This window comes from Sebastes umbrosus, chromosome 9 (genome assembly GCF_015220745.1).
Source record: "Sebastes umbrosus isolate fSebUmb1 chromosome 9, fSebUmb1.pri, whole genome shotgun sequence".
Lineage (NCBI taxonomy): Eukaryota > Metazoa > Chordata > Actinopteri > Perciformes > Sebastidae > Sebastes > Sebastes umbrosus.
In genome coordinates this window covers 13,667,948-13,812,126 of record NC_051277.1, presented here as the reverse complement: position 1 = coordinate 13,812,126, position 144,179 = coordinate 13,667,948, and the positions used below count along the sequence as shown (strand labels likewise).

The 144,179-nt window shown below is 39.9% G+C and overlaps 2 protein-coding genes across 3 annotated transcripts in view; both read right to left on the bottom strand.

Annotated features, from left to right (window-relative positions):
- Window positions 1-1,751, bottom strand: part of mtnr1al (melatonin receptor type 1A like) — a 25,291-nt gene extending 23,540 nt beyond the window's left edge. Inside the window, exon 1 of one of the 2 annotated variants that reach the window (XM_037779252.1) lies at window positions 871-1,751. The gene's annotated coding sequence lies outside the window, so the exon portion shown is untranslated. Of the gene's footprint in view, window positions 383-870 lie in introns of those variants that run through there. The other variant, XM_037779253.1, reaches the window with a different exon arrangement.
- Window positions 1,752-23,358: 21,607 nt separating this feature from the next.
- On the bottom strand, window positions 23,359-139,599 carry fat2 (FAT atypical cadherin 2). The gene is made up of 29 exons (XM_037780224.1): window positions 139,339-139,599; window positions 119,879-123,145; window positions 117,546-117,857; window positions 109,273-109,331; window positions 108,616-108,927; window positions 107,525-107,732; window positions 95,953-96,092; window positions 95,304-95,366; window positions 93,499-93,711; window positions 93,152-93,362; window positions 88,379-92,046; window positions 87,856-88,249; window positions 84,741-84,940; window positions 81,956-82,109; window positions 80,383-80,616; window positions 75,187-75,576; window positions 65,029-65,240; window positions 62,782-62,919; window positions 62,473-62,616; window positions 58,360-58,557; window positions 54,362-54,962; window positions 53,686-53,886; window positions 50,857-51,014; window positions 43,446-43,899; window positions 40,311-40,464; window positions 38,209-38,308; window positions 37,399-37,547; window positions 36,468-36,748; window positions 23,359-27,716 (listed from the first exon to the last, which is right to left on the bottom strand). The coding sequence occupies exons 2-29, from the start codon at window positions 123,129-123,131 to the stop codon at window positions 27,220-27,222; spliced, it is 13,098 nt and encodes a 4,365-aa protein (XP_037636152.1). The 5' UTR covers window positions 123,132-123,145; window positions 139,339-139,599; the 3' UTR covers window positions 23,359-27,219.
- Window positions 139,600-144,179: the final 4,580 nt, after the last annotated feature.

Here is a 144,179-nt window from a genome sequence, read left to right as displayed (position 1 = left end):
GCTGCGTTAGGGTTAGGGAGCACATAGTTTTTCTACCGTGTGACACTATGTGATATCTAACTTTTTTCAGTAAACGTTTTTAAGCTGGATTACATATCCTGTCATTCGCGTCAGACTGAAGTTACTGTGCCTACAGCTCGTTTGTGGCTTATTTTTGGGATTCAGACGGAATGCCACGACAGACCTCTTAGGATAAAACATGCCAGGAAGTTTGAATGGGCACCATCATTTATATATAATAGTAATAATTAACCACCATTTTAAACGTTTTAAACTATGTTTACATTATATCTTTTTTTCTATTTTTTTCTATTTTTCTATTTTTATACTTCTAGTGTAACACTTCTGTTTATATTTATTTATTACATCTACTTTACCTGTTTTAGTTACTGTATAACTGTGTGTGTGTTTTACCTGTTATATGTTTTATCTGCCTCGTTTAGTCTTGTCAAGTATTTGTTTTAAAGCACTGACCAGAAGTGACAAACTGTGAATCTCGTTGTATTTAATACAATGACAATAAAGCTTTCTATTCTATTCTATTCTATTCTATACACTGAGCTAATGTATGAGAAGTGTGAGGAGAGGAAGAGGGAGACGAGAGATGTGACCCCATGAAAAAAAATGCAGCACAGGAACAGAGTTCATATAAACCAGAAAATTATAGATTAACATTAAGATTCCTCATCAAAGACAGTTTTTGTATCTGCACCTCTCTGTCCACATTCAGACACCTCCCTCTCTCTCTACAGCTTGTCCACCACGTGTGTGTGCCCTCTCCCTCTACCTAAACCTAACCAAATCAAACATCCTATTGTAGCCTACAGATAGAGCCCACAAGGGTCATTGTACAGCAGTAATATCAGTTACCTTATGTACTCTTGGTCTGACAGGATGCTCAGTGCCCCTGGTGTCTTTGCTTACTTTGATTCAGTTGGAAACTTGAAAAACTTCCTCTGAAAAGAAAATCTCTACTAATAAAGGAGTAAAAGTGAATCCTCTTTCCCACCACACGGGGAAAACATTATATAACTTTAAACTTCTTTATCAACTCTAATGGTTTTTCATAATGCCTGGTTCTGGGGGTGCAGCAGAACCCCCCATCAGCATCCCTATTTCCCACGTCCATGCGTCAAGGTGCGCATCACTGCGCGCAATGGCACCGGAGCGACGCGTCCTTTACGCGCACAAGTCTCCAAATGGGGCATCGTATAGGGACGACTTTCTGTGAAAGTAGAGCGTTTTTTTTTTATCTTTGATTAGTCCTGCTGTATAGGTTTCACTTCTCACCGGTGTAAACGAGAATATAGAAAACCTACAGATGAATAGTCTGGGAATCCTCTGAACACTCAGGCAGAGAGAAAACGCAATAAAAAAATCTTCAGATGCTTTTCCAGTCTTGTCATTCAATTTCCATTTAAACTGAAAATAAAATAAATCTGCACATCTGCACAGCTTCTCTGGTCGCCCGCTTCTTCATTTTGTGAATGGAGTCCTTTTCGCGCAGCTGGATGTTGTTGCTGAATGATGTTTTCCAATCTGAGGTTTCATTCACAAATCCTCTTATTCATGATGATTCCAGCTTCATGTAGTTTCAGTTGCCGGTCTGTCTCTCAGTCTGCCGGTTTCACGGTCATTCAGACCTTCACGTGAGGAAAGCAACTTCAACTCTGAGCGTTTGGAGGAGGTTTACGCGCCTTATATCATCTCTCTGTCACACACACCCTTTCTTTCATCCCTCTCTCTCTCTCTCTCTCTCTCTCTCTCTTTCTCTCTCTCTCACACACACCCTTTCTTTCATCCCTCTCTCTCTCTCTCTCTCTCTCTCGCTGCTGCGGTTTTGTGTGTAAATGTGTGCGTATTTCTCTGTCACACATTCTCCATATGATCCACCTCGCCTTTCTCTCTTTTCCTTTCCTTTTTTTTCCTCCATTTTCTTTTCTCCTTTCCATCCCTCTCTCCATAGTGATCTTACTTTGACCTTTTTGTTGAGTTAAGTGCCTGTGACATCAGAATTAAAACCTCATTAATTATACCTTTAGACACATTATGCAGCAGCATATATATAGGCTAATATATTATGAGAGGATGTCTTGACAGTTGGATGGAAGCCAGTCAGTCAGTTAGTTAATGGCAGATAAAAAAACATGATACAGCTTATTACTGTATCTGAAAACATCCTTCACAGTTATTGCCTTTTTGAACATGCTTTATGACCTGTCAAAGAGGGAGAAAAGCTCAGATCGGTTTGAGTTTCTGAAGGCGGTGCTCTTTTTTGTCTGTTTCAACATTTTATTTGGGCATTTAAACAGTTAATTTTGTTCTTAAAAATTGCATTGATGAAAGGTGTCCCAGCTAAAAAACTAAAAAACATTGCTTAAATTACCTATTCTGGTTGAAATGGTACACCCTCCCACCTGTAGTCAAACCCAACTATGTCAAGGTGCCCTGAACACACCCTCTGTACACTTCTACATCACTGCAGCTAGATGCAAACTTTAGCCAGTGGAGGTCGGTAAAAACAAGGTTTTTCAGCTGAAGCAAAGTTATTCTTTGAAGGGCCAGTGTAATCACCGGACTCTAAGAATCATTGTGTTTTCATTAGTTTAGAATGAGTTCTTCATATCTAAATACAGACACACTTGTGAACTCCGGTTACGGGCAGCCGTCGTCTGACTTCCTTTGCTCCTAAAGTAGTGTTAAGCTTCAGTTATACTTTCTGCAGGGAAAGCCGCACGGACATGAGCTGACGTGGAATCATTTCTCCTCGCAGCAAACGGACATTCTCAAAGCTCCTCAAAGTTCTCCATTTTCGCTGCCCATTCGCGTAGTTAGAAAAATTTGGATGTGCGTAGATGGGTGAAAACCTGCCACACGGACGCCCGAAGGTCCGTGTCTGATGGTGTGACATTACTTTGGCCATAAGAACACTCACGACCCTTGCAGATTCGGCAAGCATTATGTTAAGGATGGCCTTTGAGTGGGGTGAACGACGTAACCACGGTTTTGCACTTGTAAACCCAGGAAAGGGAGGAGTGCGAAGAGGGGTAATCAGTTGGTTGCAATCTCCAACCGCATCACTAGATGCCACCAAACCCTACACACTGTCCCTTTAATGCTGATTCAGACACCTATTCGTCCAACTTTGATTCAACTTGGAGGAACGATGAATCCAGGCAACTTCACACCAAATAAAATTTCCAAAATTAAAGGGCTTTAATTGCCACTTCACCTTGAGTCATTCAATCATTCATTTTGACAGTGAAAAACCTGATGACACATGTTGTCGCTCACTGACTCGAAGGCTGCCAGCACCCTTGTTTTACATGAAACTATGAATGCAATTTTTTCCCCCAAAAAAACGAATAACATCACCGACTTTTTTGCCTAAACTGAACGACAAATATCAGCCTCCCAGCAGCTCCAATTAAAACAATTCAACACGGGAGCACACATGGTGGAGTGAACAAGGAGATAAATGTAGACCACTGGCACCGGTCCATAACAAGAGAAGGGGAAGGAAGTGGGGGGCTGGGGCATAAAAAGACAAGACGGTGCCCAGAGAATTTGAATCATTCATTTCCACATCAAACGCAATGTTTGCCAAGTCTTTGGATTTTCATCCAAACAGGGCAAATACTCTCATCTCATCTGACATGCACTTTGTTGGTGCTTAAAACACCCGAGTCTCCGCTGTGAATAATGTGTGACTGCATTTAAGCATCCACACACACTTTAAACACACACAGTATAATACACCTATGATCCTTTGGGATGTTTGACCAAACACTGTGCTTTGTTTGTGAGTGTATATGATTATGTTGGATTTGTCGTGAATGCACAAACACCCAAAAAGAGACACATGTACACTCACACTAATGCACAGAGACACAGAAAAAACCTCATGTGATTGCTTTTTGTTAACATATTCTATCTCCCGTGCTTCATGCATAAACATCTCTATCAGTAAATTCAGGGCACGTTCACACTCAGCATGTTGTGAGAGGTTTATTTAGAACCTGAGGCATTTACTCTCAGTTCAGTCAAAAAAAGAGCATAGAGACACACCTGAAAATGATAAATGGATTTCTGATGATCAGCAGTTGGGCATGATTGGAAAAACTAAATGAAGCACGAAAGTTGGGACTGATTAAAAAAAAAAAAAATAATAACTTTCAGATCAGAGTATTCCAAAAGTTTTCTTTTTTGATTTTTGAATTTTAAGTAGCAGCAACTTTATTTTTTTTACCTTAGAGGTACTTAACTTTCCAAAAAAGTCCTTCAAACTACACAACAAAACAGGATGGAAAACATGCATTTTCTGATCTGACGCTCCTATCAGTAGGAAAGCCTTTGTCAGTGCTTTCTGAAAGCGTCACAAAGCACTGTTACAAAAATGATTGTTTTCTGTCACCAAAACTTCACAGAATCTTGTCGTCACTGTGAGGTTGTCGCTTTGGCAGGAATCCTCGTAAAACCTAGAAGGAAGTGCCGGGCACAGCAAGCTGCCGACTCAACATCTTGGCAGGCAGGACTCTGCAGTTTTCCCAAACCACGCTGTGACAAAGCCTGTAGAAAGGAGAGGCAGCAGATGGTTCAGGATGAGATACAAGCAGAGGTGGAGGAAGAACACTGTAGCAAGATGGTCGTCATGTACAAACCAAGCCCCGAGGAAGAGCGCCAGTCGTTGATGCCAATTTGCGTAGTGGCCAAACGGTGGTACTGCAACTGCCATGTCCATCACTTGATGACAATGGGCCCAAAAATACTTTTTCCATTAGACTTGCATTGAGAAAGAGTCGTCTGTAACTCAGCGGATGATTTTTTTTTAGGTGAATCAACTTCCCAGTTTGAACACTTGAATAGCCCTTATTTAAACCATTAGGTCCTAAAAGTTGTAAAATGCACTAATAGCTGAATCCAGAGTTATTTCCCTTCCTCCGTTCATGTGAATGAGACCCAGACCGAGGCTGGAGCGAGGGCTGGGAGGCGGAGTTAGCAAGCCGTGTTGACGGCGTGACAGCTGTGACCCCGTGACCGAGCCATGTGACCGAGCGGACGCCACTGCACCTGCTCCATGCAGGTTAGGCGCCTGCACCTTGGATGCGGTAGGTGGCCGGAAGATCAAGGTACTTTTTTCACTTGGGAGTCGAGCCATTTTGGCATCATGCGCCGCTGAACAGCTTTCATAGGAATGAACGGGGCCCCGCCTCCATGCTGTATCCAGTTCTCTCAATGCATCCATGATACAAACAAGTGGAACCTCACAAAGTCACCTGGTCAGAGCTCTGGTTTCTCATCCAATCAGTCTATCAGCCCAGCCAACCTGCAAAGCTGAGACATGCCAACTGTGTCAGAAGAAGGATACCTTGGAGTATATCCTCAGTTACTGCCCGAAGGCGTAAAGGGGAAGGGCGATATCGTTGGCACCATGACCAAGTCCTAAGGTCCTCGGTGGACACAATCAGCAGAGCGAAATCAAGCAGCAAGAATCAGCACGTCCCCAAACCAACCCTCTAACTGATGCTACATCTTCTAAAAGTCTTCATTAAAAAATCTAAATTCTAGGCGCACAGGTGTTAGAGTCGCAGGCAAGGTAGCGCCGCTTCGTTGTTAGGATGATTTGATATAAATAATAACATATTTCTTTATAAAGTACAATTTATGTATAAGATGCTTGATATAAGAAAGCAAAATAATGAGAAATAAATGAATACAAATGGAGCCATTATATTTGCTGTATAGAACATGTAGCATAAAGCCCAATAGATGACCCACTAATATCCAACACAGAAGGTGTCTCAATGCAAACAATAAATCCAGTTTCTTATGAATAACTATTCAATGTGCTGTGATACTTTTAGAAACCTCTCCTATTGATTCAATTTATTCATGTAATTCAGGGCCATTTTGCTGCAGTAAATCACATGCTATTGTATACAGTCCTATAGGGGCACAACAATGAGGTGCAATTTTAGGCTGTATTTCCCAGAATCCCGGCAGCTTGGCGTGAGAGGTGTGAGTCTGTGAAATCGTTTTTTTCTGACCTTTGACCTCTTCCTCTGTCCCCTCGGCTCATTACTGGCCACAGTCACAACAGAATTGTGTGTGAATGGCTCGGCTTTTTTTCCACGAAACCGATTTATTCAAGTACTACAGCAGAGTTCACCCTCATGGGATGACCATGGAAACATACTCACATAGCGAGACATACATTTACACATAAACATGCCTCTGCAGAGCCTTTTAGGACTTTATTAGTGCTCTCTTAGGTCACAACGATGGTGTGTAGGAAAGAGGATCGGTGACAAATTCAAGTAAAAACCTGAATAAATGAGTGGAGAATTACAATAAATGCAGATGTTTCCACACAGGTAACAAGGGGTCACTGAAAGGTTTAATGAGTATGAAAATGATGTGACTCATGTATGTAATGGCACCAGATCTGACCCTAATTGTATGATTTGTATTTTGCACATGCATTCATACATGGTGTTAGTTGCTGTCTTCATGGTCTTGTTCCTGGTTCTCATTTATATGTTGAAAACGTAATTTTTTTTTTTATAGTGTAAGATTTCTTAAAACATCTACATTTTCTCTATTTTAAATATATTTATCAATAGTTTTTTTTTTTGTCAAGTTAACACGATAATAACATGTTAATGCAAATTCATTTTAAAGCCACTAATTTCTTTAACACATTAAAGCAACTTGCAATTTTTAGATTGTAACGGGCTCAATTTCAAAGCTAGAGTGAAGATACTGGTAGCATATAAGGAACCTATTGACAACCATGTCATTCTAGCTTTAAAGGTGCAGTGTTTAGGATTTGGCTGCATCAAGTGGGGAGGTTGCAGATTACAACCAACTGAAACTTCTTCCGTGTGCCAAGCGTGTAGGAGAACTACGGTGGCTGACGCGAAAACTCAAATGTCCCTGTCTAGTGTCAGTGTTTGGTTTGTCCGTTCTGGGCTACTGTAGAAACATGGCGGGCGGCCCCATGAAGAGGACCCGCTCCCTATGTAGATATAAATGACTCATTCTAAGGTAACGAAAACACAACAATTCTTATTTTCAGGTGATTATACACTAAAGAAAACATACTTATTAATATTATATTCCATTTCTGCCAATACACCCACTAAATGCTACACACTGTTCCTTTATGTAAATTGTCTTTATGCCCAGGACATTACTTCTGTTTAAATCTGATCACTGAGATCAACATGAACTCCCATGGCTGGTTGTCTCCCACCTCCTGTGTAACAGCAGGGTTGTTGAATCATCTCTTATAGAACACACACACACACACACACACACGCACACTGGTCGTTCTAAGTGGATAATGAGGACGACACCCGGGGTGCTGAAATAATTGAAGCTGTTTGATGTCTCGTCAAATATAATTCACACACACACACACACACACACACACACTCACACAGACACTTTAACCTTTCTTCATAATAATGATGTACAGTGAAATACACACATACCAGCAGGACCACAACACACACACCTTAACCATGCCTGTTGGTGTGCAATCCTTGATGACGTTCAGGGAAGCTCAATAGATGGGCATATAATAAGGCCTGACAGAATGTGTGTGTATATATGTGTGTGTGTGTGTGTGTGTGTGTGTGTATATGTGTGTGTGAGGGGAGGGATGGCTCCTTTAGAAGAAGAAAGGAGGCTGCTCTAAGTATTCAGTGCACACCTTTGCACCAGATGCGGCTTAGCAAAAGTGTGAAAAACAAGACCAAGAGTCTATGGCCATGTTGGTGGCTTTGTGTTGCTGCACCAAATTGATTTTTTACCAGATGATGGCACACCAAAGTCATTAGGATTCATCCTCTGGGGACCGTGAATGTCTGTAGAACATTTCATGGCAATCCATCCAACAGCTGTTGAGATATTTTAGTCTGGACCAAAGTGGTGAACCTGCCGACGACATGGCCATCCATAGAGCCTCACTAGCATGGCTAAAAACATACTTGGGCAAGCAACAGGTGGTTATATGTGTAATATATTTATACTTTAAAGGAACAGTGTGTAACATCTATTAGCAGAAATTAAATATAATATGTTTTCTTTAGTGTATAACCACCTGAAAATAAGAATTGTGTTTTTGTTGAGCTTAGAATGAGTCCGCCTTGTTGCTCCTCCATGTTTCTACAGTAGCCCAGAACGGACAAACCAAACACTGGCTCTAGAGAGAGCCTCATGCGTTTTTAAGTTACCTGAAGGCCACCGTAGTTCTCCAACACGCTTGTGAAACTGTGGTAATGCCAGCTGCCGTCTGACTTCCGTTTCTCCTAAAGTAGTGTTAGTATGGTAAAGATGGTCTCTGAGCGAGGCCAAAGGCGTTACTACGAGCTCCTGAGCTCATCACTTGTCACTTTACCTCTGTATATATATTTTATATACTTCTCATTATTGCATACTACATCCTGTTTACACCTCTATATATACATACTACATACTGTTTACATCCAGTCTTCCCATCTGAAATACTGTACATTAACTAAATTACAAATTTACCTTTATATTACTATTTTATATTTACTTATGTTTATATTTATTTTAACTGCACTATTTTATGCCTTAGATTATCATTTTGCTTTTACATTTACTTGTGTGATTTTTCCCTTTTATACAGTATATATACATATTTTATGAGTATTGTTGAAGGAACCTGAGACCAAAGATTTTCATTGCCAACGACTGCTTTGCTGGAACTGACATATGACAAATAAAGAACCTTGAACAGTATTACACTCCCAGGGCATCTAATACCGAGGCTTTGTCACGGCCGTCGGCGTGTTACCACCGCACAAAGCACCCTTTAGCGCCAGTATGAATCGCACCAGGTTTTCCATTGACTATAATGTAAACTCATCCGTGGCAACAGTAAAAGTTCAGAGAAAGTGCACCGGGAGTGTGGTGATGTAGTTTAAAGAGTGAAAAGACACACATTGGGCAGGCTGGAGGGGAGGTGGATTGGTCCTATAAACACAAGGCTTTCATCCAGGAGACCGCTGTTTGTGTCCCGTGTTCACAACGTTCAGTGTCATTTCCACTGTACAAACGTAGTAGTTATAAGCCCAACCATGTAGTTCTTTCCTAAACCTAACTATAGTTGATTTTGGGCGTGACAAATTGGGGTAAAAATATGTTTGCGGCTCACGTTGCTGCAGTCTTGCACACGGGAGAAGTTTCAGTTCAGTAGATGAATCCTACACACTGCACCTTTAAAACTTGCTTAAAGATGTTAAATATTTCTCTAACTACAGCTCCATGCACATCACTTCAACATGCTGACAAAATCCAAAGATTGCCATGCCTAGTTACAGATGCTAAGCTGTAATTAATTAGACTATCACTGCTCTGGGGAGGGAGTTTAGCTAATGGTCAATTAAGTAAACAACCTCTCTGCTGTGACCCCCTAGAAAGCCCCTGATTTCCTGTGTGACAATTTGATGATAATTGGACTAATTAGAAATTTGATTGGCAACATGTTCCTCTACATGTACAGCACCATATGAACTAAAAAGTTAGTTACTGTAAAGTGGTAATCTTGTGGTCTAGTGGGGAGGCCCGGTGTGAAAATGTAGTTTTAACACCTTTTTGTGCATACATGGTGCATATTCTTAGATATTTTTAACAAACTGACACAGAGCAAAGCTGTGGCCAAGTAAGAGTACTGGATGTTTTTTGAGGCTCTGTGCAGAAAGTAATGAAGCTGCCATGTGTAGTCAAATGTACTGTATACACTTTGATGGGTACTTGAAGCTTAACAGGGTACCCACACAATGTACAGACAGTGGGAGGAACAGGAGTCACAGCTCATTTTTGCCCCAATGTCTTCTATTAGACAATACAAAGGAAATGACTCACACCAGCAATTATGTCACCACTCAGCATGTATTGTAGATCAAATTATTTGAACGCCCACATCCTCTCCTCCACATCATGCTTTTAACTTTCAACTGCACCATTAAATTATCAAACCATGCACTTCATGCTACAGTTTGAACTAACAACCGTCATAAACTACTTTTGAAGTTGCGCGGGAGTCATTTGAGTCCACAATATAGGCCATCCTTATTCTTACCATACATTCAGACAATGCTGCAAAATAGCTATTTAATAAGTTAATTAGTGAACGTTTTCCGTCACAGCTATAACCTTTAGACTGAGGCTTTCATCAAGGTGGGAATCAGTGCCATGTTAAATAAATCAAATTAACTACTGAAAATGTTCATTCTTGATTTACAATAAATTCATATTGTTTAAAGCTTCTGTACACCCACACATGTTGAAGCTTTGATTGGAATTTATTAGCTCATAAATTTTCATCTACCGATAAAAATGATGAAGGTGTAATTTGTCCTACCCTAACCAACACGTTCTCATCCCAACTCGTTACATACCGCCGCTTTGCTTGGCGTCACACTAGGATTAGGCAACAAAACCACTTTAGTTTAGGAAAAAAGAACATGGTTGGTCTTGAAACTACTACGTTTGTACAGTGAAAATTACACTGAACGTTGTGAACATGGGACACGAACAGTGGTCTCCTGGCTGAACGTCTTGTGTTTGTTGGACCCATCGACCTCGACTCCCGCCGCACGCTGTTTCATTTGAGGATGTCATCTTGGACTTTGGGAAACACTGATTGACGTTTTTCGCCATTTTCTAACATTTTATAGACCAAACAACTAATCGACAACCCGCCCTACATCAGTGTTCCTGTGTCTTTTCCCTAAACTGGTGAAAACGTGCCTAAAGACATCCTCATCTTCATGAGGGCATCATGGCGCAGGTGTTTGCCTCTGCCTTCAGGGCATCAGCCGGCAGCCGTCCTCTATCACTTTCTTACACAATGGGGTCAGTGGCAATAGTCAAGTCAAGTGATATCCTCAGGCTCTATTGTGGCCATCTCTTGTAATATTAAATAAATACATTATAATCAATTACTAAGCTTGTCAAAGGCATAGCTTTTTCTAGTGTGCACAAGATAATTGTTTTTTTAACTTACAGTAATGTATGTCATGAGTGATTAGAAGTAGCTTCAACACATTTGTAGTGCCATTACTGTCTCATCTCCATTATAAGAACAGCATGTTAAATGTTTATTGTTGTGTAGATTATGGTGAAGTTAACATGCTGAGAGTGCAAGAAGAGGCATTAAAGCACAAGAACACAAGTAGTCAACATTTGTATTTTGGAGAGGACATTAATCTACCTTCTTCCCACTTTAAGTGTATGCCCATGTTTGGAGATATGAATAAATCACTGAAATGTGAGCCGCTGAAGTCTTAATGTATTTTAAAGCTGTTGAATTATTAACAAGTTACTATAAGTAACATACTATTGATTTTAACTCAAGGTCCATTAGCTTTTTTCCAGAGCTTTCTGCTGAGGTTGTCAGGTGGAGTCATGGAGATAGTTTACCTGCTCCATAGCTGTTATGATTTTATATACGGTTGATGATAAATATCATAAGACAATGGAGATTTTTCTATCGTCACACAGTTTATATTGTGGTGTCTTTCTCTTTAATATCTCCTTGTGTGTTCCAGGCTGTTGTGTGCAGTGTTACAAATCAATGATCAGGGCTGATTCGTATTGGATTTTTCTATGAGTTTTGCATCAAAGTGATGAAGTATCTTGTCCATCCCTAATTTCATCCATAGCACTTTTAGGACGTCTCTGCCATGTTGGCTTATAAATTAAAGAAAACCTAGGTATTTTTCAACCTGGACCCTATTTTCCCATGTTTTTGTGTCTAAGTGACTAATGGGGACAATGACTTTTGAAATTGGTCCAGTATTGAGCTGGCAGCTGCGAAATGAGCTGCGAGGGCAAGTGAGCAGCGTCAATGTAACGTTAAGGTCACTAAAAGTGCTTGTTTCAGGCTAAGTTTCATTGACAACATGGAAAGGACCCTACAGAGCAATAAAATGTTTTTCCTAGCGATGGGTATCGTGTAATGGTGCTACTACTCTTACCGATACTACCTATTGATCCAGCACTTTAACAGTACTCTTAATGGTTCCTTTTGTTGTTGTTGTTTAAGAGAAAAAATTAAAGAAACCAATAACAGAATTAGCATTGCTTTATTTTGTCATATATACTGTATATGAATTGAAATTGAAGTAGCAACTGCAACAGCATTGTTTTAAACAAATCACTTATAATGTAGGGCTGTCCCGAATACCATTTTTGGGCTTTGAAACTTTGGTGAGAAATATTCAAAGGTATTCGAAGCTTCAGGACATCGCCGCTGCCGCACTACTGTACACACACGCACCTCTACACATAACAAACAAGATTAACCTTGTGAGCTTAATTTTTCAGCTGATGGTTACTTGAGTGGTTTATAGTAGGATTTCAACACTGATTCGATGGTTTTGGCTGGCTGGTGATCTGGATCAAGGTTTTAAGCTGATGCCTTCCCTTACAAGTTGCTTATATTTACTCTTATTTAGCAATTCTTTGTTTTGTGTACTTGAACAAATTGATTTCAATCCTTTTATCATGACTATCAAGGGTCCCCTTGTCACTAGAAAACACACATGCATTTGAAAAAGGTGTGCGCTGAAAATATTAAACATTGGTGGAGATGGAGGTGCCTCGGTATTATGACAATTTTTTTTCTTTTCTAATCCTCATTTCAACCTGTCAAGGTTTAAGTCTGGGTTTAATCCATTTTTTGGGGATTAAAAACTAACACCTTTGAATATGCCCGGATTTATTCAGAGGGATGAACAGCAAATGCAACAATACCAACACTATGAACCTGATTTTTATGCTGTGTGTTAGGTAACATTTGTAAGCATGCCTCCAGTGTAATATAGGCTGGTGCTGACTTGACTGCCCCAAACTGAATGTTATTATCAAAAAGTGGGAAGGTCTGTAAAGGGGAGACTCGTGGGTACCCATAGAACCCATTTTCATTCACATATCTTGAGGTCAGAGATCAAGGGACCCCTTTGAAAATGGCCCTGACAGTTATTCCTCACCAAAACTTAGCGTTATTTAACCTCCTTTGTGACAAGCTAGGATGACATGGTTGGTTCCAATGGATTTTCTAGTTTGACATGATAGCAGTATCTTCTCCCTAGCTTTTAAACTGAGCTCGCTACAATCTCTGAAAGATTGATTGCGTTAATGTGTTAACCCTCCTGTTGTCTTCCCGTCGCCCATGCAACTTTTGCCTTCCCGGGTCAAAATTGACCCGGTCTGGTTTGACTGTTTTTAAAGCATACATTATAAATTATCACCCAATTCTGTATTACACCTTTTTGGCCAACTTCATTCCAACTCATTACCACGAGTTTTACACTTTTTTTTGGAATTCATGGTCACTAAACCTAATTTATATGAAATTAAAAAAGATCTGAAAAATATCCGAAAAAAAGTCTGAAAAAATGTCCCAAAAAAAAGTCTGAAAAAATGTCCCAAAAAAAAGTCTGAAAAATAGATCTGAAAAAAGTCTGAAAGAAAAAATTCTGAAAAAAATAACTGAAAAATGTCTGAAAAAGATGTCCAAAAAAAAATTCTGAAAAAAAAAGATCTGAAAAAATTCTGAAAAAAAAGATCTGAAAAAAAAGTAAAAGAAAAATATCTGAAAAATGTCTGAAAAAAAAGTCTGAAAAAAGTCTGAAAGAAAAAATTCTGAAAAAAAATATCTGAAAAATGTCTGAAAAAGATGTCCGAAAAAAAATTCTGAAAACAAATATCTGAAAAATTTCTGAAAATAAAAGTCTGAAAAAAAAGATCTGAAATAAAAGTCTGAAAAAAAAGATCTGAAAAATGTCCGAAAAAAAAGATTTGAAAAATTTCGGTCAAAAAAAGTCTAAAAAAAAAAAGATCTAAAAAAAGTCTGAAAAAAAAGATTTGAAACATTTTGGACAGAAAAAGTCTGAAAAAAAAGATCTGAAAAATTTCTGAAAAAAAAAATTCTGAAAAAAAAGATCTGAAAAATTTCTGAAAATAAAAGTAAAAAAAAAAAGATCTAAAAAAAGTCTGAAAAAAAAGATTTGAAAAATTTCGGACAAAAAAGTCTAAAAAAAAAAGATCTAAAAAAAGTCTGAAAAAAAAGATCTGAAAAATTTCTGAAAATAAAAGTAAAAAAAAAAAGATCTAAAAAAAGTCTGAAAAAAAAGATTTGAAAAATTTCGGACAAAAAAGTCTAAAAAAAAAAGATCTAAAAAAAGTCTGAAAAAAAAGTCTGAAAAAAAAGATCTGAAAAATTACTGAAAATAAAAGTAAAAAAAAAAAAGATCTAAAAAAAGTCTGAAAAAAAAGATCTGAAAAAATTCTGAAAATAAAAGTAAAAAAAAAAAAGATCTAAAAAAAGTCTGAAAAAAAAGATTTGAAAAATTTCGGACAAAAAAAGTCTAAAAAAAAAGATTTAAAAAAAGTCTGAAAAAAAAGATTTGAAAAATTTTGGACAGAAAAAGTCTGAAAAAAAAGTCTGAAAAAAAAGTCTGAAAAAAAAGTCTGAAAAAAAGATCTGAAAAAATTCTGAAAAAAAAATTCTGAAAAAAAAGATCTGAATAAAATGTCCGAAAAAAAATTCTGAAAAAAAGATCTGAAAAATTTCTGAAAAAAAAAATTCTGAAAAAAAAGATCTGAAAAATTTCTGAAAAAAAAAGTAAAAAAAAAAAAGATCTAAAAAAAGTCTGAAAAAAAAGATTTGAAAAATTTCGGACAAAAAAGTCTAAAAAAAAAAGATCTAAAAAAAGTCTGAAAAAAAAGATCTGAAAAATTTCTGAAAATAAAAGTAAAAAAAAAAAAGATCTAAAAAAAGTCTGAAAAAAAAGATTTGAAAAATTTCGGACAAAAAAAGTCTAAAAAAAAAGATTTAAAAAAAGTCTGAAAAAAAAGATTTGAAAAATTTTGGACAGAAAAAGTCTGAAAAAAAAGTCTGAAAAAAAAGTCTGAAAAAAAAGTCTGAAAAAAAGATCTGAAAAAATTCTGAAAAAAAAATTCTGAAAAAAAAGATCTGAATAAAATGTCCGAAAAAAAATTCTGAAAAAAAGATCTGAAAAATTTCTGAAAAAAAAAATTCTGAAAAAAAAGATCTGAAAAATTTCTGAAAATAAAAGTAAAAAAAAAAAAGATCTAAAAAAAGTCTGAAAAAAAAGATTTGAAAAATTTCGGACAAAAAAAGTCTAAAAAAAAGATTTAAAAAAAGTCTTAAAAAAAAGATTTGAAAAATTTTGGACAGAAAAAGTCTGAAAAAAAGATCTGAAAAAATTCTGAAAAAAAAATTCTGAAAAAAAAAGATCTGAAAAAGATGTCCGAAAAAAAATTCTGAAAAAAAAGATCTGAAAAATTTCTGAAAATAAAAGTCTGAAAAAAATATCTGAAAAAAGTCCGAAAACAAAGTCTGAAAAAATGTCCGAAAAAATGTCCCAAAAAAAAAGTCTGAAAAATAGCTCTGAAAAAAGTCTGAAAAAAAAATTCTGAAAAAAGTCCGGAAAAAAAGTCTGAAAAAATGTCCGAAAAAAGTCTGAAAAATAGATCTGAAAAAAGTCTGAAAGAAAAAATTCTGAAAAAAAAGATCTGAAAAATGTCTGAAAAAGATGTCAGAAAAAAAATTCTGAAAAAAAAGATCTGAAAAATTTCTGAAAATAAAAATTCTGAAACAAAAGATCTGAAAAATTTCTGAAAATAAAAGTAAAAAAAAAAAAAGATCTAAAAAAAGTCTGAAAAAAAGATTTGAAACATTTTGGACAGAAAAAGTCTGAAAAAAAAGATCTGAAAAATTTCTGAAAAAAAAAATTCTGAAAAAAAAGATCTGAAAAATTTCTGAAAATAAAACTAAAAAAAAAAAAGATCTAAAAAAAGTCTGAAAAAAAAGATTTGAAAAATTTCGGACAAAAAAAGTCTAAAAAAAAAGATTTAAAAAATGTCTGAAAAAAAAGATTTGAAAAATTTTGGACAGAAAAAGTCTGAAAAAAAAGTCTGAAAAAAAGATCTGAAAAAATTCTGAAAAAAAAATTCTGAAAAAAAGATCTGAAAAATTTCTGAAAAAAAAAAATCTGAAAAATTTCTTAAAATAAAAGTAAAAAAAAAAAAGATCTAAAAAAAGTCTGAAAAAAAAGATTTGAAAAATTTCGGACAAAAAAAGTCTAGAAAAAAAGATTTAAAAAAAGTCTGAAAAAAAAGATTTGAAAAATTTTGGACAGAAAAAGTCTGAAAAAAAGATCTGAAAAAATTCTGAAAAAAAAATTCTGAAAAAAAAGATCTGAAAAAGATGTCCGAAAAAAAATTCTGAAAAAAAAGATCTGAAAAATTTCTGAAAATAAAAGTCTGAAAAAAAATATCTGAAAAAAGTCCGAAAAAAAAGTCTGTAAAAATGTCCGAAAAAAATGTCCCAAAAAAAAGTCTGAAAAATAGCTCTGAAAAAAGTCTGAAAAAAAAATTCTGAAAAAAGTCCGGAAAAAAAGTTTGAAAAAATGTCCGAAAAAAGTCTGAAAAAAGTCTGAAAGAAAAAATTCTGAAAAAAAAGATCTGAAAAATGTCTGAAAAAGATGTCAGAAAAAAAATTCTGAAAAAAAAGATCTGAAAAATTTCTGAAAATAAAAGTCTGAAAAAAAATATCTGAAAAATGTCCGAAAAAAAAGATTTGAAAAAGTCTAAAAAAAAGATCTAAAAAAAGATTTGAAAAATTTCGGACAGAAAAAGTCTGAAAAAAAAGTCTGAAAAAAATATCTGAAAAAATGTCCGGAAAAAAAGTGTGAAAAATGGATCTGAAAAAAATCTGAAAAAAAAAATTCTGAAAAAAAATATCAGAAAAATGTCTGGAAAAAAAATATCTGAAATATTTCTGAAAATGAAAGTCTGAAAAAAAAGATCTGAAATAAAAGTCTGAAAAAAAAAATCTGATAAATGTCCGAAAAAAAAGTCTAAAAAATAGATCTGAAAAAAGTCTAAAAAAAAAATTCTGAAAAGAAATATCTGAAAAATGTCTGAAAAAGATGTCCGAAAAAAAATTCTGAAAAATTTCTGAAAATAAAATTCTGAAAAAAAATATCTGAAAAATGTCTGAAAAAAATGTCCGCAAAAAAATATCTGAAAAATTTCTGAAAATAAAAGTCTGAAAAAAAAGATCTGAAAAATGTCCGAAAAAAACGATTTGAAAAATTTCGGACAAAAAAAGTCTAAAAAAAAAGATCTAAAAAAAGTCTGAAAAAAAAGATTTGAAAAATTTCGGACAGAAAAAGTCTGAAAAATGGCCGGAAAAAAATCTGAAAAAATGTCCCAAAAAAGTCTGGAAAATAGATCTGAAAAAAGTCTGAAAAAAAAATTCTGAAAAGAAATGTCTGAAAAAGATGTCCGAAAAAAAATTCTGAAAAATTTCTTAAAATAAAAGTCTGAAAAACAAGATCTGAAAAATGTCCGAAAAAAACGATTTGAAAAATTTCGGACAAAAAAAGTCTAAAAAAAAAGATCTAAAAAAAGTCTGAAAAAAAAGATTTGAAAAATTTCGGACAGAAAAAGTCCGAAAAAAAAGTCTGAAAAATGTCCGAAAAAAAAGTCTGAAAAATAGATCTGAAAAAAGTCTGAAAAAAAAAATTCTGAAAAATTTCTGAAAATAAAAATCTGAAAAAAAAGATCTGAAAAATGTCCGAAAAAAAAGATTTGAAAAATTTCGGAAAAAAAAGTCTAAAAAAAAAGATCTGAAAGAAGTCTGAAAAAAAAGATCTGAAAAATTAGTTGAAAGACATCCATATTTATGAAGTTTGAAAACGTGTCAATTTGACCCGAAGACAACAGGAGGGTTAAAGAAAAAATTTGTACCGTTAAAACGATTTTCGTTAACGTGTTATTATTTCGTTAACTTTGACAAAAACACCCTAAAAAATGCTCAAGCTAGTTAAATGTGTGCAAATACAATTATCAGATTGTAGAGTACCTGTGACTACCATCACAAACCTTTACTAACTCACTGCAGCATGCTATCTATCTAGGCAGTTACTTTTTATTGTGTGTCATAGGTCCAGCCTTGATCCCATGCAGTCAATTTAAGATTGAGTGCATGTCAGCAATGTGGCTGCTGAGTGTAATGTGAAAATTACAGACCTCGCAGTGCAGACTACATGCCTGTCAGAGGCAGCACAATATCACCTGACATACTAACACCTTTGTTGTCTGACACCAGTGGTGTTGTGTGTTTTCACCGTGAGTTTTCACCGTGAGTTTTCACCGTGTGTCTTCACCGTGTGTGTCTATATGAATGACAGGGAGGGAAAGAGTGACTGACAGCTGACTTGGAGAGGACAGGCAGCTCCACAGCTGGGGTCTAAAGACAGGAACTGGCATTACACACTTGCTATGTGACACGAAAAATATTGTGTGAAAGGAAAATGTAAATACAGACTTGCACATTAATGCATACACATTGAAAGTTATATTTCTTACCACGTCCATCGTATCAAACTAGAGCTGCAACGATTAGTCGATTAATCGACAGAAAATTTTGAACAACTTTTTTGTCCATCTGACGTCCGTCCATCCTTCCATCCGTCCATCCGTCCATCCGTCCGTCCGTACCATTCTCGTGAACACAATATCTCAGGAACGCCGTTAGGGAATTTCTTCAAATTTGGCAAAAACGTCTACTTGGATTCAAGAATGAACTGATTAGATTTTGGTTGTCAAAGGTCACTGTGACCTCACAAAAAACGGTCTTGGCCATAACTCAAGAATTCATATGCTAATTATGACAATTTCACACAAATGTTTATAGGTGAAAATGATGAAGTGATGACATTTTGGACAGACGTGATTCACTGGTTGGTGGAGGCATACAACTGTGAGGCGGTACTTCTAGTTTTTCAAACAAAAATGCCCCCAAAAATTGCTTATTCCAACTTCTGGAATTGAAGGATTTTCTGTACTTTATAACAGTAAAGGGAATATCTTTGGAGTTTTTTGGTCAGTCAGACAAAACAAGGAATTTGAAGACGGCCCTTTGGCCTGTGTGAAATTTTAACAGACTTCTTTCACTATTTTTTGACATTTTTTATTTTTAAAAAAATATATTAATCGAGAAAATAATCGTCAAAATAATTGATAATCGTCAGTTGCAGCCCTACATCAAACCCCATTTGTCAGCAACCATTAACGTTTTTTTTGCATTCTGTATCGCCTCTCTATATTATTGTCCATAAAGTGTTCTATATTGGAAGTGCTTAAATAAATATACATTTTTTTTTATGAAAATATATTAATTATGCTAAACAGGTAGTGGAACTACATCACACAACAAAAGCCATGTATTTAATGGGTGAGTAGATTATTTAATCAGTCCTCTAGCAACTACATTGATAATGTCATGAAATGCGTCACGATCTGTGTGGTTCAGCTGAGCAGGTAATCAACTAAGAAATCACATCATATGTTCGCTGTAACTAATCAAGAAGACAGTACAGATACAAACAGCCCAATCAGCCAATATGAGGTGCTGCTGTGTGAGAAAAATACTCATTAAGTTTTATAATCACCAGTTGGACTCATTATTATTTACCCAAGTCTGCATCTGCATCAAGTCTGCAAGTTACTTTAAAGTTTGTGTTGACTGATTGTCAAAGAAAGCTGTACTGGTTACACATGTTAGAGGTTGATATGAGCATTATACTGTAGATAGAGTTTACTAATGTGTTTTAGAGTGTAGGTACTGCTCTTTGTGACGGTTTTACCAATATTGTGTAATATTTCATTCTCTTTTATTACTTAAGAAAGATATGTACTTCTGTTATTTAGATTTTCTGATTGTTTTTTAGTATTGGCTGATCCTCCGTTTTAGTTGCTTAGTTGTACCTGTAGAGCTTCCTATGTATTTGGATCTTAGGAACTACAGTTGTGCATTATGTAAAGCTCTGAGATACCCTTTTGTCAAACATTTCCTATGGCGGACGTTTAAAGACTGAAAGCTAACATCTTTGAGTAAATACCTGCGCCTTGGCATTGGGTTGTGATTGCGTTGAAATTTCCAACCCCAATACACTGTTAAAAACTGCATTTGATTGGTACTTTGTACCTGTGATGTGTGATCTGTGACATGTGGGATGTCACATCCAGATATTCACAACAGCTACAAAAGAGTTTGAGAGCAGGGAGTGTTTGGTTGTTCAAGGAAGTTTGGGAAAACATGAGAAACGGTTACTTGAAGCAGAAGTTTGAGGGAGAAGAAGTAGTTTCGGAGAAAGTAGGTTCACCCCAAAATAATAAACAAACATATATCATCTCAGACTGATGATAAGTTTCAGGCCTCCAGGCAACAGAAATTAGAGCAGTGTAAAGTGTGTGTAATCTTTTTTATGCAGTGTGCTATAGCTACCTCCAAACACACACACTCCTTATCAGGTAGCGTCAGGATCTGGCAGGAAGTTGCTGACTGGGTCAGATAAGAGCTTCTTCTGTTGTAATGACTGTCTGATACACACAGACACACTAACTGTCGCTCCTTTATCTCAGCACCTCCATTTCTCACTTTCTATTTCACACAAACACACATTCTTTCATCCCGTCACGCCTAAGTATTCACAAAATCTCAGTCTGCCAGACACAGGCTTTCACTTTGTCCTTCTGCCTTTTATTTATTTTTTTGTTCTCTGTCTCGCATACACAAACGTCTCTCCTCTAGTAAGAAAGGAATTAGATGATTATTGCAGCTTCTGCTCATTTCCTGCATTTCCCCACTGTTTCACGTCATTGTAATCATGCATTATGAGATGCTCAGTAATAGAAAATTAGATATCCGCAAGAAACTCCAAACACACTTGAATGATTCTCTAAATAATTCTGTTTTTTACTCAAGGAGAAGAAAGAAGTCTCTTCATTTACTGTGTGCAAATGTAGCATCATGCCGCCGCATATTTTGCTTCGCTCTGTTAAGACTCAATAAGGCGATTGTTCATCGTCACTGAGTGCAGATAAACGTACTTAACAGGCAATTGAATCAGCATTTAACTTTAAAGCTTTAAACTTCAAAACTGTGATTTGATGCTCTTAAATGGCTTAGTATTGGTGATGTATTCATGTGAATGATATTTAACTTCTCTTGGACATTACCTCTGTTTTGATACAGTAGATCATGCTTTCGCTTCCACCGCTATACTGATGACACTCAGTTTTATCTGCTCAAAAATAATCAGTGTTCATCAGGACTGCATGGGTGTGGTTTGATCAGATCTGATTGACACTGCAGACAGTATAAGCACACAACATCAGATCTTCATTCAAATGTTGCTTAATTCTGCGACTTCAGGAAACAAACTAAAAGCCGCTGAGAAGCTGAGGTCGGTCCTGGTTTGCTAGTCCGAAGTGCTACCAAAATGATACGCTGGGATTAAAAAAATACGTTGAAGAAAATCGTATTTATTAAAAATGATCAACTTATTATAACATGTACAAAATAGTATAGTATGTCTGAAATTTTCATGAAAAAGTCATAATTTAGAAAATAGAAAACTTTCATGAAAAAATAGTCATATTATAGTATGCTGAGAAATTTTATGAAAAAAGTCATAGTATAGTTTATCGAAATATTTCTTGAAAAATAGTCATACCATTGTATGTTGAAAATTTTTATGAAAAAAGTCATAGTATAGTATGTCGAAACATTTCGTGAAAAAAAATCATAGTATAGTATGTTGAAAAATGTTTTGAAAAGAAGTCATACTATTGTATGTCGAAAAATTTATAAAAAAAGTCATAGTGTAGTATATCGAAAACTTTAATGAAAGAAGTCATAGTATAGTATGTCGAACATTTTTTAACAAAATTTCATAGTATAGTATGTCAAAAGAATTTCATGAAAAAAAGTCATAGTATAGTATGTCGAAAATTTTCTTGAAAAAAAGTCATAATATAAAAAAATAGAAAAATTTCATGAAAAAATAGTCATATTATAGTATGTTGAGAAATGTTATGAAAAAGTCATAGTATAGTTTATCGAAAACTTTAATGAAAAAAGTCATAGTATAGTATGTCGAAAATTTTTATGAAAAAATAGTCATATTATAGTATGTTGAAAAATTGTAAAAAAAAAAGTCATAGCATAGTATGTCTGAAATTTCAGGAAAAAAGTCATAGTATAGTATGTCAAAAATGTTCATGAAAAAAAGTCATAATATAGAAAAAGAAAAAATTTCATGAAAAAAATAGTCATATTATAGTATGTTGAAAAATGTTATAAAAAAAGTCATAGTTTAGTATGTCGAAAAATTTCAGGAAAAAATAGTCAGTATAGTATGTTGAAAAATTTCATGACAAAAAAAAGTCTATGACGAAGAATTTCATGAAAAAGTCATATTATAGTATGTTGAGAAATTTTATGAAAAAATAGTCGTATGTTGAAAAATTGTAAGAAAAAAGTCATAGTTAAGTTTGTCGAAAAATTTCTTGAAAAAAAGTCATAGTATAGTATCCTGAAAATTTTTATGAAAAAAAGTCACTGTATGTCGTAAATTTCATGAAAAAAATTCATACCATTGTATGTCAAGAAATTAATAAAAAAAACGTCAAGAAATTAATAAAAAAAAACGTCATTGTAAAGTATGTCGAAATATTTCATGAAAAAATAGTCATTATAGTATATTGAAAAAGTTTATGAAAAAAAAGTCATAGAATGTCGAAAAATTTCATGAAAGAAATCATAGTACAGTATGTTGAAATTTTTTATAAAAGAAATCATAGTATAGTTTGTTGAAAGATTTCTTGAAAAAAACGTCATTGTATAGTATATCGAAAAATCTTCAGAATTTTTTCTAACATACTATACTATGACTATTTTTCCTGAAATTTTTCGGCATACTCTACTATGAATTTTTTTCCAGAAAATGTTTACTATACTATACCTACTATAGTATGGCGAAAAACTCATTTTGATTTTTGTTTGAAATACTATGCTATGACTTTTTTTTTTTGCTATGAAATTTATGAACTTTGAAATACCATACAATGACAACTATTTTATAACACTAAATACACTGTTTTTTGTCTCTATCTTTACTCTTGCTAAGTCAAAAGCCTTGCTTGCTGTTGTCATCATCCAAACTACGTCTCGTAAAACGCTGATTGATCAGCCTTCCAACTGTTTGGTCCAGTGAATTTCTGTTGATGTGTTTGAGAATTTCCCTGAAAATGATTTTACTGTCTGAGTGACTTACATCACCGATAAGCATGGGCAAATACAAATTACCCATGATTTCCTCTGATAACGCTAATCCTGTCTGGAAAAGGCTTTACGTTTTTTTTTTTTATGTCTTTTAAACCTAGTCTGTTTTGACGGATGCAGAGAACACGAACCAGCAAGAAGTCTGACATCTTCAATCTGTGTTCATAGAAGATAATATCTTTATTCATATTCTCTTTACAATATTGAAAAACAAAATGGAAAGACGGCATCTTAATAAAATCTCTCACAGAGAAACAACAGGGCAAAACATGGGGAGGCCCACATTGATAAAAAAAAAAAAAAACTTCATGAATGAAAACAAATGTAACTTACATTCAAGTGAAGTCATATTCTGCACTAACAACCTACAACAGCAACACACAGATACAGACCGTATGTACAACACAATACCTGTACACTATAGGGGTGTTTTTGTACTGAAGACAGCAGTCACAGTTAAACCACCAGTGATAGACAGACAATAACCCACAGAGACAACAATTATCATTTAAACCGTTGGAAGGATTTAGTGACACATTCTCAGTATATTTGGGAAATTATAACAGCCTGGTTAAGATTAGCTTTTTGTTATGATACAACACTTTCCCTGATGTTCAAAAAAACATTCTTGATCACAAAATTGCCTTACAATGCTTGGACTGAAACAACAAAGGCAGCAGAAATACACTGTCAAATTTATGATGGCAACAAGTTTGACATTAAGGCCCATATTATTCATCCAGGATATTAAATTCAAAAGGCTTATCTAAGGCATAAATGCTAATCTTTCTACTTAGTTTTTCTTGACAATGATTTGTAAGATGCTGTCACTGTGTCATTGTCACACTGTCTACTGCGAGAGTGATTAGTAGTTTTTAAAATGTTTTGCTTTGAGCTTTCTCTCCCCGTCATCCAAACTTAGAAGTTGTCTCTGGCTAAGCCCGATGAGATCCTTATAATCCTTTAATCATGGTAAAATGTATTGCTCTTAAAATTTGAGGATGCAGTTGAACTTTAAGACACGGTCATCAGACACTTTTTGGGAGATTTGCTTATTTGCACTTGGCAAGAGTTTAAAGCTCTGTGTTTAACTTAGCTTAGCTTAGCCAGAAAGAGCAGAACCAGAGGGAAACTGCTTGACTAGCTTTGTCAAATAAACATATTACATGTTTAATGTGTGGAAATAGAAAGTGAGATTTTTAAAATGCAGTTAACACATGAATTGGAGCTCTCAAAAGTCCTGTCCTCGTCCTTTTTCAGAAATTGTGCCAAAGCTCAGCAGCAGCTCAGCAAGACTGCAGTAAAAACAGCAGTGACTAAATATGTATTAATATTTCCAGAGTGCGTGCTTTGATTTATCTCATTACGGTGCCAGATGGGAGAGATTTGACAGTAAGGATATAAAGAGGGAACGAGAGAGTTACAGAGAAACATTTTTCTGGGACTGACAACAGACATCAGGGTGATTCAGACGGAGCTGCGTACGTTACATGTTACGACAAATGCCTTTGTTTTTATAGTACAAGCAGTGCCCTCATGTCTAGTTTATCTCCCCAGCCTCCAAGAGCTGCTGTGTAAAAATTCAGTTGCTTTGTTTTTACATGCATCATCTGCACCCCCGACACGTTTACATGGAGGCAGCAGCAGTAAATACTGTGTACACATCCAGCTTCGTCAAAACACAACCTGTCCAAACAGCTGGAAAATCAGATTAGTCTTTCAGACCTGATCTTTGAGGCCGTTTATCTGCGCTGAAATGCGACCTGATCGAGGCTTTGCGTTGTTTGGACAGTATAATCGCTCGCTGGCGTTGGTTGTTATAGTGACGGAAGATATGAAAAAATCTGATTTGAGCTTCACGTATGAGTGTAGACTGAAGAACAGACTGCTGAGTGGACAAATTGACATATCGGTATTCATTGCACTTGCTGTGTCAACTTGTACATAATACATGTGGCTTTCTGTAGCTATGCTAACTTAGCCTACACGTTGTACACAGTCTGTCATACCGTATGTTTTCACACTTTACTAAAAGGGTCAAACCTTGGTTTCCACAGTAATTAGTAATTAGAAAACACTGGGAAATCCAGCATTTTTAGACCTGAAATGATTATTCAATTGATCGTGGCTTGAATTGATTGTTAATCCACAATAAAAATTGAAAGTCACAGTTAATTATCAGGTAAAATGACCCAACTGCTCCTCAAATTTGAATGTTTGTCTGTTTTTATTGCTTTATTGTTTTACCATCAACACTGATTGGACAACCACATAAAAAGGTGGCGCATTTTCAGGAATTCTCACTCTCATTTATTTATTCATTAATCACCCAAAAATAAGAAGTTAGAGCTGAAATGAATAGTCAAACAATAATTGTTAGTTCCAGATTAATCAGAATTAGTTTTTGCTCTAAATTCTTTATAAAAGAAATGTAGATTAAGTGATATTTAATTGTGAATATCGAGGCTCTTAACTGTCAAACAGTTGCTTTTAGAAAAATGCTGTTTAGGCCAAACACGGTCTCTACTATTCAGTATAACACATTCACGTTTTAATATGTTGCATAATGCACAACAAGCTCTTGACCAAAACAAGCATTTCTTTCATCTGAGGCTTGCATATTTATTCTACCATTTAAAATGGCTGCATAGACATTTCTTTACCGCTCCACATTAAGTGTTCGCTTTATCATCGGGGTGCAGCAATGTGATCACAAATACAAACGTCTCCTCCGACGAAAAATACTGTAATCTAGTTCACACTGATTAAACTCCAAGAGGAGATGCTTACAGATTCAAAATCTACAGAATGTACAGTGATGGAAACAGCATTGATACTAGTAACACTTAAAATACATCTACTTCACCACGAACATCAACTATGTCACTTGTGTTTATGGCTTTCATATATTTTTTTTTTTAAATGAGGATCCAGCCCCCTTCATAGTAACAGACAGCAACAATAAACAACAGTAAGCAGATTAAAGAGTTCAATGAAATGTTTATCCTGCATGAAATGTGCTCAGCGTCAGGTTTTAATACCTTTAGATTTGAAATAGTGGGCCAAACATTAGACACACATTAAACCTGTGTGTTTTTCTGACTTTCTCGCAGTTCTTTTATGATCAAATAAATTTCATGTGAACACAAACACGCAGCAGAATTTTGGATATGATAAACTCTGTTTACCTTTCATACAATGCAGCAGTCCTCGTCAAAGCTCTTTTATCAGGATTTCATCAGAAAGGCATTTCTGAATGAGCGTTCTTGTGTGAATGTCACGCTGGCCACTGTCATGGCAACTGTGTTTCCCGTCTCACGTTCAATCACATCATACGGTGCATAGTATACATACCATTATCATTGTTTGGCAGAGCTGATTTTGATGTTTTTAGAGCGGCTGGCTTGTCGGACAAACGTTTGAGAAGTGAAATGTAGTTTGCCACGAAGTACTTTGGGCATGTTTCGAAAGCAGAATCCTCTTCTGAGAGTCAGATTGTCTCATGTTGAACCTTTAAAAAAAAGTCTTGCCTTGTTTTGACTTTGAAACAGTCAAGTCAGTAATACTGTTCGCGATTTCACAACCCTAACAAGTTAACGAGTGCTCTCGGCGGCGGCGTCTCTTAGACAAAGGGATGAACTTCTGCTGAACCTTCTCAGCGGAGGTAACCGAGGAGTACTGATTTACCCCCGTCTCATCTGACACAGCACGACTACACTACTTTGAAAAGTCAAACAAACGAAAGACATCTGAACTATTGTTTCACATGGCGCTTTCATCTGAAACTAATGAAGAGCTCAGCAGTATTTCACTGTCAGATCTGAGTCTTTTTTTTTTTTTTCAAAGAGTCCCATCTGAGAGGTGTACTCGTACACAAAGCTGCCTTAGAACAGAGTAGAAGAACATAGTGGCGTGTTCTTGCACTGTTTAGGTTCCAATGTGAAACTAAATGTGAATAATCACCAAAAAGGACGGAAATTGCCACAGAAAAAAGGACGTAGGCTTAGAACCAAAACTTAAAACAGCACCTCCTCACAGCTCCCGTAATCGCTCTCCACCATGCTCGAGCCGTCGTAGCTGCGCGGGTTCTGCCCTGCTGGTCTCGTTTGAGGCCGGGCGGGGTTTGGCGCTGGCGGCGGGCTGGCCTGCTCCGCGTACGATGGCATGGCCACGCTCAGACGCATGCTGAGTCTCTTGTAGCCTCCCGAGACGTTGTCCAGGCTGCGGGTCTGCTGGTTGGGGTAGTAGCTGATGGCGGTGTACTCGTTGGGGCACTGGGAGCTGGGAAGAGGAAGTCCGTCGGGGCCCAGGAAGTCGTCCAGGTTCTGGTTGCTGTAGCATGGCGGTAGGGGAGCACGGCGGTCACAGCGATCCAACGGGAACGGGAAGCCGCCGAATCGAGAGTTCCTCCGCGAGTCCATGGTGGAGGTTGAGTAGACGTCCTCTACGATGTCAAACTGGGGGAACTCCTGGGTTGCTGGGCGGCCATAGTAGTCAGGATCTGCCGGATAGACTGAGAGAGGACAGATAGGATACCATCTTTAGAGCCATAGTCGCCAAAGGCTGCGACAGAACAGAAAAGTATTAGGTATTATTACATTATTACTAGGTATCGACCCGTACCGCAAGTTCAGGTATTGGAATCGGTATCGGGAAGGAAAAAATGGTATCGGAACATCTCTAGTAAATTATGAGGTTGTGCAAAGCAACAAAATGCAGAAATTGGCACTAACGTATGCCAGTGTTTCTAAAGTCCACAGCCATCAGGGTGAGAAGTTTAGCACTTAGTTTTGAACAGTTGTCACAGACTGAGATCAGCTCTCAGACTGAACAAACAGCCCTTATTAATATTGTCACTGAAAGATTAATACTAATAAACACTGGGACAGCTGTTGCTGTGCGGGGTGTGCAGGATGGATTTGAACAAGTCTGGGGTTTTAAGAAGGCTTTGAGTATTTGCATATTAAATCCTTCACTGTGGATTTAAAGTGGTGTGGGTTTCATCAGTGGAACAGGAGGAGGGGAGTTGTCTAGAGAAAGCTTGTGTCCTAAAGTCACCACATGTACTCTAATATTTTAGACACATGACTGATCCAGACTTCTAATGACTGCAAAAGTCGAATAATCCTGTCTTCTTGGATCAACAGAATTAACATTAAGACAATTCAAGGGCAGTCTTGATGATAAGCTCCTCTGGCTTCTAGTACATCCCTGTGTGTGCTCTTAACACTTTATCACTTAAATATTTCCCGGAAACTAATCTCAAGCTAAGTCCCCAACCTTGAAATACTTATCATGTCCTTTGGATGTGCTAGTACGATGTTACACCCAGTAGACTTTTTAAATCTTCTTCTGCAGGTTAGACAACAGGAGGAGTATGAGGCAGGTGAATAGTTTCTGAGTTTGATGGTGGAAGACTCGGTTTGTTGACGACCTTGCAATGATTTATACTTCAGTTATTCTACCCTTCAGAGAGTTCTCTGAACACATAACATTTGTGTACTGGATCATTTGTACTTGCGTAAATGGTCTGAATCAGCATTGTTCAGTGTTGGAAAACATGCATTTGCGTTGTGGCTTTTGTATTCATGTTTCATTTGCGTTGTGGCTTTTGTATTGGTGTTACATTTGTCTTGTGGCTTTTGTATTGATGTTGCATTTGTGTTGTGGCTTTTGCGTTCGCGTTGTGGCTTTTGTATTGATGTTGCATTTGCGTTGACGGCTCTTGTATTGGTGTTGCATTTGCATTGTGGCTTTAGTATTTGTGTTGCATTCACATTGTAGCTTTTGTATTTGCGTTGTGGCTCTTGTATTCGTGTTGCGGCTCTTGTATTTGTGTTGCATTTGTGTTGTGGATTTTGTATAGTGGTTGCATTTGCTTTGTTGTACTTGTGTTGGTGTTTATTTGCTTTGTGACTTTTGTGTTCACGTTGTGGCTTTGGTAATGGTGTTGCATTTGCGTTGTGGCTCTTACTGTATATTGAAGTTGCATTTGTGTTGTAGCTTTTGTATTCATGTTGCATTTGCGTTATGGCTTTTGTATTTGTGTATCATTTGCGTTGTGGCTTTTGTATTTGTGTATCATTTGCGTTGTGGCTTTTGCGTTTACATTGTGGCTTTTGAATTCATGTCTCATTGGTGTTGTGGTTTTTGCATTTGTTCGACCCTTCTCAGCCACCGTACATCAAACTCAGGTAAACGCTGTTTGCTCTGTTGCTGTTAGGGTTGTGTCTACAAGGTAACCCACAATTTGCGAAACTCTCACGAGATGGTTAAGGTTAGGATAGGTCATTGGGCAGCAAGAGTTTTTGCAGTTTGTGTGTAACATTCTAAACACAACCCACCGTTAGCAGCGAGCTGCCGGCTCAGTCATCGCCATGTTGAGAGACGTGTGGAGGCACTAGATATGCTCTGAATTTAGCATCTTTAAATAAAGTTTCCTTTTGTATCAGAAGTTATCATATCGACAGTACTATTATATTATAATATTCTAACAATACCCTGCCTCAGATTCAACCTCTGCTCAAGCTTTAGCATTCATTGTTTTATAAAAAAACAATAATACCAATAATAAGAGTGATAACAATAAAGTAATAATTATAATCAACGAAAGATCCAAAGGCCTATGGTGTTGCAGCTTAGCTCACACTGTTTGACTGACAGGAAACACCCTGCAGCGATGAGCGCTTAGCAGAAAAGATAGGAGGCAAAATCTGAAAACAAAAATGAGGATTCTTGAGGATTACCTCTTCAAATTCCACTCCTTCATCCCCAAAATCTCAAACTAACAAGGCTGACGCATTATACAGTTTGTTCAAACAAAACGACATTAAAAAAAAAGCCCCCTGCTGTCACTTGGGTTACTGAGAATACTAAACAGACTCCCAGCTGCTTTTATTGTGAAACAGAGAAAGAAAATGAGACAGAGTAGCAGAGAGACTGGAAACAAGATGAAAAACAGAAGAGAGCTACTTAGAGGGAAGGAGAGAAAGTGAGGCGGAGAGACTGATGGGGGAGGAAGAGAGAAAAATCAAGAGAGTAAAAGATGGAGGGAGACAAATGAAGGAGTGAGGGACAAACAGGTGAAAGTGTTGGAAGAGGAAGATGGATGGTGTGAAAGAGAGATAGGACGTCAAAGGGAGAGACAGGTAGATAACAAGAGGAAAGGGAGGAGAGGCATATCGAATAATTCAAAGGAAAAGGAGGGAAACAAAGTGAAAGATGGAGACAGAGATAAGAGTATTTGTACAATGATGAAGATGTTTCAAGGCTTAAGAGATGAAAAACTGACAGCATCTTGAAATCTCCCTCTGTAGACTTAAAAGACATCAAAGGGATTCTGCGTTGCTTGTGTTATTTCCACACTTTGCACAATTCAATAAATAGTTAAGAACAAGATGCTGGAAAGAACAGAGGACTAAGTTTCGGATCACTGATGCAGGTTGAAACATGGTTGATAAATGGAAGAAGTACTATAAGGACAGGTTCAGATTTTTAACGCACTAGTCATATGCCCATGTTACTGTGAGTTACTCAGTTGGTGTTTGCTATAATCATTCCTCTTCTGCATTCTGTAGGCGTGTTTCAATGAGCATATTTTTATGCACATTTTGAAGTGTCGCATTAGAAAAGCTGTATGGAAACAGCAAAATCTTCATCTTCAAAATGATAAATCCTCCTTAAGTGCATGCGCAAAAGTTTTTTAAACTCGCTTGAGGTGTTTTTTTGCCTTGTCGAAAACAAGTTGATGCACTAAATGGATAACAGAAACGCCTTTGCCAAATTCAGCAGTGAAAACAGTTTAAAAAGATAAAGATAGAAACTAAAGCGACAGATCACAGTGTAAAAGTGAACCACCACGTCACGCTTTGCATCTACGCTTAGTATAGCTGAGTTCATTTGCTTCAAACCAGTTGATGGAAACACGCCTAATCCTAATCCGCATTTCTTTTTTGTGACATTTCAAACGTTCTCTTAAATTCCTCTTGACAATTGAATGGAAACGCGGCTTGTGACTCTTTAACCTTATATCCTAAGGAGCAGCTTGGGGGGGAAAAAATCGATACGGCATAGTATCGCGTTATTTTGTATCTATACATGGATGTCAAGTATCGATCATTTATTATATAATCTAACAATCAAATGGCCACTATTCTGTCTGTCAGAGGTTGTAGTGGGCTCAGTCTTAAAGCTAGAGTGAAGACACTGGTATATTAAACTAAAAAAAACCTGGTACCAACCATGTCATGTTAGTTTGTCGGGAAGAACGCTAAATAATGCTCCAAATTTTGGAGAAGAAAAACTGTCATGGCCATTTTAAAAGGAGTCCCATGACCTTTGACCTCAACATATGTGAATGAAAACTCTGAGATGAACAGAGTGAAAACTGTATAGATGAAACAGTTGTTGACAAACTGCACAATTTGCAGTTGAAAAAAGGTAATAAATCGCAATATATCTTATCACAAAATGCTTAAAATCGCAATAAGATCGTATCGTGGGGCCTCTGGGTATTCCGACACCTAAAACGGACGGACGGACAACTAGAAAACATAATGTCTACGGCCACAGCTGTCTCCGGCACGGAGGCATAACATTATGAACCTATCCTTTAAATCTAAGTATCTTTGTAGTCTTAATCATCAGACATCAAAAGGTGGCCATTCAGCTCAGATTCAAACATTGTTATTTCCACACTTTGCACAGTTCAATACATGTAGTTAAGAACAAGAGCTGCTCTTTGTCTAAAGCTGCAGAGATCAGAGGACTGAGCCTCGGATCACCGCCGCAGGCTACAACATTGATAATAAATGGCAGAATTACTTTGTTCACTTAAAGATTTTTTAACAAACTGAACTCTCCACAGAGGTAACTTTTTTTTTTTGAAGCTCCTTTTTCAAACTCAAGTCCAAGTGAGAATATTATGCCCTGAAATGTAGTTCAAGGCCTCGTGAAAATAGTCTACTGTGCAAACATATTGTTTGTATTTGTTAAGGTCTTTGCATTTTACCTGTGAAGTGATGAATGTTTGCAGCCTCTGGGCCTCTCCCTACAATTAATCAGTGAAACGGGGCGTAAAAATGGAAATTAAAATCATAATTAGTGTCAACATTCACCACGGCACAAATTAATGCCTGTATCAGGAGGGTTCACTTCAGTTTTGGTTGGCTGCTGAGCTGGAACGATTTAGCAAACGTGCTTTTAAATCTGCCAGAATTTCTCTTTAACAATGTTTAGTCCTTTCCCTACATTTGGTATTTAAGTAACCTTGAAAAGGATATTAAAAATCCTCATGTGTTGATGAATTTCCTTCTCTAAACATGAAAGCTGTAACTAGCTGTAAGGTTCAAAAGGGGCTGACCCAGGGGCATAGAAAAAATCTGATTTGAGAGCTGCATTGGATTTTAACGACGTAACTTTCTACATGTTTTAACTACAGATCGGTGTGGCTGCCCCTTTCAGGTTTTAGTCTTTATCAAAAAATTGTTGCACATACTTGGCTAAACAGAGGAGTTTTAAGTAATCAACGCTTAAGGTTCTGACAGGTCAAAATCCAGGTACATCTTTTCTAACTAGTATTCAAGTAGAATGAAAAAAAGCTTGAAAATGTCTTTACAAAATGACATTCCCATACAACTAAACTGAATTCTCAATTGAGTTTCAAGGGAAAACATATTTTCTCCCAGATAATGGTCACAGTTTTTAACACGTGGTCAACCTTGTGAATGGAAACAAAACTACTTCCTTAGGTTTAGGCAACAAAGTTGGTTAGTTTTAGTAAAAAAACATCATGGTTTGGCTAAAAATAACTATGTTTGTTACGTTATTAAAGGGTGGGTCAATTTATGTTTTGTTCCATTTCTTTCAAATGGAAAAGCCCACTGAGCTGTTAGCAGAAAGCAGTGACGTAGGTTACCAAAGTAAGCGAATCAATAAGGTTATGAATGATGGGAACATTAACACTAGCTGAGTCAACGTTAGCTGTGCTAAGTTTGGAAAGGGTTGGTTTGGATTTTTTTTAAGTGGGGTTGTATGTTTACTCCTGTGTTCTGTGAGGTAAAATTACTGTTTTGTGAAATGAGTCTGGTCTGGTCTTGAAGACCACGATATAACGGTTTCAGTTACTCTCGGAACGGGCTGTCTGACGGCGAGGTGAAACTGCTGTGGACGGGAGCAGCAGAAAAACATATTTAAGCTACCTAAAAAATGTATTTCAGTTTAAACGTACGTTATATTAAGAATATTTTCACCACTTCACCCTGCCATCAGACAGCCCTTTCTGACGGGGGAATGAAGCCGTTATATCGCGGTCTTCAAGACCAGACCAGACTCCATTCACAAAAGTCATTTTCTCTCTCAGAACACGGGAGTTGCTGGTTTACCGCTGCATTGATCGGTTAGTTTGTTTGTGTTAGTTTGTGACTTTCAGATCTGAACTACGCGGACTTCGGTGGATTATCATTACAAACGTAATCCACGACAAAATACTTTTCTCTCGGAACATCATTTTTAGGAGACAGGGCTGAAAAAGTAATACTTTAGAAAAAGTATTCTTCTTTAGAAAAAACAAACCAAATCTTTAATTTGTGCTCACATGTACTAATTTTGCTTTCCTCTTTCTCTCTGCAGCATTTCTCTCTGATAAATCGCTTCATAATGGCTGACAGCTTGATGGGGCTCTGTGGTTGGATGATTCATCACCAATTCAATAATAGTGATGGTGATAGAAGGCAAAGGCTCTATATTACTGTGAGTCTTCTTTCTATCAGCCTGCAATGTTTTTATACTGAGATACTGTCTTTATGTCAGAATTTTCAACCAATTTTGGGCATCACAGAACATGTCAGGTATGGTCAAGATGAACCATTAACTCTTTTGATTTAATACCAGGGTCACAGAGCGAACCAAAAGCAAAACGTAGGATTCAGCCGCCGTTGCCTTCAACAACGAGCCGGATAACCAATATAGGAAAATGTCCTTTATACTCCGTGATAAGGTCAAGCAGATGAATGACCTGCCAGGCTGGTTTTGCCTGGGGAGCGATGGCATGACGAACGCCTGATCTGCCTTTCTTCATCTGTCTCCAGAACATAGCAGCACAGCATATTGATTTGTTACATGAAAAAAAAAACCCTGCTTCACACAAAAGGAGAGAGAGACAGAGTGAGTGAAAGGTAAGGAGGACAGAGAGAGAGAGAGAGAGAGAGAGAGAGAGTGAGATTTAAGGAGGACAGAGAGAGAGAGAGCATGACAGAATAACAGAAGAGGAGAAAGAAACTGAGTGAGTGTGATAGATAGAAGGAGAATGAGACAAATAGACCAGAGGGAGATCGAGGGAGAGATAAATGAAGAGAGAAAAGGTGGAGACCAAGGGAAAAGGTGACAGAAATGACGAGAACGAGAGAAAAGAAGAAAAAGACGGGGCATGTGGAACAGGATATATGGAGGCAATCGGCCTCATGCAAGAACATTTTCATATTAGTTTTATAACCTTATTTTTTTTCTATGCGTTCTTTTGTGCAAGCGTTCCACGTCAGACTCAGCAAACCTTCCTAATTGCACAAACTTGTCATAAATTTCTCTCTTTACAGTAATTAATGCCAACTGTTCACAGGTGTGCGTTCAACAGATTGGGTAATTAGCAAAATTGGCCTCAAATTGCAATAGAAATCTACCTTTTCCTCTAAAAAATGAGAGTAAAAAGAAGCCATTTCCCATCCAAACACCTGTATTTATAAAAGAGGAACCTGCGGTGAGAATGTGTGAACCTCACATATATAAGGTGGAGATTAATTATAAGATGAGAGACTAAACATTTTTGTGCCCTCAAATCCATCGTTCTCAATGCAGACGAGCTCAAATGCATGAGCGTTACACACTGGGGGAACAATTTCAATTGGTAAGCAAATTTCACTTAAAGGTGCTAAATAAGGGATTGGTAGCATTTCTAATGCCTCTCGACGGCGAGCTTATGGCTCGCAACTAACGGTGTTAACAGCGCTAACAGTGCAAACAGCCACGAAAGTGCTGACAGAGATGACAGTGTTAACCTGAGGGGGAACCGGAGGTTGGGTGCTACGCGTTTACGATGATGGCATTTTCAGCTTGACCGCCGTATGAGCACAGTGGCTGTGAGCTATCCAGTGGGGCAAGCTCACATGTACTAAAAGCATGTGTGGCCGGCCCGGCTATGTCTCTATATCTTTACATAGTAAGTAGTTGTTTGCTCCTATATTAATGCTCTAGATATCAAATTTAGCACCTTTAACAAATATTTTCATACAAGGGGTTCTTGCATGAGAAAAAAAAAGAAAAGAAGAGAAAAGATGGAGGGTAAGAGAAAGAAATATAAAGGATGGGAGGGAGAGAAAACAAAAGGAGAAACAGGAAATGATTATTTAGAGAGGACAGGAGAGGAGAGCAAAAGAGGACTGTCAATAAGGGAGGGTATTACAGAATATAGAATGATGAGTATAGAATAAAAATGTATAGGAAAAAAGGGGAGAGAGAATCAATCGCAGGAAGAGAAAGTGGAAAATAAAAACATGCTGAGATGAAACAGAGGACTCATTTTATTTCCTGATGTTATCACGTCTGATCGGCCTCGTCTATATGAATGTTTCATCTTCCAGAGTTTAATCAGCGTTGTGTGTTTACAGAAGACTCTCCAGGCGGTCCGGTGTTTCTCCCATGATGCACCACTTTGCATGACAATTAAACGCTTGTTTACATTGACCTTGAATGACTGAATCCTGTTCTGACCTTTTATATTACTGCATGGCAGCGTAACACAGGATGGCGGTGATTTAGTTTACGGTTCATTAATGTATTTATTTATTTTTTTCCATTAATGCAGTTGACATTTTCCCAAGTGGTTCTGCAATGAATGTTGCAGTTAGAATATTTAACATTAACTTTGCTTCTAACAAAGATGCCCTAAATTAAATACATAAATGTGACAGTACAGATCGTGTAAAGTTGTATAGTGTGAACTAGCTATTGTATGTAGTATTTCCTGTAAAATAGTGAAATAATATCTATAAAAGATATTTATGATTTTGAAAGTTTAAAAAATTTGGTGCTCATATATGAAATAACGCAAAAAGAAGGGAGGACGATTCTCTAATTTTTTTGTTATTAAGAATTGTGTCCATGATGTGTACTGAATGGGACATTTTACAGCTAAAAAAAAAAGTGTGCACTAGTCCAAATCACAATGCTCATCATCCTAAAATCATAAAAACACATGTAAATAAACACTCACCTTCATAGTCCATGTCCCAGTGGTTCTTCCTGATGGAGTCGTTGTCGGAGCTGGACGGCGGCCTGGCCGGGAGGTTCGGAGCAACGCTGCACACCACCGGCCCCTGCATCTTTGGATAAGGAAGCCTGCCTTCTGACGAAATGATCTGGCTGCGTGGCCGAAGCGACCTGAACGGCGTGTGGTCGAGGTCGTTGGTGGGACCGACCAGTGAGCTCATCTCTATCGGGTGGCCTTCTTGGTTCTCGACTTTGAGGCTCTTGGCCAGACTGGACGGGAAGTAGCTGTGGGAGTGGAACATTTTAGTTTTAGGTAAATATTTATGTTTTGTAGGGTAATTACAGGTTGTTGTGTTGGACAGAAATGGATGATGGTGTTGCTACATACACAGTTGTTTATTAACACTAATAAAGTATTCCAGGGCTATGTTCCTGTCTGCTGGTTTTGTACATCCTTTGCCCTCTAGTGGCCAACAATCGATTAAAATCCAGCTTTAACTACATGTTTGGGATGTTGGAGGAGAATGGAAAAAAATCAAGTTTCAAAAATTGAGGAGCAGATCAATTTTTATCCTGCAGTGTTGCAAGTAAAGCAACTTTCCAAGAGGGAGTGTTTCATCTGACCTCCCTGTACAACTTCACAGTTGCATAATTTAAGAAATTCTGTTTCTGATGGAGTTGGTTGGCTACATCCCACTTGGATTTCCATTGGATGCACAAAGGCTTTATAACAATACACAGTCCAGAAAAGCAGAAGAGCAGTAGAACATGTTTTACTATTTGTGCTGCTGGGAAAGAGTTGTTTAACACTTTGTGTCAGTAACAGCATTTGAAGTCCAGTGTCGTCCTTTTTGTCTTCAAACATATAAACTGGACCAATGAAAATTATGGATTATGTTGAGGACTTCATTTTAGACACAAGCATTAGCTCTTACCCATTGGAGTCCTGGACACAGACGGGCTTTTTCTTCTTCTGCTGAATGTAACGTTTCCTGATGCAAACGAAGAGGCCAACCAAGAAGAGTAATCCAAGCACGCTGGCGCTGATCTCCAGGATTTCCATGTAGCCAATCATTGGAGATACCTGATGGATAGAAAGGAAAATTGATGGATTGAGTATAATTTAAAGGAATACCTCACTCACAAAATGACCATTTGTATATTAATTACTGACTATAATTGCATGCCTCCACAGTGAACGAAGAATCCAAAAACGGAATACATCCTTGATGAATTGAAGTAAATGGAGGCCGCGTTTAACAACAGCAAAACTATATCAAAACATCCGTTTACAAACTCTCACACAATTTGTGCAGTATAATCCAAGTCTCATTTATTCAGTTGTATGCTCACTACTTCCCAAACACATGCATCTTCCCTAAAACCTTAATATTTAAAACACTTCCGCATCTACGTCTCATGCTTGCGCATGCGAGTTGTATGAGAGTCTGTAAACAGATGTTTGATATAGTTTTGCTGTTGTTAAACCTGGACACCATTTACTTTAATTAGATTTACTCTGTTTTTGGCCGTTTTCAGATTCTCTTTACACCGTGGAGGCATGCGAGAAAAACAACGTTTTCTTCCAGAATTCAAGAGAATACAGGGTGAGTAATTGAAAGTATTACTTTAAGGTACCTATGGAGGTTAAATGTAATTTGCCCCCAACAGTTACCTCCAAAACTGCGATACCTTCACTGACAAAAAGACAGTGAATAAAATGATTATTTGTAGTTGTGACTGACCTGAGGCAGCGGGTCGCAGAAGATGGAGCCACCAGTGACTTTACAATCAAATCCTCCAGGACACGGATTAGGCGAACAGACTTCTACCTGGTTGTGACACCTGCAGGAGTAAAATAAGATTAGAGATGAGAGGAATTATTGTTATTTTTATATGCTGTACTTTTGTAGTGTTCATGTTATTGTTTATTGTTGTTGTGTGTCATCATTTTATCCTGTTAGACGTGTGTGAAATTGTCATAATTAGCATATGAATTCTTGACTTATAGCCAAAATGTTTTTTGTGAGGTCACAGTGACCTTTTACCACCAAAATAGAATCTGTCCATCCTCGAGTTCAGGTGGACATTTGTGCCAAATTTGAAGAAATTCACTTAAGGCATTCCTGAGATATCACGTTCACGAGAATGGGACTTGAGTTAAGATTATTTTGTTCAATTTAAAACGTTTTAAATGGACTGAATGTAGTGGATATTTTTCTTAGGCTACACAGAAATCAAGTTGCAATCAGCTGAAATCAAAACATGATTCAGAATTAAAAGTTAAAAATAACAGAAGCAACATTGTCCAGATTGTGTCCAAAAATCAAGCAGTATCTCTCTAACCAGTTGGTGTTTGTGACCAAACTTCTGTGTCTGTGAACATGGAGTGAGAACAAGAGCGCTACAGTGGAGAGCAGCACAATGGCGTCCGTCCACCTTGGCCTGGGAGTTAAGGTTATATTTTACTGATGATGCTGAGAGCTTCTCTGTAGCCCTCCATCTTCCAGATCCAGCCATGGAAAACGACCCAGAGGACCGACTGGCACGGCTCTGATTGCTGAGTGCCGCTGTTGCGATACTGACAAAAACCTATCATTTTGCTTTACATAAAACTGCCTGGTGTTCAGCTTTACCCACTCATTTCCCAGGTGTTGAATTCCCTCGCTTACAGCACTGAAAGTATATTCCAGTAGTTACAGAGCAAAATACAGCATCCAATATTTTGGAAATAGATAAGGTTTTATGATGAACTGAGTTGTCAAATCCTCTATTTGTCTTTGTATTGGACTCAGTTTTGAGGAATTGCTTCGTGTGGATGGTATTCAATCAAAACACACATTGTAAATACATTTCCCTCCTATGTGCTGCCGTCCATTGCAAACACTGATTACAATGTGACGCACACGTAAAGATAATTATCAGACCGCCACAGCATTATAAAACACCTATCTGTGTGTTCTACAAGTCACACAGCGAACTCCCATTTCCTGCAATTAGGATCCACCTGCGGTCATCTTTCATACGCCGAGTTAATCAAAACCCTAACTGCAACATACCCGCGAGGAGCCATGCAATCCCAAAGACGGCCTTAATGAAAGGAGGAATATGCAAATGCTGCTGTGATTTCGTTTGAACGTGACTGTTCTCTTTGTCAGCTGTTGGTGGCGTGAGTGGAATACAACTAGCCGGCTGTAGCCTGATGATGTGTGTTTGTGTGTGTTATAGTTAAAAGAGTCCAATCTTATAAACATACAAATTCAAAGCCATGCACGGTTTTGCGATAAGCAGGCATGTACTTCAGTGCATGTGCTGCCGCATATAATGAGGGTTGCGCTGGTGTTTGTATTTAGTTGGCCTTGTTGGATTCATGATAATACCTCCGTGTATCCAATTAAGACTTTGTGGGTGTACGTGGTCTGTTTGACCACAATACATTTGGGAGAGTTACAGCTGCAGGTAATTATCTTCTTCACTGATTAATCTTTTGTTTTGATTATTTGATTAATCTAGAAAATCCAGTTTACACCTGCTGCCATCAGTTATGATCCCATTGTACTCTCCAGAAACTTCTGACTAAAAATATGTCGAACAGCTCAAACAGTATTTGTGTGTTTGGGCTCTGAGCGCTGCCAAAAAGCACTTACAAGTCACCTCATAATTATAATCTTCTGTAAAAGTTTCTAAAACAGCATTTTAATGAATATTGGACACTAAAACTCTCCAGTAAAACCAGGCTAATGAAATATTTACAGCATCATCAGCTCTTGAAGGATCACACAGCTCACATGTTCACCATTAGAGAAACCACTGCATGCAAGTAAATAAATAAAATATGTGTGTTTACCGTGCGTCAGTGTTGTCCAGCGAGCAGTTGCACATGTAACCTTGAGCCTTGGGCACGCACACCCTGCCGTGGGCACATGGTTGGGAGGCGCACGGGTTGTCGGCCAGCTCGCAGCGGGCGCCGTGGAAGAGTCCTGCACACCTGCAGCGCGGCTCTGCAGAGTAAATAAAACACATCCAGACGTCTGAGACAAGAGCGACTGATCATCAGGTTTCCCCTACAGGCAGTAAATAATCAAAGCAAAGGTCAACCTGATCCAGCCGGAGAACACCGGAGTATCTTTGATATTTAAAAGGGAAAACGTGTTGTTGTGTTTCTTCTTTCTGTGGAGAACTTAGATAACGTGACATCCCATCCAGCAGCTACAAACCAGTCTGTTGTTAGAAATGGTTTCACAAAACAACAGTCGACATCATGTTTTGTCAGTCGCCCAGAATCAAAGAGTAAAAACTTGTTTCTACATCCACCATTTTGCATCGAAAACCACCCTGCAAATCGAAACTTAACGATGGCTTTGAGAGCTCTTCGTTTGCACTTTCACATCACATGAATAATGTAACTTACAAGCTAAGACCACTGATTCACCAAACGCGCTTGCTTGCAATAGTACCGAAGTAACGAAGAGGTTTAGGGGAAATGTATCAGAGTAAAAGTACACATTTTATTTTATTTAGGAAATGTAGAGGAGTAAAAGTTGACAGAAATATAAAAACTTGGGCTGTCAATCGTTTAAAATATTTAATCATGATTAATTGCATGATTGTCCATAGTTAATTAATTGCAAATTAATTGCATATTTTTGTTATCTGTTCAAATTGTAGCTTAAAGGGAGATTTGTCAAATATTTAATACTCTTATCAACATGGGAGTGGGCAAATATGCTGCTTTATGCAAATGTGTGTGTATATATATATATATATATATATTTACTATTAAAAATCAATTAACAACACAACACAATGACACATCCAGAAACCCTCACAGGTACTGGATTTAGAATAAAAAGATCTGCTCAAATCATAAAATGGCAAACTGCAGCCCAACAGGCAACAAGAGCTGTCAGTGTGTCAGTGTGCTGACTTGACTATGACTTGCCCCGAACTGCATGTGATTATCATAAAGTGGGCATGTCTGTAAAGGGGAGACTCGTGCGTACCATAGAACCCATTTTTATTCGCATATCTTGAGGTCAGAGGTCAAGGGACCTCTTTGAAAATGACCATGACAGTTTTTCCTTGCCAAAATGTAGCGCAAGTTGGAATCAGTGGATTCCTTAATTTGTCTAGTTTCATATGATGCCAGTATCTTCACTCTAGCTTTAAAACTGAGCCCACCACAACCTAAAAATTGTAAGTTGCATTAATGCGTTTAAGAAAGTATTGGTGTCAAAACGACTTTGCGTTAACGCCTTATTATCGCATTAACTTTGACAGCCCTAATAAAAAAAAAAGTACAGACACTCTCAAAAAATGTGAGAAAGCACCAAGTGAACTCCACGGCTTTCAGTACCATGGGTGGATTTTTTTCTTGCAAGTTTTAAAGTTCAAGTAAACTACAGAAATGTTTTAGTTTCAAAATTACTCATCCCCAAGCTGACAAGATTTATTTGTCGCATTAAGGAAATGTTTCTTTGTTTACTTGACATTATGTTTTTTGACCTAAAAGGGCCTAAACTTGTATAATGATAAGAAGAAAACAAGTTAAACTTTGCTATCTCCATCTGCCCGGCTACTTCCTTGTACTTCGTTTCACTATCTCAGGAAACAAACAAAGTTGATGCTTCCGTAAAACAGTAGGGGGACAAATCTATATTCTGCAGTAAAAATAAAGAAACCTCCGCAGCCTCTATTGTTTTTGCCGCCTGTCTGATCACATTTCTTTGACCTGGAAGGATCTTTTGGGAAATAATATTTATTTGTTGTTCGGCATCGAACTAGAATTTGTGCGATTTGACGTGATGATGAATAAGGTCCTGAGAGAAGTAATACCTGACTCTAACCTTCTATCCTGTGTCCATGTTCTTATTGTACTGAAGGAAAATAAGAAATTATGCAGTTCAGTGACCTAACAGGTAAACCCAGGTAAAGAAATAAGACCAGGCGGCAGGTTTCGATAAGAGGATTGGGGTTCGTTTGTTTACACTGTTCCTCCAAAGCACAGAGATCTATATCTTCTGCAGCTTTGCGTCTGGTTTCATATCCACCGTCATAGAAATAGAAGAACATATTGACTGCACTCTGCGCCGCAGTCTCACACAGACTCATGAGAATAATATCATTTTAAAGTTCCTGATCTTCTAGCTGTAAAATTGCAGGTGTCCTTATCAGCTGCTATTCTAAATAAAGAATACGCAGCCAGACATCCTCTTTTGTGATACACAATGCAAAAAAAAAAAAAAACGTAGCAAGCCTCGACGACCCCAATTCTTTATCTTTTGTGTTTTGAAAAGAATTGATGCATTCGGCCAATTAGTGATAACCTAAAACGTCAATAAGCGAGCAGTCACATAAAGGGCCGAGGGTCTGATAAGGGTTTCGTGCCAGACTAATCTTTCAGGGTTTGTCCCTGACTGAGAGGGTTGAACTGCAGCTTGAACAACCTTTAAGAATATTTTATGCCAAGATACTGAAATACTTTCTACATCTTTCTGGTGTAGTAATAAGAACCTGACAAGACTGGTTTGCAGAGGTCTAGCTGAGAGTTTTGGGCCCCAATCCCCATTATAGCTAGTTCACACTATACGACCTTAGCCCTAGTTTTCTGCTCCTCGACTGTGATATGCATGCTAAATATCTGAACCTGTAGGGGACTCCGGCCACTAGCTGCGGCGAATGTGAGCGCGAGACACGGGTTGAGGGGAAACCTTGGGGAGGAGGGGTCGTCTGTAACAACAGGAACTTCCTGTATGTGCTGCATTTGCAACACGGAGCAAAGTTGTTGTTGCACCTAGAGGAATAAATAGTAAAAAAGAGTGTGGAAACCAGTGGAAACAGGCTATTTTGTGAACACACGTTTTGAATGTTCGGATTTGAATACATAAGTAACACCACTGGGAAGCTAGAGAATGATATAAACACCCAAAATAATGAACTCGCCCTTTAAGTTTGATTTAAATGACATCGTCAGTGCACTCACCTCCGCTGGCGGCCTCCTCGCAGACCCCTCTGTTCTGACAGGGGTTGTTGTCGCATGCTCCGGCCCTGCTGCAGCACTGGTACACCCCAAACACCCTCCTGCTCCCCGGCCCGGCCCACTCCGCCGTGTCGCCCACTCTGATCGGCTCCCTATTGAGCTCCAAGCCCTCCAAACAGCCGGTGAAATTATGTGGATGCTGGTGGATCACCGGAGCAGAGTCCTGAGTCAAAGAAGCGAAAAGCAATGCACCGTGGGAGCTCATCATCCGGCACGGCTCGGTCAGAGTGGCGAAGGCGGGATGCTGCTGGTCCAGGGTCAGTCTCAGGGCGCTGGCGTTGACCTCCAGCAGGACGCTGTGCCACCTGCCGTCTGACACCGGATCAGATCTAATCACTAATGAACCAGGGGAGGTGTTTCCACAGCTGTACCTGAACTGCAGCTCTCCGTTCGTCAGCTGAGGAAGGAAGATGAGGGTCAGTTAGCAATACATTAATAATGCTCAGAATCTCTACAGCAAGATAGACAGCACAACTTTTCATTTACTAGAAGAAACAACAAGTCTCCGTTCAAGTTAGGGCTTAATGTCAAGTTAGATAAGATCGGACCTCTTATCAGCTATGTTGAGGCTCAAGTTTAATCCTTACTCACCTTATGTAAACTGTTTAGTCTATTATTTTATATCAGAAAGAGCTTTTATGATAGTGGGAGGTTTGAGGGAATGTAAGGACAACTGTTCAGTTGCCTGGCTTCTTAGAAAACAATAAGTTTTTTTACCTTATTCCGACAATAGAGACACTGATATTCCTACTAAGCTGTTTACATGGCTAATGAAAATTAATATTCCACTAATATTATTGTTTACATGCAGCCTGCATACTCCGATTAACACAACCAGTGGCGAACACAGCCTCCCTTCTTTCATTCCTTCAACCACCTTCTTGAAAAGGTCGGCGTTGCGATATTTGCGCATATCTAAAAACCTGTTGCTATCCAAGGTTTCATAATGTTTAAAAGTATGTGTGTTTATCCTTCTTTTCTTTTGACCATGCATCTCTGCAAACTGTTGGCTAGTTGGTTTGTGCACAGAGCTGGCCGTAAACTGGCAAGAGGCCGTGCAGTAAAAACCTCAATTGAGACGCATATTGTGAATGTGCTGTGTACATGTCCAAAGAATGCTCCTAAAACCCGAATAATATCAGCATATCCCACATGTGTTTATCTGCAAATGCTCCATTCATAATATTCAGAATATCCAAACAGAATATGCTGTTTACATGACCCCTATCAAATTCACAATATTGTCATATTTGGAATATTAGTGTGCATGTAAACGTCGTCATTGGCACTGCAGGTTAATAGCTTCAAGTAATGCATGTTTTGTAACAGGGTAGTTGTAATGCAGTTGACTTAAATGGAGCTGAGATATTTTAATTTAGACATAAAAAAGTCTCTTTTCAAAGACCGAAACCGTACAGATGTTAATGCAAACTCAAACTTTACTTCCAGGTGTGTTAGACATACTGTTTAACATGCATCTTAGCCTTTGTTATTTTATGGTTATGCATCATGTTGTGGTTATATTGATTTATTTGTTCAATTATAGTAATTATTTGCTGATGTAATTATCCCCCACAAGCATTGATTTGGTCGATTGCAGGTAAGAACACGTGGACTAAATTTGTTTAAAAGTGAACAATTAATAATAATTGTTTAAACAGCTTTTATATAATTGCATTCCATGTAGTTAGGACCTTCTTTATGTTGAAATATAATTGTTTAAATAAAACAAGGTTGAGATGTTTTAACCTGCAAAGCCAACTCTGTGCTTCAGTTTTTTGTTTGGACTGGTCTGAACATGAAATCACTATTGCCAGTCGGGTGATTAGTATGGAGAGATAACAAAATCAGGTATTTACTTTGTTATAGATTCAATGTACCAACATAATAAGCCTTTAACCTGCTAACCCGTAGAACAAATGCCTAAAATAACGACCCCAAAATTAGTCAGGACTTGCTCCTCAACCGTAAGTCTGAGATGCATATACAGTATCTGGTCTCATTTGAAAGGTAGGAAGCTAAGGAATAAGAATAAATAAAAAGTAAACTAACCTATATTACCATTGAGATCACAATGGAGAGGCAATAACAAAAATAAAAAAAAAATGTTTTATCGTCGCCTAGTGTAACATCTTAATTTCAATTGCAATATCATCATTACAACAAAGATCCCATAGATAATGATGCAATTAATGTATTCTACTACTCTTTACTACAACTGGGAATGTAAATTTAATGAAAATACGCTATAATACACCATTTATGATACAATTTATAAAGTAGTTAAACACCATTTGCACACCAAATATACTCAAAGCCAGCCACTACAGCCACCTGATTTATTTTTACATTCAGCCTGTTGCAGACTGGAGGCATTTAGGAGATGTTGACAAACCTTTTGTGTTACAAATAAAATCAGCTCCCTATGTTACTGTTGCTCTCCCTGAACAACACCCCGACGCCGTGCACACACATTTATTCAGCATTTTATCAACATCAGCGGGAGCCTCTTAATGATTCTGCATGCTCAGCGTTCCCACTAACTAACAAGCCAGCAGCTTTTTTTATCGGTTCATGTTTTCTTTATGTAACGGAAGGCTCCTCATATCTTACCGTCTTAAATATACGGATGGAGTGTGTATTTTGCAAATTGCTAAGCATCAACCCCATAGGACGAGGAGGGCCGTGATGCATTATTGATCTGCTTGGCTCCTGCTACTTTAATTGATGCAAGAGGATGAGCTTTCCTGCATTTGTTTTGCAGATGTTATTTTCCTTCTTGGAGTTTTTTATTTCTCTGCTCTCTATAAAACGTTCGTACACCATAGATTGGACAGGTTGCACGCTGGTTTGCTTTCTGTCCCTGCCAGAGGTTTCTGTTTGATTCCCTGCAGCTGGGACGATAAAAAATACAAACAGGAATGATTTATTTTGGAGGGACGGACCGGCAAAATTCTTCACATGGATTAATGACAGCACAAAGCGAAAGGGGAGGGAGATGAGGGCGGCGCTGGCTCTGGCTTATCATGGGAAGATGCTGAAGCGCTGGCAGAGGAACAAGTGAAAACCTCGAGATATCCGAGGCGCCTGTCGCTTGTCTTTTAATCTATTTTACATGACGTGGTGTGGCTTCTCGTGTGATTTATGGTGGATATTTGAGTAGAGATAGCAATTTGATGCACTGATGATTTTACAGTATCAGCACAGCCCGATGTAACGCAGGCACAGTGTCAAGTCAAAGTCCACAGGGACTGAAGCTCTACAGCATCAGTGCTTTCGTGGCTCCATAAATCACCGACTCTGAGCGCAGATGCAAACGCTGCAAGCTTCCTGCAGGGAGCTTTGATACTGCTGGGAAAAGTTCAATATGCAGAAACGGCCGCTACACTCATGTATTCTGCTTGCATGTGCACACTCGTGATAATCAGGACAGGGAGAGCTTGCAGCAGGCAGCCCTGCACCTCTGCAGTGATAAAAAGCTTCTCTGAGGGAGCTCACCTGTTTGTTGTAGTACATAAACAATTTGGTAACATGGGAATAGCTTCTGCAGTTGTTTTACATGCAAATTAATAATCTAAAAATGTAGACCTATAGCCTTGTATCAGCATGCACTGATTCGAAGGGGCATTCACTCCAGGTATGGGCGGATTATGGACCCCTGGGCACAAACAAAAGACACCACCACCTTTCCTACATAGGAGTAAGAAACAAACTTTATAGTTGTTTACCCTCCTTTTGTTGTTGTTTTGTGTCTCTTAGTAGTTGTTATGCATCTCTTCGTGGTTTTAGTGCCTGTTTGTGGTCACTTGGTAGTCGTTTTGTGTCACTTTGTAGTCGTTAAGAGTGTCTCTGTAGTTGTTTTGGTCTCTTTGTAGTTTTGAGTCTCTTTATATTTGTTTGACTGTAGGAACGACTAGTAGTGGGATGTAGCATGCACAAACGACTTTTAAACTAAAGATTACTACTTTTTTCAGAACAGAAAAGGCATTTGTAGTATTTTTCACAACTAAAAGTTTAATATATAGATAGCTAGTTTAGACTATGGTATAAATGCAATCCGATGAATTATATAAATCTATGATCACAGAGCTATTTGGTGTCTGTAATGACTTTAACTTGAGTAATTCATGTCTAGTATTTGTCTAATCCAGTGAACTGAATACCTGACTAATCAAGATTCATCACAGTGATGCTGTAAATCCAATAGTGCAATAAAGCAGTCACGATCATTGATGTGCAACATTGCACGTAATCGTCTAATATGAGAAATTAAAGCAACCTGTGCAGAAGCAGTTTTACAACATGTCTACCTGATGACAAATCATCAGTGCTCAACTGGGAACATGAATATGAATGGATTGGTTGCATTAATAAATTGTGCATGTAAAAACAGGCAGTGTGGTGTTAAATCAGTGATGTTGATGCTAAGCACGTATAGGTTTTATGTTTAACTTCTATAGTATACCCTTGAGCAAGACACTGAGCTCATTCCTCCTCGTAGGGAGATAAAAGCCTGAATTGATATGAAAGTCAATCAGTTTGTGTTTCTGCAGCGAGCACGATGGACGAGCGTTGGTCCACTGATTCCACACCAGTGTGAATCTATATCTTTGTTCACCGTCAGGTCTTCAAACTGCTCTGCTGTCACTCCTCATCAAGGACGGTGTTTTCCTTCCACTGACAAGTCACCTTTACTTCTTCTGCTCGCGGCTTTTCATTCAAACAGCTACGATTTCCATTTCAAAGACTCCCGAGTAAGATGTGTGCAGTGCAGACATAAAAGAGAATTAGCAGCGATAAATAGGTCTGAACTTTAATGTGTATTTTTTCAAAGACGTGGCTCTTGACGGAGCATACTGATGAGACTTGGTTTATAAGAGGCCACTGAGATTCACGGCAGCTCGCGTCCCAAGGGGGGAATGAAGCACGCAAATAGCGTCTTGTATATCCAGGAAGTTTCTCTGAAGTCACCATAAATAGCAGGCGAGGGACTTCTCAGATGACCACGTTGAGAAATTCCTTTTGAAGCGTTTTCTGCTCACAATGAAACAGGCGGGTACCCATTCTTGCATGTGCGAGCGGAGAACCAAAACCCAGGAGGTAGAACCTTGGGAAAGACTGAATGCTGCTTTTGAAGTTATCCGACAATCAGAATGATTTAATATTCTGCCGGAGTGCACACGGATGTCACACAAATGAGAAGAGCCGACGAGGGGAAGCATCCCGCTGCATTTCAAGTCCTTATCAAGCCTTTTTTTGGTTATCTGTTTAGAGAATTATTCATGTCGCTCAAAGAATACAACAATTCATCATTCTCTTTCAAGGTGCCCATTTAAAATTGTAAAGAAGGCCTTGTATTGTAGCTCACTGATGGATCCTCCTTTCCCTTGACAATTCCTTAAAAAAGCATGTCAAAACATCTTGAAGACGACACTTTTTTTCATTGGGATTCCTGCAGAAGTCTCGCGGCTTCCCCCTCGGGGTGTTTTTTGAGGGAAAAGGGCAACGTGGCTCACGTGCTGCGTTCAGAGCCAGCAGTCGTCACAACTCAAGTTAAAAGGGCACTGATGAGCTGATAACGCTGGAAAAACAGGGAATGATAAACCAGACGTGCATCGGTGGCTCCATAATCCGATGTGGAACTTTAAATGTGTGCAGGCGGGAGTTTACCGCCGCCTCTGATATTCAATCAGGCATTTAGCACACATAAACACATGAAACAATCTGCCATGCAGAGATAAAAGAGAGTAACTCGAAAACAAAGTCTCACGCTGGGTTTTCTTGTCAACACAGAGGATGTGAAAAGGCCCAGGACACAGCTGGTATTTCACAAGAAGAAGGCCACGTGGTGTAAAATGTCAGTGTTGCCACAATAGAACAAGTTCAAATCCCGTTGATTTTATTTGCCAAGTTTTGGGGTGTCAACAGGTGCTGCGTGAGGCTGACAGTGTTGACCCAGATACACTGCAGAGTGTCCTGCTATTCTGGGATCTGTGTTTGCAGCAAACACACAAAAGGACAAATTCAAGACTCACCCGATATCAAATATTTAAAATAAAAATGTGACACCCGTGCTGATAAAATGACTGCCGGCATAAAGTACCAAATAAAATATTGACATTTAAGATGATATCAGTGAAGTAGAACATCTAGTAGTATTTGCGAATCTGAGCTGGAGATATTTTGGATTTTAAAGCTCCACTCGTCGTCGTCGTTCCCCAGCGAGAACTCCCGTAGATTAAATCAGCAGCTCTTAGATTTGATCATTCTGATAGTAAATTAGTGTCAGACAACAACAGCATCTGAAAATTAGGGAAGAGATTTAATCTCTCCACGGCAGCAATAATCGAAGAGCAAAATAAATTACCTACCAGCTCAGGGGAGAATGAAACTAACATTTACACTTCCTTCAAATGAATGAAAATAATCATTTTCTTGTTCCTTTAGTTGTCTTTTAATTGCTGCATTAACCTGATTAACCTGAGATGTTGAGACATTTCAAAACAAACAGACAGACAGTGAGGAGAGCTTTATGTCTCATGTGTGAACAGAACAAAGACTGAAGTATGTCTTTTCTTTACTGGGTTTGTCCTTCAACCAGTTTTACTTTCGGATCCGAACTAACGTGGTGTCCACAGTGGTACATTGCTTAGCTTACTTGTCGGTACTCCTGTCTGCTTCTCCAAACTGGGAGCGTGCCAATTGCCATTGTTTAAGTTACTGTAGGAAATCCACACTGACTATGGATAACAACCAATACAATACAACCAATACAACCACATTAGGCGGGCTAGGGGGGTTATATGTAGCAATGTCATCATGCATCACGTGGGAAAAGGTTTTTAGAAGGGCTTAAAGTGAAAATAGTATTTTTGATGCTTAAACACACATACTTCTGTACTGTGTGTGTTTAAGACAGAGAGAGACATTTTAGTCTCGTCTTTTTTCATTAACGATATTGCATATTTGATATCGTCACCGTTAGTGTTTAATGACGTCGGTGCAGTCTCGTCTCACTCATGGAATAAAAGGTTGTTGACAAACATATTTTGTCATAGTTAACGAAATGAACACTGCCTCAAAACAGTACTTGAGTAAATATACTTAGTTACAGCCCACCACTGGATTGGCTTCACTAGCTACCCGTTGTAGCTTTTCCATGTGTATTTGGAACAAGCTACAACAGAACAGCTGTAGGATGACAGACCAGAAATGACATCCAGTAACAGAATAGAACAAACAAAAAGAGGCTGCATCTGTTTATAAAAAGGATTTAGGAAATCATAAGAGCACATCTGCTACAAACGGTTCAAAATAAATCCTGTCTTTTTCTGTTTCTCAGAGAGATAAATACCTGTAATGTCCCCCAGTCTTTGGTGCTGTTGGTGGACATGATGAGGCCGTGATCCTGGAAAGTCTTGAACCTCAGTGACAGTTTGAAGTCCTGGTTGTCCTCGTCCATCCTGTGGAGGAACTTCAGGTAGGATTTACCGTCAAACCTCACCGCAGACTCTGAAACACAGAAAAAACAAGAGATAGTGAGCAAACAGCATCCTGATGATGCATCATACAGAAGTATGTTGACAAACACGACTGCATGATTTGATAAAGCCCTTAGGGACTTAGAGTGCTGACATGTCTATGACTTATGATCTCAGATCTGACAGACAAGGCTGCAAAGAAAGCGAAAAAAAAGAACATGTTTTTTAAAAAAGTGTTTGATCTTTTTGACTGGAGAATCGCCAAAAACTGAAAAACCAAAATGCCCGAAGCCAAAAGAACAAGAATAAAGTAATGGGAGAAAGGTCTGGCAGATGTTTAAGCATAAACAGGAGTAACAATGGTGAAAGAACTGAATGAAGGGTGAGTGAATTCATGAATGGATGGATCAATGATGATCCCAAAAGCAAGAGGGAACACATTAGTTTACAGACAAAACTTATTCTGCCTTTTTTAGTGTTTTTTCTAAGATGAAACTTTAATGATGCCTGTGGGGAGTTTCAGTAACAACACGTTCACAAAGTCTGCTGCAAAAAAAAAAAAAAAACTTTCCTCTGTTCTTGGTAAAAAAAAAACTTTTTCCTGAAGTGGGATTTCGATCCAGTAACTTTTATTTTAAACCTTCAGTGGTCAATCAACTTTCAACAAAAAAGCACACCTAACAAATAAACATTAAAATGTTATGACAAATATAGAAGGGCAACTTTATAATCAAATTTTGCATGTTTAAAAAAGGTCAAAAAAGGCTGTTTCTATAATTACTTTTGCCGGTTTCTTCATTTACGTTGTCAACTTCATAACTTTTTAATGTGTATTGCTGTATATTTGTAAAAACACTACTTCCTGATAGTGTTTTCTCATCTATGTCAATTTTCTAGGGCTGCAACTAACAGTTATTTTTGCTACGGATTAATCTGTTTGTTATTTTATTTTAATTAACTGAATTAAAGTTAATTGTATTTGAGGGCTGTAGGTGATGTCATCAAATATCTTGTTTACTCTGACCAATCCAACAATATTGAAATTACAGTGACATAAAACAAGGAAAGACAGCAAATCCTCAGAATTAAGAAGCTTGAATGAGAAATGCTTTGGCATATCTGCATAAGATCCATTGGCGAGTGATGGAAAATAAAGGTTTTTCTAACCGATAAATTGACTTTAGCACTAAAAGTCTGCTGTTTGTTGTCGGTCCTGGGCACTGAAACAGGGGAGATGGAGACGGAGAGACAGAAGACCATGTCAGCCTGTAACGCCGCGAAGCTTCGAATATCTTAGAATGTTTCCCACTGCAGCTTCAAAGCCCAAAAAATAGTATTCGGGACAGCCCTAGATATCATAAAATATGACGACAGACATTCAAAGCTTCATTTGAAAACCTTAATAGAAGCTTTGAATGTAAAAAAAAATGACATTCGGTACAGCCTAGATATTTGAAGTTAAAAAAAAGTTAACTTTAAACATATGAACAAACTGTCCAACACCGTCTGTACAACTGCTCTTAAGCTACTTGTGTTTTTCTTGCCTGTTCTCTGTCCTCAAGCAACATCTCCTTATCGCCGAACCCCAGAGTCTCTTCAGACTAAAGAGGTATCCGCTATAGTCAAAATATAGCGCCGATAACACATTCAGAAGAAGTTTCAGAGGGAAGAAGACGAGCTGATAATGAGTGTATATCCTTGAGAGCCCCTAGCTGACTCTTCTTCTGTCCTCTCACCACTAATCCTCACAGGAATGCCATCACAAATCACTGAGGACAATCCGACGAGGTGGCGCCGCTTGATAGAAGCTAACTGAGGGCCAGCATTCACACTAAATATGATTTCTATAAAACTTTGGGGATTTACTCCCTCAGTTCACCGTGTCAAAACAGGTAAGAAGAAGAAGGCAGGTTGATCTCTGGCAGCGACGGATATCGTCGATATCGAGTTGCCTGAAAGTCTTCTCCCAAAGAAGTGAGAATTTAATCTGATGGAAGATGAGTCTTTATGCTTGAAAAGTCCAGCAAAACTGAAGGGAAACCACAAACTATTTTTTCTGCTATTCATAACTGGTACAAATACCAGAGACAGTATTTACTCACCTTGTACTCAACCCTAATACTGACACCTCTGAGAGGTCACCAAAACTCTCCAAAAAGCAGCTCACCTCAACTACAGACAATGAAGACACTAAAGACCATAATAGCAAAAGTCACAAATCCATATCACATGCTAATTCTAAGCAGGTTTTGAGTATGTGATGTGTTCACACTCTTGACTTTTGAGTTTGCTGTTAATTGACATCATTGTCAGTTTGTCCATTATGACAGAAGAAAGAAAAGGTGCAGATATAACCTGTCTCTACCTCAGTTACACCTTCATGTGGTTTTCTGTTGCACAACTACAGCCACAGTTGGATGAGATATCAGCTGTAGACAGCGTGAAACTCTCTGCTCTGTGTGGATGTTACGAGAGCAGAGAGATAAATGACGGTTTCTTCTGCTGCAGACTCGTCCTGTTCTTTAGCAGAGAGGAGGCTGACAATGAGCTGAGTGTTAGTGCGTCTCTGAACCTCAAAATTGTGGCTCTGGCTGATAAAAGGCTGCGGCTTCCTCCCTGGTTCACATGCTCACATCAATGCCACACTCACCTCATTAATGCCTCTCCGAAGCACACACACACACATACACAGACAGACGTACCGTTACAGGGGCAGACGCTCTCCCAGGTGTGTCGTGGGGTGATGTAACCGGCTCTGGCAGTGGTGAAATGGCTCAGCGTCTCCGCTGTCAGTCGGAGGGCGTTCCTGCAGCCTCGCGGCGGACAGCCGGTACCCAGACAGCCGTTGTGGCTCACCCTGCGGATGCTGAGCCCCAGAGAGTCCTCGATGTCCGATATAATACCTACATCAAAGAGTTCAGGGTTTCAGAGCTGCACATTCAAAGAGACTTTTCATCTCACAGGGATTGCCTGACTGACTTTGTGTCCAAATTAATGGCTGACAAAATTCTTCTCAAAAAGTTTTACTCTATAGAAAAACACCTGATAAACATTGCTCTGTATTTCATTCTGATTCATCTTCGGAATGCAATTATTTTACTTTCTACATTGCAATGGGCTGAAATATCAGAACAGCTCGGACTAATTAAACTAGCAGCTCTTTAAAGGGAAACACCATTTTCATTTGTCATTTTGCGTCATCTGGCAGATTTATCGAAAAATGATGGACTAGTTCCCAGCGATTATTGAATTGTATTTTTGTTTGAAATACACATCCCTATTTTGTCCAATCCATCTATGTAGGTGGACTATAGTTAAGGGCCTCATTGTGACATTTTTGAGCCAATTTAAATGGCTAAATACTTATAAATGAATCACCTGCGAGTCTGTTGGTTGGCAGAGACTGGACCGGTCCACTCTGAGGCCTCCAGACCAGCAGGGCCTCCAGGACCCGGGCGTCAGGTAGCTTCTGTAGGCTGGCCAGGTGGAGCTCCTGTCTGGGTAAATCCAGAGCTTGTCCCAGGCTGCGCTGCAGGCCTCTCCAGTGGTCGCCCAGAAACTCCTCCGGTGACAACCCGACCAGCTGCAGCGTCAGGCCGGAGTCCAGCGCCCTCTGGTCGGCCGCCCACACGTGAACTTTGACCCCAGTCCAGACGCTGAACTTCCCATCAGTCACGCTGACGTTGAGGGAGTAGGAGCCCTCCTTCAGGTTTTCATCCGCCCAGATTTTCCCATCGGCGAGGTCGACAGAGAACCTCCCCCCGTCTGGTTGTTCTGACACCAACTTGTAGGTGAGGACGTCTTGCAGGTCCTGGTCTGAGGCGTGGAGCCTGCCGATTAGCCGGTTGGCAAACAGCCCGCTTGAGGTGGTGATGAAGACCTCCAAAGGCACCACGGAGGGAGGATACTTGCTCTGCTCTGTGACATTGATGTTGACCACACAGATGGAGGAGAGGGGAGGGTGGCCGCTGTCTGTCACCTGATTAGTACATGAAGAAGCAGTTAGCACATAACACAAAGACTCCTGTCTTCTTATTTAAATCACAATTGATTTTGTGTCTCTGTTAGCCATTACCCTGTTTTCCAGTCTTTATGCTAAACTAATCTCTCCGGCTGCTGGCTCCACCTTCATATTCACAAGCTTACTTCCCAAAATTCCCAACTTTTCCTTAAAGGCAGCGGTTCTCAAACTTTTTCTGTCATTCCCCTCTTTGGAGGAAGAAATATTTTTCAGTTGAAAATATAGAAAAAATATTATGTTTTGTGATACTGTATCGATTTTCAAAAAAAATACATCAATTTCGAATTAATAGTTTACATGCAAAGATTAACTCAGTCAATACCCCCGTATCATGATACGTATCGTATCGCCAGATTCTTGCCAATACACAGCCCTAGTTGGTAGGATGAGGGTTAAACTATATCAAACCACTTTTTTTATTGACGTGACTAAAAGTCTTCTTAATTTGTTGGGTCTCATACCGTCAGCTGCCAGAGTTTTCAGACATATTTATATAAATGTAATTTATGGTGCTGTTGGATTGCTGCTAGACCAATAGAAAACAGTTTTTAAACAGCAGTGAAACTGTTGTTTTTGAAAGGCGGAACGACGAAAAATATGGACTGAAGGAGAATATTTTGTTTGATTAAAACGTAGTGAATTTTGAAAATTATACGATCTCTCTTTTTTCAATAAATTTAGACTTTTGGACTGAGGACCGAGGCAATCACGGAGACAGGCGGAGCGCCGCATCGCTCGCTCTGTGTGTGTTTGAGACAGAGGAGAGATGAGAAGGTGGAAGGTAGTCTAATGTTTCTGTAAGTTTAATATTAACTAGAAAGTCAATGTTATGAATGAAGCTTCAAACCACTCGGTGCAGCCCTACTTCGTCATATCTTCGTCTTGTTCATCTCCAAAGCATCTTCTGTTTTTCTTTTTGTCCCTATCATATATCTGTCCATTCTGTAAACCTACAGACCGTCTGTCTGAATGAACACCATCCCTACCATGGATGTATAAAGAGCTGATTTGTTTACTGTTCCACCGTGAAAAAGATTCCAATGTCAAAACATTAATTGCTTATCACATTTTCCACCGGTCACGCTCGCCCCACAGTTTGAGAACCACTGCTTTAAGGAGTCATGAGTTGATTAACGTTGTAGAAATAAGAAAAGGAAATGATGGAATTTGTTTGATTACTTTTATCGCTGTGTTGTTTAGAATTATTTCTATCCTGCTCTAAAAGCTGCATATGTTGATTTTATTACACTGGTCAGCTGAAAAATGCAGTTATTTGGACCAAAACATCATCTATCAGCAGTTTTAAATCTAAAAACATTTGGCCCAGCCTACAGAAGTCCATGCAATGCAATACACTAATATGCAAATTCAGCTATACTTAAAAATGCTTTCAGTTCATTATCTTGAACATCCTTGAAAGCTGTGACCTCATAACCTTTTTTATTACCAGTGGAATTAATAACTCTGAAAGTCATTAAATTCTTTATAATACGTTTTGATTTTCATGACACCTATAACTATGATGGAAACATGCAGAACATGCAATCAAAGCTAAATAAAGGTAGTTATCTGCACCCAGAAGTCAAAGCTGTAACTTTTTAGCTCATCGGTGAACCTGAAGCACCGCAGGACTCTCAGCATGTGAAGTCGGCTGGATCAACTCCTGAACCACAGCAGGGCTTCACACAGCACTTCCTCCTGTGTTTGCCAGTGTGACTGCCACCTCTCCTGACAGCACTGTCAGCCACACAGCAACAAAAGGCCACGAGGGACACTCTGCAGTGCATCAGCGTTTTATCACTGAACCACGATTACAATAAGCACTTTGTGGTTTCTTTCACAGTCTGAAAATTTGTGAAATTCTCATTTTATTGTCACGAGATTCCAGTAAAAAAAATATGATGATGTGAATCTCGGGTGAAATGTGCGATTTGACAGATGTGACAATGGATTTTTTTTTCTCCCCACTGGGTGAAAGCAGCGTAGGAAAGTACATGACACACAGAAGTTGAACAGGTTAAAGGAAAAGTTTGGATGTTTTGAAGTCAGTGTATTACCTGCAGTACAGTAGATGGTACTGTAGAAGTAGAAGTTTGGAAAAGCAAACAGGAGTGCCAACACGGGAGCAAAGCAATGTACTGCTGTGGACGGGGGCAGCAGCCGTTATGTTGCGATATCGTTATAGCACCACCAGACTCGTTTGACAAAAAACTTAATTTTACCTCGCAGAACACGAGAGTTGTTAGTCTACCGCTACCTCAATCCGTTAGATTGTTTGTGTTATTGTCAGGGCTGTCAAAGTTAACATGATAACAATGCCTTAAAGCAAATTCCTTTTAACAGCACTAATTTCTTTAACGCATAAACGCAACTTTCGATTTTTAGGTTTGTAGCGGGCTCAATTTTAAAGCTGAAGTGAAGATGCTGGTATGTGACACTGGAAAAACTTAAAAAAGTCCATTGGTACCAACCATGACATACCAGCTTGTTGCAAAGGAGGCTAAATAACGCTCCAAACTTGCGCTAAATTTTGGCAATGAAAAACTGTCATGTCCATTTTCAAAGGGGTCCCTTGACCTCTGACCTCAAGATATGTGAATGAAAACTGGTTCTATGGGTACCCACGAGTCTCCCCTTTACAGACATGCCCACTTTATGATAATCACATGCAGTTTGGGGCAAGTCATAGTCAAGTCAGCACACTGACAACTGTTGTTGCCTGTTGGGCTTGAGTTTGCCATGTTATGATTTGAGCATATTTTGTATGCTAAATGCAGTACCTGTGAGGGTTTCTGGACAATATTTGTCATTCTTTTGTGTTGTTAATTGATTTCCAATAATTAATATATACATACATTTGCATAAAGCAGCATATTTGCCCACTCCCACTCCCAGTATTAAATACTTGTGATTAGTTTGCGGTAGAACAGCAACTCCTGTGTTTTGTGAGGTTACATGACTGTTTTCGTCAATGAAGTTTGGTGGCTTTGAAGAGTCAGAAAGGACTGTCTGACGGCAAGGTATAGTGGTGAAATATTCTAAATATAGCGTACACTTAAACTGATATTGATTTTCTTAAGTGTCTAAAATATGTTTTGCTGCTGCCCCCGTCCACAGCAGTACATTGCTTTGTTCCTGTGCTGGTACTCCTGTCTGTTTCTCCAAACTCCAATCTCCTGTAGGTTATACACTTATTATGGATAAGTACCTTATACAAACCCACTTCAAACATCAAACCATCCCTTTGAGGTAGAGTGAAAAACAGAAGGGATCCAGGAAGGGAAACCTGGAGCTTGTACATAAATCAAACTCATGTCTGAGGTGAACACGCCCTATAATCATATAGTGTTTTCACCTGTATCTTGAGCTGGTGATGGGGTTTGACTTTCTTTCTGAGTGGAGCAGAGAGCGACAGCAGGCCACCCTGGTCGACGTGGAAACGGCGGTCCTCGTTGCCGCTGACGATGTGGATGGAGAACGGCGGGCCGTTCTTGGGCGTGTCTTTGTCCGTCACCACGAGTTGCAGGATGCTGCTGCCGACTGACTCGCCCTCCTGCAGGAGATGAGGTTTGTTAATTTGTGTATTCAAGGATGCTCTGACGTCAAGAGACTTAAGAGTGGTCTGCTGGAGCACCCAAATTCATTAACCTTATACAACAAACATGTTTGTTATCGTTTTATCTTTTGGATCTGACTTTCCAACAACGTAGCTCATCAATACTCCACGGCGGCTCAATGCATTTAAAGTACTGAACCACCAAGAAAGGTTTAAAAATAGTCCTTTAGTACCACAGGGCAGCACATTTAACTAGAAAAATGTTCTTAAATTGTTCACCGTGATGGATTACCTATCCAAAGCACTCTTAAAAGGCTCTGTCTGGTGATTTTTTCACAGCGTTCTGACATTAATAGTACGAAGGTGGGTTATCAATTTAAAAAGCATGCTTTGGGAGATGGGTGGCAATTTGGAGTTAATGGGCTAAAACATGCAACTCCGGTGTGAACTTTCAAATTTCAATTAGAGCACGCTTCACAAAACACAAAGAACGGCTTCATCAGAGTGTGAGGAACGTACAGGAAGTGTTTTAACCAGTCAGACTTAAAGGGAGTTTCATTCCCTGTTCAGGTCAGTGGTTTGAGCATTAATGCTGGAAGGGATTCACATTCCCTGCACAGGTTTTCCATGTGGATCCAGTGTAGAACCAGAAAAGTGGAAACCCACAGATCACGGCCTGCTCCTCTTCCCTTCACCATAATACCAGAGTTTCCAGTAAGAAATTAATTGGTCTTTTACAGATTATAATCACTGATTCAGTGGGTGCTGGGGGGTAATTGTGAGGGGGTGACCACACAGGGAAGATAAATGGCCAATAAAGATAAATAGAGGATTACAGGGGGCAGTGTGATGAGTTTTCACTGAGCTAAATGTGTTCCCATTAGTGCCATACACGGTAAAACTCATCATTTTGCATCACCTTGTGACCCGGCACTCTGAACTCTTTGGCTCTAAGGCGCAAAATAAGTGTCAAGCAGAGGCTGTTGGGAGTGAGTTAAGCAACACCCCGACAAACAACACCTAAACCTTTAGAGAAATTTGAAGTAAAAAAACAACAACATAAAAACAGCAGAGGTAGAAGCTGAGACCAGTCTGTCACCAGTGAGGGGCATCTGTGATGAATAAAGCCTATAATGGTAGCTGTTTTTTGAATATGTCTAGGTCTTCAATCATTGTTTCAAACCATTTAAAGCCACTGTGTGTAGAACATTTATAAGATTATGTTTTTTTTTTCTTTGTTTTATTGTTTGCAGAAAAATCCGATGGTCAAAGGCGGAAATTCTACATATTGCATCTTTAGATTACTATACTTTAATGTGAAGCAGTCAGTGTGTCCCGCACCCTCTACTCTAGTCTGCCCGTGTCAGAGTTTTTCCAGCCGATTCAGCATGTTGAATTGATGGCGGAGCTCGTCTGTGAAAGAAATCATTCTGATTGGCTGTTGAGCTTAAACGAATCAGTGCACGAGAAGAGAAATGGATGTGAGGAAAGCAAGCCAACGAATAAAGTCAAGAGTAAAATCACAGAATGGTCGACAAATGCTGCTTTGTTTCATGTACGAATCATAACAACGGCTTGTATATCCGCCATCCTCGGTCTTCCTGTTTCCCTTTTTGAATGATGAATACAGACTACCCCCATCTGCTGGTGGGGAGAGTTATTTCCTCTCAGGCCGTCGGCTTTAGTCTTTATGGTGGGTTCAAGTGCAACTTTTTGGCCAAGACTAGGCAACAAGGCAACGTGAAGCGACGCAACTGGTGGCCTTCATTGCCGCTAGTTCTTTGATGTTGGGTTGGTGTGTCTGGGCCTTAACACTTATACAATTTTGCCGACTAATCAATTAGTTGATTTAATTGCCAGAGTTTCTCCTCAAAGAATCACACAAAACCACCACATGTTTTACCAGAGATGTGCTCTTAAGTTTCGTCACTCAGCATGAAAAAAGCATAAAAAAATGACTGACTAAAGAAATCTTAATCGACTTAAACCAAAATGACCGATTAGTAGACCAAGAGGAGGCAACCCTATTTGAAATGCTGTGAAAACAAAGGTGAAATGTCCCCCATATTTTTAAAAGACATTCACTTTTCAACCAGATTTAGTCCAGTTTTAACTGAGACGTCTTTCAACTTGCAAATCACCAAATCAATGCTTCTACAAAATCAAAAAAACATGACTTTCTAAATCACCTTCCTGCGACAGATGCAGTGCAGCACAGAGCTGAACAGATCCCTCCAGTGGAGCTAAATCTTGTTAAATGTGGGAGTGAAACACGCTCACATGGATTATTCATGTGTCGCTGTTTAGCATGCTGGAGTGAAGACAAACAGTCGGCATTTGCAGGACGAACAGTTAATCAACACAGATGCAACGTGATTTATCGCTGTGTGATGTTTCTACCGAATTACCTGTCCATCTGTTGCTTTAAGTGAAAAACTCAAATTCAACTGCAGCCTACTGTGCCGACACTTCACTACAACAGATGTGCCAGTCGTAAAAAAGGGCGTGAGAAGGTGAGAAATATTTAAGCAAAGGCATGTAACGTCTACAGGAGAGACGACGCCATCGCCGCTGCTGCTGACCTGCAACACCTGTCTGAAAAACAATGACACACTTTTCCCCAGTTACAGCAACATCCCGCTGCTTCATGCAATCAGAGCTTTCTCCGTCAGGCCGAGCTGGCTGTGGACATCAGCAGATGGAACGATATCACATAGTTTGGATTCATCACCACACGGTGCACAGGTTTTGGCTCGTGAACCAGCTATTCTGTGACTGAATGGGAGTTTGTGAGCTGGCAGAGTGATGGAGATAGAGAGCTGGCACTGCAAACTTTAATTGTCCACAGCCAGCGTGGCTGAAACAACTCTGTGATAAACCTGCCACAGGTGTGAAAGCACACGTGTGAAGATGTTAAATATGTACTCATTGGTATGCAACATAAAAGTGGAGGTCAACTGCCTGTTAAAGGTTTATACACACCAGCAGATTTGGCCGTGTGATTAAGAGGCTTTAGGTGAAAGGGTGGCCCTGATGTCCTGCAAGCAAAACACCAACACCAACAAATCATAACCGCTGATCATCCTGCCTCTTTGATCCGCATAAAGCTTAGAAGCTCCGCTCTCTCTGCAAAGTTTCCCTCTTGAACTCTCAGCACACAGTTTTAATGAGCTCTGGGCGCCGCGGCTATGATGGAGCAGCACTTACAGGTCAGCATATTTTCCCTGGAATGTGCTGGAGAAGGAGTTATAATGACACAGAAAGATATATTGATAGAGACGGACATATCTTCAGTGATTTCTCTTTAATTATCTGCAATCATATCTACAATCTGTCTTCATTATCACCTTGTTAGGCAGTCCGCAGCAGAGCAGGTAGACGTTTTGTATTTTTTGGGAGAATATTTTCAAACTTAAAAGCTTTTTCAGGTCACCAACGTAACATGAAGAGATGAACTAAACTGACTTTTTTTTCTGCGGAGTTGCATGTTCTGCTCATATTTATGTAAAAGTGTTGTCAAATGTGTTGTGTCAAATCTCACACATGAATGCGACTGCTGCTTCCCAGAGGTTATTTGCAGGAGCTGATGAGCAGGCGCTTCTTTCCAGAGCTTTTTTTTTTTTAATTTACATATTGCTTGTTTACTTTTTGTTGATGCAGTGGTTTGTGAGAGGTTTGTGTTTTTCTGCTACTGCATGCAGCGTGGTGCCAACAATTTTTTTTAACTGCTCCAGGCTGCGAACATGGTTGGTTTCTCAACACAAACCTAAAGCTGTTTTTCCACACTCCTCCCAGATGGAAATAGAAGGAAAAGATTTTATTAGATAAATGAAAGGTTGGGTGGGGTGTAGCACCATGCCAACACATCCACCTTGTTGAGCAGACATGTTGATGATGTTCTGGTTGTCGTACCTGCAGGAGAAGACTGTGGTTGACCCGGGAGAAGACGGGCGGGTTGTCGTTGACATCGACGACAGTGATGGTGATGAGGACTGCCGAGGACAGAGGAGGATTCCCTTCATCTGCTGCCTGCACCGTCAGAGAGTAATGAGGGACCTGGAAAGGAGAAAGAGGTGGAATTCACTATTTTTTGTCTTTTATTTAATTCTTATTGTTCAGTTTGCCTTTGTATTATTGTTTTTCTTTCTTGTGTTTGAGAAATTAATCTTTATATGTGCCTTTTTTTCGTTGCTCATTTTGACTTATTTGACACACACTGACCTCTTCTCTGTCCAGCGCAGTGCGGACAGTGATTTCTCCACTACGAGGGTGAATAGAGAACTGCTGCAGACGGTCTCCGCTCACTATGGAGTAACGCAGCAGATTGTTGACGGGACCGTCCTGATCAGTGGCTGTTACCTGGAAGGTAAAGAAAGGGAGGGGAGGAAAAGTTAGGAGAGGAGTAATACTTCTCGCTTTAGTCAGGATATCTGAGGTCAGGCAGAAGTCAGACAAAAGACTCACACATTATACTGATAGCACCCAAAAAATACAATCCAACAGAGCAAAAACAACTACTAATGATAATAAAGTAAGGACAGAGGTCATGTTATCTACAGCACCTCTCCTTGGTGCTCCCATAGTCTAAAAAAAGACAAAAAGTGCCATATTGGATGCCCCGCTGGTAGATAAAACATGATAAAGAACTATCAACGGTGTCCTAATGTGCAAGAAAAAAAACTCTAGGGTGCCTTTCTAGTGGAGAAAACATGATTAAGTGCCCCTGGGGTGCCATGCCATTGGAGATAACATGATAAAGTGCCCTCCAGGTTGCCCTTCCAGTGGAGAAAACAAATGCCATTTTTATTTTATTTTTTTGCCCCTGCCTTTCAGACCGCCCGAGGTCGCTGCTGACACCTCTGACGCTCGTTAAAGACACCTCAGCCAAAGGTTTCGGTGTAAATCTTTGGGTTGAACGACACTCTTGACTGACGTCCACACTAGAAACTACAGGTATGCTAGTAAAACAGATAATGTGTTTAACTGCACTGCTGCTGTAACCTGTTATCCTGTGTTTATGTGCAGTTTCCAGTTGGTTCTGGTTCTAGCTTGTTTTAACCTTGTTGTTAAGATGAACCTTTATTAACTTGAAAACAAAGATATTAGCTTGTTGTGATTGAGGCTTGATGCCAAAACACATGAAATTGGTTAATTAGTTGCAAATGGAAAAAAATCTTGAAATTGCGACATTATGTGCATATACTGACTGTGGGGCTCAATAACAGAACAAGATGAGTCATTAAGATGACGATGTCTTGCAATAAACCGTCTTTTTCTCATTATTGCTTTAGCTCGAGAATCCTATAATTGTCTCCGCTGAAGGAGGACTGTCTCCCCTTGTTATGTTAAAACAAAACATTTCAAACTGCGACATGACGCAGTTAAATGGTGAAAATGGAGAGATGGAAACGGCGAACGGGAAAAGAAAAATGTCAAATATGAATCCATATGATTACAGACTCATCATCCAGCCGAGGCCCGACCATCAGCGAGCCACTGAGCTGTGTTATTGCTGCGTTATCTCTGCTGCTGGCCTGACAGATGACATGTTGTCGGATAACTGTGTGTGTGTGTGTGCAGGTGTGTGTGTTTTTACACATGTACATCATCGACAGGCAGCCAGATCATCTCATACTACCATGTTGTTATTGTGTGTATGCAATTAACAGTATACAGTATGTGATGTTCCATGAGTTGTACTCTCTGTTTGTCCTGAACATGTTTGTGTTTTGCTTTTTTTTATGAATCCTCAGCAGGCTGCCAGTATCAGACGCTGTCATATTACCTACATGTGTGTAATCTGTGCGTCGGTGTGTGAAATGAGATAATAAAAACAAATATTTGTATGCAACATCTTTGCTATGTGCTTGCTGATGCATGTTGTTTTTGTATGTGTGTTTATGTGCGCAGTTCTGAAGCGACAGATAACGGGGGAAATGTCCTTCAGTTAAATTGAACCTTGGAAATATATCCAAAGTCCAATTCAATTCAGTGATTGTATTAAAGATTACTGATGTTTTTGTGACTATGATGTATGACTGTTCCTCATATTATGTGTTTGTATGTTGAGGAATTCCTCGTTAAAACATTTAATCAATGTAACCTTCACTACACTGTGTATTTTCAGCCCCGCTTGTTAGAATGCGATGTTTCTAAAGACAACAGCTGTCGTTGCCTGCTCAGTTTCTGGGTTGGTTGTTAAGCTAAACACCAGTTTGTAACATACTTTAAGTACACGTTCCCTCTACAAATGTGTAGATCACTGTGTTTAGGACAAACACCAATTCTGTCCTAAAACACCCCATAATTTCTCAGCAAATACTGTATTTCATATACTGTATATAACGTCACTGTTCGGTGCGAGTTTGGTACAGCGAAAAAAATGCATAAGGATACGTTTCTTTTCATTTATTTTGACGAATACTGAATATACGAACCGTTACAGCCTGTGTCCCTTTGTGCTCTTACCTTCATCACCAGACCTCCAGGCGTCAGATCCTCTGATATCTCTGCGCTGTAGTCGCCTCGTCCGAACACAGGCGCGTTGTCGTTCAGATCCGTGACGTTGATGATAACCGTGGTGATGTCGCTGAGGGACGACTTGCCACGACTTCCCTCTACTGACAGGTAGTACTCCCGGGAAACCTCAAAGTCCAGCGGGGCGATGAGGGTCAGGTCGCCTGCAAAACCACCAGGTGAAGACTTAAATTATTCTTATTGAAAAGTTTGAGAAGATGCAGTATAGATTTGACCTGAACCTGAGAACTTTTCTAACTTTAATACCTTTGGTTTCACTTTAATATAAAACATCACAGAGAGACCGGGTTGCTGAACACGAGTGCGCTGCGTGGCGTGTTCTGATGTAATGTTACGGGATTTGTTGGGAATCTTTTGGGGGTGATGAAATCCTTAACTTTTAAACAGTTAACTCTGATCTACAACATACAGCACAAAGTTCACAAACTGTTCAAAGCTGCCCAGCTCACCTTAAGAGCCAAACACTGTGGGATTCATAAAACGTGAAAACATGAACACTCTTCAAAGATACAGAAGTTTGTTTTAAATTCTAGTCAAGACCTCAAGGTTGTTGAAAACTACCAAATGTAGCGGATCAAGTGACGCACAGCACATGTAGAGTCTGGTGGAGCAGGATGGCATCTGGGATTTGAATATTTCATTCACTTTAGGTAACCGTCCTATAGCTTCAATTACTTATGAGACCAAGAAGATATTGATATTGATCGGTGTTTCCCATATATAGACTTCACTTTGGTGGACCTCCAAGGTACATGAACATGCACTCAAGTATGTTTGGCATAGTAGTGGACTAGTGGTGACAGGACGCCGCCAGGAAGCGGATGGAGTACGCAGGGGTCGATATATAATATAATTACTATAATAAGTTTTAATTTTTTTTTAGTTTTAAGTTTACGGGTTTTTTGAAGTTTAAGTTTTACGTTTTTCAAGTTAAGATTATTTAATTTATTAAGTTTAAGTTTTTTGTGTATCTCTCCTCTTGTGTTTTATTGTATTATATGCATATGCAAATAACTAAAAAGCCACTTATAAAAGAAAGTAATTTACAGAAGTCTGCACAGTCCCAGATTTTAGCTAAAAAAAGCCTGGTCCAGATCTGTGACTCACCATGACCATAATTCTTATTCCATACATTTCTATCCTCACCACTGCTTTTCAATTGCTCATCTGATCCGCCGTCATCCCCTCTGGATGTAAACTAGGGGGCTGCTGCTCTGCTCGACTGCACATCACATTATGTAGAGTGACAGACATACTCTTTAAAATGGATGTTCTCCTGGTAAAGGCAAGGTGCTTCGGATGATAACATCCACCATAAGTCACCGGAGTACTGTGTATGTGTGGCATCACGTGACATATGTAGTGAACTCCCACTTTTGTCAGCTCAGTGAAGCTGTGAGTTTAACCTTTCGGGGACTATAAATCTCTCCACAGCTGTCTGCCGTCTTCGTGTGTTATCTGTCTTCCACATGTGAAGTTTCACCTCAATTTATGGCGGCGATAAAAGAGGCTTTAGAGTCCATAAGGGGATGAAATGTGTCATGTCCACTTTTTTTTGTCTGTTATTGAGTCACTCCTTTCAGATGGTTTGAAGTCCTCATTCATCTGACCTCCCGTAAACCTCCTTAACTTTAACAGATAGACCTTTTAACCTCATTCTCTGGTCATTTCAGCAACAGAGCCTTGTTATTGAATGTTTGGTGTGCAGTTTCTAGTGGATATGAATGATGTAGCGCCAAGCTGGAGGTCTGACCAAGAAAATACACAATTTATAGTGTTCATTTCTAAAACATAAGAAAAGATCAGGGAATAATTTGCGAGTTAGAGCTGTACATTTTATTAACTGGCTCGCTAGTTACAGCTACTCAATTGTGAGAGTTTGATGCTTTTCTTTGTTTTCGGTGATTGTTGATCAAATGAAAGTGTTTGTCTGACAAAACGAGCAATTTCAAGACGTCACCTTGAGATTTGAGGAATTGTGATGTGCATTTGTTACTATTTTTCTGACATAAACCAAATGATTAATGATTTTAATAATGAGTCATCCAATCTGACCAAATAAATGATTTACAAATAGATGATTTTTGTAAAGAAGGCTGTTGGTTTAAACCCATTACCTGAAAGCTGGGAACCTAAAGATTCATTTGAGATGCAGCTCAGCACTGTGTTTCAAGTTGTTCTAGTTATAAATCAGAAATCAAATTCAATTAATTGAAATAAATTATGAAAGTGTAAAAGGACTTAGAACATTATGATATAAGTATATAATGGCCATTCCCATGCTCACTTATGTTTCATACATTGTTGCTGCAATTTTGGGGTTGATACCATTTGTTACCAAGTACAGAAACTACAACATAAAAAAGTTATATAACACAAAACCTTAATAAAAACCTGACACATTTATAAACTCCAATCCAAATCATGCATCTCTCAATTGCCAACATAACAAATTGAAACATGTGCTCTGAGCATCCCGCCGCTGTCAGCTTTAATATATATTGTTGTTTGGAGACAGGAGATTGTAATCTGTTCTAACTTTTTTATATTTATTACACTAAGCAGGTCTGAAGAGACGTGATATCATTATACCATACAAAGCCTGAGTGTATCTGTTGACTCACATCCAGCATATTGTGTGGGTGTTTTCTTGGGCTGCCAGCCAGTCGGCTGAACCGCACTTCATTAAGATAAAGCAAAATAGCATCCAACAACAACAAACCACTTACCATTCCCCTCCAACTAAACACCTTCAGGTTTCAACAAGTAAATTATTTGCACCTCGTACACACGGCTCAGAACTCGCTTCATTGATTTTTCAGATCAAGGAGATTTGTACAACCAGCCTGAGTCAGAATGATCCAGAGTTTATTTATTTTTTTACCTTTTCTACTGGGAGAAAGTTGGCTGAACTCCAGTTGTTTTCCTTTCTATCAATGTCCGGCGTCACATTCATACTCTTCTGTACATTCTTAAGGCGCTGACACACCGAGCCGACGGTCGGCCGTCGGACAGTTTGGGGCCGTCGGTGAGCGTCCGTCAGCCTAGTTTTTTCGGTATGTCCCGCACAGTCGGCTCTAGCTTTTTCAGTCGATTCAGCATGTTGAATCGGCGGCGGCGCCCATCGGTGAAAGAAATCACTCTGATTAACTGTTCAGATTAAACTAATCAGTTCATTACAAGAGAAATGGACGTGAGGAAAGCAAGCCAACGAGTAAAGTCAAGAGAACACACACAAAAGGCTCATGGTCATCTGGAATGACGCTAAGTGGTGGGTGAGAGTGGTGTGAAAACGGTCTGCAGACGCCGCTTTATTTCATGTACGTTTCATAGCAACGGCTTGTATATCCGCCGTCCTCGGTCTTCCGGTTTCCCTTTTTGAATGATGAATACAGACTACCGCCACCTGCTGGTGTGGAGAGTTATTTCCTCTCACGCAGGCGCAGAACGTACGTGGTAGTTGGCCGTCAGCTGTAGTCTTTGCAGTGTGTTTGAGTGCAATTTTGTTTGCAACTTTGCTGTAAAGTCCACGGCCAGAGCTGCAAGCCACCTTCACCCCAGGCCTTTCAAAGCCAGCCTAGAGCCGGTCGCGGTGCACTCTCACGCCAAGGAAATGCACGGTCCCACAAGGGGATCCTCTCACACTGAGCGACATCCGTGATCCGCCGAGTTGAATCCTTCGGGCACCCAACCGTTGAGAAGTGTAGCCATATTGTCTGTCCATTATGAAACTATGGTGGGACAAAGTCTCTGTAATTAAAGGGAAACACTGAATCCAGTTATTATCTCTGGGTGTTTCAGGCGAGCATGGACAGTTTAGCAAATTAACAAGGAGGGACACTTTATGGCACTATTGGATTTGTATGTCTTGTGACTCATACGATTGCACTCCGTCTTGGTTTTTTTGTGTTTCTCTTTGAGATCATGTGTTGACATAATTGTAGCTGCCTCTTTCTGTTACTTTAATGATGCAGAAAGAATGACTCCTAATTACAGTTGGCATCACCACAGAGGACAGATCCTGTGAGTGTTTATTTTCACTGACTGTCATAGTTACAAATGGGAGGAGTAAAGCTTACACGAGTGTCTCAGAGAGATGGATGTATTTATACAAGGGCTGTCACTTTATATTCCAAATTTTAATCTTTTGTTTGAGTGTGGGGAGAACAATGAGTATTCAAACTATAAGTTGTTTGCTCTGTGTACTCAACCGTAGATCAAAAACCTGTCAGGTGCTCGTGGAAAATGGGGAAAAAACAGGATAAACAGGAAGGCAATCCAGGCACTCCAAAATCTTAGAACAAGTGGCGTAGTGAGGCCACACCTGTTTTGTCGGTTGGTTAAATGCCCTGATGAAGACCTACAGTGATCGAAACATGTCCTATTCAATGATTTAGCCACTATAATAAAGGCTTTTTATATTTCTTCCTTCTTGTCACTTGTTCTCAGATGCCTGGATTGCTTTCCTGTTTATTTGTAGTTTGCTTTGAGGTCCAGTAGGTGGTTCACATTCACTATCAGGTTGACCTATTGCAGGCCCTATTTACCAGTCAATAAACTAAGCTGATAAATTGAGGAGAACACGAGCGAGCAAAGTCGTGCTGATCAGATAATCTACGACACCAAAGCGCCTGAGAAGCAGTGTGTGAAAGTATGTACTTCACCACTGATGACACAATTACCGACAAAGATAAGATCTGTTTTCTGATATAACAAACAATAACAAAAAACAGCCTTAAGCCTTAAGGCTGGCCATCACTAAAAGATTTTTCAAATCTTGATAGATGTTGAAAATGCGAGAGAGCCCGCACGTAACGACATGTTATGTTCAATTTAACAGTTTTGTTCCGATAGTGTGTGGAGAGCAACGATTTGGCGAAAACAGCACACCACACGCTAACAGATTCATTCATGAACAACAAGAGTCACGACTAAAAAAAACGGAAATCTTGTAATATCTCTCGCGATCAAACGTGACTTCAGTGTAAACAAACATGGCGGGCACCGGAAATTCTCGAAGGATCGATGGATGAAGTCATGGAGACACGTTAAATAAACACTTGTGTTGTTGCCACAAATCAACAAGTTGGTCCTCCAAGTGAGGCAGCGGAGGCACCAGAAACGAGTGGAGCAACATCAACTGTACAACAGTTTTAAGCTGTTTAAACTGTCTATGTGCCGTATATTTCCTGATAAAGTATTCTCACACAGGCTCCCAGGATGAATCAAAATGCCCACTGAAGCTGCTGACCTCAAACATGAGGTGAACATCTGGCAAAACTGAACTTCATTACCATTTTAATATGCCTAAACAAACTGACAAACAATCCTCCCTTGTTTACTTCCCTGAATAAAAGTCTTGGCACTGATTTCCCATCAACCTTTAACTCTGCCTTTTTGTACTATTAGTGTAAATCATTCCCACAATCCAGCAGCAGATTTCCCTCCACACACGCAAACACAGACACAATGTAATCTCAGAGCAGAAACCCCCAGAAGCATGTTCCTCTCTGTGACAGTCATGCTCGTGCAGATAATTATGCTAATGTCTGTGATTTATTGTGGCAAGTATTGCTTTTAAAATTGTGCACGTTGTGTGTTTAACATAAAGGGAGATATTGTGTATGTATAGCAGCTCCTACATGGCTGCTTGGGCTCCCCGCTGCCAGGTTTCTGTCAATAAGGGTTCGTATCGGTGTTGTGTGTTTTGCTCGAAGCAGTCTGAGTTCATTCTGCACAGCGTGATGCAACTTCTCAGAAAGAAGCGACTGGCTGAAGGTGATTTGTCATTGTCAACATAAAGACTCCGTTTCCCACGAGTCTCTCACACGAACACATGTGCAGGTTTCAGAAACTCAAACTGAAGATTTTATAAGATGTTTTAAATGCAATGGATAATTAAAAGAATAAAAGCTTTTCTGTGACGATAATCGGGCCGTACTACTCAAACAAACACACACATTTGTACATGTGGACTTGTGAGGAGTTTATTCTTTAACCCCTACATCTTGATATACTTCAAAAGGGACACACATATTTTCCAAAAAGTCCTCGCTATTAAGGTGTAAAATGTAAATATATCCTCATAAAGACGCACACAGACACACACCACAATAAGGAGGTGTTCAGACTGAACACAGATGTGTTGTTTCAGTTACTGGTGAGACGATGAAGTACAATCCGGAAAGTCCAGTTTCAAGTAACAGATCTACGAGTTTAAAGATCTATCAGATGCCAAAACACGAAATACTATGAGACAGGATTATATAACACAGCAGCAACTATTTCATCTTTCCTCAAGGCAAACTCAGGTAAACAGCAGAGATTCATGTTAGGAACGTGCATTTACATGTATTCGATTGGCCAACACAACACATTTTGCGTTGGTTTCTGTCTGTCTGAAACAGGGTTATAATAATAAACTAAAACTGAAACTAAGACGAAAATAAGCAGTCAAAAGTATTTAATAGTAAACTTAAACTGAATAAAAATTATATCCATTAAGAAAAACTAAACTGAAATGATATTGCCTGGTTAAAAAAATAAAAAAAATTAAAATAAAAATGAAGGTAAATTCTTTTCAGTTTTAGTAGGTATAATATATCACAACCAAAAAAAACTAGACCTTGTCAAAATTAAGCATAAGTATCTTCACTCTAGGTTTAAAACTGAGCCTGCTACAATCTAAAAATTGCAAGTTGCGGTAATGCGTTTAAGAAATTAGTGGCATCAAAACACATTTGCGTTAACACATTATTATCGCTTAAACTTTGACAGCCATATTAAATATATAAAAAGTAAAACTAAACATATAAAAACTAAACCCTTCTGAAAATCTGAAACTAAACGAAAAGTAGTAAACGCACTCTGAAAACTAAATATAACTAAAATGAAATTTAAAAGTCAAAACAAAAACTTAATAAAAACTAATTGAAAAGTCCAAACTATTATTATAACCTTGGTCTGAAAGAGGCCTAAAACCCAGATTACACTTTCTGCGTACTTTTTTGTCAGCTGCCCAAGTCAGCAAGAGTCCATGCAAACCGTACAAATGCAACCCAAAATCTATGACTCCGCAGACACACCAATAACGTATGTAATATCTATACTCCAGTTCCTTCATTGAACATCCATGTAGCTGCATCCATTTTCATTTATTTCTATACATACACAGTGACACCTTTTTATTACTAAATAATAAATGTCTATGTTTGTGACGGTGCTATTCTCATTCTGGTGAGAAAGATGTGTGGACTGTCTAACACTTCATCCTATGATTCATTGGCACATTAGAGCGTTACATCCATCTGCCCCATGCAGTAAGATACAACAAACAGCGGTATCTCAGCTGATCCAAGGCCAGTGTGAGATTTATCAACTCCATCTTTAACAGCATCTTTGGAGAGATTTACCGATGACGCAGAACATCCATAATTGATTTAATAATTTTGAATCAATCTTTGGACATCAAAAAAACAAACTCATAAATTATCAACGGTGGTTTCAACGAGCCGGTGAGTCATTCTCTTTTCATACGGCGCACAAAAAACAAGAAAAAAATATTGATTCAAAATTAACCTTTACGAAAACAAGGAAATGAGCCGCTGAAATTTCATGATGAATACACTTCCTCTCAACCGGTGACCTATACTTTCACTTGTGTTATGCCTAAAAACTTCCTTTTAATTAATTTAATTTCTGAAGAAATATTAAAGAAAGGTTAAACAAGTTTCACTTCCCTGCATAAAATACATCACTCATTTCAGAGTCGCTGTTAGGAGCCAAGGTTGAATAAAATCAAACATCAACATTTCCTGCAAATAAATAAATGGATCCATGTTCTCACCCTCACAAGCTCTATCAATTTAAATCTCAGCATCTCTAACCTTAACTATTAAACTGAACTACCCACTGTTACAGGAATGTGCACGAACCAATCACATTTACCTTTCAAAATAAGACTGAATATTTTGCTTTAACTTATTAAAGTTACAATTATAAATGTTGGCGTTTTAAAAGTGTAGTCTGCAAACTGCATCACAACCTTTCAGTTGAGCCGCTGTAAGTCACTTTGTCCACATTAATGAAAGACATCGATGGTGTATCAATAAAGAATTGATCCATCTAAAGTTTGTAAAAAGTTTTATAAAGTTTAGTGGGAAGTACTACACAATAATGCTGACATTGATCATTTCTGGAACAAGGTTCACAGCCATGAATCAGTTTCTAGGACCGTAGTGTGTGTGTGTGTGTGTGTGTTGGTTATACTGTGTTCTGTATGAATTTTCATTACCATAACTGACATGTTTTTACACAAACGCTGACTCAACAATTCATGTTGACTCCTAATATAAAGACGCTGTACAAAAGTGCCGTACATCGGCAGTGAAGTAAATTGGGTTATTTTGGCCGTGACACTTGATTCTTTGCGGGTTCAGTCCCCTGTGTGACTACATACAGAGAGTAATCAAATAATAGCTGATCGGGGGATTTATTGATCAGTACAAGCTATACAGAGAGAGAACACAAGTCTTCCTCAGCCTGATATCACTTGACTAGACATTTAAAGGGATCAGTGCAGCTTTCTATAGCAAATGAAGAAGGTCTCACTTTAAATATATCCCTCTAACTCAACTGACTGAGTCCGTTGTGATTTCTTTTAGTTTGGACTGGACGATTTAATATCCGTTTCACGATTGATCACATTAATAATATCAAAACTCTGCCTGAGGTGTTTATCCCAAAAGACACTTCTCAGCTTGGCTGAGGCCATTAATGCCTTTTTATGATACAACTTCATAGTTTTGTTCTTCTAGTTCAACTTGAATAAATACACTTTATTTCCTGTCAACACATCTATAGAGGATCTCAACAACCCTCCCAAATCTAACGTATTCCTCCCAGTAACTCCGAGACACTCCGAGACTCCGATCGCCACGTCTCTGCTTTTCAAACTTTTAAGACTCTCTGCTCTCCCCAAATAATGAAAGCTAACGCAGTGGGCAGTGATCAATGAGTTCGGCTCTTCTGACCAGCTGCCCTTCAATGATTTATGGGCAGGAAGCCGTGAGATGGTCCCACGCCATCCAAAGGGGCAGACTTCACTTCACTCCCAAACTCTGCAAGTTTGAAATCCATCAGGGGACGGAGCACCTGAACTCAACTCAAGCTACTTAACTTCAGGTCATCAGGTTCTTTACTTTTAGTGAAAGTAGTAAAACTAATAGAGCTGCAATGATTGATCGATTAGTTGTCAACTATTAAATTAACTAAATTAACTATTTTCTTAACTGATTTGAGAACATTTTTAAGAAAAAAAACGTCTAAATTCTGTGATTCCAGCTTCTTAAATGTGAATATTTTCTGGTTTCTTTACTCCTCTATGACAGTAAAAGTAAATAATACTTGATGTGTCCGAAGATTTTCTCAAGCACAGAGGTATAAAGATCAGACATACATCATAATACTGAATTATGGCAAAGTTATTCTTTTAAACAGGAAACAGATGGGAAGGTGTTAACATCTAGTCATTTATCTTTTAAATTTCATTAATTTATGCAGCTAATTAAAAGTGCCATTCATCTGGGATTCAATCCTTAGGCGTTGCATATTAATACACACAAAACATTACCATTATTAATATTAATTTAAAAACAATACTAATTGCAATAAACCTGTGACACAAATGCCAAGCAGACTGGAAGCCTCAAGCCACCTCGGAGGATAATAAAGTTATGGCATCTTTGCTTCAATCCAGCTGGATAGTGTAATGTGATGATGATACCAACTCTGCAGTTCCCCTCAGCACTACGGAGCGTTTTAGCATCTTTCAGCTCATTGTTTTGGTTTTACGTCCCACATCTTCACTGTTTTGATTCACTCTCACGGCTCTCATCAGTGTTTACTCCAGCAGCAGCTCTAATAAACCAACTTGACGCTGCCTGTCCAGCACAAACACAGACACAGTTCTCCCCATGATGAATAAACTGGCCTTTAAATTCATCACACTGCCCCTTTAAAGAAATACAATAATACATCCTGTAAATGTGTAAACAAAGTGTGAGACAGACGGATTAAAACGTTCCCTACCTGTCCGTGTGTCCAGCCGGAAGCGTCCGTCCTCGTTGCCGGACACGATGCGGTAGACGATGGGATGCGGCCCTCCACCGTCTCTAGTCAGGGCGGAGAGGATCATCACCTCCGATCCAACAGCCAAGGATTCTGGGAGCTGAGCGGTGTACTCCGAGCTCAGGAAGACCGGCTGGTAGTCGTCCAGGGAGACCACGTCCACCGTGACGGTGGCGACGGAGTAGAGGTGACGAGGCAGGCCGCGATCAGAGGCCTTCACCTTCAGCTCGAAGGTGGGCGGCGTGTCAGGGTTCAGCGGACGCTCCAGCCGCAGGATCCCAGAAAACTCGTCCAGAGAGAAGTAGCCGCTGTCGCCCGCCAGGAGGGAGTACTTCACCTCAGAGTTTATACCTGGAGGAGGAAGAGATGGAGACAAGTGAATGATTTTATTAAGAATCGTATCACCGAATAATTACCTGAAAATGTAATAAAATTTGCACCTAACCTGATTGAAAATGTAATAATACACAACAATATAATAAAATGTTCTGACTGTTCTGAATTTCAGAATCAAGGTGTCCTCTAGTACCAACATAAACAGATTCAATAAATTTGCTTTAAAACTTCCCAATATTACACTTTTAATATGTCATTTAGTTTGTTTTCAGTTACGTGAGTATGATAGTTGTATATTGGCTCTGACAGACGTGCTGCTACGTGACACCTGGATTCTTTTCTTTGAGAGGGAAAACAAATTAGCTCATAAAGTTGCTATCAAAACCACATCTGGATTCCTGCAAGGTGTGTTTATGATTAAAAGACATGATGTCAAAGCACATCATAAAACTTTCAACTGTGTGACCAAAAGATGAAAAACTGTTGAGATCTTGATGTTAAAGAGTCTTTCGTGTACTTGTCTTTTAAAGGGTAAAGAATAAAACCTTGCAAGTGTCTCCTGGAGGCTGCGATGCTCCTGGGATTCTCAAAAACAAATGTGAGAATGCACCGACTAGTTTGCTATTCTTATAGTGGGAGACAAAACAGTTTTGTCTTAAGGGTGATGCTACAAAGAAAGAAATATCAGGGTCATTAAAATCAAAGTGTTTTTTTTCCTTTGGGAGCATGAATGTGTTCTGGAAATTTCATGGCGATCTGCACATTAGATTTCAATATTTCTTGAGGACACGTGGTAATGTTGGCATGCTGCTGGTGGAAGAGGAAAGGGCACGTGGATCACAAACACACATGAGAATCATCTGCCTGGGAACATGAGTATCCAGAGCACACTTCAATCTGACCATTGATGTCTCTGGACCAGAGGGTTGAACAGATGGAAAGAAAGACCCACAAAATGATGGGCATCTGCTGTATACATGTAAGCCCTGTGGAAAAGTCCCAAAGCCCACAACATGAGGCCAATTAACACACAACTGGTAACACAAGACCAATTATGTTTATTTTATGAGTAGATGAGAGTATCACAGTGTGGTAAGTAAACTGCTCAGCCAATGACAGGAAGGGTGTTAATAAGGTTGTGAAAGTAGCATCAAAAAATTGCCAAAAAACATCTGTGATATTTATAACTCCTGCATGCTTAGGATGGGTCTGACAATAACCAGAGACCCCTCTCATCCAGCTGATGTAGTGTGTAAAAAACACAATATTTTGTGCATTTAAACATAGTTGGTGTCTCTACCTGCTTATCCCTCATTAAAAATACTCAACATGCCCTGCAGCTCACAGAGACAAGCAGACACAGTTTTCCTTTAAGAAGTGACAAGCTAAAACGCCTGGAAACTGCTGTTTTGACATAATTACACAGACTCCTGGGAGCGCTGTGATTAAAGGTCAACATTTTTAAATTGAGCGAAGCTTTAGCAAACAGGTGGTTCGACAAGTTCCAGGAGGAAGTTGCATTTTCGTACTTAAGCGTTTAGCAAATTATCGGCACTCTGGTTAAAGGCCAACATTTCAAATCCTACTTTCTAGAGGATCAGTGGTTTGATTGTTGATTGTCTTTGATAGTTTCTCTCTTTCCTCATGTTTTCTGATGCTCTCTGTGCTCTATGCTGTCCATTAGAGATGTCAATCGATTCAAATATTTAATTGTGATTTATCGCAAATTAATCACACATTTTGTATTCATTCAAAATGTCCCTTAAAGAGATATTTGTAAGTATTTAATACTCTTATCAACATGGGAGTGGGTAAATTGCTGCTTTATGTAAATGTATGTATATATTTCTTATTGGAAATCAATTAACAACACAAAACAATGACAAATATTGTCCTGAAACTCTCACAGGTACTGCATTTAGCATAAAAAATATACTCAAATCATAACATGGCAAAATCAAGCCCAACAGGCAACACCAGCTGTCAGTGTGTCAGTGTGCTGACTTGACTATGACTTGCCCCAAACTGCATGTGATTATCATAAAGTGGGCATGTCTGTAAAGGGGAGACTCCTGGGTACCCATAGAACCCATTTTCATTCACATATCTTGAGGTCAGAGGTGAAGGGACCCCTTTGAAAATGGCCATGCAAGCTTTTCCTCACCAAAATGTAGCGTAATTTTGGAGTGTAATTTTGCCTCCTTCGTGACAAGCTAGTATGACATGGTTAAAACTGAGCCTGATACAACCTAAAAATCGCAAGTTGCGTTAGTAGCGTCAAAACAAATTTACGTTAATGCTTTATTATCGCGTTAACTTTGACAGCCCTACAGATTACATATATTTTTCCGCATCAAATTCAGGTTTTTAAATCACAAAGAGGGTTGTTAACATAATCTACTGAATCAACAGTATCTGGATTTAGGTCTTTACCTTTTGGGATACCTGCAGTTAATGAAAACTGAATGTGTTTTCAATACATTTCTTTGGCAAATAAAACATCCAATAACGAAAAAAAAAATGTCATTAGTCACTGTTGTCTGTGAGAAAGTTGTCTGCGTAGAGAAAGAGGACAAGCTGCTGCACATCTGAAGGAGTGGCTGACCTGATCTGTCTGCTCATGTTTCACAACCCACCTCTGTTTGTTTGTGTGTGTGTGTGTGTGTGTGTGTGTCTACCTGACTGAATTTGTCCATATTTGTGCATAAAAAAGCATGTGTGTGTATGAGTCTTTGTACGAGCAGAATATTTGTATTTGTGGGCGTCTTTGTGCATTTTTATCGATCCTCTTGTGTGAACTGTGACTATTCAAGTGTACGTGTTGAACAACACACACTTCACGCCTACACTGACTGAGCGCTAGAGCTGGTTTCAGATGAGTAAAACTGTCTGTTTTACTTTACTTTTATCTGACTTTACTGTTCACACCTAAGAAACCCAACAGACCATCAAAGCCCGCACATAAATAAAGCATCCAAACACAGCAAAGGAAATTTGTACCAAAACTGTGTCGGAGTGTTTCAGATTCGTTCAGTGCTAAAACACTGAAGTGAAAAAACAAGTGTGTCCTGAAACACACAAGCAGAATGATACATTTGTGTGAGTGAGATTAAAAACCAAGAGGATTCTATAAATCACGAGGAAGAGAAGAAGAGGAAAAACAAAGTAAAATCATGAAGAAGTAACGCGAAGGAAACAAGGAAGAGACAAATGAACAAGCAAAGGATGGAAGAAAGAAACTTATTCATGCTGGTTGGTAGTTTCTCTACTACAGAACCAAACTTGTTGTTGAACTTTGTTTCAGTTCTCATATTATTCAGTGCTCGTTCAAAACATGCCTGTTAGGAACGGGCTTTTGCCTGGCCTGTGGCGTTGCTGGCCGCAGCTTTCTGGAGAACCGCTCATCCAAACAATTTCACACTGAACACTGATCTTCCTTCAGTCCTGAGCAATACACCTGTCATGACATAGTTGTATCCCCTCGCAATGCTGGAGTTTATATGTGCCATTTGGGTGCAAAAGCTCACATGAACATCGAGAGAGCTAGCTTTACCCAGCATGGTGTTAGGCGGTGAAACATTTAATAGGTCCCCCTTTCAATCAAGCCCCCAGGAAGAGCGCCGGGCTTTGAAGCAACTTTTTTTGTAATGGCCAAATGCTGAAATTACAACTTCAGTGTACGTCTTGAGGAAAATCAACTTCCCAGTATGTGCTCTTGAATAGACCTTATTTAAATCATTAGGTCCTAAAAGTTGTAAAATGCACTAATAGCTGAATACAAACATATTTTCCTTCCTCTGTTCATGTGAATCAAGAGCTAACAGCATAGAAATAGACTGTAGGAGTAGAACAGACATTCCCAATAAAATCAAAGCAGTAGGATGGTCAGAGAGCGGTGCACATTTTTATGTGTGCCGTTGCCATAGCGACCGTTGTAGCGGGCTAACTTCTGTATGAACCGACTTGTGGCAAGTAGCAGACTAACTGAGGTGAGGTTTTGCAGTAACGACGACTAAACGAGCAGTGGAGTAGTAACGTTACGAAGCACAACGAAAATGTAAATGAGCCAAATTTAATAATTTAATGCTTCATCCACACACTCTTGTCACATCAGAGGAAAGCACATTGCTATCGCCAGATGAATGACAACTTAGTTCGGCTCATTTTCTGTAAGCAGTGTGGCATTGGAGCATGGTGAGCTGGCTGGTTAGCTCTTGGGCTGGTTTCACCAGGCTTTGGTGCTGCACTGATTACGGAAAATGTGCTGGTGGTCAGAGGCAGTGCCGGGTCTAAACGGTCCCTCCACCTGGGGACATGCCACCTAGTTAACTAGCCAGCCAGCTGTCTCCGGGTTCTGTGTCCATTCTCTTCCCGGCGAGCTGAGACCACACACTTAACGTCCCCACTGTGGCTTCTGTTGTCTCCACAACAACTAACAAAAATTGCCATTTTCTATTATTCTAGTCAAATTACCTCAGCAAACAGTTCATTGACACTTCTACTCCTGTTTTATTTCTAATGCAGCCAGGGTTAAGGGTTAAAATCTCTGAGTAGCAATTAATTGGCAGCACAGCTGGATGACAGTGAGAGGCAACAGGTTTGGGAAAGGCTTCATCTTTTATTATGTTTAGAATTAGTGACTCTGCACAGACAAAGGTGAGCCTGTGTAAGCTTCAGTACAGTTAAGTATTGCTAAAACCAGGACAAAAGAGTTGTTACAACATGTTCTGACCTGAGAGAAACATTAGAACGCTCTCTGTGGTGTTATTGTGTTGTAACTTGCTCACAGAACCCAAAATGAAGTGACATTTAGAAACCTACCAGTGTCCGGGTCCTTGGCGTAGATGACAGCGACGGGAGTCCGGACGGTCGTGTTGTCAAACACAGTGACCTCGTAGTGGCTGGAGGAGAAATGAGGCGGGTTGTCGTTCATGTCCTGGATCATCAGCCGGATGTCTGCCTGACACGACCGCCCACCGCCGTCCGTCGCCTTCGCCACCAGGTTGTACTCAATCACCTTCTCCCGGTCCAACACCGCCAGAGTAAACAGCTCACCTGGGGAACGACGGATACAACAAAAACAAGTTTGTCACCTCATAGTAGACAATCAACAATCATAAATCATCATCAATTAACAGTGAGGAAACAACAGAGGGGGATTAGAAACTTGGTTGCATGCGTGCGTGCGTCTGTCTGTCTGTCCGTTAGCAGGATTACTCCAAAAGTTTGAGATGGATTTGAATGAAATGTTTTGGAGGGGTTTGGTGTAGCACATTCAACAATCCATTAGATTTTGCCGGCGATCCGGATTCAGGAATTGTTTTAAGGATTCCGATCAGTTTGTGCATTAAGACCACAGGGGATAACACATGCGCAGTGTCACTGATGACACGTTGATGAGGTATGACCCAGCCCCCTTCTGAGAGCAGAGAGATAGGTGTGTGGATGTGTGGCGAGACTCCGAGGTGCGGGAGCTGCTGGCTGTCCGCGGTGGGAGAAGAAAAAGCGGTAGATGACGGGATGAGAGACAACGTAGTGTAACGTTATACAGACATAACAAAGCTGCTGCTGAATGAGAGAGGCATCCGCCGATACGTTACAAGCAAACACACCGTGTTAATAATAAGCCGACCACTCACGGTACCGCCAGCTGTGAGCTGTGATCTGTTTTAAAGTCACGCACCTTGGCGGAGGTCTGCGCTCTCCGAGTGCCATTCTAGTTTGTTATGTTTTGTTATTTATTTATCTGTTTTTCCTTCATTACTGTGTCTGTGATTACGTAATCTAATTCCATGTTTAACTTGCTAAATCTTCCACGTGTATCACGCTATCTCAATCACATCAAAGAGGAATGCTATATAATTGTACTGTTGTATTATACCTTTGTACCAATCAAAAAGTGAATATAAAAATCTTTTTATGGAGTCTCTGATCAGACATCTTCACAAGTCTATTCCAAAGTTGAAGCATTTGACATTTATGTCTGATATTTGAGTAGAAGTATAAAGTAGCATAACATGTAAATACTCAAGTACAAGTACCTCAATATTGTACTTGGTATTACATGTGTTCAAGTCATGAAGTGTGGAAACTTTGACCTGCGGTTGGCTCTAAATGAAAATTCGGATCACTTTAACTCTACAAGATTCATCCTTTCAAGATGTTTAAATCTGTCAGTGACAGTGAGGTGGCACTGAGGACACGATAGAAAGCTGTTATGACAGAAACTAAGTGTGATAGATGTCAGTGAGGAGCTCCTGAAGAAAAGGTAGAGAACAATAGAAATGTTTGTGTCTCTTTTCAGCACAGAGCTTGCCTGAGTGCCGATGCTATCGCCAACTCAAACACTTAGAGGCAGCACTCGTGTTTTGACCCCAAACAGACGGCATCATACCTGTCCTGTGGTCGAGATGGAACTTGTCTGCGCTGGGACCGTGGAGGGTGTAGGAGATCTGGCCATTAGCTCCCACGTCCGGGTCTGACGCCGAAACCTTCAGCACAAACATGCTGGAGGGCGAGTTTTCCATCACCGCCTCTGTGTACACCAGCTGGAACAGGAAGATAATAACAATAATCAGGCCTCCATTTGCATAGCTCTTCTCTCAGTCAAGTTACTGAGTGCTAAATAAGGTGATACGGATACTGAGGTTCCAATAATAAAGAGAAAAAAGGTGGTTTAACATTTTAGCAATGGGCGGAATTTATTATTACAGCTAAATTTAAAGCAATTGCTCTTTACTTCAAGGGTTACTTTCAAAACAATGGCTGTTTTAAAATGTTGCTGTTTTCTGCATGATCAGGCAGCAGCAGCAGCAGCAGCAAAAGTGGTAGAGTTGTCCATTAATTGTAGGGTTGGTGGTTCAATCCCCTCTTCCTCTTGTTATTGAGTCAAAGTGTCCTTGAGCAGGAAACTGAGCCCCCAAAAATTGCAGCTTTTTCTTAAATCTTTTCTATTTTTTAAGTTGCTTTGAGACAAAAGTGTCTGTCAAATTAAAGAAAGTCAGTTATTGGTGCTTTTTCATTCACGTGTTTGTCAAAAAGAGAAAAAAGATCACAGTTATAACTCATAATGTCAAAATTATTTACATTTAGTTGCACTAAGAAATGGGGCTGTCCTCGAACAAAGAAATTCTTAGTTGACTATCTACTCGATTAGTTGATTTAATCAACAGATTTGTGCAACTGAGTTTCTCCACAGAGAATCACACAAAAGCACCAATTTAAATCTGGTGTTTACCAGAGATATACTCATAAATTTCTTGGAAATAAGTCATTCAGCATGAAAAAGCATAAAAAATGACTAATCGACTAAAGAAATCTTTGTGGACTAAGACCAAAACGACCGACTAATCGACAATACGGGGCAGTCCCAGTATGAAATCAGATAAAATTGAAATACATCCATTAAAATCAGCCACATAACAGGTACACTACACAGGATTTTTTAAAAAAACAATGTATAGACTCATACAAAAAATAATCCCTCTCAATCATCACTTATGAACCACTACAGGTGTCTGGCGGTGTCTGTATCTGCATTGACCCTGCAGCCCTCTGCCTGCATTTTATTACTTTGCTGTGTTCAGGATGTTTCTGGGCGCAAGCACGCATCCAAGACGAAGCTATGAAATTGGTGGACACAGCGCCAAAAAAAAAATGCAACTATAGATGTGAAACGCCAAGTGGACAAATCTCGTTCCAACGAGAGTGAGGCTGGGGTTGGCTTTCACTTTCGCTGCCATATGTGATGCTGCAGGTGGTTCATTGGGCAAGTGTTCTGGCAACATCAACAATTTCTGCATAGTAGGCCTTTACATTTCAAGATACATTTACAGGATAAGTGCATGAAATTGTCCACAACACATCTACCACAAGTTCTCGGTCTGTCAAGGATTAGGTAAATGAATATTACCTTAACTATGACGTAAAATGTTTGCAGTACTATCTATTGGCATTGTTACATGTTACTGCATCAAATGTTGATGAATAGTACTTGGGGCCGGAAGAAACAGACGCTACTTTTCTCATCTCGCCGAGCTAAACAACTGTGTACCTGGCTACTGAAAAACACACTGAAACGTACAAAAAAATGGAGCACAAACAACTGCGGGCCCTTGACTTCAAGGCAGATGAGTTGAGTTGAGTTGGGAAATAGGAGATGAGATGGTAACATCTGTAGAGAAATCCAAAGATGTTCTTTTTGGGAAATTTACAACAACACTAACTCGGGAGATAAAAGAAAGAGAGCGGGCTAAGATAGCAGACACAGTCTCCGTCATACCCTGCATCCAACGGAGCGCTGATGCTATCAAAAAGAAAAAAGTACACTGACGAGTGATACAAAGAGCTCGTATGGCCAAAGAGCAGAAGAAAACTGGTGGAAAAGTCAAAGTTACGGTTATCCTAATGTAACTTTTCCTACCTTAACTTTTTCCCTTTTTAACCCTAACCCTAACCCTAAATCAGGTCCTAACTCTAATTACCATGGTTACCAAACAGTTAAGGTAGGATCTACAAATTAGGAGGTTTCTGTAATACAGCACCGGGTCTTAAAATGGTATACAGGAGTGAACAAACTATATAAGAGTTGAAAGTTTAAATTACTTGTGTGCAGTGTAAACAAGAATTTCCTCAACTGGGATCAGTTTTTCAGCCTCTTCTCTACTTTTGACTTAATGCTTACTGTCAGAAATCAATACATTAGATGCTTTTTGAGAAATACTCCATTAACAACCACAGCTCATAGCTTAGGGAAAAAAACTCTGTTTACACTTGACAGAATCACAACAATGCAACATTTCTGATTTGGAGAGCAGAGACCTCCCTCTCAGAATTGATATTGACGTGCTTTTGGTTGTGTGTGGGCGCTTGCAGAATAAAATATGAATGGAGAAGAGGAGGCTGCTGACTCTGCAGAGTTGGATGTACTGTGATCAGCTCTGTTATTGTGCTCTATGTGAGGAGTACATGAGGGGGTTTATAGTTTGGTAGGAGTTCTCTTCTCATTACATCCAATAACAAATTATTTCAGGGCAGTACATTTTTTACAATACAGTTTGGCCATTTTTCTTCACTAAAAAACCCCAGCAGCCAAGAAGATTATTGTACTAAGCATCGAGGACAATGTGATGCTTTGATGAATATTATCTGTGATTGAAATACCTCATGTCATCCCTCACCTGTTCACACAGTGGACTGTTGTCGTTGATGTCCAGCACGTGGACGTCCACGATAACCGGAGCCTCAGACTTCCCGTCGGTGGCCGTGACCTTGAGCGTGTATCTGTCTTTGGTCTCTCTGTCCAGAGCTTCCTTCACGATCAAACCCCACTCGCCCTCGTCCTCCTGGATGATGGCGAACTGGCCCAAAGGGTCCCCATCTGCATGCAGGAAGAAGAACGAAGTTACAATATAACCTCTGCGAGGGAGGTTATGTTTTCAGTTTGGTCTGTTTGTTTGTCTGTTTGTCAGCAGGATTATTGAAAAACTATTAGCCCAGTTTCATGAAACTTGGTGGAATTACTTTTCACTTTTGGAAACAGCCTTGGCGGAGGTCTCTGCTTTCCGAGTGCCCTTCTTTTTTTTTTAAATGTCTTTAGTGAGATAAATGACACAGAAGCAGGGCAGTACAGTAGCTTCCATCGCAGATACTGATGTCATTGCTGTGTCTCAATTTGGACACTTCTATTAGCACTTTTCTATGTAGTACACTGTGCACACTGTGTACTTATTTGTGTATTGCGTACATTTCGACACATTTCGCACACTCAATGTTTTGACTGTCAACATCCGGGTACTAATAGTGCACTGCATTTTGCCATACTACTTAGTGAGAACGCACTTATAGACTTAAACTAGCAAGTGTACAGTAAGTACAGAAGTATGCGAATTGAGACAGCACGTCTTCTGCATTTTTTCTGGGAATCATGGACACATTTTAGATCATTTAAGCTTTTGGTCTATAAAACGTCAGAAAACTGTGGAAAATGTGCATCCCAGTTTCCTAGGAAGCACAAGGTGATGTCCTCAAATGTATTGTTTTGTTTTATAACCCATGAAATATTTAATTTACTACAATGTAAGATGAAAAAAAGCAGCAAATTCTCACATTTGAGAACTTAGAACCATCAATTTGTTTGGTGTTTTAGCTTGAAAAAAAAAAATGACATAAACGAATACTCACTTGTGAAAATAGTTTTTTTTTCTTTCGATCGACTAACAAAACATTATAATGATTATTTAAATGTGGTATTTTAACACCAGATAGTTGTTACTGACGACGTGTTTTGGCAATCCTAAATTATTGACGATAATATTTGATGTTGTATCAAGTTGTATCTACAGTAAATCAATCAGTAACAAACTGAATCTTTCATGTGTGTAAATGTGTACGAAGTCTTTATGTGAATTATGTTTTTTAGTTTGTTCCCTGTTATGTTTGTTGTTAACACAAAAGAGAATGAGGCTGTGACAGAAGTAATATTTGTGTACTTGTACATACAAGTAGTGTTGATATTGCTATTCAATGAGTTTCTCATTGACCATGTTGAGCTTTTGTTTGTTGTTTGTTGTCTGCTTTTACTTTCATGATTCTGTCTTTCTATTACCTTCTGACTAATATAAAGTTTTTTAAATTGAATGTTTTCTTATTTAATTCATACAGCAACTTTTATATTGACTTCCCCTGCTATGTTTTTCCTGATGAATAATTCAATAATTTCTGTATTGTGGGGAAATGTTTTAACATTAGGCTGACTCATCTGGGTATTTTGCATTTTATTGTTTTTCTTCTCTCTCTTAAAAACTTTCATCTTTTGAGATGAAAACTTTTTTTTTCTCTGTCTGACTGGTGAGTCTGTATGTAACAGCAGGTTGTTTGAATTCTTGACAGCTGTCAAAAGATGCCACACAGGTCGGAAGTCCTGAACTGAGATGTTGGTTTGACAAAAGACTAATACTCTATATAAACAACCTGTTGCACCATGAGGAATAGGTGTATCCCTGATGTAACTTAAATGCATGTAGGCACATCTTATTAAAGGGACAGTTCACCTCAAAATCAAAATTACATATTGTTCCTCTTACCTATAGTGCTATTTATCAATCTAGATTGTTTTGGTGTGAGTTGCCGAGTGTTGCAGATATCGGCCGTAGAGATGTTTACCCTCTCTCCAATATAATGGAACTAGATGGCACTCGGCCTGTGGTGCTCAAAGCGCCAAAAAAAATACATTAGAAAAGCTCAACAGCAATGTCTCTTTCTAGAAATCATGGCCCGGTTACTCAAGATAATCTACAGACCTTCTTGTGTGCAGTTTCATGTAGAAACTATTTTCTTTCTGCCAACCGTATTACCGCACAGAAGGAAGTGTGCATCTAATCATGGACGAGAGGCTCATGACAGCGCATGATGTAAACATTAATGGCATCCTCCTCAGGTAAGTTGCCATAATGTTTGCCAATTTGTTTGACAAATATAACTTAATTTTTGTGCTCAAAAGTTTAAAAAAGAAGATTGTTGGTAAAAATGGAAATATGACGTATGACTTTAGTAGAAGCTGCAGGTCATACGTCATCCTCCAAGCTGCGGGTGCACTCATGCTCGTTTGGGTCCAGACCTCAGTATTTCTAAAATCCGGCTGATGAAAAACAACTAAAAGTCAAAGTAATGAATTTGGTATTTTGTTGTGTGAAGCAGCTCTGTTGAAGACGGATACTGAATAAGTAAAATCCTCACATTAATCATACTGGTGGGCAACTTTAATATCTAACATTTACTTTTGTTTTTGTTTCTTTTTGACTAGCCGGTGTCAGCGTGTCAGCAAACCCTACCATTTATAAATAATCCCAATGCAAATATTCCTCTGTTACACTTTAGAAAACAAACTTTGTTGTGACAGCCAAGCTCCTCTAGAACGGTCTGGCTTTAACTGTCTGGAGGAAAACGGAGGATTTGCATTAATTCGTGGCTTTGTTTTTGTTATTCGCTGCAGGGCATTCAGTTGGTATTCCTGCCTTGTCGGCCTGTAAACCTGCTCCTCTTTGTGATTAATCTGTGGCTGAATAATGGAACATCAAGACACAGTTGAGGGCGATTAACAGAGATTTCATTTCACCTTATTGTCTTGATGAATCCCACAGTGAAGCAAATCTTCCATGGGACAGTAATTTGACTTAACAAACACACACTAACTCACTCAGACAGAAAAACACACAAATACATTATATATAATATACATACAGTACATTATACTTTTGTGCACACATGCATACAAACACACTCATAAATACACACCTGTGATGTAACACGTCACGAGGCGGTTCTCCAGCGACACGTCGGCATCGGTGGTCGTCATGGAGACGATGACTTCGCCGGGGCTGCTGTTCTCCACCACCGAGCCGCGGTACAAGTCGTCGGAGAACTTTGGCGGGTTGTCGTTCTCGTCCGTCACCGTCACCTCCACCAGGACGCTGGACGACAGCTTGACATCACCGCCGTGGTCCGTGGCGAACACGTTGAACCGGTAGACCCTGGTCGCCTCGCAGTCTGTCTCCCGTGCGGTGGTGATCCAGCCGGTGTCTCCGTCGATGGCGAATACCTCGGTGATGTCCACGGTGTCATCAGGTAGGGTCTCCAAGGTGTAGGTAACAAGACCGTTGGTGTCTGTGTCCGGGTCGTTGGCGGTCACCTGTGGGTCAAAATCAGAATTTGGTCAATTTGTATTTCAAGTTGAAGCATTTTAAAGAAATTGAAATGACACGTTATACTCGTTTTGTCCATAGTATCAGCTAGTTGTAAATACAAAAACCTTTCTCACCTGAATAACGGTGGTTCCAGCAGGCATGTTCTCAGCCAGGAAGGCCCTGTATGGGTTTGCATCAAACACCGGCTGGTTATCATTCACATCTTGGACCTGGATGCTGACCGACACCAGCGATGCAACATCGGTCCCATTGTGGCTCCCCCGAGCGATCACATCGATCTGATACCATTTGGTCTTTTCGTGATCGATGGTCTTCTGCAACAGTAGAGTCCCACTTTCTTTATCCAAACTGAACACTTTGTCCTTGTTGCTCTCCACAGTGTTCCCGTTCACCAGGCTGTAAATGAGGGGCATGTCGGAGTCCGCCCTCACTGAGCCGACCTCCGTCCCTGTGGGGATGTCCTCTGCAGCTGAGAAGGTGTAAAGAGGCTCTGAGAACTTGGGAAGAGGAACCTCAGGAGGAACCACTTTGAGCTGAACGGGGACGGTGGAGTTATAGAAAGGAAGGCTGCCATCTCGAGCTTTGACTTTAAAGTTGAAGATCTTGTTCTCCATGCCAACAAGACTCTCTTTGACACTCACGACCCCGGTGAAAGGGTTGATCTCGATAATGTCTTCAGTCACCTGTTCGGCTTCGTCGACGCTGTAGGTGACATCTGCATTTTTGCCGTCATCCGCATCGTAAGCCATGATTTGAATGACTGGGGAGCCTTTATTAACAGTCGACTGAATTGAAACCTGGTACTCTGACGCTTTGAACTGAGGAACATTATCGTTCTCGTCTGTGAGAATAATCTTGACCGTGCAAAAGGCCACTTTTCCGCCACCATCTTTAGCCATCACTTTGATAGCGATGACTCTCTGGGTGGGGTTCTCTCTGTCCAACGGTTGCGTCGTCACAATCTGCCCATCAGCGTCGATGGCAAATTTCTCATCAGCGAGTTTGTTTATGATGGTGTAGTCGACACTCCCATAAGGCCCGTCATCGGGGTCAATGGCCGCTAATCGGATCACCCGAGTTCCCGCCTCTGCATTTTCAGCCAGCTCTGCTTCGTAGATGCTCTGCTTGAAGTGCGGACTGTGCCTGTTGCTGTTTATCATGTCAATATTGACTGGTGCTGTATTCTGAAACACTCCGTCAGACACCGCCACTGTCAGGTTGTAGTACGGATCCAGGTTCCTCTTACAGACGTTAGAAAAAGAGATGATTCCTGAGGATTCGTTGATGTTGAAGTAGCGGCCTCCGTTCCCTGAGAGGATTTTATACTTGAGGTTATTCATGTCCCCGGTGTCCGGATCTGAAGCTTGGATTTTGATGACTATGTGGCCACACTTCGCCATTTCATCCAGCGAGGCGTCATACTGGGAGCTCACAAAGTCTGGCGGGTTGTCGTTGACATCGGTGACATTTATGAAGACGTGGGCTTCACTACTAAGAGGAACTGTGCCATTGTCAGTAGCTTTGATTTTCAAATGAAAGTGTTTTGTGTTTTCATGGTCCGGCACCTGTTTGGTGACAATCAACCCACTATGACTGTCTATCTCAAAGAAATCAGTCTCGTTTTTCTCTGTTTTCACCATCTGGAAGGTAATATCTTTGTTTCTGCCAGAGTCCCTATCAGAGGCAGAGAGTTGTATCACAGAGGTGTCGATCGGGAGCCCCTCAACAATGGTCCCAGTGTACGTTAGCTTTGAGAAAACTGGCGCATTATCGTTCACATCCTCTACTTCTATTTCAATGGAGGCCTCCGAGAAAGCTCCGGTAACAGAGTCACTGGCACGAACTGTCAACACGTGCATGGTTTGGCTCTCGTAGTCGAGGGGGTTGGTGACGGTCAACACGCCAGTTTTGAAATCAATGTGAAAGTGTTGCGAGGCGTTTTCCTCCTCCAGGTTGTAGATGAGCCGATAGCCCTCTGGATTCCTGGCCTGGACGTGTAGGATGGTGGTAAACGGGGGGACGTTTTCAGGGACTTTTAGCGGATACAGAAGGGTCTGGAAAACTGGATTGGTTTGATTCCTCACTTGAATGCTGAGCTGTGCCGCCGTGCTGTGACTGGCCTCGCCGTCGTCTGTAGCCAAGACTGTCAATATATACTTATTCAGAGCTTCAAAGTCAAGAGGTCTTTGAAGGGACACGTCGCCGACTTCTGGATCTATCCTGAAGAGGTCGTAGTCCTCTTCTAGTGAGTACACGATGCGCCCATTCTCTCCCAGATCTCGGTCGATGGCGGTCGCTTGATATAAAACATCTCCTGGTTCAGAAGTTTCAGAAATCATCATTGAAAAAGGCAAGTTTAGAAACTGTGGAGGGTTGTCATTAACATCATCTATAAAAATCTTAATCTGGGTGGTGGCTGTCCTTGGCGGCGTCCGCATGTCTTCTACCTTCACTACTACGTCATAAACATCTTGTTCTTCTCGGTCAAAAGGGATACCAGTTGTTTCAAGAACGCCTGAAGTCTGGGAGATTACAAACTTCCCCACTGGGTTTACCACAGAGTATACAAGAGGCTCATTTAAAAAGCAACCTGTGGCTTTGAGTGCCGCCAACATTTTGACTGTCTTTAGGTTTTCTGTAACGCTTGCTGAATACACTTTCTGCTCAAATCCAAGATCGCTGGCTGTGAAGTTTGTTGCGTTTACTTTGACGGAGGCTGAGTCTTTGTAGAGGCCGTCAGAGGCTTTAACAACCAGATGGTAAAATGGCCTGAATTCGGACACATTGCTCACGGTGATGACCCCGGTGTTGGGGTGAACGGAAAAGGCATTGTGAAGATTCCCCTCGGTGATGCTGTATGAGACTGCCGAGTCGGCGTCACGGGCCATGACGCGTACCACCTCTGTATCCCTGACAGCTGGGAACATGATGGATGGCTCGTACACTGGGGTGGTGAATTGTGGCGGGCAGTCATTCAGGTCCAGGACGCGGACAGTGACCTTGGCAGGCTCTGTTGCGTACAGCGATGGCTCCCCAGAGTCCTTTACCTGCACGGTGAAGTGATACTCAGCCTTGGCTTCAAAGTCAACCGGTGAGATTAAAGAGATGGTGCCCATACTTGAGTCGATCTTGAAGACGTCCAGGGCCTCCGGTTCCATGATCTGATACACCAGCAGAGAATTTGAATCTTTGTCTGCATCTGAAGCCTGGATGACCAGAGGCGTGTTTCTTTCTCCCATAACCATGCTGTTGATGTGAGCCGACTCGCTTATTTGCCCCAGGTAGTCCCGCTGCTGAAAAACCGGAGCGTTGTCGTTCTCGTCGATCACGTAGATGTCAACGATGGTCTTGGACGAGGCTCCGGCCGTGGTGGAAGCTGCAACTTTGAGCTTATAGCTGCCACAGTTCTCAAAATCAAGGTGCTTTTGGGTTGAAATCAACCCAGTGAATGGGTTGATATGAAATGTCCCATTTGAGTTGCCACTTTCTATCCCATAATGCACTGCATCGGGGCTGGAGGCGGAGATGGTGACCACTGGTGCTCCGAGGGTGCTTAACTCACTGATCTCTGTTAGGTATTCATCGGAGGGGAAGGCGGGTGGGGTTTGGTCAGAGATGCGGATGTGGACGTGGACGGAGCAGAGGTCGCTGCGCTGAGGGAAGCCCTGATCAGTGGCCTTCACTGTCAGGTGGAACTGGTCCTGAGGCTGAAGGTCCAGAGGTTTGGACACACTGATTGAGCCCAGCTCCGGATCAATGGAGAAGATGTTGTCGATATTCCCTGCAGGGAGAAAGGAAATGCATTTATTCTTATCATTTTATCCATTTTATAGGTGTATAACAGAAATGTTGCTGCTTCTTTTATGCTTTCCTTGTGGGAGTTTTATGCAGTGAGTGAATACATCTCCTATCTGTCTTACAGGTTTGCATGAACAATATATTTGTACATTTATCTATTATTCCATCCTAAAATGTTATTTTTGGCAACACTTTATATGTACTGTACTGTACATGCACTGTATAATTATAGTTATAAGCACTATTCTAAGTTATAAATATCCATACTGATTTATAACAATAATCATAACACAAAGCATTTTATAATGACTTATAAGGTCAAGTATCATAATACTTAATAATTGCTGTTTTTTGCAAGGATCAAAGTATATTAATTTCCAATTGTTGTAATACATTATAATTTTTTTTATAATGCATCATAATCACATTATAATGTGATCATAAGTCACTCTAAGTGGTCATTGTTTAAGTAAAAATCTAAATCATTATATGCATTATAACAGAGATTACAATGCATTATAAAAAAGATTATCATTTTCTTGATTCTCCTGCAGTGAGTATTCTTTCTGGTTTGAAAGTACTTATGTTATTTAAACTAGAGAAACTGCTCAGGAGTCAGTTACATCTATCTTACCCTGTTGGCATATTAATTGTTGTCTAGTTATAAGGGGAAAAGTGTTAAAGGTTGGACTATTAGCTTTTAAATTGGATGTTCTTGCTGTATAAAATACACTGAACGGCTGCATAATGTGCTCCCCTGCAGCAGTCGGGGTCACTGTCAACTGCTTTGATCATGTATGATCAGCAAGAGACCAGCAGGTTTAAAGGCTTAAACCAAACAGAAAATCATGGCTGAGGAGGCAACACAGAAACACTTTCCTCCCTCAGGCACCATCATTATGCCCTTGAACCTTCTAAGCTAAGTAGTCGACATCTGAAGGCTGCGCTTGTACGGGGCAGCTCCCGGCGGTCTATATTAGAAATTGGCGGCAGCTCCCAGGTGTGTTTATGTGCAGCTGAATGACTGTAAAGCAGAGTGAAGCTGAAAAGGAGCAAAATAAATAAGAGATGTTCTCTTCGCTGCTCACCGGAGTTCAGAGAGTAGCTGATGTCGGCATTGCTGCCCATGTCCTTGTCCAGGGCCTTGACCCGGATGATCTCGGAGCCCGTAGGGGCCAGGTTGGAGATGCTGGCCTCGTAGCGGGGGCTGAGGAAAGCCGGCGAGTGGTCGTTACAGTCCTCCACGTGAACCACGACCTTCACAAAGTTCCTCTTCACTGGGATCTCCTGGTCACGCACCTGAGAAAGAGCAAAGAAACCTCTTTTTAGATGCATTTTTGATAGTTGTTTCTTTTAAATTTGTTTCGTTTAAGGTCAAGTCAAGTTGAACTTCATTAGATTCTACTGCACTCTACTGAGATAAATGTGTGATTACCATGACGATGAGCGTGTGAACGGAGATCGTCTCATAGTCGAGCTCCTCCGTCATCACCATGACTCCACTCTTTGGGTCCAGATGGAAGAACTTGGTGCTGTCTGGGTGTAGGCTGCTGTGGATGGAGTACACCAACTTACTGTTGGTGTCGGCGTCCCGCGCGCTGATCTGTAGGATGTCCTTCCACGGGGAGGTGTCCTCAGGAACCCTCACCTTAAAAACACGCACAGGAGGAAATGAAAAAGAAAAACAAACACAGGAAACAACAGGGTTTGAAAAATGAAATAGGAAACTGAATACCTGGACTTTTATGTTTCAATTTGAACACAATTTTTATTCATAAAGGTGGTCCGACTAACAACAGAAAACATTTTGAGGACAGGAAAATGTTGTGTTAGAGCAACAATTTCAGAGACAGGACCAGAGGGGGCGTTGATTACTGTGATTAAGGAAACAACAGTGATGCAGCAGCCTCGTACTGTGTATTGGTTGTCCTGATAATTACAGTAAAGAATGCCTGCAGAGGTTGATAATAATTCTCAACATGTGTCTACATTTAAATTGAAAGAGTAATGTCTAAAAGATCTCTGACTTTAGAGATCTTTCTAAAAGCTTCCTGGTTACCACAAAGACTCTCAAAAACCAGAACAGAAATCAATAAAGCATGGCCTAAGGTACTTTAAAACCCTTAGCGCCCAATTGCCACAATTTAAATAATAAAACACACTCAGAGTCATATCTCAGTGAGACTTACACTTTTTGGGGAAGACATCTTTGTCTCTTGTGTCTTTCTTTGGGCATTAATATTTTTTTCAGCTTCCATTGGGGGACATGGCAGAAAAAGTTTGAGGAATACTGGTGTGGTCTTTTATGGAAAGTTAGTTAACTTAGATAGTTTTGTTGTATAAAACCCTTTGGAAAAGCACGCTAATGCGTATAAGGATAGTTCAGATTGTTTCAGATAATAATGGGTATGTCAGAGATGCAACCAGGTGTGAAAAGCAACAGCAATACTGCTTGTCCTCTATAATCATAAGACTCAAAGTCCTTAAACGGATAGTACCAGGAGTACCAGCATGTGAGAAAAGCAATGTACTGACTATTTTAGCACATTTTATTGACCACTGAGTCTTTGTAGAGGCCGTCAGAGGCTTTAACAACCACCAGACTCCGATGACAAAAATAGTCAATGGAGTTAAAGTGACTCTCCCAAACAACCCTGAAGCAAATCACTGCACCACCCAATCTAGTGTGAATGCAGCCTGAACCCTTTAAAACACCAAAGTCACACAATAACACAAACAAACTAACCGATCGAGACAGTGGTAGACCAGCAACCTCTGTGTTCTGTGAGGTAAAATTACTGTTTTCATGAATGGAGTCTGGTGGCTTTGAAGAGAGCGATATAACGGCTTCAGTTGCCCGTTGGAAAGGGCTGTCTGATGGCGAGTTAAAACTTTGATAAAATTCTAAATATAGCGTACGCTTAAACTGATATTGATTTTTTTAGATGTCTAAAATACGTTTTGCTGCTGCCCCCGTCCACAGCAGTATATTGCTTTGCAGCTGTGCTGGTACTCCTGTCTGTTTCTCCAAACTCCATCTACTGTAGGTAATACACTGACTATGAATAAATACCTCAACACCACTTCGGACATACCGTGGTCTGCTGCTTTTCACACCTGGTTGCATCTCTGACAAACCTATAATTATCTGTAAAGAATGTCCTTTTGGGTATTGCTGCTGTAATAAGTCTCCTGTGAGCTCTACTACTCAAATGGACTGGATCTCCCCTCGACTCTCACCTCGTACAGCGGCTTCAGGAAGACTGGCCGATGCTCATTCATGTCCAGCACACGGATGTAGGCCTGCAGTTTGTGAGATGGAACACACAGGGTTTGAGAAAATGGATGCTCAGCATGACCAACATTAAATATGGAAAGCGGCGGTTCAAACCTGCTTCACACGCAGCACCTGAGCCGCTGCTGTCTGCGGGGTTTAAGATTAGATTCTAAACCAGAGATTTTCAAACTCGATTGAGGGCATAAATACAGTTTTTTTTTTGTTTAAAGTTGCTGGTGCAGCTCAGTGGGTTCAACTTAAAAATAACATAGCGTGTTCAGAGGACAGAGTTTTGGTTTCTTCTATCTTTAAACCAACACAGTGTGGTGTTTTATGGTCACTTCTCACTTCTAAAAAAACTGCCCACTAGTTCTGCAAAAAGTGAGCTGAGCTGCTCGTTGTCTTATAGCTATCAATTATGTTTGACTATCTAAATATACTGAAACTGGAGGGAAAAAACTTTTGTTTTAATCCTCAAATAAAAGTGAAATTCAGACCATTCTTTCCTTATTTCCTAGGTCAGATAAACAGGTTTCCTTCGTAAGTCCTTACATTTTTACTTTTTGCAAATTTTGTGTGAAAATCTTTAGTTTTGCAGTGTGTGGTTCTGACCTGTGTGGTGGCGCTATGGTGGCCATCGGTGACCCGCACCGTCATGTTGTAGTTGGAGCGTCGAGCCGCATCGAGCCGGCGGGCGATCGAGATGGTTCCCGTATTTCTCTGGATATCAAAGTCCTTTTCCTCATCGCCACCTGACAGAGAGAGAGAGAGAGAGAGAGAGACAGGTGAGGGAGAGACACACTCAGAAGTTTATTCCTACAGTATGTGGGTGTCCAGCTGTCAGATGTAATATCTTAGATGGTGTGTCAGACTCTGCAGGTCTGATTTTGACTGGTTGCAGGAAAGATGCATCTTGGCATCGTCCTCCAGCATGTAAAGAATTGCAGTGATTTCCCTGTAGGGGGGGTGCTGTAATTTATGATCCACTGTCTAACTTTGAAAGACCCAAACTCTGTTAGCCCCAGTCCCATTCTGAAGAAACTTTGAGAAAAAGGCACTTTTGACTACATGTTCTTTTATGTTATACAGCCAATTATGTACCGTCATGTAACAAATGTTGTTAATGTCATTAATTATGAAGCAATGTTCAGGGCATGTTTTCAATGCAGCATGTCATCGTTAAACCTGACGCACCAGATGGGTTTGTTTCACGGAAACATCTGAGAAGCCGTCATTGGAAACTGTTTGGAAAAGGGCAGGCACTTTCAAAAAAATACTTGGCAGGTGATTGGATGAGCCACCTGTCAGTCAAACTCTTGCCGAAGCCAGTCGGGAGAAGAGCGAAAACAGCTTTTCCATCGACAAAAAACCTTCAGTGTTGTTCTTTGCTCTTCTTTCAATGAAGAAATACTCTCCAGTCCTGATATAACTGATGCTATTGCAGCTACATAACCTCTTCAGGAGCCGCCATTGTTGTTTAGAACCAACAGTTACCTCTCTGTGTCATATCACACACCTAACCCACGCCCATAGCTCCTCACAGGATGCTGATTGGTCCAGACACAAACGCATAACTTGAAGCCTGACAAGGTGGATTTTCGTGTGACATGTGATCCCACGATTCTCTCCTGATAGTCGTGACATTGCATGAATCCAGCTGCCGTGCACGGTAATCTCATCCTGGCTTTATTGTATGAACTGACTTTTGCAAATTTGAGTTTTGTAAAAACTTTTGCTGGAGTTTGGTAAAAAGTGTTTTCTGATAAACTGTTAGACTTATTGAATTAAAATAGAACAAAAAATACAGAGAAAAACAGAGGAATAGATTTTTCTTCCCTTCATATGGATCCATCCATCACAACAGGACATGTTGATGACTTCTTATTTACAGACAGAGGTGAGAAACCAACTGAGATACCCACACCCTCCAAAACAGCAACAACACCGTCTATCTGATCACTTGTCTGTCTGACTTTAAAAGAGTATTCAGAGTTTGTTTAACCTTGACTGTTTCTCCATCCTGTCCTGCTGCCAGAGCAGTGGAAGTAGATTGTGCAGGGATGATAATCATGAATACATGAGTAAATGTGATTGGTTGATTGGACACAATTGGACACGAACAGTGTGTGTTATCCAGACTTTAAGATGAACTGTGGAGTTGGTGAACACTAATATTTTAATGAGTTGGTCCTCATGATGTTTCTACTGGGAGGATGTAATACACATTTCTGCCAACTTCACAGAGCAGTGATGCATAGTCGTGGCAATAATGCCATAAAAAAAAGGCAGAAAAGTGCCAAAGACAAGAGGAGAAGAAAACTATAAGTCAATGCAAACAACTCACTTTCAATGCATGAAAATAAAACTTTGCAAATGTAACACAGGACTGGGAAGTTAGCCCGATTGACACTAAATGTTTGAAACTGATACTGAAATATATATATATATATATGATGTTTTCTTTCTTTTTTTTAACATAAATATGCAATAACATAAACAAATATTGTTGATAAGGATACATAGACTGTATATAGAAAGAGGACGTAGTCACCGTGACGTCACCCATTGGTTTGTGGACTACTGTTTGAAGCCTGGAATTTGGCTTTTTGGCCGTCACCATCTTGGTTTTTTGCAACCAGAAGTGACACGAGACGGTGGAGCTACAACCGAATGCTGAATAAGACCAAAAACCAAAATGTTCCAATTAACTTTCATGAACTGAAAACACGTTGTGAAAGGGTTAAAGTTCTAAAACGAAAACACGGACAACTCCCAGACCAGACAACGCCGTGGTAGCAACCTGTCAATCACAAGGTAGCCACGTCCTAAAGCTTACCCTGCTTTATGGTCTATTTGACTCTAAATGGGACCATAATTTACCAAATGAACATCACGCTGTATTGAAGAAGACTTGAAACTAGTGATTGAGACCATAAACTCATGTTTATAATGTTAACTGAGGTAATAAATCAAGTGAGAAGTAGGCTCATTTTCTCATAGACTTCTATACAATCAGACTTCTTTTTGCAACCAGGGGAGTCGCCCCCTGCTGGCTGTTAGAAAGAATGCAAGTTTAAGGTACTTCAGCATTGGCTTCACTTTTCAGACCCAGAGGTTGCCCACTGTAAGGATCCCTTAAATGTGTTTTTTGACATTTTACATTTAAAAAATAACCTTGTCAGATCTCTCTGGTGGACAAACTATGCAATGGAGACACTGTTTCTAATTTACCTCAAACATATCTTTGACAATGCTGCACTTTCTTGTTACTTATCGACCTACATAAAGTCCGATACTGATATATATCAGTGGGGCTCTTAAATAGGAAATTTAATCAATATGTTTTTTTAGAATTTAAAGGCACATACAAAGCATCCTGGTGAGAAACACCAAACTTCATAATGAAAACTTCATATCCCTTTAAATCCTGAATTGAAAAACTGACCTTGTTGCTGCCAATTAAATTAAAAAAGCCAGGTGTTCAAATGTGGGATGGGATTAGTACTTTTGTATGCATCAGTGTACTCATAGTCATGTTCTATCCTTTATCCATCTGATTATTTACCGACTGATTGTTTTTCTTCTCTCCTGAAACATATGGTTTCAAATCTGATGCACTCCGCCCATCTGTTTCTCTTTCTTTCACTCATTTGCTTCCTCTATCCTCTTTTCCTTTTCTTTCTTTCCTTCCCTCCTTCTTCCTCTTTTCGCTCTTTATCCTGCACCCCCTTGATTTTCCTTGCTTCATGACTTTCTTCTCTCTCAGCAGGTTGTTTGTACGTACGTGAGAAAGGTAAACCTCATGCCTGCTCGGACCAGATGGTGTTTATTAAGATATCCACCTTGCGAAGGGCTAAACACACACACACACACACACACACACACACACACACACACACATATGCTTTTGTACCTCTATTTGTTTGTATTACGAGATGGTTGAGGCTGCACTTCATTTTAATTTAAATCACGTATCATTTTTGCATTTATGTGAAAAGAAGAGTGGAATAAAGCACTTCGACATTTCTCTAATTTTCCTCTTCCCTTTCCTTGTACACAAACACACTCTCTGTTTGTTGTTGATCGATAGATAATTGGGTCATCGAGAGGTCCATTTCCATCCGTTACGCCCTAATGACTGAGCTGAACCACTGCAGACTAAGCAGCCACATTGACAGCTCTGTTTAACTGATTTAGATTTCCAAATCCCTGGATTGACTTCCTGTAAGACACACGCCAGCATCCAGGAAGCCTTTCATGAAAACAAACACGACTGCATCGGACGCAGCATTGCTCATCGCCGGCGGACGACTCAGCACACAGAGAGGAATATGTACTGGGAAAGCAATTTTTCACCTTACTGATCATTTCCTGGAAGATATGATATTCCTGCCATGGTTGGAGGTTCTATTCCCTCTGGAGCCAGCCATGCACGAAAAAAAAGATCTTCCATTCAGGATGTTTTTATCAATCCATTCTTCCATCCATCTTCTGGATGTTTTCAGGTCCACGGTGGCAACAAAGCCAGCTGAGAGGCCTGGAGCCCGTCATGCTTGACTTTCCCCTCGGTACTTGCTTATATGTAGCTTTATATGTCACATAGGTGGACATCACATGCAGAGCAGAAGGGATAAGAACTATTTTCTCGTTTCAAGCAGCAGTTTTCAGCAAACAAGCTGTGATAAACCCCCTTAATGCTACCTGCTGAGCACCAAACAGACACAGTTAGAGACTAGCTGGTGAAGGAAGTGGAAGAGTTGGTGGAGAGCAAAACAGAACTAAAAAGAGAGTGAATACTGGACGAAAAGCAAATTTTAAAAGGTGGCGCAATTGCCTACAAAGTCGATAAGAGATGGGAGAGAAAAGAAAGAACCAGAGTTCTTGGTTTGGGGGACGAATAAACACATACTGAACAAAAGCTTCAATGGTCAAATTTGCACAAATGATGATATAACTATGCACTTTTCTCTAGAGCAAGGTATCTAAAAAACACCTGACTGATACTTAAATTACTGTGGAATTCACTTTGCAGACAGCAGACATTCCCTTCAGGGCAAGTTGGAATTGACCATGAAACAGATGTCCTTTCCTGCTGTAACTTCCTCCAATAATTGCTTCAAGGCACAACGAGGTTCAATTCCTCAACTTGTCCTGTGTCTGCCTCGGGGTGTCCTGCAGGTATCTGACTTGCCTCAACAGCTCTGCTCAGCAGAAGACGCATATTGTCCTCACCCTGTACAAAAGTCAATCAGGTCAACTTTCCTGCTGAGAGGACATCATTTCTCTCTGATTTGATCAGTAGCTGTACTCTTCGAATCACTGCTCAGAGGTTGAGGTAATAGGTGAGGGTCAGAAATGAAGATCTATTGATTATTTCCTCTGACAATGTCTCTCTCTTCTCCCTAGCAGTGCAGTACAGTTACAATAACTTCAACTAAAGTGCAGTGAATGGTAAAGCTTCATGGAATAGGCGCAACAATGTTGATAATTGTTTGTCATTCATTTAGAAAAGATGTCTTTCTCTGATTTGAGCTTCTCACATGTGACGGTATTGTACGGATTAAACAAACTGGATATGACGTGTTAATTAATGAGCTTTAGACATGCTGCTAGGCAGATTTTGTTACCTTTGGATGAAGCCAGGCTAACTGTTTCTCCCCGTTTCCGCTGTTTTTGCAAAGCTAAGATAACTATAGCTGTATATTTACCGGAGAGGTGTGAAAGTGGTAGCTTAAAAGCTGAGCCCGCTACAACCTAAAAATCACAAGTAGCGTTAATGCACTAACAAAATTTGTGTCGTATAGTAGTAGTGTCGCATCATCGCGTTAACTTTGACAGCCCTTATTAAATACTAATGATTTAGGTGACACCCTGACCTTTCCTCAAGGCAGTCATCAAGAAAAAATTCCCTACAAATACCAAAATCAACAATTATCAGTTATCAGCCTCATATATATGGGTTAGAAGGGGACTGCTATATCTACTAGTAGGTTCAGAAGGCCGTTACGGCACTCACTGGTTTGTGGACTACAGCTTTGAAGCCTCAAGTTTGACATTTTGGAAGAAGGCCATTATCATCTATTCACGTTAGATCACTGATACGAATACAAGAAGAAGACGCTGACCTCTAGTGGCCATAGTAATTATGACAGGAGCGAAGGAAAAAGTCGAGTGACTTAGTATAAAGAGCGACAAAGTCCACCTGGGGTGGCAGTCAGGGATGATGGATAGGTGAAAGAAACACAGGACTTTCACCAAGGAGACCGCTGTTCGAGTCCCGTATGAAACTGTACTTTTGTTACGTAACTTGCGTGCCTTCACTAAACCACGATGTTTTCCCAAACCTAACCAAGTAGTTTTGTTGCCTAACCCTAATGTGTTTTTGATTCAACTCACAACGTTATGATTCACTTTCACAATGTGGTATAAAGTGGTATCAATACTCTCATTTAACTCTAGAAAAGACAGTGTATTTCCCAAAATGAACTATTCCTTTACATTGCTCTCTAATCCTTAAATGAAAGGGACAGAATTGTTTTCACGCAAGCAGTTTTTCATTCCCATTGTGTCCCTGCCGGATTCAGACCCAGAGACGCCTGAATCACTCAGAGCAGATGCTCAACCATCCCCTGCAGGGGACAAACCTCGTCCACCAGCAGCGAGCCACGGCCTCGGACCTGCAGGTGCTGACCCTCATCCCGACTACATCCTATCCAGCTGGGACCCGCTCCAGCACACAGATCACAGTCCAGTGAGTCCGTAGGAACGCTGCATCCATCCACAAACAGCAGACTCGCCTGCTCTTTGATATCCTGACGTTAGAAATTTGTTTTTCCTCTTGGCTCTAAAAACAGCGTGTTGTTTTTTGTGCAGATTCACAGGAATTGTTTGAGTTATTTTGACAGCGAGAGAAGTCTTCATTTGTCCCTCTGAGTTATTTCACGGCCAGAGAGGCTCGATAGGCATCTGGGTTCTGCTGCTGGAAGGTAAAAGCGGAGCGATAACTGCCCGATCATATCTGCATGGGAGAGGAGTCCTGTGACACAACAACATTCCCTCATCTGCCAACAAGATGAGGGTCAGTGATGCACGACTGTGGAGCAGACTGGGGTGGAATAAAATAAATTTGAAATACAGTGGCCTATCTCCAGTCTCATCATGTAGCTATCGAAATGGAAATGAAAACGATAGGTGAAGTATCATATTTCTCACCACTAAAAATACAAAGAGAAGAGAAGAGGTTGATCTGACGGTTGACAGGCCATCAGTGATAATTACTGAGTCATGTTGTCAGACCACACATAGAGGAAAACGCTGCACAATTATCCAACAGACAACAAACACTTCAGCTCTGATTGAACACAGAGCTGTCAGAGCTACCGCAAAACATAACATGTTTACTCAACTACTGCACAACTGAACAAATATTATACTTTACTATTTCAATTCCATGAGACTTCATACTTCTACTCTGCCTATATTTCCGTGTGGTTACTTTGCAGATGAAGCGTTTTCATGCAAACAGATAATGTCTTAAAATATTATGTATAGCTATAGATTCAAATAGTCAACTGTGTATGATATAGTCATACCTAGAACCACCCAGACGAGCAACAACATGGAAGAATTTGACTTGCAATTGAGTATTTTTGCACTGTGGTTTTACATTTTTAGCACATACTGTACTGCAAGGCAAATATACTGCAAAGGTACGAGCTATTCTATATATGAAAAAAGGGGAAATGAATTACTTCTTCATGTACCTGTATGGTGGCAACTTCAGAAAACTTCAGAAAATAGTTGCCAAAGTGGAGCCGATGTGAACTACATGCTCATTGCTAAACACATTCAAAAGCTACAGATTCATACGACAGCGTATTAGGGCCATTGTAAGTAAAAAATGAAATAAAAATTACACAGCCGGGGTAGGGGTAATATTAAAGTCACAAATTTACGAGAAAAAAACTCAGAAAATTAATAATAAATATTTTCTTTTGTCAAGAAACCACATCACTTCACTTTGCCACGTTAGATCAACCTCATCACACTGCAGTCAAGCCAGCCGTCACTCTCATCTCCATCATCAAATCAGCTGACGTGAAAATTGTAATGCAACCATATTGACATTCATGGTTCGAGGATACACATGTGACTATGTCTGGTTTTCAAAATAAGGTGTTGATAAAATAAATATAGGGAAATAAAATGAATTGGATTATATTCACCAGAAGTATAAAACATGTTACCTGTGTCCCAAATAAATTAAATTGTGAGGGAAATGTCTTTATTCTTAGATTTTGGTGTTGCTAGAAAAAAAAAAAATAATAATAATTGCTGACAATGACTGACATATGAGACATATCACTTTATAATCTCAGAGAATATCTGAATTTTTTTCTTGTAAATTTGTGAGTTTTTTTCTCCTAGATTCAGGACTTTAATCTTGGAAATTTAGAATTTTTTCTCAGAATACTACCCCCGTCACCTGGCTCTGAATTTTATTTAATTTTTTTACCTACAATGGCTCTAATACACCGTTGTAGATTCATGAGAGATGTGTGAATGAAGTGAAAATATTGGATAATTCAGTAATATATATTTATATATATAAAGATATTGAGTAAATGCATCGGACTTCTTTCTGCGTAATAGTTATTGATGTTGTCAGGGAAAAATGAAAGAGATAATAGATGCATGAAAGTTCTGCCAACTATTTCTTGGAGAAAGCTATTTTTTGTCATGCAATAATAAGTTTGAAAACTATATTTTTGAACTATAGTTGGCGTGATAGCGTACTGCCGGACTCCTCAGTATGATCAGGACTCCTCTGCTTCGTGACATAATGTAACACAAAAATGTCACAAGACGTAACATCCGGCGTCAGCAGCTATGAGACAACTGAATGTCCCCACGGGGATGCAGAGAGTGTCTGTTGTTGTTCTGTTGGGATCTGGCACAGATCGGGCTTGGCACAGCAAACTGAACAGGAGGAACCTCGGTCTTTCTCTGCAGCACACACTGCCCTGCCTGGCAGGAAACGGCCTGGCAAACCCTCGTGTGTTTTCCTGCGAGCCTCAAAGGGAAGGAGACATCGACACGTCCGGAGTCACGGAGATGATTTCCACTTCAAATAAAAATATTGTCAAGCCTTTTAATTTCCATAATGCTGTGTGTGTTCGGGGCTGAGAGAAGCCAGAGAGGAGGAGGAAGAGAAGGGAAGAGGAGGAAGAGCAGGAATGGCCAGTCGTCTTTCCTGTGGTGATCTGGCAGGTGATGAGAGGAGGAGCGCTGCTGATTTATCCTCACAGAGAGAAAACCGTCCTGCTGATACCGCTGACACCAAGACCTTTTTTTCCTCTCCTCCTCCTCCTTTTTCTCTCTATTCATCCATCACTCCAGGAACACTTAAGCTTCTGTGGTGGCAAGGTTGTATTATTTATCTATCTTTTGTTTGCATCTATTTATGTTGAGTCTATCCATCTATCATCTAAACATTTAGCTAAGGATTTCTAGTTTTAATCGTTCTTCTCTCACACACCACAAAAAAAGCCTTGATGGCCGCGAAGCAGACGTCAATGAATTAACTGGTTATTACGTAATATATACATATTTATAAACGGAATATGTAACTATATACACAACTTAATATATAACACAAATCAAAAATATAAACAAAGAGGAAATTATGACAAAATCTACAGCGAAACTGTGAAGATTTGTCAGAAACAATCATCAGAAAACATAATCTTTTGACTGTTTACGAGTTCCTTAGTTTTGTCTTTGTGTGTCCATGTGCATGTGGGTGCATGTAGACTGTATTAGTTGACGGTGAGGTTATACGTGGGTATTCAAGGTGAACGAGGTCGGTCAAAGCTAACGGTCACACCCATCTACTGCTAAGACTTACATTCCACCTCTAAGGCACGTCAAAAACTCCTGTCTGTCATTTTCTTTCAATGGCCGCAGAGTGCCTTCTCTACGGATTAAATGATCACCTCAGACAGAAAACATGCGGCTTCACCAGCCCCTTCAAAGCCCTTTGTACCTCTTCAAAGCTTTCCACACCAAAGTCACTCTCATGTTCTGCCATCGCTGGTCAACATGTTTGTTTTCTTTATCATCCTTTTTTATGCTTTTCAGCTCCAGGGGCAGGATATGAGAGCAGCCTAAAGAGCAACCACAAATGCTGGTTGAGAGAGTTTCTTGTTGTGTGTCTCATGTTGTTTCTAAAAGTAAGGTAAATTGATAATCTAGCATAGTTAAATTGCTAACCAGCTGACACTGTACACAGCCAGGAGGATTGGGCTTCTTTTGCCCTGACCTGATTCTCCCAGGCAGCACAGAAAGGCAACCACAGATTTAGCCAATAAAATTAAAAAACACAATTAAAAACAAGAAAAAGAGCTGGTCCAAACATAACCATGTGTGAATTTTCCCCTGGTGATCAAAAGTATAAAGTCTTACTAGTATAATAATATCATAATGTACTTGTTGATTATATTTTGTAGCAGTAATCTGAATCTGGAAAGTAACTAGTAAAAAGTATAATATTTGACTCGTCATGGAGTAGAAGTATAAAGTTGAGTACAAGTACCTCAAAATTGTAATTGAATAAATATACTTAGTAGGGCTATCAATCAATTAAAATATTCAAACACGATTAATCACATGATTGTCCATAGTTAATAGTATTAATCGCAAATTAATCACACATTTTTTATCTGTTCAAAATGTACCTTAAAGGGAGATTTGTCAAGTATTAATACTCTTATCAACATGGGAGTGGACAAATATGCTGCTTTATGCAAACGTATGTATATATATTATTATTGGAAATTAATTAACAACACAAAACAATGACAAATATTGTCCAGAAACCCTCACAGGTACTGCATTTAGCATAAAAATATGCATAAATCATAACATTGCAAACTCAAGCACAAAAGGCAACAACAGCTGTCAGTGTGTCAGTGTGCTGACTTGACTATGACTTGCCCCAAACTGCATGTGATTATCATAAAGTGGGCATGTCTGTAAAGGGGAGACTCGTGGGTACCCATAGAACCCATTTTCATTCACATATCTTGAGGTCAGAGGTCAAGAGACCCCTTTGAAAATGGCCATTCCAGTTGTTCCTCGACAAAATTTAGAGCAAGTTTGGAGCGCTATTTAGCCTCCTTGCGTAAAACAAAACATTGCGTAGTGATCCTTTAAAATGACTTCTCATAATCTACTTCTCCCTGCTTGGAGTTTTTTCGTACATTAGTGTCACACCCAAATATTTCCCGCACTGCAAGTGGAGTTTGAGAGCTTGGAGTCGATAGAAAACATCAACACTAAGCATCATGTCTTTCTGTCAGTCCCTCAGGATTAAAGAGTGCGAGCTTTCAGGGAAAGATCCTGTGGAAATATCCGCTTCTATACCCACAGGAGCAAAAAAAAGAAAATATGAAGCAGCCACTAAAGAGGTTAGGATTCAATCTGGGATGCTGTTCTCACTTTCGTTAGCCTGAAAACTCTTGCTGTGCTCGTACGGTTGCAGTCCACTTCCTCCACCTCCACATATAATTTATAACCCAACAGCCGAAAGTCACACGAGTTCTGGCAAGCTGACGAAAACTATTCTGGGAAACAACTAAAGAGATTGATTTAGGAAAAAGTGAAATAAATCACAGCACTTCATCACAAAACAAGTTTTGGAAACACTGAATTTCACGGATCATCCATCTATATGAGCCTCTATAGAAACAGGAGACAGGTTATTTGTCTGTAACCTGTGTGTGTTCTCCGGTGAGAAACGGGGCTCCACAAGTCAGCACTTTGGCGTAAATGGCAATAAGGTGGATGTCAGATATAATAATAATAATATGTTGTGCTTTGTGCCGCGGCTGCAGGAGTTTAGTGGTCTATGTGAGGTCATTACACAGTGATCACTGAGCTCTGATTCAGCTGCGTTTTGTCTTTCGTTTTCTGCCCTTTCTTGTCAGATTGAGTGTTTTGTGGAAATAAAAATGAATCGTTTTTTTACTTCCTCCTTTGTCTTCTTTTAGAGATCATTACCCTCATTTGTGTGATGCTTGTTTTTTATCTTGAAGTTCATTCTGTCGGAGGCAAACAGCTGCAGATCAATACCACAGTGTGTGTGTGTGTGTGTGTGTGTGTGTGTGTGTTTGTTTCCCCTCACCTATGATGTCAAACCACCGCTGCCGATGCGTCTCCGTCATGATGATGCCCACCATGTGAGTGACAGGCTCCGTTTCCATGACGGCGAAGGTGAAGGGGGGCTCATCGAACGTGATTGGCTCAGCAGAGGGCGGCGGGCGGGAGATCCACTCGATGTCGAGTCTCGCCGTGGACGAGCGTGACGGGCTGCCCTGGTCTGTAGCTTTAATCTGGAAATTAAATAAAATTTAAATGAGGGTTTAACTAAAAATAGAGCTAATGTGAGACAATAATGGAGACCTTAAAGGAGCACCCACAAAATTATCATTTATACATCAATTACTCACCCCGTGTTACCTTGAACTCTTAGCCTTGTATACAAGCTGCTATAACAAAACAAAACAACAACAAAAAAAACGTCTGTGTATTGGCCGATACGGCTCATCGCAGATCGGCACTCAGGATCAGCCAAAAAAACGTGAATCGCGGTGTCTCTATAGATCTGTGAGTCATTTTTAAGGACTTACATCCTCACTTGGTACCAATGAGCTCGGGGCTGAGTGCTACAAACACGGTAGGGAAGCCGTAAAGTATAGAGTGGCGGTCTGACACATTGTTGGTTTTATTCTTTGTAAAATTTGTTAACGATAAGAAAAACATAAAATAACACCTGTCTCATCTTTTAGTTTTCTGTGAAGGTGCTCAACATCGAGAGAAACAAACTCTTAACGGTTGATCTGTATGTCAACGAAAGAGGAAAGAAAAGAGTTTTGATGTTTCAGAGGTTTCCTGCTGCTGATGAACCTCTCTGGCTTCTACAATGCAGAGTGATGACAAGGATCGAGACCACTCATTGATTTCAGAGCAGGTGTTTGTGAAGTGCCGTTAAGCACGGGTAATTAAGCCTCTTTAGCAGAGCTGGTGGGCTTTAAAGTCTCCACACCTCCTACAGAGACACGTAACTGAAGCACATCTCTTTAGAGAAAGTATTTACCTCAAGCCTGTTGTAATACAAACTCTTCATCACTCTTGGTGAAAGACAGGAGACACGTTTTCATTTCCATGTGGGTAAACCAGATGACTGACAACTGTGAATGAAGTTGTGACACCTACCGTGAGAATGCTGTAGTTTCCAGGCCAGAAATCACCGTGCGATGTCACCACACCCGTCACCGCATCGATCTCAAAACCCTCGTCCCTGTTGTCTTGGAGTTTGTAGGTCACCACGGCGTTTGAGCCCTCGTCGTCGTCACGGGCCACCATCCTGCAGACTTCCTGTTTACCTGCCTGCTGGCGCTGTTCCGGTAGCTTGACGTGGAAAAGTTTGTCGGTGAACTTTGGTCGGTTGTCGTTGGCGTCTAGAACTCGGATCACGACGGTGGCGGTGGAGCGCAGAGACGGAGATCCGTTATCTGAAACGATTACCTGAGAATTAAGAAGACAGAGGGTTAAAACCACAATAATTATATTATTTTAAAGCCAGATTAAACCATATATTCAATAAAAAAAACTAGAAATGCAATTAACGATTATTTTCATTGTTGATTCATTTGTTATCTATTAATCTGGATTAATCTGGAACAACAAAATAGCCCCTTATCTTCATTTTAAAGGAAGCTTTTTCATTGAAGTGCCTTGAAGTGACCCTTTTTTAACAGCCTGTAGGACATGTTATACTGTCATGGATTTATTGCAGAACACCGTTTGTTTTTCCCATCTCAGCATAATCTGAGGGGAAAGTGAAAATGTTGTTTATTTTTCACCTCTCACCTCGATACTGTGCTCTGGTTTATCCTCCCGATCCAAGGCTGAGAGAGTGCTGATAACACCTGCAAATAAAGATCAATGTTGTTAGTGTATGAGGGTCTCAGTCCTGGGAAGTAAGAGTGCTAATTACACCTAAACAAACAAACAAACACAGACAGTTAGGAGTTTTACTGCTGCTGTTGTTGTAGGTGTGTTTATGTGTCTCAGAGCTGAACAAACACATGTTGGTTTATGGATGTTGTTTCTGCTGCTGTTGTTGTTGCTGGGATATTTGTGTACGTCTACCTTAAAGTTTATCCTCCTGTGCTAGAGTGTGTCTAGAGAGTGTGTATGTCAGTCTCTTCAGAGCAGTACACCAGTTTTCTGCTGCCAAACACTAAAACTTGGCAAATGACTTTGAATCTCATTAAGATATTTTTTACTCAAACTGCGTCATGATGTTTTGTTTGACTGTGCAAATCCACAAAAGGAAGAAATCATCATCAACAAAAGAGATGAACAAACAAATGTTATTAATAACATTAAAATAAAGAAATATAATAATCTAAACTAAATAAAAAAGACTTGGTTTGTGGCTAAATTGTTACACAAATAGTCAGTGGTCATGTCTATAATGTTAAATCCAACAGTACATGTCCACCAGTTCTGGCGAGGACACTAGGGGTTGCGCTGCTCCACTCAACTGGCCGTTCAAGCCGTGACGTACCCTATCGTTGAATGCATCTGATTGGTTTTCTGTTCGCCGTTTCAAACAGGAAACAGCATGGCGGCCTGCTCGTAAACTTTCTGTTATTTCGTCTAAACAATCCAGCAAAATCTACTTCTGAAAACATTTAAAATGAGAAATAGGCGATGCCACTGCTGAATCTCATTTCATTTTAGAGCTAGATCGCCTAGTTTCACAGCTTCGTCTGGACGCGTCGTGCTGGACGGACTCATTTGCATAAAGGACTATTTCATTTTGAAAGAGCAACAGCCAATGAGGAAACTCCACACTCAGCCGACCAGTTGTGTAATTTCATCACTCAGTCAATGACTCAGTGACAGACTTTTGCGTTTTGTAGGGCTGGCCCTCTGCAATCCGGCCCAAAACCCACGGGCCGACCACTCATCACCTGCACCAGACTGGCGGTTTGATGAATCAGTGTTTGTCTGCACTACTAACATGTGTTTGTTTCTGATACAAGATATACACTATGTGGTTCAACAGGTTATTCAGACACATTTGGCTGCTGTACAGCTGTTTGTTGGGAGTCTTTTTGCGTGTCTGCAGCTGTTTCCTCACTTCAGACTGACACAATTACCTGCCAGCGACACTTATGTATGTATAAACATTATTATTATGCGTTCTACTCTTGTTTTGCACACATTTAAAGATAAACTACAGAACTGCTTGCAGAATGTATTGATGGTCTTTTTATGAGAAATGTTAGTTATTGGTATTTACTGGAAAATTACCTCATCTATGGCATCATAATAATATTCACAAATATGTTTTGGACTTTGATAAAATACCACCAGAGGTATTATCTTAATAAAACCGGATCTATACCGATTCATAAATATATTATTTATCATTTTTTTAATTAAGATTTTTGTTTAAAGCCCTAACTTTGCTGTATGTTGATGTATTTCGCTCCGTCTTATCTCTTTTTTTCCTGCAGCTATGAGTCAATTTCCCAGTCGGGCTTTTGACCTTGTCTCATCTAATCTAAATAAACGAAGTGAAGTGTTTTAGGGCGGCTATTAGCTCTAATAGGGAGAGCAGAGACACACTGGCTTACACAGGAGGGCTGCTAATGCTGCTGGCTGCATAATAACAGGGGTCAGGTGGAGGAGTGTGTGGATAACACAGAGATGAGAGTGTGTGTGTGTGTGTGTTTATTCCCTTTCACACAAAGGCAAGGACTGAGGAAAACTCTCATGTTTATTGCTGTAGTGAAATGATTTTGGTTTTATGAGAATCTGACGCTCCTCAGCTTCTGAAAGGAGGAACATCAGGTTCTTTAACAAGGATCACAACGGGGTTATATACTTAACCTGACGCACCAGATGTTTTTTTACACAGAACCATCTGAGAAGCCGTTATTCAAAACTGCTTAGAAAAGCGCAGGCACTTCATTCACCATCAGTCAAACACTGTCCATCACAGGCTAACTTAAACCAGATCAACAAACCATGACATGGAAAATACTAATGAAATACTGACAAAGAAATGCTGTCCAGTTCTGATATTACTGATGCTATAGAGTGGTGCAGGAATGAGTCCTAATACCTAAAAATGCTGTACTAAACATCATCACGCTGCCTTTACAGCCTCGTTGTGTATACTCGCGCTCATGCGACCGTGGTGTAGTTAGTTTATAGCCTAACCTTAGCTTTTTACTTTTGGCGGTTGTATTCACGCTTCAAAAATCATAAAAGTGGTGTTCATTTGTGGAGATTATCTTGCTGAACAAAATGTGTAAGTATCATAAACGTGTGTTTGCCACAGAGATTATTTTCTGCAATAATCCAAAACCCGATGGAACAATCCCATTGGCTTTTTGTCGAATGAACCAGGGTGATGCTAAGTTCCGGGGTGGCCTACAAAGAAACGTCATACCTGCAGCACTCAATTGCAGCATCAACGCAAACCTCTTTTGTTTTTCACAAACTGTGGACTAAGACAACCCAGTCAGTTTTTTTGTGGGTTGCCTAGATAGGAAAATATGTGATTCAACAAGTCATTCAGATTTGGCACCCCTTCCTATGTCACACGCAGGCACATTAGAATACACTGTATACCGCCCACGGCTTGAGAACTATCTCTGCAAAGGTGCACCATGTTCTTTCTCACAAGCCAATCAGAGAACACTGGGCTTTTTTTGGAGGGGGGATTAAAGAGACAGGCACTGAAACGGAGCTTTTCATACAGAAATACAGCTTGACAGAAAACTTCACACCCTGCCATGTTTTTTACCTCAGCACACCTGGCCAAACACTGTCTAATTGTCAGTATTGAAAAGTTAAAAAAATGCGGCCCACCCATATTTATGCAGATGGATTTACTGCAAAAGGCCTGGGAAGAAGTTGAGGATTTAGGGGGAAAATAATCTGTTGATAGAAACATAAAACTGTCAAGAACATAAAAATGTCAGCGGCTGACAGACAGTTTCAACTTATCCATGTTTGACTGTCACATGTCATTGTTGATGCAGGTTGGATTCTGTTAGGCTGAAGGCCAGGTGTGCACAGGTGTGAAAACGGGCAGAACTCCAAGTACAATGTGCATTCTCTCTGATTAATTACACCGATCACCTCTGTGTTGGCAGGAGATGTTGAGCTGCCAAATAGACAAAAGGAGAGGGATTAAAATCTGGGTAAAACAGCCTGCCTCATCTACGCCTTTATTTTAACCCTCACTGACGGTATTCAGCACACCAGGACACGCACTATCCTGTAATTGCAGCATTTTATTTTCTATAACCCATTTAGATAATTTCCTTTATCTCTTCTGCCAAATACTACTGTGTGATTTTGTAATTGCTTCCTTCATAATAACAACCAACATCATACCACTCCTTCAAAAGCTAGTAACATAAATTATGTACAACACATAGTTGAGATCGATCCAAGAGGATTCGATCAATGCGGAGGAGAAATTAGTAAACAGAGGTGGTAAACGGTGCGATGCTATGTGACGTATTGAAGTGAATATATAATAATTACAATCAACAGGAATTTGGACATTTACTATAATTTATTAACCTTCAGAACATACAATTAATCTGCTATCATCAAAGCCACCATGACTCCAGTCAGACAACAGTCATTTTCCCTCGCTGATCATCAAAACACACTTCATTCAAACTCAACAAAAACACAGACCCCCTTAACACCTAGCATTAAAATGTGTCTCGGTAGGAAAAGAGTACTATATTCTCTTATTTATGTGTGTCTTTTTGTTTGCTCAACCCTGTGTTTTTATGTAATCCCTTTGTAAAGCACTTTGGTCAACGTTTGTCGTTTTTAAATGTGTCCTTTAAATAAACTTGTCTTGACTATATTTGTAAGGACCCAGTGAAGGAGGCAGACAGGAGGAGGAGTGTGGGATCTTTCCCCTGTAGACTGAGCTGAGGGTCTTAGGAGCAGTGAAAGACCCCGCTGAGGGTCATTCAGGCTTTTTACGACAGTGCAAACAAGCCCTGCTGGGAGGACATCATTAGGACAGGTGGGGCACATTAGAAAGTGTGTTTTTGTCATTAGTGCTGACATGTGAATCCGGGATAAAGCCTGGTCTCTCCCTCGTCGCCTGTTTTCACTCAGCCGCCGTGCTGGACTGCTGTCAAAACCACGTGAAGATAAACAGTGTTGTCTGGCGTGTCAGGACCCGGTTTGTTTGTTTCCTCCTCTTTCCCTCCAGATTCACGGCCAGTTGGCTACTCTACAGCTGCTACATTCTTCTTTGTTAATGTAGCCTGCATTTTGCTTAGTGAGCCCTGTCAACATTACATTTTCAAGGGAGGATTCCTAAATGATGTGGCATTTCTGAACAAGATTTCAGCAATATCAACGAGGCTCACAGAGGCAGTCAAACATATCAAGATTGCAAAGCAGCAGTCCAAATTCACTCGGGTTGGTGTAGACGGGGAATTACTTTCCGTCTTGACCTAAGAATATAAAATAACTTCTTGAATAACAAATGCATAATGCAAATCAAGCGTAAACAAGTCTCTGAAAAGGGCGGCAAACAGCCCAATTCATCACTAATTGCAGGCGCAAACCGTTTAAAAACAAATCCACCATGCTGGCACCCCAGGGACTTGAAGTGCCCCTCACTATCAGATCACTATCTGATCTGATCTCTGCGTCGTCTGCCTGACTTACTAGCAATGCTATCTGATCCCTGCAACCACTCTGAGTGGATAAACTTTCTCAAGGTGAGCTCAGATGCACGATGTGAAACTTAAAGGCTGTGCAAATGTTTAAAAAGTCAGTGGGGAAGACACAAACAGAGTGGAACAAACAGATTTGCTGTGTGTAAATTAAGACAAAGACATTTGAGTTTCAGCTGAAAATGTTTCAAAAGAAGTAAAATATTTTCAGTGATCCCAAACTTATGAAGGAGTGAAACAAAGATAAGGATGAGGCTGGGGTTATTCTATTTAATCTTATTGTAAATCTTATGAATGTATAGTTTCTAAGGCTGTCAATCAAATTAAATATGAATCGTGATTAATCGCATGATTGTTCAAAGGTCTTTTCTTTGGATTTGTGGGCAATAAGAAAAATATAGAATATCGCCAGACTTATCCTTTAATGATAACCAACTCTCATTTTGTGGCTTGTGAACATTAAATATAAAGAAACAGCAAATAAAGCAAAATGCAACAAAGAAATGTATCAGTTCAAGGATTTTACAGACTCTGCAATAATTTGCAGAATTTGCTGTTGACTAATACTAATGATTTTGAGCACATTCCTGACTTGTCTGGCCTTGCCAACAAACAACTTTTTCATTGAGAAACACATAATGAAACCTACACTGCACTTACATAACCGATAGTCGCGGATTTTCGGTAATTTTGATTATTTGGCACACCCTTGTTCCCTGCACAAACCTGTTGTCGAAGTCAGACAACAACTTGTTTGAAGCAACAACAGCTCGATAGAAAACAGATTGGACTGGGTTTCATTTCGTGACACACATCCTCCCATGCTGTGACATTATCAACTAATTCTTTAATGTTGAATCAGACACACAAAGCTGCACTGCAGTATGAAGTATGTACTTACTTCAGGAGGGTAAAAGATTAGTCAGAAACCGTACCGCCATGAGTCATTTCATCCTGTCGAGGCATGATAGGTTTCTACAACACTAGTCATCTGTACATTAGTAATACCGGGTTAATTTGAGAAAATAAGACAAGGTGGATCTTGTTCTAAAGATCAAGTTTCAACAGCACTTCCATGTAATTCAAGGTCTCCCTCATTTACACGTGAAGGCTGATATCCAATTTTACTTGTGTTCTCTGTTGTCTGATGATTTTTCATGACAGTTACTTCAGTTGGAGCGAGATTATGTGTCTGAATGTCAAGATATCCTCTTAATGGTTTTTGTATCTCGCATGCAAATTCTTTTTTGATTTAAACCTTAAGTATGTGGACACACACATTATGAACAGCTCTAATTCCAACAGCATGGGTATTAAAGGGATAGTTTGAATGCTTTGAAGAGGGGTTGTATGTAGGGCTGTCGCAATAACTGCAATATTGCAATACCGCGCTATACACAAGCAAACCGCAGGGAATGGAAAGCAACCGCCACAACCGCTATGTTCATGTTTTTTCTTTTTTTAACTCTTTTGCAATGGGAGCGCCGCGTATTTACACTATGCTACAAACGGCAGCAGCATGGCGAGGCGCTGAGCGTCTATTCTGCGTTGAGCTGCACGTTCAACTTTGTGTAATAACGCTGCGCTCGTCAGGGTCACTTTTTACCCAGCCGTCCAATCACAATGGAGGAGGGGCGAGACTAATACCACAATGATCAACCGCCACATCCTACATGTTCACTTCTGACGTATATGTGTGGTTCGTTTATGTCTTTTCTTGTTACACCGGTTCTGTGTTATTCTAAATTGGTATTAAGGCGAGAAATCCTCAGTGTAAAAAGACACAATAACCCTTTTCACCCAGTGCTTGAATATGAAATACACCTGCTTTTGCTCAAAAGGAGAGATTGTTTTAAAGTGACGCTATCCGGCTGTTTCAACACCTTCTGTCCTTTCTGCTTTTGTGTGTCATCTCTCCATAAAACAGAACTCGCCCTCTGTCTGTAATCCTTTGGTATACTGGCCTTAGGGTGTGGACAAACACCAGAGCTACCTTGAGATTAGATGAGGAGGACAGGGCTTGTACCAGCTTGTAGCAGCAGAGCTAATGCTGCGCTAATTTGCCTGAACATCAAAGTCCGCAGCAGATTACTCCGTTGAAACTGTCAAAGATGAAACCCTGAGGGGGGTTACGGGCCTTTTTTACCCCCTCTATTCTTGTTTTTTCACCACAAATCCTTTCAGACCACAGATGATTGACTTTGTGAGTGACCTCTGAAGGAGTTTCTCATTATGAAGTTTCATTTTCAGCTTTGCCCTCTCTGTGACACACCCAGTTTCTGCATGGTTTGCTCTGCTCAGACTTGCAACAGTGCATTAGGACATATCAACTATTTTCAAGCCCCCCTTGTGGGAAATAACTTGCGGTTTTACAGCTGCAGCAATACCCCTGAATCAAAATGTAAACCTGCCATGATGTGGACATGGCAACGTATATAGCTATGTCGAAGCAATTTGTGAAAGAGAAGGCACAGAGGGCCACCAGATGTCTTATATTCACCTGGGGAGTTTGAATGAAAATGTAAATCAATCACAATGGAGCCAGTCGCCTATATTTCTGTTCAAACTGCTTATGAAATGGGAGGATGACACCGTGCAGGCTGAACAAATTACATCCTATATCCCAGAGTAACTGTATAGCTGCCTGCCGTGAAAGCTTCAATTACATGTTTCAGGGCCATGCTGAATATTCAAATGTCTACACTTAAGGCCTTTACACACCTGGGCATGACGAAAGAACAACACGAAAATGAGAAATATTTGCCTGCGAATATTTTATGCCTAGGGCTTTTATTGTTATTTAATTTTTAAAGGTAAGAACAGAAGGATTGGATCTGGCCTGTGCTGCCTTTGTTAAGTTTGAAAGGAGTAATAAGGTTTGCTGTCTTGTTTCGGACTACGGAGCCTCCGTGTTTTTGTTTCAAAAATCAGCGCAACTCAACCCGTTCCGCTCAACGTGATTGGGTGATCCCTTTATTTGCGGTGCGAAAGCTCAGAAAAGTTGACATGGTTGGTACCAATGGATTCCTCATGTTTTTCTAGTTTCATATGATGCCAGTATCTTTACTCTAACTTTAAAACTGATTCTGCTACATCCCCCGAAAACACAAGTTGCATAAATGCATTAAATAAATTAGTGGCGTTAAAACAAATTTGTGCTAACGTGTTATTATCTAATTAACTTTGACAGCCCTAATTTTTTTAAACGAGCAGTAAGTCACTTTACAATGAAATCAAATTATGTTGATTCCTAGCAGAACATCTTTTAGCAAGATACAAAGAAAATCTAACTATTAAATGAGTTTCTACCGCAAGTGTTGTCAACTGGTGATTGCTTTGCATGTTCACTGAAAATGTAGTGTTTTATAGTAAACAACGTTTCTGCTCATTCACTCTTACCTGTTTGGGGATCCACGTCAAAATACGTCCGATGAGCTTCCAGCATCTGGAAGGAGAGCTTCCCCTCTGAGGAAGTGTCCACGTCTGTGGCTGACACCTGGACGACGGACTTGACCTTGTCCACGTTCTCCTGAACGGATGCGAAATACACCGGCTGAGAGAGTTCTGGTGCGTTATCGTTGATGTCCAGGACCTCCAGGAAGACGTGTGTCCAAGAGATCAGAGGCTCAGTCCCCAGATCAGTGACATACACAGAGAGCCAGTAGTGAGGCGTCATCTCGCGGTCCAACGTCTCTGTTGTACGAATCACACCTGAGAGACACGGTGGGGGGAAGGGAATTAGGATTAACTGCTCAGATAAAAAACAGTTTCACTCGTGAACAGCAAACTTGTATTTACTTGTTTTAAACTGCTGCTGTGCCTCAGGCATTCATCTCTTATCAGTTCAATCTATTTATTTTATTTAATAACTGTAACCGACCCAAAGGAAATATCAATCACCGTGACTTTCATCTAGTCTAAGGTGCATGATTGCAGTTTTAAAAAGTCTGGATTGGTGCCCAATGGCTCAGCAGCGTGACACATTTCTGTTGCCAAAACTAAGTCAAATTCCTTTAGTATACAAGAAGCTGGATGCCACATGGTAGTTATGGTGTGCCGGGGGGGTAGAGACAAGACACATAGTTTCCTTCAGAGGCGGTTTGAATTGAGATACCCTGAGGGAGAGCTAACAAAACCCGCAACACAGACAAGGAGATATATTTCAGCATGGTTCCATTATGACAGAGAACTCTATTTGCACTGATTTTATCTGAGCTTTTAGTGCAGCAGTAGGCTAATGGTATGCAGACCGATATGTCGAGAGGTCGCAGGGTGTCCTCTGCAAAGGACACGCTGATGGAAAACAGACAAACTGCTTTAAAACATCCCAGAGGGAAAAATCATGTTGTGCAACTACATGAGGAAACACAGTGCTGTAAAGATGTTCTATGTCAACGTGGTGTAGGCTTACAAAAGCTTTACTGGGCAACATTTACATTGCATTTAAAATCATGGTATCAATGCAAACTCTACAGGAATCTGACCTTTGGCCTGCCTAGAGGTGAACAGTGCTGCCACTCATTCATTGCCTCACACAGTTTGAACTTTAAGGTTGGGTGTTCACAAAAAAAATCTAGAGGGAATGTAATATGTACGAAGCAGAGAGGTCTAATGTATTGGGATGCGTGTAGCCTAAATATTACACCCTCCAAACATGCAGGCGGCGCTCTAAATGGCCGGAACGTCGTTACATAATGATGATGCGTTCAAGTTAAATTCAGTAAAAAGGAATATTAGGCGACGATAAATTATGACGTCATCATGACGTGTTCAAATGTTATCTTGTAAAAATTAGCTTTTGGCGAGAAACTTGAATAAATACAGTTGTTTTTAGGGAGATGTTTGTCAATTTAGTTTAGAAAGACTTTATTGAGGCAAAGTTGTATCCTTATTTCAAAACTGCAGTTGGTAACTGAGCAAATATTTAAAAAAATACTAATTTTAAAATGATTATTTTTATAATTATTAAACTTTCTTGTTTGCTGGTGCCTTTTATTAAACCAGATAATGATCTTATACTGCACTATAACTTTTACTCTTGTGTGTTATATTCTATTTTAGCTTCGATCCTCGTTTTTATTTTTAGCTTGTTTTTATTTTCTAATCTTTAATGTTTTTATAACTGTTTTAATTATGTCTTAATGTTCTTTTGCACTTTGTCGCAATGTTCTTGAATGTTTATTTAAAGCACTTTGAATTGCCCTGTTGATGAAATGTGCTATACAAATAAAGCTGCCTTGCCTTGCCTTAAAATTGTCACTATATCCTGACAGTAGTGCATGAAACAGGTAAACTGAAAAAAAAACATGTTCCTCTGTATCCTCTGGTGCTTCTAATGGCATTTGCAAGATTTCACAGACCTGAGAAAAACAACCAATCAGCCAAGGAGTCTCTACAGGAGCTGGCAAAACTCGTGAACCCTGATCAAACTAGGCAGCGCTGACTGTACTGATACTGTAATGCCTATTACTCACCTCAACATGGACATTGACAAGTTGCAGTCAGTGTGTGTGTGCGTGTGTATTAAAGAGGTACTAGTTTAGCCAGTTTAGGGTTAGGCTATGCAAGATGTTTTTGAATTGACTAATTACATGTTCAAACTAGATTTTTTTTTTTAAACAAAGAGCTCTAGTGTATATAAAATATATATTTTTTTTTTTTCCATTTTCCCCTTATTACCAACGATACAGCCACCAACTACAAAAATGCAAAACCCCAGTGTTTTTTTTTACCTGTTTCCTCGTCAATGGTGAACACTCCAAGACCAGAGCCTTCATGGATGTGATACCGAACAACTCCATCTCTGCCCAGGTCCTTGTCTGAAGCTGTAAGCATCACCACTGATGTCCCCACCGCTGCATCCTCCATCACTCCGGCTTCATACACAAACTCTGACAGCACAGGCCTGTGGAGGTTCTCGTTGACATCCAGAACCTGAATCTCCACAAAGCAGGAGGAGGAGAGGGAGCGAGGGAGGCCGTGATCGACGGCCCGGACCGTGAGATTGTAAATTGGCCGCCTCTCAAAGTCCAGCTCCCTCTCGAGGATCAAGGCGCCCGTGGAAGAGTCGAGGTGAAAGATCCCGCCCTCTGTGTTCTTAAGGTTGTAGGTGACAAGGCCTCCGCTGCCCAGATCCAGGTCGACGCTCTCAACCCAGACGAGGAGCGTGCCCACGGGTACATCCTCCGGGACTTTTATTTTGTATACTTTAGGCACAAACTTGGGTGGGTTATCATTTACGTCTTGCAAAACCACCACAAGGTCAATCACGGAGAACAACTGAGGGCCGAGTTTGGCTTGGTCTCTGGCTTCGATCCAGAGGTCGTGTCTGGGCGAGGTTTCTCGATCCAAACCACCCGCCACCGTCACCTCGCCAGTCATTTCGTCAATTCTGAACATGTCGGTAGACGTCAGCAAGGAGTATCGGACATTACCGCTCGTATCTACGTCAGGATCTAACGCACGAGCTGTGAAAATAACAGAGTCCACCTCTGCGTTTTCAGGCACACGGATCACATATCTGGGCTGATCAAAAACAGGAGGATTGTCGTTGACGTCCATGACGTTCACCGCGAAGAACTTCCACGCGGATGTTTGCGGCATTCCCAAATCATAAACAGTGATGTTCAAAATGTAGAACTCTTTAGTCTCTCTGTCTAACGGGCAAACTAACTGCAGGTCCCCAGAGAAAGTGTCAATGGAGAAACAGCCATCCTCGTTCCCGTTTGATATGGCGTACACCAGCTTACTGTTAAACCCAGTGTCAGTGTCCGTCGCCTTGAACTGGACTATGGTGGCGTTCAGTGGATGGTCCTCAATCAGGTCGATTGAACCCGGGATGCTCAAGTCAAACTTTGGAGAGTGTCGGTTGGTGATGTGAATGTCAGAGAATGTTTCTTCTTCTTGATTGGTTAAAATGGGTTTGATTGACTCAATCAGTTTATCGGTGAGCTGTTTGAAAACGCCCGTTTCATGGCAGCGGAGCGTCGCATCATCGCCTCTGTTAGTGACAGTTACCCTGATGAGTGACGCTTCAGAGAAATGTTTGCCATCAGTGGCCACAACTCTCAAATTGAACGAGCTGGCTCGCAGGGGAATCGGTTGCCTGAGGGTGACGGCTCCTGACACCGGGTCAATACCAAATACTTGGAGCTCATTACCTGACTCGATGACATACCTCAGCTGCTGCAGCTCGTCCACGTCGATGGCTGACAGCTCAGCGATTGTGTGTCCCACGGGTAGATCTTGAGGCACGGTGGTGTTGCAGTCCACCCTCTCAAACAGAGGGATGTTATCGTTGACATTGTTTAAAGTTATCGTCACGGGGCATTCGCTGACCTGACTGAAGGGGCTTCCGCTATCTGACGCCCAAACCCTCAAGTGGTACCGCCGTTTCATCAGCTCGTAGTCTAGGTGTTCAGAGGTTGAGATGACACCTGTGAATGGGTCTATTATGAAAGGTAAGGGCCCTGCGTTCGCAATAGCGTAAGTCACAAATCCGTTTTTGCCTTTATCTCTGTCTGTGGCAGCTATTTTTAAAACACTGCTGCCAACAGGGGCGTTTTCATCCAGCGTGTCCTGGTAGGAGGTGTGGCTGAACTGTGGGCTGTTGTCGTTTTCATCCGTTATCTCAATCACTATGTGAGTCTCAGCGTCGCCATGATTGGCCACCACATCGAACTCGTATCGCTCCTTACTCTCATAGTCAAACTTCTCTGTTGTTATGATGATTCCTGTTTTGTGATTTATCTTGAATTTAGTGCTGTCTGGGTTATTTTTGATACTGAAGGTAACATTATAAGGTACTGGCGTGACCGAAACTTTAACCACGTGAGTTTTAGGGGGTGAAAACTCACTCAGTGTGACAATGTAGGTGTCCTCTAAAAAAGCCAACGGGCTGTAATGATAGGCCGGAACGTGTATTAGTGTAATTGGAGAGAGTAGGCTCGGGAAGCTCCTGTCTTTAGCTTGAAGGGATAGATTCAACCCAAAAGGAGTTTGAGACCAGATAATCCTCTTTGTGGAGATCACTTGGAAGTCACTGCCCTGCACACCTAAGGGGATTATCTCAAAACACTTGTGGGGATCCCCTCCAACTATATTAAGGGATTCCACAGGCTTAACTCCAGCCTCCACGTGGACATTGATAGTTATTTTGCCGTCTGTAGAGACTGTGGGTTTGGGGGGAGGCGTGATGACAGGAGACTGCATGGACACCTTCTGTATGTTTACTGTAACCCTGGCAACATTACCAAACTTTTGAACGCCAGATATCTTCTTTGTCCTGTCCTCAGCTAAAACCGTGAGGTCGTACCTCTCTGTGCGGGTGTGATTGAGCTTCTTCACGAGGCTGACTGTGCCTGTGAAAGGGTCGACGACAAATGGATGAGCTCTGCTGGTGAAAGAGTAATAAAACTGAGCGTTGCTCCCGATGTCGGCGTCTGTGGCGCTAACCCTCACCACACTCGACTTAAGTGGAGTGTCCTCCCTGATGGCCTCGTTGTATGAGGCAGGATAGAAAAGAGGCTTAAGGTCGTTGGTGTCAAGCACCTGGACAAACACCTTCGTCTTCGCCTGTAAGTCAAAAGTGTTTTCGGCCGCCGCCACAGTGAGAGTGTAAGTGTCTCTGACCTCCCTGTTGAGTTGTGCTGAGTTACTGCTGCGTGTTTTGATCCTGAGGAAGCAGAAATCCCCAACTTTGACGGCCTCCGCTTGGAAAAGACCGTCGTCATCACCTGAGACGACATCGTATTTGATTTCCCAGAACACATCTGTCACTTCGATGCCCATCTTCACCGGCGTCTCAACGAACGTCCGCGGGGCAGAGTTCTCATTGATGGTGGCGTTGTAGAGATGATGTGTGAACCTCAGCGGCGAGCTGTCTTTTCCTTTTCCCATACTCCCCTGACACCTCGCCACGTGGAGGAAGACTGACGCTAAAGTAAGGAGAGTTGTTCCGAAAGCTGCCATCTTTGGTACCTCCATGAAGATCCACAGACCTGCGGAAAGGAAAGAAAGAAAGGGACAAATAAATGTCATGCAAATATATACTCTAAATCATGGAGAAAAATCTAGTTTCATCAAGTAAATAGTCTTGTCTGTTTCGCCTTACATATCTGCAAGTAATACACAGAGAACTCTTGTACCTACACTATTTTGTAAATAGACCAATAATTTGCCTTAAGCTCTAAAATGAATACAAAATGGACACAGAATACACAATGACAGCAGAGCGGAGGCCTGTGGCAAGGTATCTGACTCCTGTCCCAACTTGTCTTGACCGAAAAAAAGAAGGTTGAGTAAAACAACTCATTGTTTCAGGACCAGAGAGTTGCCTCCGAGCCCTTTCAGACAGGTGGCAGCCCAAAAACTCCCCCATAATTATTCCTTTGGTGGCCAAATACTAGCGAAAAAGTACTCATCAAAATTATGACTTGTAAGCCTTTGTCATCACAAAGCTATGAGGAGGGATTTGTAGTCTGATGACTCGGTATCAGGCAGATGACAGTGGGTGGTTCATCCTGATCCCAGTGTAAACGGCTGCATGTGTACTGTCGGCGTGAGCTGGTGATTGCTGTGTGTGTGCACTAGACGTCTCTGAAGGCATGAGCCACCAAATTGCTGCTTTCATTATCAACAAAGGATCAAGAAGCCACACTGTTGGAATTTCAATATGTGTTGGGAGTGCAATATCTCTTTTACGAGGCAGACTCTGCAAGAAAAGCAGCATGAACGAATTTAGATCACTCACTGCAATAAAGCTGAAGCGTCTCAGATAAAAACCACAGCATCGACTTTTTAAAACATTTACATTGCTCGTAAAATGTTTATTGAATGCTGCATTTAATTAGATAGCAGGGAACTTTTTCTTACTCTAAACATGCATAAAACACTGAAAGGGTGCACTCTGGGTAAACCTGGATGATCGCAATGTAAGACACATTAGATTCAAATCTATTTTGATTGTTCCGTCTACTATTATGCTACTTTATTTCCAATTAAAGCAACCACTAAGTGGCATTTAGATATGTTTTGTGGTTCGGTCTCACTTTCAGTTTCCTTTGGAGCAGATTCAAACGGTGAGAAAATAGTGTCGTCACATTCCCTTTCATCCTCATCTTTATCTCAATCTGTGTTATTCATACTTCGGTGTTGTAGCCATGATGGCATAACTGATGTTATCATAATCCCTGGAGTCATTACTTTGATTTAAACTCAGAATTTAGCATTCCCTGGCTATGCTAACTGTTTACCTGAGTGCGGGTAGAGTCTGTCAACCCTCAGACTGATAGCGAAAAGAACAAGGAAGGGGGGGTGGTGAGTAACGTGGGAAAAGTAGTGCATATGTAAAACTGTCCGTTTACACCTTGCACTTTCTTACACAGCGATTTTGGTGATTAGAAAAAAGGAAAAGAAGCCCAAACACTTGAATAAAATCAGTTCAGTACATGTTTTGGCACCATTCACAAATCAAGGGACACATCAAGCAGTGTATAAATCAACTCCATCATATAAGTAACACATCAAATAATGGGTATATGAACTGCAAGAAGGCCTTAACTCAAGTCCTCAAAATTTGATTCCCATACAACGAAACTGCATTGTCAATTACGTTTCGAGGGAACGTATTTCTCCCAGATTACGTTTGTATTTGCGGTATCACAAATATGTGTAATTAAAGGCGCCGCAAGTCCGCGTTGGGAGGAGGTCGGGGTGGATGGATGGCTCAAACTTTCACCAAGGAGACTAGTGTTCCTGTCGAGCTGGGTTAGGGTTAGGTCAACGTATCTTCATACAACGATTTCGTATGATATCTTACGAAACATCATTCCTCCTTTTTCGTGCGTTTTCCTATGAATGTCCAGCAACACTTGTCAATTTCCGCTCGTTACATGCATTCAGTCTTTTAAAAATAAGCTTCCGTCTTCACAGGAAACTACTTAGTTAGGTTTAGGAAAAGATCTTTAGGTTAGAATAACTACGGAAGGGACGTAACAGATAAATCAACGCTGACTTCTTGTTTGTCACGGGACACGAACAGCGTTCTCCTAGGCGAAAGTCCGGTGTTTACCCACCCATCAACCCGACCTCCTCAATACACGGCTTTGTTGTTCTTTATACATCATGATTCACGATTACATACGAATTGATGTTGTGGGATATATACAAAATACAGTGCATTACTTTTTGTAGGTATATGAGAACAGCCTGTGCCATGCTTGAGGGTACACCCTTTGCATGTGGATTCCACTCTCTTTAATGAGAACCAAAAGCCCAAATGTGCACAAGAAACATGGGAATATATGAGCTAAAGAGAGTCCAGCTGATGTACGACCACACAACGCCAGCTCGGATTTCACAACAGCCAGAACTGACAGCGGAGAGAACTGGGGGGCAGAACACTCTGCCCTTCACTGCCACTCCTGACAGCCCGTCCACAGCTAAAAGCAATCCGCACAGAACAATCTGCAGGGCAGAGATGCCGCTCCCTGAGATCAGCGATGAAAAGATATGTCATGCTTCTATTTTTCACCCTTTCCTCTGCAAGAAATGAGCTTGTTCAGATAGTATTATGAGAGAGAATCCAAACCATTTGACCCCATTGTTAGGCCATTAAATCAAACACAAAGGGGCAAGATAAAAGATGCCGATGAATACTGGTGTCATTATGTTATCTCACAGTTTATATGGGTTTCCCCGGGTATGCAATGTACTGAACGTTCAGGTCTGTGTCTCCAGGTAGACTGGCGCTGGGGGTTTCAGTCGAGGGTGACAGGTATGTGGGGCTTTATCTGCAGTCAGGGGTGACAGATAATCTGATTACTGCAGTCAGGGTCGTCACTATTTGGGTTTCAGAAGAGATTTAAGGCATTTTTCTGCAGTGTCATTTTTCTATCTTTTACATCTGCGAGGCCAGATTAAAATAGGTTTAGCATAATTTACACAATGTGCTGAGTCCTACTTTAAACCAGGGACACTTGGTACTTGAGGGCTTTTCTTTTTAGTAGAAAATATCAATAGAGACGCCTCATAGATTACAGGAATCACTGCATAAAGAAGTGGGACTATGATTTTTGCATGACTGTGCGTCTGGTTCCTAGATTAGATGATGTGCAAACATAAAATTTCACATCTCAGTCTCAAAGATATGGATCTACAGGATTGGCATAATGAGATATAAAGTAATCCTGTGTAATAATTACAGTTCTGAGATGGATTTTGTCTTTGAAAAACACTTGCCTTAACACTTTAATATGCCTATCTCGTCTGTCTAAATTCAAATGTCTCAAGCAGCGATTTAGCAAGGCAATCCAGGTTTGTCTTAAAGGGTCAGTTTGTTTGCAAAAAATGCTAAAAAACATACTTTTTCTTCAAATATTAGTAAATAAAACAGGACTATCTGCATAGTTGGGTCATCACTAAGTGAAGAAATCTTTCTGTGCTTTGGGTGAAGTGACACTTCAAATGATATTCTCGATCCTCAATTTAGAAACACAAGAGTTTCCCAAATAATGTAATACATATTATCGGTTTATATTAAAGCCATCAGTTTATCAACTTTGTTTCTGAGAAATCACTTTACAGTTTCAAACAAGACATTACGTCATAGTCGCCCACTGTATGTAAAATTGACCCAGAATGTTAAAGCACAATCTTAAGCTTCAGCTTGTCATTATATTGGTGCATGCAACACCATTTGAAGCTCTATGATCGGATGTTTCTTATTGAAATGCACCTTGGAAGTCAAAGTTAACTTCTTTACTTATGTTTTATGCACACAGGCTTGTGCCTTTGAGTTTTTCAAAGAAACCACATATTTCCCGACACTGTACTGACAACAGATGAGTAAATCTGATGAAGGCAATGCAGAAATTAATCACATATACAATTTTATTTATGTGCTCAAGGAATTTAATCATTGTAATCAGTTGTTCTTTTCAATATTTAAAGCCTCTAATTTGGCCAGTAGTAGGATTGTGGTTGCCTGGGGAACCAGACGAATCTGTGAGCTCATGTTTTATTTACTCTGGTCCTCCTCCCCTTTGGACAGATTTCCAGTGACCTACCAATCACAACCGGTCATCTAATATGTGGCGTGTAAGAGACGATGACTGTACAGAGGATCAACATTGAGGCATTTTTGAAAACAACAAAGATGGCTTCAGCTGATGTGGTACTTTCAGTTGAAGTCGCTATCGTGTAATTGCGCCAAGTCCCACCCTAATGTGTTGTAATTGGCCATCTACACCAAGGTAAAGGTTGATATATCACATGTTGATAACCCGTTTGGAAATCAAAAATGAACTGAGAGGTTCCACACTAATTTACGTTTGCGATTTGCGATGTCAGGCTAGGTTTGTGCATCCCCCTCAATTGTTTAATATCTGGCGATGTGATTTGATTTTGATACAAATTTCCACCTAAATATCGATCGTATACTCATTTATATTCCGTTAAAAAACAAAGTAAACACAGCGCAAGACATCCAAAACATATTACTATAAGAAGTATACAGGTAAAGACAACGTTTGTCTTATTGAAAGAAATTACAGATGACCCAGTGCTCTTTGTAATCTACTCTGGGTGAGAATATAAAGCATCGAACACTATTTAGCAAAATCATAAATCAAAGGAGAACTACTTGTACAAATATGTGCTCATGTAGTGTTTGTGAAATAAAGGTAAATCAGTTGAAGTCTTTTAGTGAGCAACCAGAGGAGGGTTAATGGAAGTAGGGGATGAGGATGGATTACACAAACACAGAAATAGGATTCATTCCATTTGTGTCTAATGAACGCTGTCAGACATGTAATGAATCCCACAAATCAGCATTACTTGCCTCATCATCACAAAGAGTCTCACTGCATACAGAGGTAGTTACTGTGGAAGAGCATGCTGGACTTTGTTTGCAGTATGTAGAAACTGAGCTGTAAATTATAATTTGTGTCTAAAAGAAGTCTGAATGAACAAAACTCTATCTTTCTTTTCCTAAACTAAAAAGTTGACTTTCTACCAAGTCAGTCACTCACTACTGCTGCTGACGTGTGTTTAATGTGACTCTGCTACAAATTGTTGAAAAGCTTTTTATGATTTTGCTTCAAACCGACTTGTCACTCAGAGTTTCTATGGAGTAAACTCAACTGAACCTGAAATTGAGATTGAAAGGAAGTGTTCACGTTTTCATCCAAACATTCATCGCTGCAGGGCAGAAACCTCAGGCCATTACTTCTGCTGCTGAGGTCAGCTCACACATGTAGTTACACACACCATCACACACACACACGCCTCCCTCCCGGTGTGTGTTCCAGGTAGCAACCTGCAGCCACATGTTGAGCTCCAGCTTCCTGGATCACATTTCACCACCACCCCTATGACAGAGGACAGTTTCTGCAGCTTTATTCTCTCATTCCTCATCTCCAGTAACTCTGTCTGTCAGTGTGAACCTGGCTGAGAATTCATTCTCTGCTGGAAACTCAGCAGTTTTCAGACCCACACAGTTCTTAACACATGTCAGGGAAGTTGTTCGGTTTCTCTGCTGCCTGCTGGCTGAGGTCACATGATTACTGCTGCTCATCACTTCTCCATAGAGACTTTCTAGAAGAGTGGACCCGTATTTTGGCGAGGAAAATCTGGCATGGCCATTTTCAAAGGCGTCCCTTCAGCTCTGACCTCAAGATATGTGAATGAAAATGGGTTCTATGGGTACCCACAAGTCTCCCCTTTACAGACATGCCCACTTTATGATAATCACATGAAGTTTTTTTGAATGCAGTATAAATGTGTTATTGTCTCCTATTCTAAAATGGTGTGTTTGAATATTTCTGCATACTGGGGTCCCTAAACAGTCTTTGAATTGCATACATTGGGTATCACTGTGAAGCTGAGACTCTTGTGATTCCAATGAGCCCAACTGTATTCATGTTTAATGATGTTAGTCCCCATAGGTGAGACCAATTTTTGGAACGTGACCTCACAGTATAAAATAACCTGTGGTGACCTCTAGAATAATCACAGCCTCATGAAACTTTACAGCCACAAACTAAAGACCTATAAGGCATTCAGAGGATGGATGGATTTCCTAGCTAGATTGACAATAAGCGGGTTTCTGAGCAGCTTACACAACAGAAGTGCTTGCCATCCAATCACCGAATAAATGCAATTCTTGCAGAAATCTCCAAATGTCAAAAGTTTTTGAAACCAAATCACAGCATGGCTTTTTCTACGGTGTTCCTCAAGGTCTTGGTGTCTTAATGTGGTATTTTGGAAGGATTATTGATCATTTTTATCAATTCTCGAGTGGAAAAAAAATGGTTAAATGTAGCACAAAATCTGTGTAACAAATGGTATGAACCCAAAAATTGCTGCAACAACGTATGAGACATAATAGAGCATTGGAATGACCATTATATACTTCTATTATAATGTTCTAAAACCTTATACACTTTTACAATTAATTTTAAATAATTAATTGATTAATTAATTTGAGTTTATTTCTGATTTATGACTAGAACAATTTGACACACAGTTCTGAGCTGCATCTCAAATTAATCTCCAGGTTCCCAGCTTTCAGATGATGTACAATCAATAAGGAAATCATGGTTAGCTGCACCTCTTGATGTTTTCTTATCTTTTTAGTCACCGTCTACTTATTCATCAGGCCTGCATGCAAATTGCTCTGAACCACAAAGAGCACTTTACTCATTGTAAAGGTAGTCAGCTATTTCCTGTGTGATGACTATTTTAACGACAAGTTGAATCACGGATCCTTATAGCTGCCAATCTGGCTTTGTGAACCCCGGGACATTTTATAATGGGAGGGCAGGTTTGATCTGAGAGAGCCAGCAGCACACAACAGGCTCTGCCTGGCCCAGTGACATACAGGTAGTTATTATCTCCATATGTTTGTACAAAAGGTTCTTCACTGGAAAATTGTGGTAAAAGATTAAGTAAGTGGTCTTATAAGGGCATTAAAGGATTTCAGGGTTTTCTTTTTTTCTCTGAAAACTATACACCATTATTCCTCCTCCTGTTCCCTCTCCGACTGCATTCATCCCATCAACCTGCTTCCTGCTTTTTGTGAGGTGATTACACCCCCGTTCCCCAAAAGAAAGGAAAGAAAAGGGAGCTGCTGGGATTCAGCTGAAATATAATATCCAAGTAATCACATCAAGGGGCTGGTTTGGATGTGGGCGTTTCAAAGGAATCACTAAAAAATAGACGTATATGACAATACGGCTTTATTTATCCATCAATTACTATACATCTTTACATTGACCTGAGCTACAGACATTCATTTTGTCCCATTCAACTGCAGTGCATCTAAGCATTTATAAGCAGTATATAATAAAAAGATCAATACTTGGTTTACAACACACTAGTGTAGCTATAAGCAGATTTAAGGACAATTTTATGTGAATATATTTTTTATTTATTATATTTATTATGATATATATTATATGTATATTTCTAATGAAGTGGTATCATACCTATAATTATTAATGAAGAATTGAATTATTTATAAATACTTCCATAATGCTCCGTCTTTTGATGAAGGCAACTAAATGCAGCTGGAAGTTCCAGAAGAAATCTAGTAAGTGGACCTTTCACCTACTATTTCAAGAACAAACCTTCTTACGATGGAGAATCAGGGCCATTGTCGGGAAAAAAATATATATAATGGAGCCGGGGGAGGTGAGTAATGTTCCGGGAAAAAACTCAGAATTTCCAAGATTAAAGTCGTAAATTTATGAGAAAAAAAATTGGATATTATCTGAGATTTATGGGGCAAATTTACGTCACCGTTTTGCATTTATGACTTTTTAATCTCACAAATTAATGAGGTTTTTTCTTTCTCATATATTTGCCACTTTAATGTCAGAGAATATCTGAGTTTTTTCTTGTAAATTTATGACTTTAATCTCAGAAATTCTGTGTATTTTCTCGGAATACTACCCCCCTTTCCCCGGCTCCTTAATTATAATTTTTTTACCTACAATGGCCCTGTTTCGCCGTCATACCTTCAAGCTCATCATGATTTGTTTGTTTTTTTAAATACTTTATTGCATTGTTTCTTTCATAATCTTCCAGACAGATGTTTACTTCAGAGTCCATTGCATTTTTTATACTGATTTATACAAGTTAAAATAACAAATAACAGCAAATAAGAGACACGAAACTCTGAGCATATTTTTATGACATCTTAAACTAATCTGCAAAGGATTTGCGCTTGTGTATAAACAGTTAATGTTACATGACACTCAAGGATTTGTTTATTACATCAAATTAAATACTATTAAAGCTCTTTAATCCTGTGTCCTCTGTTACCAGTCATTCATTAACTTTTTATATAAATACAGTACATTAAAAAAGTCCTTATACCTGTGCTATAAACAATGTATTGAATGTATAAATCATGCTCGTAAATGCTAAATACGGGGTTTGAAGTAAAGTGTTGCCTTTTATCCTCATTTGACTGTCGGTGCCAAGTCATGACGGCACAAACACGTTTTCCTCCACGTGCAACTGAACTTTCTTTCAGACTACTTCTCATTTGCATAATTGCAAAGTTCAATTTCCTCCCTATTCATAAAAAAAACATCCATAGTCTGTGTCTTGGTACAATCTAACAAGGTAATGAGTCTGTGCTGCAGTATTAAGCCATGATGGATGGAGAGCCTTCACTCAATGTCAGTCTATTAAGCGCTCACTCTTGTATTACGGAGAAAAAAACACCCCAAATAAGTTGACTACAAAGCAGAAGTGATGTTTCGCTCCTCCTTTAAGATTCACAGAGTCAAATCTGACAATGAAGAGCTGCAGCAGGGTGTTACAGCGGGCGGTCCCATTCAGGTAAAAGGTTGTTTCTGAAGACACTTGGTGAGACGTGCACGTCTTTAGCATTTAAATCCCTGTTAAAGTTCTCTGGGGTCTGTGAAAGTGATGAGCAACAACGATGAAAGGACCACAGCATGTTACAGAAAACTGGTAAACTAGCAGCTAAATAAGGTTAAAGTTGTCTGAATGTTAATGAAGAGGGGAGGTAGAATGTGACCTTATAGTTTTAGTCATTTTAAGTCGTCACAACGGTTATTATTATTGTCAAGAATCAATCATTAGAAACTGAAGCTTTATGTCAGTTAAAGACGCTGCTGACTTACAACTTTAATCAGTTTGATGTGACACAGTTTGTATGAATGAGCCTCAGGGTTTCTGTGAACCCATCAAGGTGGGTAAAAACTGAGTTTAGGGGCTTCGTCCTCCACCGCATCATTGAGAATAATACATTATAATCTCTACTAATCTTCACATAACTGGAAGGTTTCTGTAAATTGTCAGCAGTTATTTGAGCTGCCTTCGGTCTGTACAACATCTTGCGTTATCCTCTGCACAATGTGAGGCCTTAATATCCCCGGTGTCATTTTTTCCCCCCATACACATCCCTTGTGAGATTAAAATCCATTTTACATTATGTGATGCCAGACAACACGATGCAACAGATTACGTTTGCCATTCAGGCATTTATGTCGTTTATTTTTTTGGGAGGGGATGAATTTTTATATTGTTGACTCACAAAACTTCTGTCTGCGAATTCACGGAGCCTTATTGATCCGTGTTGGACCAGTTAGCAAACAATTAGGGCCTATATATATGATGACATGGCTTGGAGCCTCTGCAAAACTCCTGAACTTGGGGATAAACTATTGATGATGTTTCAGATGGAAAATGATGTACTCTTTTGCAACTGCACAGCCATGTGACTATGTGTAAGGTGAAAGGTGTCGTTCGTAGTGACAATTATCACCAACTCTGCAGTTTCCCACAGCTCTACTGAGTTTTTTGGTTTTCCAGCATCTACCCCAGAATCAGAAGAATCAAGAATCTGTTCTGAATCGAATAGAGACCATAGACTGTGTATAAGAAGGGGACGTAGTCATCGTAACGTCACCCTTTTGGTTTGTGGACAGCGGTATTGAAGCTTCAAGTTTGACATTTTGGCCGTCGTCCCATCTTGTTTTTTTGCAAAACATACTGTGAAAGGGTTAAAGCTCTACGACAAAAACACTGACAACTCCCAGACCGGACAACGCCGTGGTAGCAACCTGTCAATCACATAGGGCTGCACAATTAATCGAATATTAATCGCGATCACGATTTTGACTTCTGTTGGATTTATTATGTACAAAAGTGCTTACAATAACCTGACTGTTGGATTTGTTATGAATAGAGTGATTGTGAGGAAAGGGAGGAGGCAGGTGCTGTTCTTCTTTTGCAAGGTCAAAGAGAGGAAGGAGCCAGAAGGAGATAACAAAGTAGAAGACATGCAGCAGAAACATCACGTGCCATAAGCTCATGAATATTAATATTGTGTAAACCATGAATAGGCTGGATCAGGGATAGCTCGGGGTTCAGACTTCGCGAACTGACCCATGCACTGTATGTTGTCAGGGACACGTAGATTGGATCCAGATATCTGTAAACTCTTTTATTTTTACTTATGCAACATTGATTGTTCGGAATAAATTGAATCATTATGCTTTAACTCATCTGTTTGGAAATTCTCTTTGTCACACAAGATTAACCAACACGTAACTGGGCCTTGACCTCTTGGAGGTAGAAGGCCAGTTCCTTCACTTCCCACAATTAAATGACTTTCAATGACCTTTGACCTTCAAAATGTGTGCTCATAGAAAACTAAAGGTGGTTTCTGTAAGTTATTAATAACTTACTCGGAACGCTGCTTTGTCACTTTTTACCTGCCCGCCCTAACCCATGATATTTTCTATGCGCACCTGAACCTACCCGAACCGCAGGACCCGTGGGTTGTGGGTCGACCCGCGCATTATTAGCGTGCACCCTGCAGCGACAGCCTGTGACAAACTTTCCTGAATGTTGCGGCTGCAGTCCAGAGTAGAAGAGTAATATTCAACAAAACAAAAACACACTGAGTTCAGATGGAGAAGAACCTTATTTTAAGTCTTATTTTGATGCAAAGATTTGTACATTAGCAGTAATCAATACATTTTCGAATAATAATCGACTAATTCCCAGTGATTTTCGAATAGTATTTTTGCTTGGAATGCATATCCCTAGTATGGACTGCTCATTTTTCCTGCAGCTTAATAAGCCTAATGTTATACTACACAAAAAATAAGAATGATTACTTCCGATGTTAGTCGAGGAGGTGTGCCTCCATTGTAAATCATTGCGAGAAACCCTGTGCTGATGTTTACAAGGAGGGAAATGTCAATCATCTTTGGCACAGCCTACTCCAGTTAGCTGACGGCTGCTGAGCTCTGCCAGACCACCATGCGAGACATTAAAGTGTTGAAAGATGGAGTTGACTTTAAAATGAGAATAGAAAGCATCCACTTTTGCAGCCACAGTTCTCCTGACATGCCTCCAGATAATTATTAAAATCAGGCGTTGGAGGGTCGGAGGGTCAGAAGTAGGACAAGCCATCATCCTCCTCTCCTTCATCCACCTCTCCATTATCCTCCTCTCCTTCATCCACCTCTCCATCATCCTGCTCTGACCTGTTCTCGTTTATGTTAACCGCCTCCCAGCACTCTGCTCTGCTCACACTATTACTTTTTCCTGCATGACTGTTATCTGTGCTTAATGACTCTGACACTTGACCTCTATGAGAGGTGTCTAGTCAGTGGAGGAATTCATTTTTCTCTTTTGATTCATGCATTAGCGTTGGACTACATTATTCATGGGACATTATTCTTACATTTCAAACCACATTAGTATCAGACTTGTACGTTTGAGTTTTTGAAATGATCAACAAAAGCCCACTTTACCCACAGTACTCCAAATCTAATCTAATCTAATCTAGGAATTAAAACTTGCTTTTGCTGTATTTTGCATAAAAGCATCAGTTAAATTCATTCTAAATGCCATCTGCAGAACCTCTCACACGCCTCTGCAGGAGTGTAATTTCAGATCAGACCTCCTGGATTGATTTAAGGGTGGGGTAACGATGCTAACCCCCCGCCTGGAAGGGTTCAGGGGTCGGGGAAGGGCGCTGCCTCCAACCTAACCTCACTCACAACCACAGCATGAGGCCGGGGCATGGAGGCCTTTAACTGGAGCCCAGTGGTTATATTGGGATGGGCTAACAGGCCATGAGCTGCTCTGGTCCGGAGGTACTTAACCCTGTCAGGACGAAAGAGCGCTCTGATGAAACTCAGACACCGTGAGAACACAGTGAGAGTCTTAAATAAATACGAATAAAAACTTCAGTAAACAGCAATTGTGACAAAATATACGAGCATAATTACACTTCATCTAATATAATAATAACTGTCATATCAACAAAGTTTAGATGCTCCACATTCTATTATGTTCTATTCAATTCTGTTGTGATAAACTCGGCTCTACAATACTATACAAGCCATAGCATGCTTAAGCATAGGGGCAATGTCTGAGGATGGATGATATACATGAAAATCATCAATAACGGTATATTTTTATATTGTGATATTGAATTTTTTCTGGAAAATAATTGAGGATAATTTTTCTATATAAAATAACCAGATAAGGATGTCTGTTTTTGCCTAATCCAGCCAATTAAATAACTCAGGTGCTGCATCATATTGTTGTAAAAATCATATAAAATACAATATTGCCGTAACACAGCACCACTCCTTGATTTGCATCAGTTTCAATAAGCTCATGCAGAGTGAATAATAATAGTATATTAAAATACATGGATATCTTATATATTTATTATTTTATTAAATTAAATTAATTTAATTTAGTTTAATTGTATTTATTTATTTAATTGTATTTATTTAATTGTATTTAATTATTTATTTATTTAATTTTACGTACTTACTTACTTATTTATTTCATTTTACTTACTTACTTATTTTTTTAATTTTACTTTACTTTACTTTCTTACTTTCTTACTTTCTTACTTACTTACTTACTTACTTACCAGGGCCAGTGCATAATAATCAACATTTCAGTTTCTACCTCAGTGTAAATGTGCCAGAGTTAGCTATAGAGCTAGTTTTCATCTGTAGTCCCTGGGCGGGTTATTACACATTAGTGGCCTCAAGTTATCAATACAAATGCTTCAGCAAGCACAACTCAGTACAGCACGATGTGATATAATACAATAAAATACATAAATACATTACAAAAGTAGCAGATATGTAAAAGCAATGAGACTAAATGGTATGACAAAATCTCTATCTAGATGAATGTATGTCATATTACTGTATATATCACCATATAACCATTCATTTGATGCTCTGCTTTGCTATACTGTGCTACCATATCACACTGGTCTGGTCTGTTCTGTACTGTGCTAAATTATAGTTGTTGTTTGTGCTTCATGTTATGAAGCACAAACTGGAGTTTTGTACAATAATACACAGTTTTTTCAAGTCTGATTTTCGATTAGTCGACTAATCGGACGTTTTGGTCTTAGTCGATTAAAATTTTCATAGTCGATTATTCGCTTTTTATGCTTTTCATGCTGTATGACTTATTTCTAAGGCACTTCTGAGCACATCTCTGGTAAACACCACATTTAAAGTGGTGCTTTTGTGTGATTCTTTGTGGAGAAACTCAGTTTTACAGATATGTGAATTAAATCAACTAATCAATTAGTCAACAAAACTGTATGAGTGTTAGTCGACGAAGAATTTATTTGGTCGAAGTCGACAGCCCTAGAAATATTAACTGCCAAATGAAGCTTTTCGTCTCAGTAAAGCGGCTCCTCCCGGCCCTAAAACTTTTACTGTCGTAGCATCTGTAAAAGTTGTGCTGCTGCACCACTGTGGGCACTCATAAAACTCAATGTGAAGTCATGGAAATGTTCTGGGGATGAGATTTAAAGTAAGTGTGTGAAAGACTGAGAGAATTAAAACTGCTGATAGTAAAACACTTTGATAGTATTTGTTGAACTCCTTTACATTAATTTAGAAGAATAGACTGAACAACGGCAATAATGTATGAGCCCATATTACACTTTTACGTTGTAAAATCATTTATAATACGTGTTCTTCTCTTTAATACCATAATAAAGTATACTGTACTGTATGCTACAGAATGTTTTGCTGTATTTTAATGGGCCTCTCCTCTCAGAGCTGCAGTCGGCCGGGTTAGGTCATGAAGGAGGTTGAGTGGAGGGGTCGGGGGTGTCCTTTCAAGTTAAACTGACCCTCCACACACACTTACACCCCCACCCACCCACCCACCAACACCCAAGGGGGTCATTCAGGCCTCAGAGCAAATACTATAATTACAGGGAGGGTCAGAAATGCCTCGGCAGCATTCCCTCAGTCACTCAGACGGTCATCCAGTTTGTTTGGACCCGACTGTTTTGGCCGAGTAGTTGATGGAGATAGGTGTTTATGTCTTTTGAGGGGGTGCATAGGTGTGTTTGTTTGGATTAAGGTGCATTTCATTTAATTTCCCCCTCATATCACGCTCTTTTAGATGATGTTTTCTAGTTTTCCATGGCTGATTTCATAACTTACCGTGGTGATTTCCTGCAGATTACACTCAATCAGACGGCAATTCAGGCAATAAACCAGTCAGTGAGTCAGTTGACGAGGCTAACAGCCTAATTGCATGGGGGTAACATCCATCTACCGCTTATGGCGGGCAGTTCCACCCATCCATCCTCCAGGCCGAGACTTTATCTCAACTGCTCCAAACAGCCGTGTTACCAGCGCTGTCATAGATGAGGCTCAGATTCAGCCAAATTGACCATTAGATCAGTTAAAAAGCTCTCAGGCCTGACTGAGTGGTTTAGACATGCTTGACTGTAATATTTCAGCATAAACCTTCCAAAAACTTCAATTGATGGGGAAACTAAACTGACATAGGCTACATCCACACTGAATGTATTACATTTTCATTTTTATAACATATAACTTTTGCTATGTTTATGCCTTGCGTCCACCCTACTACGGCGTATTCGAGCCCCTAAAACAGAGACGTTTGAAAATGCTGTTGAGCCCGTTTTAGTTTTTAAACTACAGCGTTGCATTTTTAGTCTGGGCGGACAGAAACGTGGTGGTTTGAAAACTGTGTTAACCTTGTTTTAGTTTTTAACATCTGGGGTTGCATTTTAGTCTGGACAGACAGACGGCCCTAAAACGCTCGTCTGGACGGAGATAGTTTCCGTTTTAAAACTAAAACATATTAGCGTGGATGTAGCCTGAATCCAACTTTAACTCCACTGTCTTATTAGAGACAAGGCATTTGTCCCGGGTCATAAAAACAATGTTATGCCTTAAAATCAAAGCACAACATAGCCTCAAGCAACTTTCAGGTCAAATGAGGTTCAGGAAAATGAATGAGTAGTTTTCTTTTCCCACTGTTTAGGAAACAACCACCTGTGTGCTGCTTTCCATTATAGAAAGTCACCTTTTAAAGAAATTAATTGGTCAGTCCTTTAAGGTTATCTTGTCACTCATTCATCACCAATGTCGTCCTCCATTTCATATGTGCCATGCAATCTGGCCTCATTGGGAAGTGACAGCACTCAGAACACAGCAGCTCCTGCCCCAACTGCCATTTGAAAAACAGACAAACACTCCTCATTTCTTTCCCTGTCATTGCATTGGAGAAGATTTGGGAACATGCGTCATCCTTGCTTCGAATATATGATTGAGCAATTTCACTCCACACAAAAAGAAGAAATCAGCTCAAGGAGAAAAATGAAGAGAAGGGAGGTACGCTGTGACCAAAGCTTCAAACGTCAAAGAGCTCAGCTGCATGCGTTGACATGTGCCTCCACTGCTGCTCTTTAACTCTCCTCCCATGCAAACGCTCCGAGCTAAAGCTGTCACAAATGCACAGAAAAGCTGGCAACTCACACACACAGCAATACTCATCTCTGAAAAATAAAGTACATTGCTTGATTCAATTTAAAATCTCAGTTGGTACTCCAAACACATTATAAAGCATCAGGGGAAACTCATTTGCAATGCGTGATTATAACTACAACATGATATTAGGAGCATAATGTGCAAACACTTCATTATTTGTCTGATTCATGTGTTGCAAGAAAAGTTTAGCTCTACTTTTGAGGCACTTCTGCTCTGTTTATACATACTCCAGGGCAGTGTTTAGAAATATTAATCCTAAATAGTGGTATCCTCCATAATAAACAGCAGTGTGAAGTGGAGTGAAGCAGCACGCAGGGAGAACGACAAGGAAAACTCACCTTTTCAGGTCCAGTTAGGCAACTCTTCCAGGAATGTCTGTCTCTTTTCTCCCCTCACACTTCAGGAACTTTAAGAATCCTTTGAAAGGTCGGCAACAACCGGTGTACTTCCATAGTGGTTTGGTGTAAAGTCCATGAAAAAAGAGAAAAGAGAAAAGATACGGTGAGAAACACACGTACAGAAGTGTAGGAGTGTGTTTCAACTGCCGCTAACTTTAACTTCAGCGCCTTCAAAGGCTCTGAACCAGAGTGAGACACCTCAACACTCCCTCAGGAGTCCATCTCCACCCACTTCTCACACTGTCCCTCCTCCATATGTGACACACACACACACACACACACACACACACCTACCATTTGCCCAGATTGTGGGCTGTGCTCCCCCCTCTCTTGCCTGTGGGCTCAGGCCTTTGGGCCCGGGCCAGCACTGTGCTGCTTCTAGGGTGTGTGTATCTTTGTGTGTGTGTTGATACTGTACATCTTTCTGCAATATGTTAAAATTAGTCTGATTCAATTCAGAACTTTTTTTTTTTTTACAGATAGATAATTTTGCACACACTAAACATGCAGTAGGCAGTATGTTTTTGCATCATTGGACAAGAATTCAATAATAACCTTTCAGCATATTGCAATTCAAGTGTTCTGATAAAATACTAGATTTCTGCACCTCCTCATGGCTCTGTTTTCAGACTTTAAAAAATCTAGCCTTGTGACGGAAGACTTTGACCAATCACAGGTCATTTCAGAGAGAGAGCAAACTCTGGCAAACTCCAATCAAACGGTCAAACTAGGCAGCGCTGGTCAAATATGAATCGATATTCTGTTACTGTAATGTCTCTTTCTCTCAAATGTTTTCAGAATCATCTTGTAGTGTACTGTTGTAGCTGTAAAACGAGAAAGTGTGTGAGCCATGTTGAGATCTGTTGAGGAAGTATCAAGCACCGCCCACCAGCTGGAGCACAGCCAATAGGAACGCTCTCTCTCTGAAATGACCTGTGATTGGTCAAAGTCTATCACAGGCTAGATTATTTAACGTCTGAAAACAGAGCCATGAAGAGGTGCAGAAGTCTAGTTTTCTCTCAGAACACTTGAATTACAATATGCTGAAAGGTTATTATGGATGTTTTACCCAATGATGCCAAAAACTTTCTGCCTACTGAAGCTTTAAGGCCCTGTCTACATACAGATATTTTTTAAAATGGATATGTTCCTCTACGTTTTGGCCTCTCGTCCACACGCAAATGGAGTTTCGGGTCCCAAAAACTGATATATTTGAAAACACCTTGTAAGGTGCAGATTTTTACTCTACTGTTTACTTTGTATCGGTGAGAAGTGTAAAACGGAGCATTTGGGAAACAATGATCTCCTCATTTCTCACATGCTCATTGTTGCTTTGTGTAAAGAGCATGCGCCAGAAACAATAACAAAGATGGCAAACTACCGGCTTCTTTATGTTTTGTCAGCACTGCTCGGACTGATTATGTCGAGGCTGAATGGTGATTGAACGTGCTTTTGGGCGATTGAAAGAGAGGTTTGGAGCACTCAGAAGGGCGATGGACATAAACCTGAACGACCTCCCTTTCGTCATTTCTATATGTAAAGAGACAGTTGATGACAGCAGAGTGATGACAGGAATCCCAGCCCGCCCACCAACAATATCTGTTATCGAATTGACTGTAATGAAGCCGGAGGAAAGGGAGTGAGAAGGGTGGTAACACAATTCATTGACCCTTAACTGGTGATCTCACTCGTGGTGACATGTAAATATTACAGCGAGCGTTTGGAGTCGTTTTTGCGTTCGAGTTTGGACGGAGATATTTTGCAAAACGAAGGTCGCATGGACAGATTTTGTTTTTAACGGAGGGGAAAGTATATGTTTTTAGAAGTATCTGTATACATGTAGACAGGGCCTAAATGCAGCAACTGGATGGAAGAAAAAATAAATTATTGTTAAAAAAAAACACATTTAGCACAGACACACACCAGCTGATTAAAACAAGTCAATAGCTTTATATAATGTAGCAAGTTGGGGAAGTCAAATTAAATGGTTTTGTTTTCTGTACAGTATCTTTGTTAGAAAAGCTCTTAATTGGGAAGCAAAGGTCTCAAATTGGCCACTTTGAAACAGGCTTAACATTCAAACCAATAATTAAATGGTGAATTATCTCAGTATGGAGGCAAACTCTCTTGGCACTATAGTCATAAAAACACACATCCATATTTACGGACATAAGAACAATCAGACAAACAAACCTTGAATGGCCATCTGTGATCTGTATGGAGCTCTAAGGACAACCACAGCAACAGAAAAACACTCAGAAAGAGTCAGTTCAAGCAAATTACATACAAAACAAAAATTCCCACTTGCCCCACGTGCTGTCTGGCCAAGCAGATAATGTTTTTCTCCTCCATTCAAGTCATGCGTCCCTCAAAGGGGCTATTTGAGGCAAGCAGACTGCAAAAATAAACACACAAACTATTCATTTACACACATAAAAAAACTATCTAAAAAACAAATTATGTTAGTGAGAAGACTAAAAAACACAAGAGTTAATGGCAATGGGCAATCTGTATCTGACCAACAATGTCCACCGTTACAAAGGTACACTATGGCAAAAGGTCCATTTATTGTTCTATATACAGAAAACAAATCATTCAATTCATTCATCTCTTTTTCCAAGATTACATTTGAACACATCTTGACAGCTTTATAATTTATCTTGGCCTGGACGCCTGGGTTAGCTCAGTTGGTAGAGCGGGAGTCCATGTATCAAGGCTTGGTCCTGACCACGGCGGCCCGGGTTCGAATCCGGCCTGTGGCCCTTTCCGCATCCACTCTCTCTCTCTCCCCCCTTTCCAAGACTCTGTCCTCTCAATAAAAAAATGGAAAATGTCCCCAAAGAAATAACTTTAAAAAAAAAAAAATTATCTTAGCCTAATGTTCATTTTTACTGAGCAGAGATTGAACGCACCATAATGTAACCCAATGGAACATTTGTTAACATTAGCTGTTAGCTGGTGCATTATATACATGGGAGGAGTTTGCTTTCAGGAATTTCTGGCAGTAAGTCCTTTCTGATTTGGTTTAGGAAACAAACCTACTTGTTGAGGTTTAGGAAAAGATCATGGTTTGGGTTCAAATAAACTCGCTTTGGCAGAAAGTCCTAAAGGCAAACTTCTCCCATGTGTGGACGATGCTGCCCACCGGCTGCTAACATCTAACGTTAACTAGCTCTTTTTCTGCCGATTTCAACACGGATTTGTTGTTCACAATGTAGCTTCACGCTATGGGTACGTTCATAAATAGTCACTCCAAGCAACAGAGTGCACTAATGCCAATCTCCTGATAACATTTTTACTGAATATCGGGGCATCCCTATAATAAAGATCACATTTATTTTTCACTGGCCCGACCGGACAACTGCATGAAGCATTCAACTTGCCCGAACACATAACTTTCCCAGAGCAAGCGTTAATGTCGAGCCCTGATATGGTTTGGCTTTTAATTAGTTAATTGATTAAGTGCAGGTTGAAGTCATAATAACCCAGTGCATCTTACTTTACTGACCAGTCTGGGTGTAACCATGTGACCGTAGGCTACTTTCGACCATCTCATCCTAATGGAGAGGGGTAATTAGCGGTTATTGTTTTGCAGTTACAGCAGAAACTGTCTTTGTGTTGCTGTTGTGTAAACACCACTAATAAACTCATACAGCTCTCTAACACCTGGCCTTGGGCCATGAATGTGGTTAGAAACAAGAGGGAGCTGAATGCGGGTGGTGGTGGTATCTAATCTAGACGTAGGTGGCTGAATTAAGAGGCATTAAGTAATTTCTGTCTTATCAAGATTTAAAGAGCAAAGAATTGCAAAACCACTGAAAACCTGAGGCACTGCATACAATAGCCTGTAAGTAAAAAGAAAACCTAAAAGTCAGTAAATAACTGAGACTTCAGATTTAAGCAGGGATCCACTACAAAAAGGTACTATAAAGAGGTAATTCATCATCCACACTGGAATAACAATAAGGATTTGTCATTTTCTTTTAGTGCCTGGGAACAAAATGTGTTGCAACACCAGTCTCTGGTTTGTGGCGGTGTCTTCTATCAGGGAAATTCACAAAGGGGTGATTGTTGTGTAGTAGTCTCATGAACAGCCAAATAAACCTGCTGCAGAAGCTGCGTATTAGAGACATTTGTGCAGTGGGGCAAAGAAAATCTTGTTTAATACCACTTTAATGTTTATGCCAGGTGTCCTTTGACAGAAGAACAGATTTCTTCAGTCTTTGGAGACCTCACAGACCACATAACACAGGCTGTGTTTCCTATGCTGTATGTTGACATTAACCATGTTCATAATAAGCAGGCTAATTTTAAAAATGCATACTTTTATCTTAGTTTTGGTCTTTGGTTTTCGCACCAAAATTTTCGGATTTACTCCTTCTCGACCTTCAAAATTATTTGGTAGAAAACCTTAAGTTTAGATTTTCTTGATGAACTTTTTTTCCCAACTCAGATGAAACTTCAGTTGAGTAAACTGATGATGAAGATATAAGCTAAAAACGGCTAAAACTGGACCTTTTTTGCATCAAACTTCCACCTTCTGGTTGGTTGGTCGATTGGTTGGTCGGTATGCTCTTGCCCGAATTATTAATCCATTATTTTTGGGGGCAAGAGGGGCCTGTGTATTACTACTACTACTACTACTACTACTACTACTAGATAGGCTTTGAGTGTGAACATATTAGAATTGGCATATTTCAATGTGTTTGGTCTAATAAATAGCTGAATTGTTTTGTTTCAAATATAGCCGCAGGCGCATCCCCTTGCTTCAATGGCTAGTT

Excerpts from the sequence above, each read along its gene's own strand:
- fat2 (XM_037780224.1), bottom strand. The coding sequence starts at position 123,131 with ATGGAGGTACCAAAGATGGCAGCTTTCGGAACAACTCTCCTTACTTTA. Across the intron at positions 58,558-62,472 it reads ACCACAGTCTTCTCCTGCAG|GAGGGCGAGTCAGTCGGCAG; the intron begins GTACGACAACCA and ends CATCTCCTGCAG. Across the intron at positions 38,309-40,310 it reads CTGGACAACACTGACGCACG|GTGTCACAACCAGGTAGAAG; the intron begins GTAAACACACAT and ends TTACTCCTGCAG.